Genomic DNA, 106,465 nt, shown 5'->3' on the forward strand with positions numbered 1-106,465 from the left:
GCACTATTATCATAGTCTTGTACATATTATTCTTTAATTACTTGTTTGTATTTTTAGTTTGTTGTTAGTATTTAATGTTACGTCTGCACAAAAAGGGCATAGTCTACCACAGTTAAATTCCTTGTGTTAAACATACCTGGCCAATAAATCTGATTCTGTTTCTAAAATCTACAGGTCTACCTTTGTTTCCCCTGGTCTGAAAAGATTATGGCTGTCTAAGGAAAGTATAATATGAAACAATCACCGTTTATTTAGCTACTTTAAACATGTCACAGCTAGAATAATAACCCTTGTGTTGTCAACTTGGGTCTCTGGCTGTTCTGTGTGAAAAACAAAGTCACAGGAAGAAACTGGGGGGCTTACAGGTTTTCATTTGTACCCAGGCCTTCTGCTCTGGCTGGAAAAAAAAGTGCGTTTGAATCAAAAAGATTCTTTGAGGCGGGAGGTCCAGCTGCATGGATAAATTAATTACTTATCAAAGCTAAACACTAAAAATTAAACTGAAAAACTTCCAGGTACAGTATCATCTGTATTTATTCAAACATCCCACTAATCGAAATGCATTTGAAATGATTTCATGATCATCTGCATTTTTCACTATCTTTAAGGAGTTTGACTACACAGTACATACAATGACAAACAGGAGAATAATTATAATGAATAGTAATGAATGTCACATTCAAAATAACCCATGATGTCCAAAAATATAATTTGCCATATGTAAACACCTTGTTTGTTTGGGGTCTGTTTGTTCCCAGATATTTCCTAAAATTTGTGCCTGAAAGTTTGGATTACTGAAGACCTTAAGATCTTCTCAGGAGCTGCACAGAGAATCATTAGAATTGCATTTAATTTGTGTATTCTTAAGCACTTATAAAGCCCAAACCAGCTCCTTACATTGTTTATAAACATCAGATCCCACAAAAAGTGATTCTGGTTATCAGGCTTTCCCCCAAAAGTTTCAGAAATTTCAAACATTTCTCATGTCTCATTTAAGAAACTCCTCTAGCTGCTGAGGAAATAGAAGTGGGATTGCAAGGTTTTGGAAAAAGCTCATTCGTGGACCTTGAGTTCAGATTACTTTTTCAAAACAGAACTTTCACACACATACACATTTTCTTTTTTAAGGAATTGCACAAGCATTACTGGCCAGGGTTATCATTAAAAGGGCCCTGGGGAGGTTTATTTCCTTCCCCATTCTTTATACTCTAGCAGCATTAAACCTAACCAGCATTTTAATAATAAAAAACACAGGGGAACTAACAGTGTACCTTCTCTCTAAATCCTTGTAGTGCCCTTCAAGGATTTAGCATTGTAACTGCAGCAAATACTAAATCCTTCTTATTTTCATTCTAAGAGAAACGGTTTACAGTCCTTATTTTACCTTTATAACTCTGACAAAAAGAGAACATTACGTTTCTATTTGTGCAAACATAAGGGAGTATGATACTTTCGTACAGTTTTTATTCAAATATGTCAAATTTAATTCATATGGTTAGAATTTATGATACATACTGAATAAAGTACTGATGGAGGCTCTGAGCATGAGATCAGGATAAACCAGAGCACACGCTTGCTGAGTTTCAGCCCCTCTTGTTGAATAATGTGCCTCAGGATGTGGATGATAAAACAAAGATGCAAGAGAGATTATGAAAAACTGGGCCGAACACAGAAATCTGATGGTAAGCATAATCCCAGAAGAACAGTGTAATTGTGTTGTGTGGAAGACGCCTCGGCAGAGATCTCACACGGATAAGTGATGCCTCAGGGTTGAGCTGCTACCTGCAAACCAGTTGTTCTCACTGGAGGAGGAACACAACAGAATATGTTTAAGCCAAACTATCAATGAGAGAGGGGCATCAAACAGTGGTTAATGTTTTTAATGCCGAAAGTAAAGCCCAGGGGAGCTCACCACAAACATCATCAGAGGAGAGCAGCAGAACAGTAATTAGACCTAACACTGAGAGCATTTCCATTGATTGAAATTATTCAAGGGTGTCACTGTAGTTACAGGTCAGAGAGAGGGTAAAAAAGAGACACTCAGAGACACAAACAGAAAAGGGTTAAGAAACGTTTTTTTTTAAGTGAAATTACTATAGTATTCACAATATTACACAGTATTAAGTGCAGTCTCAATGTCAATAAGATGAAGGAAGGCAGATTGTTGCTGTGTTATAAGATACAATAACATATGTTACAATGGTACATCTTCATATAAAACAATCTATAAAGGACCAGATCTTCTCTGTTTTGTCGAGCTGGGTATTTATATTATCAAAAATGTTTCCAAAAATTTGAAAAACTAAGTTATACAAAATGTCACTTGAGGTTATTGGACATTCTTTGTCCCCTGACATCTAGGAAAACACCCTGCAGATGATTTTTAAAACAATGAAAAGGAGGATGGCAAAGCTAATTAAGCTAAGCTGCTACTAATGACTGCTATACTTTTGTACATTTAGTACATCAGTACATGTGTACATTAGCACCAGATTTGTATACCTAAGTATCATTACAATTAAAGTAATTTTAATTATTCAAACAATCAAGAATTGAACTTAGTTAATTTTATTTACAGTGACAGTATGGTTTCAAGTATTTTTTCAAATACTATCCAAGTCGAGAAGACAAATTGCTTATTTTGTGTGGTTTATCTCTTATGTTGCAAATAAGAACATGGATATAAGTGCAGAAAAAATTACGACAACAATAGGCAAAATATGACCAATCAGATTTGACTATGTAAATCCTAAACCAGCAACATCCCTTGTTTGGTTCACCATCAGTTCTACTCTTACAACAACACTAGAAACAGCGGCCACGAATGAGCAGGCCTTCTTTCTTCCCCCACATAGTGGCAGGGCTAATTGTTAGAGAGGGAGGGTTCACGTAAAAATATCAATAAAAACATGTATGAAATATGTTAGAGCCTGGCTATTTGCCAATGGGCTTCGTCCTTTGGAGGGTGCATTTAAAGGCTGCTTGCTCCACAGTGGTGTTGAAAGCTCGATGAACAAAGGATCCAGCTGGTGTTTCTTCATTGCTAATTCAGAAAAAGAAAAATGAGGGGCTGACATTGATATAACATCAACTGTCATTGTTAAATCATCGGAAATTGTGCTTTTAATTATGCGCTTGGTGCTTCTGCAATGGCAGTGTTGTTTTCATTTGTACTAAAAAATAAAATGTAAGCCTATCCCTGTTGGATTTTAACACAAGTCCAAAAATAAAAACAGAGCTTGAAAAAAACTGTAACTGTCGTATCATGTTTTATGCTCAGCTTTATGATGAGCAAATTCTTTTTGAACGTAACTTGAGGCAGAAAAGTAGCCTACCACAAACCTCAAGGTACTAAGCCACAACAAGACTTCTGAGTAAATTCCATTGATTCAAACACCAATAATTCTAAATAACTTACGTGTGCCCTGCAAACCTTTAAATGGCCTCATCGCTCATTCTTAGTCCCAGGCAAGACCTTCCTCACTTATACCACATCGACTGTAAAACCTAATCAGAGACACTCATTTATCCTGCCGAAGGAAGATGACTGCCATTACTGGACTGAAAATGCTGTGTGTGTAGGTTTAACACACTCATATATAATGCCCATCAAACTGCTCATTAATATTGTGTAACTATTTCCAGTTTTTACTTTCAGGGTTCCCTGTCAATGATTACAGTAGAGCACATCATTTGGGAATGGTGGCTCCAAGAAATAAACACACATTTAAAGTGTGGCCCTCTCATATCTGGTTACAAAAAAAGCTGTTGTTACATTCAAGAGAATTAAAGATGATGGACTCACACAAGGCAGGTATTGGTTGAAAAAAAATAGTAGAGTTTAATGCCTGACCCAAGGTTGGGTCAATAAATCAGATTTTTTTCTTATTTCTCCTTTTGTGATTGTGCCCCCCATCCTAATTGTTCTCACATGTTTGATTAATCTTACGAGTGCTGCACGTATTGTCTTTTTTTCTGCTCGTCTTTTTACCAGTACAAAGTTCAAACCTGCTCATTGTGTAAATGTTTCCTTGTGGCTCGACTTGTGTTTTCATCTTTTGCTGGATCTTGTTTATATATTCTTTTTTTTACCCTTCTACCTTTGGATTAAGAGCAGTAAGTAGTTTTTATTTATTGCTTTAGTGTCTGTAGAATAACTAACATCATCTGCATCTATGTTCAATATCTTTTTAAAATAGCCATGAAATCTGATATTTATAAGCTTTTTATACATTGTAGTCTTTATAAGTTAACAGTTTACCACTAGCATTTGTTCAATATTTCATACAAAGAAAAGACACAAATAACACACACTTATTGTTAAAAGGTTGAAACTTTACTGATTAAAAAAACATTTCCAGACCATTGTTTTGACACAAGTACCTATGAATCATTTTACAGCTGCGGAGCAAAAGATGGCTGGCAATGGCCCTTGAAAAAAAACTTACTTAATTTTGGCTTTATTGGCCTGAACTCTGACTCTTACATTTCATTAGAGGTTGTGTTTAGGAAGCATTAGGATCCAAACACAGACTCTGAGGCACCAGTCAAAGAAAAATAATAGCATTTTGTTGATAGCATAATTATTTTCACTTTTGTTAACCTGCCTTTGACAGTATCAGTTAAGAAAGTAAAATGAACCAACTAATAAACACAAAAATCAAAGGGGATTATGAAATGGATACAATGAAAGGCAAAGGGCAAAACAGCAGCAGTTGAAGTGATCAACCTAAAATGAAAATAACTATTTATAAAATGAATCAATACTGCAAGTTATACTAATAAAAATCAATCCACTTTACTTTCCATCAAGTGGTTTCATAAAGGATATCTCTTGAGTGATAGAAACCATGGCCAACAATGAGATCAGAGACACAACTTAAGAATCGTATTAGAGACTTAAAGCAAGTTAAAAGCCAAGAAGAGGTTGTGCGTAACAGAAGTAACATGCCAGGCAGGAGTAAGAGGCCAGCAAAAGACCTCCAGGTGCATTATGTTACAAAACCGATTCAACATAATAGGCAAGGTAGCGCCAGAAGTTTTTAAATTCTGACCCTGATGTTAAAAGCCACGTGCCACGTGGTAAAGAAGCTACGTCTTTACCAAAGTGGTGAAGGTGACACTTTAGCCAGAACAGGTTTGCACTGCCTCAATAATTCAATGAAATGCTGAAAATAAATTAAACCAAGGATGGACAAACAGACACTTCTACTCTAAGCACATCCAACATGGTCAAAGAAAACTGATGTAAGCTAGATATAGACAGGACACAGGCATTGAGTGTAATGATACAGTCATAAACTGGCTTCCCAACAGTCAGTGGTTCTATTAATGCTCTTTGTGCGTCAGGGATAAGGTTGATTATATGACAGGGAAAATAGATTGCCTTTGAGTTTGGGGTTTGAAGATTTTTCAGCTCGCTGGAGGAAGTTGGCTCAGGATTTATGGAGCTTGGCAGGGAAATACTCAGTGGCTCCTTATTTTTCTTCTTGATTTCTTGAGACAGCAAGAAAAATGAGACCCCCTCTGGACATGAGGGGAAGGAGAGGTCAGAAAAGTAGGCTGGTGAGCACTTGCAATGATTTTCACATTACTGAAGCTCTTTAAAGGGAAATCTAACCTGAATTTGAAGTAAAGGTTCCCACTACAAACAAGTAATGCTCTTTGAACCTGTAAACACACAGATATATTCACTGAAGTATTCAACCCTTCCTCACGGGTGACTGAGATGTAGGGATGGAAAGAATGCAAAAAGATGTAAATACTATTAAAGTACTTGTGTACTTAGTGTACATTTTATTGACCAACTTTTCACTTTCATCTGAGTAAATGTAAATGCCCATCCATCAGAGGATCCTTTGTCTAGCACAAAATAACTTTACTATAGCTGTTTTGCTCTTAATCAGCAGCATGGCTGACATATTCCTATGTTTCCTATGACAGTTATGCCAACATGTCCTTGTTCTTTGTTTTTTGTTAGTGACTGGAGGATACTTTTCCTGGCTCTCCGGCTGCAGTTCAACCAACACATGATACACGATACAGTACCTTATACCTTGTTCAAGCTGAAACACTGCCTGAGACAGCCTCAATCTATCCCCACTGAGACCTTCCCCAACCCCAAGTCAGCTGTCCCTGCCAACACACATCTTTGAATGCTACTGGCTCTCACTCCTGACTCATATACAGGCCTCGGTCACTGGCAGGGCAGAACTGTTGCACTGTCCTTTTCCTAAACTGCAGATATCAACAGTTTCTGTTCTACTTTAGATTACTAAACTGGAATATTGTTCTTGTTCAGCCCTTTTCTAGTCGTCCATCCTCTACTCTGCCTTGACCTGTGGCCAACTCACCAGTTGCCACGTTGGCCACCAGGTTGCATAGCCAGCCCAAAAGAACTCCAGAGCTGGCTTCTACCAATCAGCCATAGAAATTCTTTTGTTCCTTGCCTTGTCCTGAGGTAATTTAAGAATGCCATTTACCTGCTCTACTGTACCCTATACAGCATTGAGGTGATCTGCCTGAGATTCCTGGCTCCATTCCCAAAGTCCCTTGTTATTCCTTATCAGTCCACCAAATCTGCTCAGACTTTTTCAGATACTACCAAGCCCATCTGTACTGCATCCCTGTAATTATTGATCTCTTTCTTTTGAGCTTCCCACCCATCTACCAACCTGCCACTCATTGGTGGTGCAAGTATCCAATATTACACTGCTAGACAACACAGTGGTCATTTGTTTTTCATCTAGAGAGTGAGGTACATCTTTCAATTATGTTCTCTAGTAGCAGAGGATATTATATCATTCTTACTGTTGTCCCATCATGAATACATATATAAACACATATGAAACACAACACACAAGCACACAAGTCTGAGTATAGCACAGGTGATATGTAATTCTAAAGAACAATATAGTTACTTGTTTTTAGTTTTCTGTATATTAATTTGGTTAAAGGGTTACAAAAATACTGAATATCAGATAAGCAATACTGATGTAATGACTCAGATGTTCATGCCTGAAAATGGATTCAGTATGATTTGCAACCGTGTGGCTCTGGGTTATGAAACTACAATGTGTCATCGATTTTATACAGCTATTGGACCCGTTTCGTGTCCAACAACATCAGGATTTAACGAAATAAGGAAACAGCCTCTGAAAAATGAAAACCACTATGCAGACATTGACATCAATATCACATGTCTCAGATTTGCCACAAAATATAACGAGGATCTTTAAAAAAAACATAGTTATTGCCTTTAAAACACAGTGCAACATATGAAAGGATGCATCCCTCAAGCAAAAGACTGCAGAACCTTTTCAAATGTTTGATTGAAAACCTAAATTGTTCTCAATGGGAGATAAAAATAAAACAAAGGCAGTCAGAAAAAAAAACCATGAGAATCTGCAAAATAGAAACCTGCAAAAAAAGGATTATGTATACGAAAAACCAGAGGATCTACAGCTAGATCAATTCAATAAATGCTTTTCTGTCTAGCACAGGAGTAGAACAGCTCAATAACAGCTCGATATAATTGTTCTGAAAGGATACACAGCTGCTTTATAGAGGTGAAAAGATAAACATAAGGACCATCTCAAGAAAAAAGAACAAAGTCAGGCTATTTCTGTGATAGTAGCCTTCTAAAACGTGTGAAGCAGACGGTTAAGGTGGGACACATGGGAGAGACTTGGATCAGTAACACGGTGAAATCTGCAAAGAAGGACAAATAATGATCATAATGAATAAATGTGAGTAACACCAGCAAAAATGTAACAGCGGTTTCTGCCAAGTTCAAAAACAGATTGCTGGAGGAAAACTGCATGTGTCAGTAAATAGGCTTATCACTGCCAGGTCATTACAGCACTGTGGGGATTTTTTATTAATACAGTTTGATGTCTTCACACTGGGGCGGTGGCAAGATTTTCACAAAGCTTTGCTTTGCTCTGTGTCCCCGAAGGCTGCATTGATGTGAAGATGAGCTTATTCAGTTACTCTCTAGAATCAGATGAAGAATTTCAGCTGTCTCAGTATGCAAAAAGTGCATTTGTACTCCTCCTTTGTACTTTGAAAAAGCAGTTATATCTGTGCCAAAGAAATTTCAAGTTCTTTCATTCTGACCCCTTTGATACTGAGGCCGATTTCTCCACTCAGTTCGTGGCAGTGAGCAAGTTAGCTTAGCTTTAAACTGAGTTCTTGGTGTGAGAGAGAAAAGTGTAACCCAACTTTTGCTTTGAAACCCACTGATCCTGCTTCCTGAGAAAAAAACCCTTCAAACCTTAATATCACATCTTGTCCCAGAAGTCTCCACCAACCAAAATGTATTTTCATCCAAGCCTCTTCATGTGGCTGCTCCCGTGCAAAGTTGATGTAATTAGGAATAAGAAGCTCTATCATCTTTCATAGCCCTTACTTACACTCATATGTGCTCTATGTAAATGTTTACAACATGAGTTCATTTCAAAATTTAACAGCTTGTGGTTTATGTACATAAATAAGCCCAACATGATGCCTGTGGGAGGATTTAAATCGATGAGAAACATTTCAGGATACACCACAGCAATGAATAAACATACAGCAGAGTTGCCATTAATCGCAAGACCAGAAATGGTACAAAGTGATAGATTTTATCTGAAATGTATTTACTATTTTACATTTTTTATAAAAGCCTTTTACTGCAAGTATAACTGAGTATTTAGGTTCAAGCTGTTGTGTCTTGGATTCAAGAGCTTGTCCTGCGATGAGATCCACCAAAAATAAATAATGAAGTACAGATACACTGACCTCCGACTCAACTTCTTTACAACACAAAGTGGTCTCTGTTTCTTATCAGTTCACACAGACCCACACTCTGTCCTCATTAACATACCAGAATGCCCGAGACACGTGAGATATATCTGCTCTGCCCTGATCTCACCCAGTTCAGGTGTAGTAACATGATGCAGATCAGATAAGCCCTGTGTGGGTATCACATGTTCTCTTATCTGACACAGGTGGGCCATTCAAAGTAAAAGTAACGAGGAATGAATTGAAATGAAATGTTACTGTGTTACTCAGTACATGTTCAAATAATTATAGTTTTGAGCTTTTCACGTTCTCAAAGTAAAGTTTGACACTGATTACCACCACGGTTACTACTAGTAACCATGATTTTTTTAGACCCAAAAATCCCTAGTAGCATACAGTTTAAGAGTGTGTAGTGAGCTTTTCATGCATATCATGTTTGCATTGCAGTGAGAGTGCAGACAAAAAACAACTTTGTAAGTTAATTTAATTCTAAAATAAAACTTCAAAGCTCGATGTTGTTTTTCCTCTCATGTCTCGAGCTATACTGAAGGGATTTGTCGCTCTTTATTCAAGTTGTGCATCTGTGAAGGCTGAAGCTCAAAGTCCTTCTGCTCTTTCTTCTCCCTGAGCCTGGGATAAAATGGAACAGGACCTGCTGTCTTGAGTTGGCCCCTTTTAAAGGTACTTTGGCTCCTAAACTACATGCAGTGCTGACCTGGAAATGAAAAGCATAAAGTGAGGGCTCTGGAGAGACGACAGTGCTGTGTCCTCATCCCTCTGACAGAGCTGATCTCTCATGCTGCTTTGCTTCTCCTTAGCTGTCAATTCTCTCTCCCTCAGACCCATAACTGGCTGTTCTTGCCTTCTTCTAATTATGTCTCTTAAGCTTACATTTGTCATAACATATTGGTGCATGGCATCGTGGCGGTTATGAGCATGGACAGCTCTCGACTGCACTGACAGCTCACTGCTCTCCAAGCGTTTGCCTCGGATGGCCTGCAGTGAAATTTAGGATTTTTTTCTTGATCCATGTCCATATTTCAGCAGCGCATTTGGCAGTCAAGAGGACAGAATAGTAAGGCCTACTCCTACCCTTATCCTGAGGTTTCACAGCAGCCAAGCTTAGGTGTCTTGTTTTGCACAGTATGGCTGCACTCCTTGCATGGAGGAAGCAGTTTCCTCTGGGACACTTTCACGCTAGCAGGAGCTTAATAACAAATTAAGCTGGGAAGGAAATGGGCATCATTAGCATGCAGAGGATGAAGCTTACAATAACCTACTTATTACAAAAAGGTAAATAAATGCATTGATAGTTTGGCAGATAATTTTAAAGCAAGGTGTGCCATATGGAAACTTCAGCAGTATTGCCAGTTTCTGCAGCTCATAAGCCCTTCAATTAATGCTAATATGGAAACTGCTTCTCTCAACCTGCCAGAAATTACAAACTGAGAGTAAACTGATTAATTGGGGCAGGCAGATCCTGTCTCTACGAATTGACATTACATCGCACAGATTGCAAGCAGATTAAAGAGCATCTACCAGATAATGACTTGCTGAAATATCAGAGAGACAAGCTCTCCAAAATAACAGAGGTGTCTGAAGTATTTAATTTTTAAAGCTGGTGGGTGGGGACTTGTTAAAAAATACACCGAATGTATTAAACATTATGTTGCTAAAGGGCTGTTTGATAACAGTCCATATTGGAAATTCTGACACAAACTTTTAGTCTAAAAAGTTGGAGCTGAGGTGGACCTTAAGCCTTTTGTCAAACAGCTCCAACACGGCTACCTGCAGTGGAATCGGTCACACCTATCATTATGCATAACTCATACGGTTCATAAAATCAAAATGGATGAGTTATTAAAGAAAGTGTCCTGATGAAGACATTGACCAATCACACCAAAATATTATGAATTAATTTTTTTGTAGGCTGTACTCTTGAACTTCCAACTCCATTGGAGCCAACCTAAAGTAGTCACATGAGGAAATACATTTTCTTTTCACTTCTGCATTGGCTTCATTTTTGACAAAGTTGCTGCTTGTAAAAATGAAAAAGACTTGTAGCTGTTAGGTGGCTAGGCTTCACTTTAGCTTTATTCTGTTACTGTATGGAAACTATTGGTTTTGTTGGTGTTCATTTAATAATACAGGATTTGCTAGCTAGATGATGAGCTACACAAGCTACTCATTCAACTTTCTTCAACTCCACATCTCTTCCTGCTTCTTAGAATTCAGTTGACCAGCCCTACCATTGGGCGTCATTCTATGTAGGTGTGTAGATAAGCTGTTTTATTAAGCATATTGTCCAAATATTCGTATCATATGTTGTGTATTTTATATTGAGGCCTTTTCAGGGACAGGAATTGGAAATTAGTATTAGCTATAGATGATGAGGTGCAGTGCTTTTTTTATTGTTGTTTAGTTGTTTAGTACATGTATACTGCATCTGTCCCTGTCAAATAAACAGACAAAAAATAAAACCATGTTGTTCACTAAGGGGAAAAAAAGTGAGGATGGCGTCAAATGCTTAGTACTGCAATCAAGACACCCCAACATGTCACCTGACTCCTTCCTTTGCCTCCTTCATAATAACTGGGGATGCTCCAGGGCTTTGACATTGGATTACAAAGTTTAAAAACTGAAGAGCAAAATTGCGCCTCTGGAGTTATATTTCTCTTATTTCTCCGTCAAACACTTTTAAAGTTCAAAGAAACAAGTATTTAAAGTGAGGTTTTTGTACTCTTCATTCCGGATTTTTGTACTCCTCATTCTGTGTGTTATGCCCATGGCTGATAAGGCTTTTAGATGTTTTGATAAGTTTCTCCATCTGCAGATAGAAACTTTGCTTTGACTGAAGGTCTGATAAAACTGTTTGTTTTTTGATTCCTCGTTTCATTGTCCTGATTATAAACATTAATTCATCATGTAGCTGTGTCATTCTTGAGCTGAGTCAGTGCCTGATTGTCTAGACTGTGATGGTGTTTTCTTTCCTCTTACTTCCTCCCACAATGCAAATAACAACAAGCTCACACAGAACGCTCTAAATTCCAGAGGGATATTGTTTTATTTTTTTCTGTCAGTCCTAATGAGCATTAAGTGTCTGTAGGTTCTGCTTCTCGCACAGATTGTTCTTGTTATTGACCAGATGTGTTTCAATCATGTGAACCCCATAAAGTAAAAGAGCATTTTTCCTAGTGGTCCTAATTGTAGGCAAAGCAAAACAAACTACAGGCTCCACTTGTTCTGTTTTTATACCATTCAGTGTGCTCTGTAGGGCATGAATGTCATGTGACAAGAATAAAGTGCCTTCACACTAAGACATTTCAGTTGCCCTTGAGGAATGCCACATTATAAAATAATAATATTGGTTTTGTTTTTTAGAGACTAAGGCATTCATAAAATGTTTTCCAAAACCTAAAAGGATTTTGAGCAATTGTGACACAATCAACTACTGGATATGTCTCAAGATTTCTGGTTAAATCCACTGTCCAAAAACTGTCATTAACTTTGCTGGCCCTTGTCCTTTCACAAAGAAGAGAATAATTGTTTTTCTACTGCCTGTAGTTTAAGAAAAGACATGAAAAGACAAGGTTTGCAAGGGGAAATCAGGCTGTACAAATCCAACCGTCACTAATGCTTTGTATTGTCTATCAAACCTTTGTATGTTTTGGTACAGTCTAATATCTCTGTCTGTATTCTAGCCTCATCCATTCTCACAAACAAATCACATTTCTTGAGCTAAATTGAAAAAGTCCCTGCTGTAACTTTATCATGCTTCTGTTCCTCATTGATATTAACTCTTTTGTTTTTTCTCACCATCCTCATTGGCTTTGGTTTTCCAAAGTAACAAGCCACTCAACGTTTTTGCTAGCCACAATTTTGGTTTTGGGAAAACGTATTCTATATGACCAAAGTGAACTATGGCATCACCAATATAACAAAAACTACATTTAAAATCCTCTTTAATGTAAATTATGACTGTACAACCTAAATCCTGACCTTTCTATTTTTGTTGAACAATCGTTTTCTTGTCTCCTCCTTTTCAATGTAACAGCTTTCTCTTGTGTGAAGTCTGCTCTATGGGTTTGTCACACCTTTTTCTGTGCCGCCACGTAGCTAAAAAAAAAAAAAAAAAAAGGGTCCCAGATGGTAAATACACTTACAGTTATGGAATTAACAAATGACGTAGCTAGGCAGATAATAATTGGTACAGTATTTACAACACAAAAACAAAGCAAGGCAAGTCTGACATTTTTACAAATGTCTCATTTAAAATGACAAAATAACTGACAACAATGGCTTTCTTCTCAGCAATAAATGTGAACATGTTTTAGTATATGACAGGAACAAATCTGGCACATCTAGAGTAAGATGAAACACATGCCTTGCTGTTTGTCAATAATACAACATATATGTTTGAATAAATAGTGTCTGTCAGCTCTGCTGCAGGCAAACATTATGTGATGCTTTGTAAAAGGTAAGGGGCTGATTCACAGAAGGATTGTGCGGCTTTTGCACTTGCTAAACGTGCACAAATGAAACAAAAGGTCTGATTTACAAAACACACAAAAGGATATTTTTCACCCCTTCAAGTGCACAGCAAGGTTAAGGTACATTATGGAGCAGACAAAATATTTTTCTCTTCATAATGTAGCAACTTGTTGGGTTTTGTTACATCTTTTTAATTACATTTCGGGTCATTGTTACATTTACGTTGTTACAAGTGGGTGGTCCTGGGAGCAGGATTAAGAAAAACAATCCTGAACAGAGCTCTATAGACTTATTGAAAAATATATATGAAATTCAACCTGTCAAAATGGTTAGTTGGAGTGACTGTGTTGCACCCCACTGCTGAAATTCAACTGGATATGCCAGGTTGGCAGGTATTAATGTCAAGCCCGGCTTCTGTTACAATTGCAACACTGGGAAAGACTGAGCAGGTGTGAGATCAAAGTCGATGTGATCCACTTGCAGGTTTTGATAAAAACAGCTCAGTGTCACCCAAAAAAGAGTCAAAGGAGGTGACTCCCAGGAGTGTGTACTGGACTATCCATCTGGATATCTCTCTCTACTGCAGGCTGCTCAGCTCAGACGAAGAAGTAAACACAAACTTCTCTTACTGCAATGAACACAGTGGGTCAGAAAAGGTGGAATTGGTTAGAGTGTGCCGTTCTCAGAGAAAATTCAACACTTTCCTCAACTTATAACAAGTAAGGTGTGGGCCAGGATAAAAAAAAATAAAAATAAACTTTGTTTTCCTGACTCCCAACTCACATATTGTGATGAATATCATTAATGATTTCACAGCCTGCAGAGCATTTTTTGGCTTGGTCACTCAAAAACAAAACAATAATAGCCACTAAAATGCCTAATGAACAAAGGGAAGCTGCGGAATAATTCTCTCTTTTTAAACTACAAGTAGCCATTTTATTGTTGATTGAACAGGACAAACCTCATGATTCAATTAATGGGTTTCAAGCTGACGGTGCATTTCAAGACTGATTAGGTCAAAGCAACTTGTCAAAGTCTGTCCTATTTTAAAGACTGCTTCAAATGCATCTCCCAATCAAAGAGGGATCCATCCAGTGCATCCTTTGTTGCCCCACATTTAGTTGGGAGGCTCAAGCAGCTGAGTGTAACTCAATTAATCAATTAATTGGCTTCAACTGAAATGAATACTAATTTAAAAAAAACAAAAGGGCCTTGCAACTTTAAACTATCTTCAAAGTGACATGTTAAGTTACATGATGTTTATTCATAGTGAACTTAAAGTGAGGATCCTTTACCATTCCTGCAATAGACTGGCTTACCTTCCAAAGACCAATGCCATCTGAGAGGTATCTGTGCCCATAAACAGTTCACTTCTTTTGTCTATTGGTAGTCTGCTGTAGTGCAAAGGTAAGTCTGCTTCATTGAAGCTTTGAGTGGCGTTCTCCGTTTCATTCTGGGTTCTGTTTTGTATTGTTTTGTCACGCACTGGACTCATGAATTTGTGTAAGCTTGAACTGCTTTGTTTCTTTTCCTTTTACTAACTTTCAACATATTTTTATATTGTTAATGGTGAAATGAAACAAACTGAAAATCATGTTGAATTGAACTGAATGAACTTTTGTTGTGTTATTGTTTGTGGACTGTGATTAAAAGCCACTGGATTTTTAAACTCCAGGAATAAACTTTTTTTTTCTTATCTTTTCCCTTTTCTTTGATAAGATTAATACATTTAAATAGATTTTCATTTGTTGTTTGGATGAGAGTTTATTTTTCTATACTATACTCTGTTTTAGTTGGGAAAACGTATCTTTTGGCTCTCTAACTTTGCTGTGAACATTAAATGACACCTAACTGGCACCCTGGCGCATTGTCAAACCGTTGCAGGTGATCAGTTACTTCTGGTGCAGCTGTTGAGGTTCCTATGTGACAGGGTCAGCGCTGACAAATGTATTGATTAGGGCATGGAAAGCTTGGGTTGTAAATGGGCTCTGTAGTCCAGACTTGTTACATTAATTTGGGTCAGAGTGAACTACATAAGCTACAACGCCTGGGTCCTTCAAATGAAGCTACCCTCCAAGGATCAGTAAAAATGAGCCTTAAGGAACTTGGAATGTTTGTTCAAACATTTTGTGCTGCAGCTATGGAGCAGAATAGTGTGTGGCCCACTCGTAAAAGATTTGCAATATGATCTCTAGCTTTCCAATCTGCATGTCAAAGTTAGCTTGGGCGAGATACTGAGCCCAACATGGTGAATATGTGAGTTAATGAATGAGTGTATGAACCTGTTTTAAAAGCAAGGTGGTTGAAAGTCTAGAAAAGCACTCCAACAATGCAAAACATATAATCAGTTATTGTTCAAATTGTACAACTAAGAGTTAGTGGATCATGAAATATTATGTGTCAATCTGGACCAAAGTGATGAGCACGCTGATATTTTCAGAGCTCGAGCAGCCATAATGTCTGAAAAGATATTAATTAGTGCAGCTTTGAAGATGAAATTCGCAAAATGTGCACGTTGTCATCGATTATTAATTGAAATAATGTTGTTTTTTTTCAAGCACAACTTAAGAACATTGCAGATGTGCTATTAAATGGATATTCTATATCATACAATATACAGTATATAGATTCAGGAGAAGTTGAAGAAGTTTATAAAAGACTGGCAAGGAGAAGTGACATTAACAGCACACGTGATACAGTGTCTTGCCAAGCCAGTTCTATCAGACTGTCCCATATAGGCTTTGTATTTATCCTAAAGATAATGCTAAAGTCAGGGCCCTGTTACTCTACTTATTCTATGTCAAGTTAAATGTGATGTCTAAGACAATTGGGAGCATGACACTATTAAACAATTCAGATATGAGTGGAGACACTAAGTGTCCTTGGTTGGCCGAGTCACAGCTCATCTCTATCAGCTCTGAATGTTGTCAGGAGGAAAAAGCTAAATAATGTCTGTACATCTATAGAGATACAGACATTCCATGACAAATAGCTGCAAATTTAAAGCAATTGGTACTATTAATATTTAATCAAAGGCAAAGCTTAAAAGCAATCACAAACACAGTTTTTAAACCACAAGGATAAACAGAAAAACAATATATGTAACAGCTTTAACTCCAATGTGCCTATAATAGTATATAATGCATACAGGTTTGTTTTTAGTGTATCACTTAAACCTTTCTGAAGTCCCACATTAAAGTCAAATGGGTTTCTGAAGATGAGTGCAAATACTGCCAATTTATCCACTATTTCTCACCCAGCCATTTGTTTCCCGGAAATTAATTATCTTTATTGAGGTAAACTGCCTGGCCTCACACTCTGTGTGGTGCCTGCCAGGGTTCCCTGGGTAAATGGGAAATGGTTTGGAAGGGGAAAATGCTGGCAGATAAAAACTGAACAAAGGAATCCCAGAATGCAATTAAGCAAAAGAATTAGAAGTCTCTGCAATGAAAAAGAAATGTCCTGCCTCAGTACTTCCTCTCGTTCAAGCAGGGAAGAAGAACTTTGGCGTTGTGATAAGGTAAAGCCTTTCATTCCTCTGTGCAGGAAGCTCCCGCTGTCCAAAAAAAAAGAGCATTTCTATGCTAGAGTTGTAAGTCAGTGTGCAGGGTATTAAAAACAGCTTCTCCACTCAGTGCGACTGTGTTGTCCTCTCATGACAGCAACAAACTGTGCACAAATGGATTTTACAAGATGTTTCACATGATCAAATACTCACCCTTGTGCTTTTCGTTTTTGCTTTTCCACTCAATTTGCTATGTTGTGTCTCCATCTACAAATGCTCGATTTGATGCTGGGCAACCAATTTAACTTTCAATCTTGCATGTTTATTGAACATAACTGGAATATAAAATCCTAGTGGAATAAGCAATTACCAGATTAAGACATGAAATAGTTGTCATATTGCATTGTGGTTAATTTGTGAGGATCTAAAGATTTGATGTTGCATTGAAACCTTACTTAATTATAAGCACAAAGCCCAATGAAATAAAGACACCGTATTATCGGCAGCCTGTCAGCAATGTGTATGATGATGATGAATTCGCTTTGCATTAAATTACCCCAAGAAAATGGAAATTATCACAGATGCATTTTGTATTTTGGACAAAATTATATTTACATTACATGAGACGTGAAAAGAGTAACAAAAATGACACTTAAAATGTCTTTAAAACTTTTCACACCTTGTTATAACTGGAGAGAGTGAACAGTGAATGCTCTTTTTTTATATACTTTACTTTACTCATGATCCATTTTCTAACATCTTCACCACATTTTTGAAACTCCTTGTTTTTAGAATAACCAAGCATAGTAAACTTGCTACATTTAAATTATACAAGACTTTTCTGACAGTTCTGATGACTAAAAAATATATATTTAAGTGTAAGACAATGATTGGTTAAAAGATTTTTGTCAATACTTACAGAAAAATCCTCCTGTTTTTTTGTCTTTATTAAAACATGGAAAAAGTCCCAGCACAACTTTTAAATCCTCTTAACAGAGTTGTGAGGAAATCACAACGAGCAACCAGCCATGTTAGGTTTTCATCAGCAGCTTTCACCGCTGCTCATCATCATTAATCCATCTTTCTTTCTTTCTCACTTAGCAGATGACACATCTCAAGCGGAGAAGCAGATGTACGTGCTGATTGATGTGATTTGTTGAACAGAGGCGTGCCATGCGTGGAACATTTTAATATCACACTGTTTTGCTCAGTGAGACAGTTGTTGTAAGACAGATGTTGTCAGGAAACACAGGATGTCTTGATTTCTTGACTTCTTAATTATCTCTTTTAGATTCCTTGATTCCCTCTAAGCACTAAAACATCTTTGAATGAGACATGAAGTGCTGGATACAGCTTCCATGCCATTTATAATCTGGACCACAACAGAGGTCAGTTGTGGAAGTTTTAAAGAACTGTCCCACAACAATTACAGACAATGATTATGTCAACAGTAACATCTGTCCAACACACTGGACAGAACTGTCACATATTAAAATATGATGGTAAACAAAGCAAGATAAACCCAAATTTAAACACCCTTTCTCTCTGTGTTTCTCACCTCTTGTGACCCCAGAGAAGTCCCTTATATTGAGGGCAGGTGGCTGGTATCATGCAGTCATTACTAGTATAGGCTGTTAACAACAACTATCCTTTTTCTACCATCAGAAACAAAGTTGTCCTCTTTAAACATGTTTCTTCATCCTACAAGCAGTTTGAGACCTTATTTGAGCCAACAACAAATAGTTGTACCTATAGTTTAGTTTACTTTTATGCAGAGTGCATGCTAGAGTGCACACAGCAAGATCTGGGTGCTACAATATGTGTAAATTATAGCTTGTAATATAATGGCTTTAAAAGTTACTCCCTATAGAGTGAGAGCTATGTATGCCCAATTTAAGTATGGCAAAAAGCAATAATAAAAAGCAATTGTAATTTCTCCGTTTGCAAGTTGAATAAAGGATTGATTGATTGATTGATTGAATAATTTGGATCCCACAGATATTTTCCCTCTGATCTGTGAAAGGTAAAAGTATGATTTTCCAATCCTTTTTCCTCTAATGTAAAATGAGACCTTTCTGATAACCTTTACTTTAAGGAAACCACATCCTGAACACAGACATTCAGCACACAGCTGTAAGGACATCCTTTGTCAGCGTGCTGAGCTCTAATACCTACACTTAGAGGATTAGAGAGAGAGAGAGAGTGTGTGTGTGTGTGTGTGTGTGTGTGTGTGTGTGTGTGTGTAGTCATGTAAGTGAGACCGTGCAGGTCAGAGAGGTCCACACCTGAACAAAACAGCGTTGGGTCATACACAGGGTACTGGGCGGTAACAGGCCCGCAAAAGTATCACAGCAAACAGCAAGGTTGGTTACAAATCAGCTACTCAGATGAAGTTAGAGAGTGAAAACAGCTCAGACACTGCTGTGTGTTTTTTTTCTCAATAGAGGTTTTTTTTCCTTAAAGTTGAATTGTATGAAACTCAAGGACCCATTTGGAGATGTATTAATGATAATAAGTGCACAGCGTATGCCTTTGTGACAAAAAAAGATAAAGGTAATATTCTGAGAAACGTCCAAATTGGTAAAAATAAAATAAACATCGTCTTTTTCTTTTTTCAATTTCATTTGATTTAACAGGACATAACACCTCGGTCTTATAACATGGAACATAGCATGAATACAAACGAGTTGCACACAACAGGGGGAAACAACTTTTTATAGTATTTTAACAAACTAAAACCTCTCTTAAAGTTCAATTTGCAGTCATTAAAAATGTTCACACATTTTGTTTTTGTTTCTTTGTTGTAACTTTTCTTCATGCAAATTCACTGAATGAATCTGAGGTTTTTACAGGAATAATATCTACTGTATGTGTATGCTGTAAAATACCATTTTTCTATAATACTTACAGATGGGCTTTTACCAAATTATAATAGTTTTACTCTAACTCCATGAAATGAAATTGTTTTCAAAGAAATAAAAAAAATAGAGAATATTATGAGAAATAAAAGTAAATGCAGCAACATTTGAACTTGAAATTGTAAAATACAAAATAGACAGCTGTTGTGTGACAGTCTAATTGCAAGACAGACATAAACATGGGTTGAGGATGATTGCAAATACTGCTTAAAGTGTATGTGTGTGGTAGGTTTTGTGACTATTTTAACAAGCTGGTTTAAGGAAATCCCTTAAGGTTCAATGTTAATCACAAACTCTATTTTTGTAGTTTAGGCAACAGTGTAAATCACTGTACAATCACCTGTCAGTTAATGAAGTTGCTGAAAGAAGCTCAAAATCCTTCTGCTTATCAGGCCCGTGTGTGCTTTCATCCATAACAACATGATGGTGTTTAGTATCAGCAATTATACATGAACATGATAGATCTTCTAATGTCCTCTCCATCTGCCGCCTGTTATAGAGTGACATATTGATTTATGGGACTTGGAGGAACAGTAAAGAATTAATGAGGATGATAAGATGCTCTCCTCAAGGTCACTGTCCAGTGCTTTCCTTATATCTGCTCAAAGACTTCTGAACAATATATCTTCCAAACACTTAAAACTGACAAAAGCATTGTGTGTCATCATTAAGTTATGTTTCATTTTCATTTATAAACACTTGTATGGTTTTCTAAGGTCAGTACAGGAGTTTTGAGTAATAATAATAATTTTTTTAAAAACGCGTTCAGTTATCTTTTACTATCAAACAAATGCATCTCCTGGAACACTGAAACTTTTGTTCTGATTATGTATGATAAAAAATGTAAAGGTGACTATAAAACACAGTGAGTCCAAAAGAAAAGAAGGCAGCTTATTTAGAGGCCTTAACTGAAAGACTTATATGTCAACTGACATGACTGTCACTGTCATTGTGTTGTTTTAAACAGAACTGGTACACAAAGTGTTTGTTTGTTTGTTTGGGGACCTGGAGAGGAATCAAAGATGCTGCATCCACAGGGAGAATTAATCCCTTCTAAATGCACATGATTTGAGTGTCTGACTTTGGTCTTTTAAAAGTTTTTCCCTCATACAGTTTATTAACGGTATACTCTCCCAGTTAAAATAAATGAATAATATAAAATAAAGTCTTTAAAATATATAATGGCAATGGACTACAATTTATTCCTACTTTACTTTAGAGGTTTGTGTGACGTCTTAATGTTACATGCCAGGGAAGTGTAATGCAAATTGAGCAAAACTTCAAAATTGGCTGATAATTTCTTGTAGTTTCGAATGAATGAGCAAATCCCTTCAAGCACAAGTACACATTTGATTCAGTGTAATGCTTTGAACATGTTACTTTCAAAAGAACATGTCCCTCCAAAAATAGTCAGCGTTCTGAGTGGCTTTTGTTGTGATAATAACATTTTACATCCCTCCATGAAACACAATAGGCCCTCCTGTTCATCTGTTCCAATAAGATGTCCTTCAATTCTGAATCCACATAGTAGACCCTATATACTTTCCCCACTTCGTGCAACAGGAAACAGGATTTTATTTACACCTAAAAAGAATCTGTCCCCTGAGAGCGCCACTGATTCCTTCAGTTTAAAAGAGACACCAGCAGTTGTACAGATTTCATTGATCGGTCACAGGAAAGTGTGAAGATCCTCGCGTTGCAGCAGAAAACCTCCAACTCCTTCCTGCAGAGGCCATTAGCTTTTTGTTCAGAGGGAGTTAAGACGGACAGTCTTTATTAAGGCCGAGGCTTTTAAGCAAAACGGGCTGTGTGCTTCATTGATGATGCTGCTGAATGTTCTGCAGCTTTGTGAAACACCCGTAGTGACCCAGCAGGGAGCCCAGCATGAAAACCAAGCAGGCTCCATTACAACCCATTTGCAAACATAGACACTTAGATTAGTTGCTGTTGTTTGAGGAAGCCAATTTATTTTTACTGCTCTGTATGCCTCAAGGACGACATCTGATCAGTTCCATACTCTACATGAATGCCCTTGTGCTGCTCCTGTATAGTCATAATGATTATAATGTATTTAGTTTTATTTCCTCTTGTAGATTTATTTATTGCTATCTATGATGAGCCATCGATATCTGTAGGATTTGTTTAAGGTATTAAAAAGAAAGTTCCCCGATTTGATAATGGAATAATCTAATTGCAGTATGTTCACATGTTAATGATTTCAAAGCCTTTTTCTTTTAACACAGCCGTTCCTAGGAGACAGACCTTTCTTAGATTTACTGTAATAAAATGAAACTTTAATAATCAACATGATTATATTCTCAGTCAGGGATTGAATTTAGATTAGAAATGTAGATAAAATAGATAGATTTAAAAAAACACTTCCTGGATTTAATGTCTTATCTCGGGCGCTTTGTGGTGCAGCTTGTGGAAAAGCAGTTAACAGTAGAAGGGGGCAAAAATCTTTCATGAAAAAAATAACCCTTCATTGTGTGACATGCACGCTGACCTCTGACCTGTGCATGATACTTAGTGTACAATCTAAAAATGAAGACACTTTAAAGCCGAGGCCCAAACAAAACCAGACTCAGACTTAACCGAGTTAGTCCATGGAGTTTTTATTATTACTCGACACACAAGGACTAAATCATTAAAGAAAGATTAACTACAAATTGAATTTAGAAAATGCATCAATACAAAATCCTTGCCTGAGAGGCACACGACACAGCAGTGTCAGCTCCAAAGGTCTCTTACCGCCCTGGAGTCAACAGTTAAGCTTAACACCAGGTGAACCTTGTTGACAATCAGTGTCAACAAGGAACACAGAACCGAGAACCTTACACCTGTACAATTGTCATGTCTTAGGTTAAAGACATTTATAATTTCTAAATGTCTAGCAGTATACAGACACGTATTGTGAGGACAGCAAAACAATAACAGAGAGCAACATGAATAGTCCAGTTGAATATTTTCACAGCTCCTTCTGAAACCTGGTATCACTCTGCTAATCTCCTCCCAATAAGCAATGCACCAAACATGCACACGTAACCTTTTTCTACTGTAACTGCCCATTGAGGATACTGGCTTCCGAGGACACCTATCAAAGAGTTGAGAACGCTGGCGACACAAGTCATGTGGTGATTCTAGTTTGTTTTGTGCAGACACGGGAGTAAGTCACGTCATGTACAAGCAAGTCTCAACCTTCAAGTCTCAAGCAAGTCGCAAGTCACTGCAGTGACAAATCAAGCAAGTCAAGTCATTGCTCAGGTCAGGCACACGATCGACTCATACGAAATTGTGATTACCCAGTTACCACATTTAAAGACAGTGGTCGTCATTTGGATGTTTTTCTTCACATTAGCTTCATTATTTGGTACAACCAAGTGAAAGGGTTATTTAAAGCAGTAACAAAAGGTTAAAGTGAACACATGGTGGCTCATTATGATTTGAATTTGTTCAGTTACAAATACTTTTAAAATCTTATTAAGAAGAAGATATGCTTTATTTACCCCAATGCTGCACACACATAGAAAGAAGGACATACACATGCACAAACAGCTCGTCACAAATGTACAAAAATTGTTTCAGCTGAATTTGGGGACTGGAACATGAATCTCTCCTCTGTTTTTTGTGGTATGCCAAGAAAAGCCCAGACTGTCTCTGGCTCTGCCTGTCATTTGTTCCTGACCGTCTTACTGATCGGTGGTTGAGCGTCTGGATTTGCACATCTTTGAAGAAACCAGTCTGATAAACACAAGCAAAAACAGGAGAAATGTACTTACTGTAGGTGTTAAATCCTGAATATCTACAATTACAAAACCTGACTGGGGTTTTCTGTGTTCCTGTAATTGGCTATTATATCCAAGCAAAACTCGGAGGGTTGTTTGACTCCAGACTAAAAAAAACAATTTAAAAAACTCACATCACCCTGCAGTCCTTCATGAGCAGAGCCTTCAGAGTGGCAGAACTCTCTCCAAGGAGAATTCACAACGCTTCACCCTTAGACACCTTTGAAAAACCTCACAATCTACCCATTTCAACTCAGCTTTATGGACTCAGTTAAATTCTGTTATCACTAAAAAAAATTCTACTACTTTACTACTTTATCTACTTTATTTATTCCTCTGACTTCTGTGTGTGTTACTTGTTTTTCCTTAATTTGAAGCACATTTGGAGCCATAGAAAGGTCTATGTAAATAGAATGTTTGTGCAACAAAATATTCCCAACCAAAAAAGCAAACCAAAATAGTCCCTCAATGTAGCAATAGCATGAATTCCCTTTTTCATGGTTGTCTCCAGGCCTCAGATGTTAATTGATGTCAGAGCAAACATTTTAATTCAACTGAAAAATGCACAGTGACTTGAAGCATGTGAAACATAATCAGCAAAATGTAACCTTAACAACTGATGGGACTTGGTATGTGACATACAGTGCAAATCTCTGAGTCTAACTCCTACACATAGTACATCCTACACTTAGTACATCTGTGACTCCAGTACATTTCACAACACTTACTCAAAGCTGCTTTTAACAAACTCAAGGCAGTTAGTCAGTTTTCCATGAAAGAAAACTGCTACATATTCCTCACAAACAGGGGTATTGTTTACCCAAGCAGAGCAATTGACTGACTGTATGACCACTAAAAAAAAATCACGTGAACAGATGCTTGCAGTTCACACCTCTCTGCACACATTAGCAGCATGACACCCTGGAAATAAAGCAACAAGGTGATGTCAGGAAGAGATGTTTTTTTTTTTCATTTGTTCTTTTAACTGATAGATAGAAATAAGGCTGTTTTGACACTGCTGATGTTTTGCCTGCACTGAATAAAGTAATGAGTCCCAGTGACTTCAGATGTCTTTGAAAATAGATTTCTGCAGGATGCAGAAGCCTTGTTTGTCACAACATGATGTAAAAATAATTTACACAAACCTGGCATGCAGTTAAAAGAGTGTCAGGGACCAAACAGAAAGACAAGAGGCAACAGGAGTTTTTTTTTGTTTGTTTGTTTTTATAGAGGTGGGTTTTACACATACACAAATGAAAAGGCAGCGCTCCCCTCCATGTTTTACTTGCCAGGCAAAGAAAGGCAAAGGGGTTACAACACTTGCCAACAATAACTCTCTTCAGTCAAAGTACTCAGTTAGCATTCTTGCACACTGAAAGGACCTTGGATGGTGCTCATTGAAATGGAATTTTATTTTATCAATCATCACTTAACGTTTCATGCTAAAATGTCAAAAAGGATGGTTTAAGAAAGGTGTACTTGAACATGACTCCAAGTCCATGACTTTTAGGGTGTATTCACACCTAACTTGTTTGGTTCGCTTGAAACGAACTAAAACCCTGGTGTGGACCTTTTGAGTAGGTGTGAATACAAACCATCGAACTCAGGGGCGCACCAAACAGCCGGACCGAGACCCAGCCAAAGAGGTGGTCTCGGTTCGCTTCCAAACGAACCCTGGTACGGTTCGTTTGAGGTGTGAAAGCAACCAGACCTCAGTCCAACCCAGCTCTAAAAATCCTACGGCTTTTTGGACATAACAGGCTCCCGTTGTCGTGCGCATTAAGGGAAATAATTGTTTGGTTAGCAGCACAGTGTTCTTGTTTGTTTCTATTGCCTACTTCTTTGATATAAGACGTGGAGGTAATCTTTAGTCTATCTTTCAGACACTTTCACTGGTGTTTCATCGCTCTGTTCTTTTATTATCCAATACATTTAAATCACACAGACTATGAACAGAACATCAGCTGCAGCAGAGTTTTCCCAGCGCTTTTCCCCCGGCGGCAGTCTGATCCTCCTCCTTTCCCCTGTGCCACATACTTCCTTTATAACCTCGGCCACATTCATCATAACACCGGTTGATTGCCCACACATAGATCTACATTTTTTACATAATTAAATATTTTTGTACCTGTACTAAATGGAAGAAATTGTTGCTAAAATGTTTAATACCAGGACAGCGAGTGCAGCACGCAAGTTCTCCATGATTGTTTACTGTCATCTTGCAATTACCGCTTTACCCCACCCTAAACCTTTTTATCCAATGATTGAGCGATCTTCGCACACATGTGGTTTTGTTTATGAATTCTGGGCCTCTTGCGAAAAGTGCAATGTGAAAACAAACCGCACCAAAACAAAAATTAAACATTGTATTTGGTCCGAACCAAAGAAAGCGGACTAAAGGACTTTTCAGGTGTGAATACACCCTTAAACAATATGTAGCACTGACAGGTTGACTTTACAAACCACTGTTAAAAAAAAAAAATGTCTTAGTAGTGACTGTGCAGTGGCTATTGTTTGTTTTTTTTTTGTTTTTTTTTTAAAAGAGCAGCAAACCAACCAAATATTGAAGTCCTGCTCTTTTTTGTCTCTTACACAGAGTCACCGGACCTCTTCCCTGGTTCAAGAATATCATTATTGCTAGGGATGGTTTATATTTAAAGATTTTCTCAATAAGAAATAAAATCTAAAGTGAAACCAAATAGATGTGTAGACATCTCTGTTCCTAGTTGCACATCTGGTCTGAATAAGTAGTGTAAAGAGTAACAGGATTTCAAAAATTTCCTCATTGGTTAGCTTTTCTGAGGCCAGGCAGCTTGAGAGGCTATTTGGCAGAGTTTGATCAATTCATACCATCATGATAAATACCAAATTTAGATGACGAAAGAGTTTGACACGATTTAAGAAAAACTCATGTATGCCGAGCAGGTCAGACATAACTTGGCAATTATATTTATCTTTATCTCTCATTAGGGAGATTAATAAGTAAAAACGCTTGTTATTTAATAATACTCTGGCTAAGACTGTTAAAACCTGTTTGATCATAAATTGTTAATTACAATTATAATTGTAATGAATGGAGCTATGTACCGTAAATTCCGTACTATTGAGCGCACCTGGATATAAGCCGCACCGGCTAAAAATAAGTAAATAAATGTATTTGTACATATATAAGCCGCACTTGATTATAAGCCGCAGGTGTCCACGCTATAACAAGAGCTATTTACACAGACGTAGGCTACCGGTAACATCCGCAAATACTGTAGCGTCCGTACGGACGTTAAAGGACGACAAGAGCGTTCAAATAATAACTTTTACTTAACCCGATCACTGTCGGCCGTGACCACGCCGTTTACAGCAGAGAGCAACACACGTAACTTGCCGTAACAATCCAACTCTCTCCCCCAGCGTTCTCTCATACAGCCACTCAACACGTTCTCGCTGGTGCATTCACTGACTCTCCACATAATCGGAATTATGAACACATTATCAACTACTGACTTTACAACATGAACCGTTACAATACGAAGCCTAGCCGACGGTGTCTGTAACACGGCTGATGAAAAAGATGACCGTAATATATTTCACAAGAAAAAGTCCATCCATTCACTGCCTCAGAATGACTTCATTACTCACTTCCTCAGTCTCTGTTGTCGCTGTCAGTGTCATCTTAACGTGCAGCAGCTCTGTTAGCTTCTTTGACAGCCAGGTCGATCGCCTTTAACTTGAAAGCTGCATCATATGTATTTCTCCGTGTGTTTTCCATCATGAGGGTGCGTGCATGAAGCGCAAAATGACTGATATTAAGATCCGACGTGACGAAGTCAAATGTTTTTGCGGCAGAAGCTCATTGTCCCCCATAAAAAATCCATGCATTAGCCGCACCGGAGTAGAAGCCGCAGTGCTCGAAGTGTGAGAAAAAAGTAGCGGCTTATAGTCCGGAATTTACGGTACATTTGTTAGGAAGGTTACTCCTTTGTTTTTAGTTGCTAATAGCTCTCAATTGTTTCCTCTGAGTTACCTCTTATGTCAAAAGGACACCTTTGGTCAATTAACTAATTGTCCAAAACACACTCACTCCAAATTAGTCTGTTTTATCCACTCGTTTCTGCAGATCTGTGCCTGGCTGTCCGCTGATGAGTCAAGCAACAGCTCCCATATTGTTCTTCAGACCTGAATGCTTCACTGGATATCACGGGCTGATGATGAAGTGAGTGTCCAGCTACCAAGCCTCCTCCAAGGTCTCCTATAGGAGCCTGTGTGTGTGTTTTGTTGTGGTGCTGTTTTCTGCAGTCTCTTCATTGCAGGAAGGAACTTTTTGGCAGACTATGGAGTGAAATAATGCTTAAGCTCATAATTAGATTTTTTTTAAATTTCATCTGTGTATTGTTAAAAAAAAAAGCACAACAAATGTGAAGTTTTAAATTATTCATGTGGATTTTACCCTGTAACCATGAAAAAAACTGAATCTCAAGAGACTGTGGTGCACGGTGTGAGCCTGTGTGTCTCTGTTGGATGGTTTTCATGATCCATATTAATACAACATTAATTATGCTTGCTATTTTAAGCAATTAAAGTGAGGTCAGAGCTATTTTAGGAGTGCTTAGCAGCACCTTTTCATCACTGAGCTTAGTTTTATTTGTGTTTTCTATTAACACAGTCCTGACTTCCTCGCTGCGTCTCATAAAAGGAAGCAGTACGTTCTCAATTTCATAGCTCTCTAGTAGAGGAAGAGGTTAGATCCTCTTTCCCCCCCTGAGCAACAAAGGAAATGGAGAAAATAAGCGGGAGGTGTGATTGGAAGCTGAAGATGGAGTCTGTAATCAAAGTTCGGCCTGGATCTGTAACCATCTCCAGCAGCTGGGCGCGGAGAGCTCTTCCCTTCTCACCCAGATGCCACAGACATGCTAACCTGCAGTGACCAGAGGGAACAAAGATTCACACTTTAATTCATTTTACTTTTATGTTCTCTGGCTTAATGAAAATCAAATCAAAACTGAGCCAGAGGCCGCTCCTTCTCTCTTTCTTTCTCTTTCTGCTTCCACCTCGTGCTTCATCTCCTTTTCCCCGTGTCCCCGACTGCGCTGCTTTGAAGTGTAAATCAGATTCTACTGATGTATGAAAGTAAAGAGCAGACTGCACACCAGAGACCGTTTTACAGCTCTGAGGGCATGCAGGGTGCAACAAGATGTAAGTGTGTCTGTACGACAAACAGTTTATAGGTCAATAACGCTTTATACAGATAACAATGCATGTGTGTCTATTATACATAACAGCATTTACCAAAAGAACTGGTTATTAAAACTGATGATATTTCAAAACACATCTTATATGGACAGACCTTCTTTCTTCCTTTAAATTGATGGACAAAACACAATAACTCGTGATTACCTTCATTGGTGCTCTTACTTCCTATTGCTTTTTTTTCTCTCGGCTTTAATACTCAGTGTTCTTCCATTTGGGTTTAAATACATAGATCATGTAGGTGAATGAAAAGAAGCAGATTTTAACAAGGCTGTAATCGAATAATTAAGTCTACCCGATTCTGACCTTAATCCTTCTAAATTAAGCCCATCAGTAATTCTGCACTCTGTGACTTTGGCTTCCTTTCATTTACATGTTGCCTTTTGTGTTACATTTAATAAAGAAATCCGTAAAATAAGCGATAATGACTTTCACCTGGATAAGCTGTGTTCCTCGTGCAGAGAGGAAGTTTTAATGGAGTTGTACAGTCATTTGGGCATGCTTTCCTATCTCATGAGCTTGGTGGTCCATATAATTGAATTTCCCTCGGGATCAATAAAGTATCTATCTATCTATCTATCTATCTATCTATCTATCTATCTATCTATCTATCTATCTATCTATCTATCTATCTATCTATCTATCTATCTATCTATCTATCTATCTATCTGTCTTGTTTGTATGCATACTACTTCCTTCACTTGTCTGTTCTGCCTCTGTGACAGTCTGCCTCGCTCTGATTGGTTTCACCTGCCTGATTAGCCTCACCATGACCGTGTATATGTGCCTCTTCTTTGTATCTTTGTACCATATGCCACACAAAGCCTTCCCTACTGTTTGTCATACCCAAGCCTTATTCTTTTTTAACCTTGCTCATCTTTTGACTCACGATTTTCTTCCTAACCATCAGATGTGTTTGTCACTGGACTTCTTGTCTGTGCCTTAAGGCTCTGTAAGTTGTCTGCACCAGCCCTGCTGTTACAGTCTGCCCGTGTCCCATAGTGTTCCTGTTTCTTGTGTATATACCTACATGATCATTTCTGATATCCATGTAAACAAAAAATAACACAATAGCAGGACTCATTATTATTTAGAACTTTTAGACCAAAGAAGCCTATTTAATAAAACAAGTTTGGTAAGGCATTAAGGCCAGACCTTTATCATGCAGAGCTGACATTCACACTAATCCAAACTGCAGCCTGCAACAAATAACTGCTGTTTTCTTGTTTTTTAAAAATATTTTTCCAGCTTACACTGTGTGCTTATTAAACAAGCTGGTAAAATATATGTGAAAACATCAATTTGCAGGCTAAATATAAATTCTAGTTGCAGCAATAAAACAGCATGCTAATGTACAAATATCATATGGGTCTGGCAGGACACTGCCATGGTCCTTTGATAACACAGCAGCTGTCCCTCTGTTACTTAATGCAGTTAGTAAACTCTGCTGTTCCATACTCTAACAATGGCAGTGTGGTAGCATGCTAGCAGCTGTCAAGGAAAAGACAAATACAGGCCATTTAAAAAGACTGAGACAAGATAATTGAGAACTGGGACTCTGAACTGGAAGAGGGTAACAAAAGATTCTTAAGAGCTTTTGAAGCTCTTAACAATCTCCCACATTGACGGTTGTACTGGCTGCTATGGTTACTGTTATGTGCTACTGTTGTCACTAGTTGTTTTTTTCCCTCTGGATTTCCAGTCGTTTACACCTGTGCCATCATCAAAGTGTTTAAACAAATTATATTTTGCTGTAATGTATATGAAGCCATCTCGGTTGTGGTTGGTAGGTTTTTACAGCACCACTGCAGCTGTTTAACAAGCATCAGAATTAGTTCACTGCATGTGTATACAGTATGAAAGGCATTGATATATATTTCAAAACTGTGCAATCAGCAGTATGTGCAGTCTTTGCCTGCATTTGATAAAATACAGACTTGTCACTCTCTTTCATATCAGCACACTTTTGCTGTGATTCAGCACTAATATAAAGTTAGAATTTGTTTTTTTAATATTCTAGCTCAATATATAGATGATAAATATTATTTCAATAATATTTCTGACTTTAACATTTATTTTCTTTCCTGGAGGACTTTGATTGTGACCTAATTTAGATATGAAGGTTATGTCATTTTAACCTTTGAGATAACGCATGTTAATTTCCTGCAGGACTAACAATGATGCAGATTGAGACACACACTGAGGCACACTTAATGCAAGAAGGCACACACGCACAGGAACACACACACACACACACACACACACACACACACAGAGAGAGAGTCATGAACAGGATGTGTCACAACTGCTCAGAGACTTTCTCTCGTGCTGCACTCATTACTAAAGCTGGTCACCCACAGCAAAGAGATATCACATTTAGTATGTGTCAAACTTGTTTGAGTGGATTTTCTGCTCGTTATGCCTTAATTTTGGAGTTTCACAGACAAATTGAGGTTCAGTGTGAAATGTTTCGCTTGTTACGAAATGTGAATCATTCCTGGCTTAAAGGCTTATAAACAAAGGGGTTTAAAACAGATTATTCTTTTTTCTATCAGGATTAAATTTAGAACACTCAAGGGTGAGAAGAATATAAAGAGGACACATATATTTGGCTAGAAATGGAGTGTTTAGGGATGAAGAGACAAACTTTGTTCATTTTTTTGTGTAATGATAAAAGGAAGTTTTCTCAATATTTTACCATAAAAAGAAAATGTACAACGCATTTATTTAAGGGTGGCCGATTATGGTCTTAATTGACTTAAAATGTATCCAAACCACAAAAAAGCCTTTTGTCACAACCATGAAAGGATTTAGTCATCTTTACCCACAGAAAAAGAGAAGTACTGAATAAGCTTCAGGATTCTTATTTTGTGTGACGGATATATATGCATGGCGTCAAATACAGGATATTTCTCTCCCCTGCCAAACTGCTGAGTTTGGAAAGATTCACTTCATTCCTGCATAAGAGATGAAAAGCATCTGAAGCTAAAGTGGGAAAAGTAGGGCAAAGAAATAAGATTTATGTGAGGCATTAGAGTCTCTATTATAATGGTCAGCAATGATGAGTTCATATCTGCTCCTCAGTCCCTCAGAAAAAAAGACCAACAGAAATTCAAATTCTTTTCTGGAGGCTTTAAAGGAGAAAATTATGCAGTGTGATCAAAATACATGTAAGGGGTTTTTTTTGTGAGCTCAAATGAAAGCTACGACCAATAGCATGAATGGCTAACTTACTCATTTCTTATAATAGCTACTTAACCAAATGTTTGCCTATTTTTATTGCAGTGGGGGCTTTTATTTACAACGGTTGTAATGTCAGGATTTGGATTGGCAAGAAAAAAATGTACCCAACAAGCACATCAATGGTGAAATATTTCCCCAGTGTGTGAAAACTGAATAGCATCAGATCATATCAGTTAGGCTAAAGTTACAGCTCTGCCACCTCTCCATTGGATTAGGGGTTTACACTGCAGCATCTCCACAGTTGTGTTAACCTACATTTTCTAAATACATCCGTTACTCCTCTTCCTAAAAGCTTTTCTTCTGATAATCTGAAAATGAGAAACTCAGCAGCCAACGTTTATAGCAGAGACAGCCTCATGTGAAACCAAAATAGATGGCTAAAACTAATTAGCTGTATAATACACAAGAGCATTACTTCACCTTTATTTGCATGTCTTTACTAGTCATCAGCTTATAAGATGTGTTATTTGTTAGCTTTAGCCACAATCTTTAAGCACTGCATCATCTTGAACAACTTGGTGAAAACACTGACAAATAAGCACAGATGGCGTTTTAAAGCAATTCACAACAAACATAAGCTTACAGTATAGCGAGCTAACTCACTGATCACATCTCTGTTGGAGGTCCTTCCAGCTCGCTGCACAACTTCATAAGCAAGAGGCTTGAGCAGGTTAATTGCAGACCTAATAGGTGTTTAATTCACCCTTAGCTGAAACATAAAGTTAACTGAGTCTTACTGTGAACAATGAGAAGTGTTTGGAAAAATTCTGCATCCTCATAGAGCCTGAATTGGAAAATCACTCAAGCACTTCCCCAGGCCTCCTCTGTCATTTACATAGCACAACACTCAAACAAAAAATATTTCTGATCCACACTCCAGGTCAACAGATGGCGATAATGCATCAAAAAGCTTGTTTGCCAAACAGAAAAGAATTCAAAAGAAATGTGTTAAATTACCCCCATTCTTACATGCAACAGTAAAGTGTTCTTTAACCATTACACTTTGATGACAGAAAACAGGGGAATAAGGAAAACTATCAACATTAACCAAATGGTATCCCCTGGAACCTTTAAATCGGTGCCCAGATACCCTTGGGACTTTTTTTTTCAGCATGAACACCCTAGGAGGGAAAACACACACAAAAAGGCAAGTAAGAAACAAAAATGTCATGTCATGTTAAATTTTTCTACACAATGAAAGGTTACTACTAAATACACAATCAATTTGGCTTAAGTTACATCAGTTACTCCAAGCACCTTATTAGTCGTTCTTCAAATTGGAAGAATAGTGGAAGAAAATGTGTATAAATTTGATCTTTTGTTGGGGCCTTGTTGTAAAATGTATTAGAATAAAAAAAACACATGAAGCAGCAGTGCTCTGTAACCCCTGCCACAAAGTGTTCTCGATGTTTTTTTATGATAACCTAAGACTAAGTCTTAGTGTGATTTTAAAACCGCTTCTTTGAGTCAAGACAATTTGTTGGTTTTGTCAGTCAATGAGATATTTAAGTGCAGTCTAAGTGCAGAGGTAATGTGTTTGTAGATTAATCCTTGTCAACGCTGGCCTGCCATCATGTGAGTAGAACTGTTTAAATTTAGACACTACTCTCTTGTTTTCTGTCATTTTGCTGTTTACATTTCAGCAAAAACAACAATAACAATTACTGTAAGATAAAAAACAATACCAGTTTTCCTATGCTCGCTTTTCTTTATTGTCTCCTTCCCTAGGCACATGCAGCTGATGATAACCTTACTTCCCTGTATACCTCTTGCATCGAGGAATCACCCCCCCCACCCCCCCACCCCTTTATTCTCAGAGCACAAACTGAGCTTTTGAACTCTATTTCCTCCTCACGCCCAGGTGAGTCCAATATTTCTCTTTTAATATTATGCTCTACCTGGCTGCTGCTTCAGCCCTTTTACCTTCTCTTCTCCATTTATCAGTTCATTTATTTTTATGAGTAAAATGCTTTCGTCCTACAGAACAGGTTCTCCTTAATGAGTCGAAACCAGTCCTCTAATTGGTCACCCCCTTCACTTAGTTTTAATTTGCACCCATTTTTCTAAGCTCACTTACTTTGTGTGTACTTGTGAAACGTAAAGACACGTTTTGCGTTGTAGCTAATTTAGAGCTGTGTTAAGAACTCGTGCTTTTTATTTTTACAGGTTTTATTAAAAAAAAAAAACAACTACTTGATAAACCTGCCTGCAGAGCACTACATGCTAGCAGCCCTGACCTCAAAGTACACAGCAAGTGAAGATTAAAGAAATTAATCTTGGTGAAAAGCAGCTACACTACAAATGAGATTTCCTTAGATGGTCACAGGTTGAACTCAGTCAGACTGACTCTGAGCAAAGCAGGAGTTTGTTTTTTTGTTTTTTTTTGGTGATCGCTGCAGGTCTCCAGTTAGTGATGTTGGATAAAAAAGAAAATGTAGATACTAGTTATCAGTAACCTTTGCAGCCCAACACAGTCTTGAACTAAAAGTGCCATGACAGTTTCTGTGTTGATCCTTCTGTAAAGCAGATCTCTGTGTGCACAATTCTGTTTGTGTACATTAGCATGATTTATATAGACAGACAGCCACCCTGAAGAGATAAAGACATTGCCTGTTATGTGATTTATATCAGAAATGAATTATATACTCCTCATCATAAGGACAGTTTTTTCAATAACTATTTGAGTTGACTGATATTATTTGGATATTATATGTTACATTATAATATTGTTTCTTCCTTTACCATTGGCTGGACCAGTATGAAATAAGTGCATCTATAAATGTATATTGAGTGGCAATATATCTTCTTACACGGACATCTAGTCAGTATGGGCTTGAAAAAAATAAATGAATGAATACCATTTGTTCTAGGGGAAGTTTAGTTGTTCCAGCTATTCAAAAACAGGAATATAAACAGCATCAATAGCAAAAAGTTAAAAAAAAAATACAAATATATATCAAATATATAAACATATAAATTACCAGACACGCATCTTCTTTCATCCTTTTTAATAAGAAAACAATTATACTGTTAGATTAAGAAAATAATTCCTTGCAGCCCTGTTAAATAAGATTTTCTTTGTTCATACACCTGATATAATGTCCATCTCTCCTAGTCATATGAGATGTGTGAAGCCTTTCTTTTTCATGTGCTTTGTTTGCCGTACATTTCACTTGTTTCATCATGTATTACAGCACTTCATTTTATCATGTGAGTGATTAGGATAAGAGTGATCAAGGACAGATCGTGCTCTCTCTTTGTGATGTCCTCTGAGACACTCAGGATGAAAGCCTCTATAAATAAATGTACTTTTTTGATTGTAATCTCTCAACCCCTGTGTCCACGTCTGGAGATGTAATTTCGCAGCTTTTTACCTCAATATATGAGCTGATTTAAAGCACAAACATTCATCAGCTTGTTGGGAATATTACTTCAATCTACTCAAGTGGGGGTTTTTTTAGTGGCAGGTGATAAAACGTCAGATGGAAATTGAAACAACAGCTGTGATCTTTATATATCTTTATGAAAACTTCTTCTCACTGGCTGTTGTAGAAATGTTTAGAAGTGGTGATAAATTATAAGAATCAGATATTTAAAAAAAAAACATTCGTATGAGTAATAGAACTATGCGTCTTCATTTGGACAAATAGGGGAAAAGGTGCTTCTTTATACTGAGAGTATATTGTGCAATTCTGTGGGTACATGTGCGGGACGTTAATGCCTGTCAGCATGAACATTTGTCTAAGAATAAATGTGGATGTATCTAAAGTTATTGGTTGTGTGTTCGATATATAACATGATGTATAAACATATATATATTTTTTAAAATGTTAAGATACCAAAGGAATTTTGAATGCTAAAACTTAGAGAAATGCTACACATAATCAAATGATGAAATAAAAAAAAAATAGCCTAACCACTGGCACCATCTTATTTTTGTACATGTTTTAATGTTATAAATATCTAATGACTTTAAAATACAGTTAATTTTTTTTGTCTTCTGTACAACAATCTAGGGAGTGCACTAGTGAAACGTGAGTTAATTGAAAGTGATCCTTCGTCTCAAGGGAAATTTACTTCTTTCAAGCAGGTTCCTCCGCACACTGAGAGTTCAGAAGAAAGGGTCAGCCTCCCACACCACATGAGGGCTGGATTTGTGTCAGCCATTTCTACCGTTAAATGGGAGGATTGTAAGACAATTAGAGGGTCAGCCTCAGAGATGCACTTCTTGAATCTGTAAGGGATTTGGTGTCTCTTCCAAAACATCACCCTTAAAAAAAGATAAATGAATAACAACATTTAAAGTGATGAAAAAAAGCTTGTAGAGGAGCTTTGAGTGAAGTTTTGTTTTTCACTTTTTTGCTGTGTTGTGAGACCTAATTCTACCATGTCACAAGTGTGTTTTGTTGATTAATGGTCGCTGTCTCCACTACAGAGGAACTTCCAGTGTAGTCTCTATGTCTCTGAGACCTCACGTGGATTATTATAGGATAACCTCTTAGATGCAGTAATTAATCAGCCTGCAAGGAGACTATTGGTTCAGATAAATGTGACAGCTGCTTGGCTTGGTAGATCACTGAGACTAAGGGAGGATCAAAGGTTATTGATAACAACCTCTGACTGTCCCGAGGCTGGCTCAAATTCTCTGATTAAACTTGGAAGGACAATACTTCTATAAAAATAAAGAAAAAAAACCCAACAACAACAAAAAAGCCATCCATTTATTTCCACTTATCTGAGGTTGAGCTACAGTGGCAGCAGTCAAAGAAAGTCAACCCAGACTGCCCCTCTCCCCAGCTTTTTTCCAGCTTCTCCTGGAGGATGACAAGGTGTTCCCACGCAAAACAGAATATAGAATCCCTAGAGTGAACTCTGAATCAACCTCGGGGTCTCCTCCCAGTTGGGAATGCACAGAAAAAAAAACCCATAGGGGGGTGTCTGTGAGGCATTTTAATTAGATGCCCAAACCTCACCAACTGGCTCCTTCCGATGCAAAGGAGAAGCTCTACTCCTCAACCTATCTCTTAGGTTGAGTCCAGCAACCCAGTGGAAACTCATGTCATCTGATTGTATTCATGATATTATTCTATAAGTCCCTTCCCATAGCTGACAGTAGTTGAAGGTGGGAACAAGGATGGTCCATCTTACTGTCACTCGTGAATAAGACTGTGAAATGCTTTAACTCAAGCTCTGCCACCCAGAACTTTTCTTCACTTTACTATTCATCATCCTCGTTATCATCCCTCAGTTGCAACGCAATGTCAACGCAATGTGAACATGTTGGTGTAACTATATTTTCTGTTTTCCAATAAATACAGACAACATAATCGTCACTTAAAGGGCAATGTTCATTGTCTCTTGCATCGTGTAAACATCAGCAAACAACTGGAAAACATGCAACATGAGCGTGAATGTAAGACAGATCCATGTTTATTACATATAGATATAATCACAGAAGTTCTTGGGGGAGAGGTGCTCAGCCTTCTTCAAGGGAGGCTTGAGTACTGCTGTTGTGATGTAGTGAGTATGTTAAAAAACAGTGAATCTTTGAAACTGCTTCTTCAAACTGACTCAAGCCAAGATGTGCTGTTCCCATTTTAATTTCCATTAACTTTAATTGTATTATCTCTTCAACCATATCCCTTTACCTGAGCGCAGTTTGCAGTCTTAGCATCGTGTGGATCCTCTTAATTTGAATAATATTTTTTTTCCAAAATGTCCATGAAATATTTCTCTTTTTCATGGTACAATATGGGCTGTATATTTTGCCTGATGTGTATAAATCAAGTCCTCAAAGGCTTGTGTGGACTGGAAAAGTATATGGAAACTGGACTTTGACACTATTAGGCATAATTTAATTAACACTTTGACTGATCCTATATTGGACTGTTTGTGTACAGAGTTGTACCTTGAACAGAAACTGGATTGTGAAAAAGTTCCATTTACTTTTAGCAGACTTGTGTGTTTAGATTAGATCAAATGCGCAAAAAGAACTAGAAATAGTTCTTCCTCGTCATGTAACTATAGAAAACCCTCCACATACAGCAAACGTTTGCACTCTGGCAGGTCTCATAGAAGAGATAAATGGGCTGCATTCTCCTGCATTGATCATCTCGCTGCCATAAAAGGCTGCTGCTGAGCAGGCAGGGCGATGACGTGGGCTGTCATTTGATTACTTCAGGTGACACGGAGGCACTTTGGCTGACACAAGAAGTTTTAGACAATTATTGATGCGACAGCATGCTTTTAATTTAAGGCAACATTTGTGTATTTCAGTAACTTTGTTGATAACTTTTTAGAACAGTAATTTCCTGTAATTCTCCAGTTCCCGTTTATGATAGCAGACAGAAACAGAGACCATGATTCTTACAGAACTCTCAATCAAGGTTTATCATGAGATACTAAGCATACAAAAAGCTGTTTATTCACCAAATCATGTATTGGTGAAAAATCTTCTTTTTTTCATTACAGAGAAGAAAACTTTTACTCTGGCAGCTTGCTGTGTTGTAGCTATCTGACAGATTGGATGACAGTCTGTCATTAGCAAATAATCATCTGTCGAGTAGCATCCTGGAAAACACTGTCAAAACACAATCAAGATTCTTTGTCAAAATACGTTTAAAAAAATGCTTACAGATTCTGCAGTTATCATGTTGACTTGAGCGTTAGTTTTGTTACAGAAAATTGCTGGATTTTTCCAAACAAGCAAAATGATTTGATGAGAGTAAGAGGACTTACTCAGGGCAGCATGCTTATAACAAAAGAGGTACAGAGAGACAAACAGCTGTTATACACACAAATCCACTACGCCAAACTTGGTATAACGTTCCTGCAGAAATGAGAATTGCATGGAGTGTGTGCATATGCTAAAGCCTCTTCAAAAATTATACAATTTAAGCTTTTTCTCTTATTTTTACTTTACCATTTATTGAGCCATTTTCTCCAATTCTACTGCATAGACTTGATAATAGGTTTTGTCACTTCCAAACTGTAATCCACACTGATTACAAAGTGCCACTCATTTTGGGACCTTCACAGATTAATTAGCAATGCAAAGTGGGATATTTTAAAGGTTACTTTCATGATCAACTGTCAAACAATACAGTCTTATTACAAATGATCACTTGAGGTGTCGTGCAATTTTTCCTTGCTCACACAGGTTTAATTACAGCCACGTGCATAAGTGCATCCTCTTCACTGCATAAAGCCTGTGTCATGGATTGAAGACAAGAGCCAGACCTATAACATGGACCCCGCCTTCATCCCTCATTGTCTCTATCTCGTGGATTTATCGAGTACTGCAGCAAGAAATCCAATCATTCATGTTAATTTAGAAAGATCTAATCCCAGTAGCCTAACTCTTAAAGTGTTTCTGCTCGTACACGGGACAAAACAATGATCAACTCTCGGATATTTCGCTTGATTTGTCTTGCTTCTTGTTACACTGAAGGGGGAATTACACATGGCATGTGCAGACCGATGTCTGCGTGGTTGTTGCCTTTGTAAGTAGAATTAGGTTACCCTACTTTGTGCTCAGGTCTGTGGAAATAGTCCGGTCAGATCCACTTCCACTGTAAATCAGTGCGCAGAAAGGCGCGTTCAGCAGCGGCGGCTGTCAGTCTTCACCATACCTCCCATTGGCTGCTGCAGGATGCTGGCTGTTTCCTTGATCTTCACATGCAACTGAAGCTGACGGAGGTTTGCAATTGAACGAGGAAGGAAACCTTCACCTGTAGATTTTTGACAGCTACCTGCGCCAATTCACAGCACTTTTTTTGAACAAAAGCTTTGCGCTTTGGATTCTGCACATCTGTACACTCGCTGGAAATAACTTCATAATTACGTTTTCTTTACGGCCGTCTGTCGCCCTGTGCTCCGAGATCCTGCAGACTGTATGGAGGGATGTCGGCATGGCTTGCACCAGGAGAACCAAAACTTTGGTGTCAACATGCGTGATCCTGAGCGGCATGACCAACATAGTGTGCCTGCTCTATGTGGGATGGGTTACTAACTACATCGCAAATATCTACATCAAAGTTCCCATGCCTATACCGGAGAGAAAGTTAGAAGGGGACAAAAGAGGAGACACATTCCGGATCATGGAGAGACTCGACCGGCTGGAGAACGTGGTCAACCAGCACATACAAGGTAAAACATCACCTCACTCCTAAATACTATATACTTCATACTTTGCCTGCGTCCTCTCCATCCATCTCTCCATCAGCTATGAAAAGAAAGTTTTATTAGATTTACTTTTATGTCACTGCAAGGTGTGTGTGTGTGTGTGTGTGTGTGTGTGTGTGTGTGTGTGTGTGTGTGTGTGAGAGAGAGAGAGAGAGAGACAGACAGACAGACAGACAGACAGACAGACAGACAGACAGACAGACAGACAGACAGACAGGGACATGTGCCGTTATGTGCATGTTATGTTATGTTATGTCTCAGGAAATAGATACAGCAGGAACTATTGTGTGTTAAAGATCAGGTTATTTGCAGGGTGTGATAGAGCACAAATGACTGTTAGAAAATGATTAATATAGCACTGCATGGAGTTGAATAGTTAGAACTATAGGCTGTTTTTCCCTAAAAAAAACCCTACATTTAAGTCATATTAAGTTTGATATTTCTGCCATTAACTTTTCTAGTACAGGTAGAATTGCAGACAGATAGAAACCATGATTCGTTTAGTAGATCTGTTAAATGTTAAAACGAGCTGTAAAATCTTTAAAATACATTAGCTCCTCACATCTTTAACAGGACTCCACCTGGAGACAAATGATGATACAACATTATGCATCCCTTTCCAGTCTAAATACACTTAAAGGCTCAGCTCTATGAAGCGTGAAAGAGTTACTGTATATCACACTGCATTGTAATGTTTCTAACTCTAAATCCATCCTGTGTGGCTAAATTGGGAAATTTCCCGATCCCTCTGTCCATTCATACTCAAATGGCATCTTATTTTATCCTATTTGATTAGGAATATTGTGAAAAGATAACTATTTAAACCCCTGCTCTTTATAAATAACTTAACTCTGAGTCTCTTGTTGGAATGCCTGGAATCCTTTTTCTCAAATTCCTCTCAGCTTTCCATCCTTTCCTGGTGTACAGTTCCTTTATACTTGATCACACACGGTTAATTTCCCTATACTCTCTCACTCTGTGTCTTTAAAGGAGCTATTCTTGTCATCAGAGCGAGGGGTGTGTGTGTGTGTGTGTGTGTGCGTGTGTGTGTGTTGGGGGGGGTCTCATTTTGGGCAGGCCCTCATATGAAATGGCACAGAGCTGGAGCAGAAGAAGTGAAATGCAGACAGGATTCAGCTCATGCTGCTATGAGCAATAAAGGCTCTGTGCTAAGCTTGGGTAAACATTCCTCCTGGAGGCAGGTCTCACTTTCAGCCTGGCACCCGTAGGCGTCTACTGGGCGGAGCTTTGTTCAGGTGCCCCTGGTGACCTTACCCCAAAGTCATGTTTCAACTATTTCTGTTGCTGTAACACAAAAAGATCATTCATGGTAGATTTAAGCAGAAAAACAAATCTGTATGACTGGGTACACTTTGTAAGGGATTTTCCAAAGCAAAGATTCGCAGGGAATACTCACAATATTTTTACCTGATAAATGCTGAAATATAACTTGTATTTGCCCATTTTCTTAAGAATCAATAAAATAGTGTGCCCTTCATTTCAAGCACCGGATATTTGAATCAGTAGACTGTATATTACATGATACACTTTACATCCCAGTATAATTGTACCAATTTTCAGGCAAACAAGCCTTAAGCTGTTCTTTCAGAAAATTAGATAATATCAAAACCACTCTCATTTCTGTTATTAAAGATTATGTTTTTATAGAAATGGCAAAAACAAACAAAGATAGCCTGGTTTTGTAGAAGGAAAAAAAGTTCAGCCTGCAGCATCTTCGAGGCCCCTGACACAAGCTGCAGGGACATGAAGACAGATCTCACATTAATACCAAAAGTGCTTGTCGTTTTTTGGGTTTGAGAGCGCTGCTCAGAGTCTGATTGGGAATAATGCTCGAAGCAACTGTTGGTGTCACTCTATATCAGTGCATATTTGCATTTACAAAAAGTAAATAAATATATAAAAATTCTCTCCAACAAAGTGACCTGCCACTTTAAGTACAAGCCATACTGTCTGCCCTTCCCTGATAATTGCAGGGAAAGCTTCCGCTGCAAATATAAAGCCATAATCTGAGTCTGTAAGTGGCCGCCGGCGTCAACACTCAGTGAGCTCTGGGCGAATTCAGAGAGTCATTAGTGCACTTTTGACATCTCTAAAAATACATATTCTTCATATATCATGAGTCAAGTACAGGAAATGTACATCGTCCTTGCATATTTAAATTCAGCACCGTGATTCGCACATCTAAAACCTTGTTTGCTATGAACTGAGATCCACACGCACTTAGTTTTAGTACACTGTGAGACCAGCAGTGCTCCCACACCACCAAGCATTACTGCATGCAAAATGAAAGATCTACTTTAGCTGACTCACTGAGGACGGTCAAAAGAGGCATCTCTGGTGTCAGCTTCCCACTCAGGGATGAGACAAGTATTATTCCACTTCTCTTACTATGTGATGAAGTTAAGTGGACTGTTACTAGGACAAGGCTGCGTGGCAACAGCACAGAAAGCCGTTTCTGTATTAAGTACAGTCAGACGAGGAAGATTTATTGACGAGTCCCACTGAGCAGGTTCACACACGCCCACCATGAGGGCTGTTTGCTGCATGGAAGACAAAAATGAGAGAAAAATCTAGCAGCTGCTTGTTATTGGACGAGTTCTTACTTGCACTTCCTTTAAGTTTATTGAAGGGTTCTAGTCATTAATTCACAACATTATTAGACAGTTGTTTACCGTAGGTTTAAAAACAAAACATGGAATAATGAACCACAATACTTACCAAAGTCTTTGATGTTGACCAAAAAATAACAAACAACAACAACAAAATGCTCGTTTTTGTTTATTAGTTTAAGAAAGGGCCACTTTGGCTGCTATTACTGTTGATTCTCAGTTTTGTGACAGAACTTCTTGTCTTAAACTTCAAGCTACTTAAAGAAAGTTTCAGTGCAATGATTTTGGTGTCCATTGTGAAGGAAAGGCATACATTTGATCTCATTGCTGATCTTCTCCTTTACTTGCATTTAGTGTTTTCTGTAAAAGCAATTGAGTCTTGCTTTCTTTCAAGAGTCTATTGTGTCTCTCATCATGAGTCATTTCTATGGAAATTGTAAGAAAAAACCCCAAAAAACTTTCATGCTGCTAATCTCTGGCCAAGCAGAAAAGAGTAAGAAGCAGCTACATGATTATCCCACTGGTTTTGCAACAGTCAAACATTATTAAAATAATTTCCTATCCCTTTGCCCAATGTTAATTTCCTAAGTGTTTCCTCTCTGTGTTTACACATCGAATTGTTGCAGAAAGGGGAAAGCATTTGGTGTAAAATTATTTTGCTTGCATTAACACATGCAGCTCAACCAGACAATGTCAGGATATTTTCAGGAGTACAGTACATGTGTGAAAGGGGATACTGTTTGACAGATCCAAAGGCATGAAAGACTACTGTGAATAAAGAATCAATCGTATTCTTCATGTTCCTGCTTGTTTTTTATAGTTCAAAGACCATCATGAATTTCAGATTTTTTCATAGCCAGTTAAAGGTCCTCGCAATATGTTTAAGAGAAGTGTATAGCTCTACACTTTTCTTGTAAAGAATTATTTTTTACTCTTTCTATTGCACTAAAGGATCTATGAACTTCACCTCTAAAGATGTATGCACACCTCTAGCTCACTTAAGTAGTTAGTTTGAAAAAAAAGACAAAGTTATCTTTTTGAGCAGCTATTTTATGTTTTTTCCCAGACTGTGGGGTCATTTATTTAATATTCCTCTCATAGGTGTTTTTTCTTTTATATGTTGTGTGTGTTCAATGCTTTTGGCTCTGAGTTGTTTCTCAGGATTTTCCTTGCAGCTATTTACAAAGCAGTATTGAATTTAAGTGAATAGGATTGCAATTTACAATTGCTTTAATTATTTCACAATCTCAATGACACTAGATGAAATTGTACAAAGACGGCTTGGCAGAGCTCCTCGATGTCAACAATTAGAGGTGTTCAATTTAGTGTTCTTCATGAAAAACAGTAAATGATTTTTGAAGAGATTTTTGAAGAGTTTTAGAATATCAAATTAAAGAACATTGATCAACATGAAATTACTTAATCTCTTTTCTTAATAATCTTTTCACTTTGTTTTTCTTTAACACAGTTTCATTGAAGGGTTTATAATTTCAATAGTTATAGTAAGCAGTTAGATAAAACTAAACTCAGAGCAACATGGTAGGTGTACACTGACAACGCAGTACCTTGTCATGTTGTCACTCCAGTGTGGTTTGAAAAGAAGCACAGTTAAAGACGTTAGATATATTAATAAGATAGAAAATACCCACTACAGTAACCATACACACTAAGATACAGACACTTTACAATCTGTCTCTGTGAAAGTCCACAAAGGAAGTTATATTTTAAACGAAATAATGTTTTACTTGATCAGCAGATCTCCATGGTGCATATATGCAATAATTAAAATGCGGTAGTCTTTTAACTGACACCATACATAGGGATGTAGTGGAAGTTTATTTGTTTTATTCCATGATGATAGTTTGACTATTGATCGACGGATCACAGGATCATGAATCAGCTGTGATCCATTTCTCTACTAGATTGAAGTGAATGACATTCATCTTAACAGTCTAATGTTACAGCCATGCAGTGATTTGGATTTTCAGTCCCTCACCTTGAAACTTTTCTCTCAGATCACCTCATATTTTCTCTCTTTTCTTCCTCCATTCTTATCACAGCGGATCAAATGTTTTTACTTAAGCAATTCAAAGGCTACAAAACAGAATCCTCCGTCTTATGTCATTTTGAGTTTGAGAAAGTCCTGGGAAATGGATAGCTGAATAAGGGCCATTAAGTTATTGTGCAAACCTTTAATGATAGTCTATTAAGCCATTCAATATTCAATGACTAGAGTTGTCTATCAATATTATCGTCAGTTGCAGTCCTTATTCTGAAAAATGTGTGAAAGACAGTTTTATCATGATGTTGTTTATGATGAGACAGTGTGATTATTCATGACTTACTCTGACCTCTGAGGATGGGAATTAGCAGCTCGTAGTTTGACTGAATGGCCATGAGGCCTTAGAGAGCTACTCATTAACACAGCGCTGATTTAGCTGCAAATGATAGCGACAGCTCCCAAGATGGCTCCAAGCAAAATCCAGTCGTCAAGTCAATTGAGCAGCTCAGTATAAATCAAAGTTTCTGTTGATGCTCAGAGGACAGTTATATATATATATATATTTTTTTTGTCAAACTTGATATTCAAATGATTGCAGCAGAGGTAATGGGGGGAGAGTGATAGCAAAGGTGGGAGCACATGCATACACATGGATGTGTGCAGGTGTTCTTGTGCATGCTTGTGCTTGCATGCTGTGGTATGCAGCTCAGGAAAGTACTACTCACTTACACATGCTTCCAGCTCTTTCAAATTGCTTCGTCCCCTGGGAGAAAGAGCAGTCTAAAAACTCTTTTGAAACAGTTTTTGAGGAAGGCAGTCTTGTTTCTTAGTAACTAAATATAGCTTTGCACTTCTTTTTTTTGCTATTGAAAATGTGACACTGCTTGTTTCTAAATAAGGGATCTCTAAATTGCTGCCATGAAGGCATTCAAAATGAATGAAATGCAAAGTTTTTAAAGCAATTAGTAAATATTGGCTTTTGGCTGAAATATCTCCACTGAGATCAACAGTGTTTTTCTGCAGTGCTAATTAGTCTGTTTCATTGTGTTGTGTCACTTCTTCTGTGTTGTACTTTCATTTACTGATTTGAGCCAAGCAAATTACATCTTTTCTCTTGGTGCTGCATGATGGTAAAGGTGATTATTTTGTAATTTTGCTGATGATCATTAAGCTTGTTGGTGTGATGTGTAGAGTATATTTACTATGAATAAAAAAGAAATTAGGGATGCCTTCTAGTCGTTAATTAATTTGCCCTAACCTCTATATTGGCCATCAGTTAGAGAACTAGTGTAAGTGGGCCCATACTGAGTAACTAATTAATGTTGTAATGTAATGAAAAGTTAAAGACTGCTGCTCTGTAAGCAGGAGAGTGACAGTACAGCTTTACTAATGGTATTATAAGATTTGTAAAGGTATAACGACTATTTCAGAGATTAAAACAGATTGTAATAGATACTTTATAAAAGTGCAGGAAGTGTATATTGTGTGGTTTTTGGTGTATATAGTGTGTATCTTTCTCCTTAAAACTGCACACACCAAACACAAATTTAATCTGTTGCGCTACAATAGTGCATAAAAAGTCAATGGAATGACGCGTATCGTAACGAAATGGACGTGAAATGACAATGCAATTCGTGTCTGTCGCGGTTTTGCAAGAGTGCAATATATCCAACTTTAGCAACAAATTTGCTTGATGTCTTGATGGGACAGCCAATTGTCATTGACAGAAGACGACGACAAGGCTGACGTCAGGAATGGAGGAGAATGTAATAATTACAGTCTGCAGACATCTGGAGCTGCAAAACTCGAGTGGTTAGCCTGCAGTAGCACTGACAGCGGCCATAATCTGGACGCAGTTCCTAAGTTAAACGTTGACAGTCACAGAGCTGCATGCGTCTTCAAAGGATGTTGTAAACACAGCGATGATGGTGTTTAAATCTAAAACTTTTCTGACTTACAGGAGGTTAACAGGTAAATGGCAGCAATAATAATATTACTGTAGCTGGTTATGGGAGAAGAAGATGAAAATCTAGGTGACAAGCACCTCCCCCTTGGCTTGTCTCTTCCGTATCAGGCGGGTGAAATTTTGCTTCAATAAATTTGATCAACTTGATGACATTCACGGGATCCCGCGATGCAAATATTTTTTCCCGTTTGATGTGTACACAGCTTTAGAAATGAAGCATTGCTTCAAATGATTGCTGCATCTTATTTTGAAAATTTCATTTTACTACCAGTCACCTTCCAACCTCTTTATACAATTCATAAATGTTCTCATAACTGTAAATGATTGAAAATAAAGATTGATTGCTTGAACACCATCTACATCCCTGCCCACAGGCTGCAGACTTTGTGCTTACAGAGAAATCAGCCGTTTAAAAATTTACATCATAATGTTTACTGAGAGTATTAAAGTCATTTTGTATTTATCCAATATGAAGTACAGTTAAGCCACTTTTATTTACTTTATTTCATCAGATGCCATGACCTGAAAAGGAATCAACATTCAAGCAAAAAAAAAAAAAACCTGTTAAGGTGGCTGAACTATAACAACCATTTAAATTAGCAGCTCTGTTTAGCATGACTCAATCATAATATGTTTCCATCCTGATCCTGATATTCCTTTTTCATCAGTTTATTTACAATTACACAAGACTAATAAAAGCCAATATTAGCTGGTCACACAAATGCAGTCCTAATGCCAGTCTTGTTAAAATAGCTGAAAACCTCTGTTTACAATCTTTACAGAAAGAAGGGATGTAAGATGTACTGTTCTTACTCAACAAGAGAAACCCTGTATGTATTGAAGTTGATCACATCTAAATGTTGCATGCATTCACACCTATAATTAAAGCTGCCCACATTTGACACAAGGTGTAACCAAAAGGCCTCTGTTTGTATGTGCACCACCTGCAGATCAGTGGATTGTGTGATACAGCCAATGACAAGGTGTTGAGAGTCAACTGAAATCCTGTGCAGTTGGTTTCTTTTGGCTTGTGACAAAAAGGGGAGTTACTCATCAAAAACAAAGCTTTATAGCACTCTACAAAGAGTGCAACTCAACAACTTTAAAATGGTCAACATGATAAACATTTAAGCCTTTGAAACATTGGCATACAGTATTGGCACTATTATTATGAACATTAGCCACTCAGTTACTGTTTAACTTAATTCAGCGCTGAGCCACAGCATTGCCTCAGAGAGCTTGTAGCATGCTGTCAGTATTTGCAGTAAAGCACTGATTTTAAAGCTCTTATGATCAACTATTTGTTTGTGTCGATTTTGGCATATCCTGTGTACAAAGTGGTTTCTATGTCCTGATATTGACCTTAACTCATGTAAGTATTGTTTCCCAAAGGAAATTGTCATCCCTCTTTCTTTTAGCAGCATTTTTGTTGAAAAATATAAACAAAGTCTGTCATGTGCTGTATCAATCATCTGACGCCGACCCTGCAGCAGTGGTTAAAACTATTCAAAATAATTATATAGAAATGATCAGTTTTGTGGCTGATAGTCTGTATTGCTTAGTAAGTAATATAAAGGCGTCATTATTATTTCCAGTCCATTTCACAACCAGCAACAAATCTACCTATAAGTGAAGTTTTAGTTACAACGATAGCTTCAAGTGTTTTCTCAAGACACAAGAAGGTAAAGGACCTTACTCTTTGTCTGTTAACATTACAAAATAGTAGGTAAAAAGACCATGCTCATCGTTATATTTACAAAAGGCAGGTGAAAGACCTTCATGTTAAATGTTTTAAATAATATTTTTATATAAAAGTTTAGTGTGAAAATAAGAAATCTTGCTGCGATTATAGTATTGGTAATGTGCACATCTGTCATCATTTCTGTATTATACCAGTTGTACAGGCATGATCCAAACACCACATTTACCATAAATATTGTTAAATGCGAACCTTAAAATATGTCGCCGTCATAGTTTTATTTCAGCCACAAGAGAAATACATCTGGCAGCTTGAGAGACGGGGAGGTAATGAGAAATGTACAGAAACAATACAATTTTAAAATCATGCACCGTCTGTTTCCTCCTCCAGTGTTCTTTGTTTAGATACCTCCCTCTCATAGGACACACTCATAACTCGAGTGTCCTCATTCACAATATTTCAGGGAAACACCTTTTCGATGTGAGTTATTTTACGATCATCTCAGCCCGAAGATGCTTTGGGGAAACCTGGTCTGCCGCTGGTGTGTTCAAAGTTTGTTTGGCAGCTTCTGTTCCCTCAACATCTTCCAGCTGCTTGGATTTGCCTCCATGAACCTCATGGACCGTTGTGATGTGTGCAGCCATCCAACATGTCATATTGATAATGTGCAGTCAGTAACCCAAGCCATCTGTTCATACCTCGACCAAAAATGTCAATAAGAACAATACAATCCTAGATACCTATTAAACCTTTCTACAACTACAAAAGAAAATGTTTCATGCATTAGACAGAAGCTTTTTTTTCTTCTCTCTGCAGATCCTTCCATTTGTAAGACATTGGACATTCAGCATTCGATTTGTCTTTATTGAATCAGCTGTTTCTGGGTGGAGATGGATTACAGAGTGAGACTCGATAAGACAGAGGAGAATTATCGTGGCCTAGAGATGGGATTCATCAAAGCTATATATAATTTAGATCCATCAAAAGACATTTTCCCAAGCCTCACTCATCATTAATACATCGCTGTTATAACAGCAACTCGGACTGCAGTTATCCCGCACAAAGCACTGCAATTAAACTCCAGGAAGGAAAAAAAACAAAATATCAGGCGGTCATATTATATTTCTTCTATTAGAAGTCACTGTTAATGGACTTTTAGACCTTGGACATCCAAGTATCATTGAAAGTATTACCACTTATCAGCATTATTTTTAATCTATGTAGCTCATTCCACTCAGGATGAGCATGACTTTGGGTATTCCTGTGATTTGTGATAATTGCTGAGGTTGTATGCATTCTTCATCCAGTGAAAATCTGCTGTAAATCGTTGACACAAAAGCTAAAGATTTGTTTGCACTGGATTTATCTTGTTAGAGGAGGTCATTGACAACAGAAATTTTAAGCCTAAACAAAGTGCATATAATAACATGCCGTTTGAATCGCTCCGCTAGTATTTAATTTTACACACAAAATGTTGCTCTTTTGTAGAAAATCTGTTTTATGTAAGTTTAGAGCCACCACCTAGCTCGACGTACTGTCTGCTGCTATTTTGTCTCTCTTTAGGGGATGTTAAAGTCCTGTGTGTTAATTGTGTCGTAATTTATTAACAAACTGTTTATATTGCACTTGTTTTTAAATAGTTTTAAATGATTGGGCTCCCTGTTCCCAACCTCCCAGCACTCATTGATACTTTCATCAAAAGGAAAGTGTTCATTAATAATCCCCAGCACCCTCTGCATGCATATATATATATATATATATATATATATATATATATATATATATATATATATATATACACATTATGTTAAACTGTCTGATTTAATGCAAAATACTCAAAGGTTATTGAACTGATGGTGAACTCTCTTCTTTACATGGTTCAAATATTAAAAGTTCAAGGTTTCTCCTACCAAAGCAAATCAATAAAAGACAACTCCATTCAAAATGTTTCTAGGAACATGTAGACAGCACATAAGCCAACAGCAAAGATCTCAAAGAGACATAAAGGTTTATAAGATCGAAGAAGTTTGAATGTTTAGTACATGCTGCTATTAGTCTTGTATCATGCCTGGACATTCTGACTTCACATTTGTTTGAGATCCTCCTCCTTTTGAACCAATATGTTTTATTTCCCTGTATAGTTTTAAATTACTGAGAAAATGATAAGCTCATGTTCATGGACTGAGGAGGTCATAAAAAATTATTATAATTATAAGTTCTGGAACTGATCAGCCTTTTCCATACAGGATGAGATTTATGATGAAGTGCAGTCACTGTCAAAAAGCATCTTAGTATCTGGCAAGTAAACAAGTTTCCACATAATTTAGCTGCCGCTTCCATATCTGAAACATGCAAGTGTGAGATGCCTCACATTCATGACAAACTGACACTGAGGCTGTTATGAGAGGGGCCTTTTGTTTTGCCTTAGCTTGCTGTTATATAGATGTATAACTTACAGTTGATAAAACGTTTTTTTTCCCGAATAAACCTTAAAATAAATAAGATACTGGACCCATTCACAATATATCTGTTTTTCTGTTACTATAAAAAAACATTTCCCAATAAAACACTTTGTTCACATGAACCAAATAAAAATTGTAGTCTCACTTCTCTCTTCAGAATTCTGCATTATCTTGCTATTAAGTTTGTATACAGTATGTGCACACTGTGCATTTCATATAATGGATATTGTTTGTTAAGGAAATAAATGGTTGGTGTTCAGAAACAAACTTTCACCCACTAAGTGTGTAAATACTTTGAAACTTAAACAGGAGAATTTGGAAGCTGCAGTTTTGACGAATACTGCCTAAAAAGTCAAAATCAAGCTAAACATGTTGATGAGAAATGGAGTTGTGGGAAGGCTACCAGAAAAAAAAAGACAAAAAAATTATCAGAGCACACAAACTGATTCGATGCCTCAAGTGTTTGCTCCTCCCTTCCTTTCTGTCTGTAAGTGCAAACAATCACATATTCAAAAACACATCTAAAGCAAATGCTTAGCATAAAAGTACATCCAATCCATTCTGAGGAGCCTTGTTTGTGTTTGTATCAGAAGGTCTGGGCTGAATTGTGCACTGAGGAGAACGGCATTACAGATTTACAATTACTTCTTTACCACACATTCACTTTCTATTTATTGTCCTCTCAAGGCTGTTATGTCCCTTTTGTCATTCATGCTCAATGCAATGCATAGTGAGGGCCCGCCATTATGTGGTCACAGGGAAGCTATTCTATTGGTAACATTAGTGTTGGGAAGAAAAAGTACCAGAGCTTTAAAAAATACAGACTTGCATGCTGATTAAAATGTGTGTCAAAATCCCTTTTTCCATAAGGCTGCAACTTAAAGGTTTTGGAAAGATTTTTGGATCTTCTGAGAGAACTTGATAGGCGGATACAGCTGTCAGGCATTGCTTTGCCAGTTTGCTACAGTACAGAGGGCAGCGGCTGCCATCAGCGACGAGCCAGCAGCCATTTAGTAGGCCTGGCTCAAGGTGCAACCCATCATGTTGCAAAAGCTCCTCTGTCATGTGCTTTTGTGGGGCTTCTGCTGTGTGCTGATAAGGAAAGGGCTGTTTAACTTGTTGCAGCCTAGCACTGAGTTTGCAGCTAACATCTCATTGTAATGTTGAAGAAAATAACTTTTTGATCCAAATTATCACCAAACCACGAGGCTGCATCCTGGAGCTGAGTCAGGACTCAAACAAGTGACCACATCTGCCACGCTCTCATAAAAGAACTAATACACAAAGAACTAAACCCTCATTTTTGTTTTCCAGAGCTTCCTAGCTATGTGCCTCTTAATCTGCAGCCTCTGGTTCAACACATGGATGGTCTTCTCTTCAGCCTCTTCAGGCTGAAATACAACATAACATGTTCTTTTGGTCAAAGGATTCTTTTGGGGTTTTTTAAACAGCTGTCAACAAACTGCCTGGAGCAGCACACAGCTGGAACAATTCGCTACCTTCTCTTTTTTCAGAAGACATTAGAGGCATCCTGTTGTTTTTGTCGAACCTGAGGATGATGTAACAAAAAACAACACGTATACTTTGTGTGCATATCTGATTGTTCCAAAATATGTGACTGGGCAATCAGAGTTTTTTTTTGGTTTTTTGTTTTTTTTTTCCACTTTATAATTTATATTTGAACAGCCTGACAGGTGTTGTGTTGAAACAGCAGGGAACTGTCATTGTTACCTTTCAAATACAGTAGTTCCATCTGTTATTTAAGTCTCTTGTCTTTTTACACTGCAAGTTCAAGGTGGGACTTGCCTGTGAGTTTTTGTGAAGCTCCTGTTTCATAAAAATGCTGTGCCTCTTGTGATTTTGCAACGCATTAGTGCAATATAAACTGCCACACTGGGACATTAATATTACACAGTTGTGGATACAATGTAAAAGTACAAAGGCACAATGACAGCAGAGCTTTGTTGTGGTGCTGTTGCAGACTCACAATGGTAAAAGTGCTTCTGACTTTGTCCTATACTACATGTCATGGGAAAGGAAAGGTCCAGACAGTGTCATCAAGGCCTTGTCACCCTGGAACTGCCTACACAATCTGGCCACATTGGGATGGGCATTTTTCTGCTCCAGGAGGAACCCAGGGCCCACTGCACCAGCATAAGGTGGTCTGTGGGACCCTCTAAGGATATGACCCCCCAGATCATCTCTGACACACCTCCAAAACAGTGATGCTGTATTTTGTTGCTGCATAACATTTGCCACAGGTGCTTAGTGTGAACCCTTCTCATGTGTGAAGAGAACAGGGTGCCAATGACGGACCTGCCAATTCTGGTGTTCTCTGGTGAATGCCAATGAAGCTGCACATATTGGACTGTGAGCAAAGGTCCCACTAGAATATGTTGGGCCCTCAAGTCATCCTCACTTCTTGGAGTTTGTCTTGCTTTTGCCTCACCATTGCCCCTGACTGACTTACATTTGCACCAATTGATTACTTGACCTTCCTAAAAGGACAGTTTAATATCCCTGCAGTTTAACTGACTTAGTTTTATGCAGTGAATATTTAGTGTTCCTTTACATTGAGCATGTCAACAACAGCAACTCTCAAATGTGAAAATAAAAAAATAAAGAAACAGTTTTAGAACATAAATACTATTACAGTTTTTTTTTTAAATAAAACAATAAGATGAACAAAACTGTTGCCCTAACTTTCATATTAAAAAGCATTTCTTACTTTGATACTGCTGTGAGCTATCTGGTGTTTATCACTGTTACCAGAGGCTTGCTAAGCCTCATTACTGGCCTTTGCTTGCGTTTTCACCCTGAGCGCCTGATGTGAAAGGTGTGACACATTAAGCCAGCTGCTTTTGCAAATGCAGACAGCCTGGGGTTATTTTTTTTCTCTCTTTCCACATGAACTAGCAAAGAAGATCATACTTGAATCTGGCCTCTGAGTTGGCCTCTGACATGATACCCATGTTAGCAAAAAAGCATGTTTTTTTGTGTGAAATGTTATTGTCCTTATTTTTCATGCTATACTTCTGTTACTAGGTGTCATAAACATAGCAGCTGATGAGAGAAATGCACTGCCTCCAAAATATTCGTGAGGAGAAAAAATTCTGCAAAATTAAGAAAAGGCACCAATTCCAAAACTCAAACAAAAGCCGCAAAGAAATATGATAACAGAAGTGAGCTGCAGAAAGTTTAAACAAATACTTGAAGAGCAATTGCGGGGAGACACAAAAAGTCTGAGGCGACTGCAACCAACTAGACAAACAAAGCTTGTTTTGAATACAGTAAATAAAGAGTCAGTTAGCAAGGCCAACCCTGCAGAAACCCACAAACATGGCCTATGAAAGTGGGCAATGACTAAGACCCAACATCCATTCCTTCAAACCCATTTTCCAGTGGAGTCACAGACACCTCAGAGCTGCCCTACCTGGCAGTGTCAGCTAATAGCATACATGTAGCCACACAACTAATTGAACAAACTAGCTAACTGGAGCTAAACAAAGCTTTCTTCTCATCAGAGACATTTTATCCCTCTTATCCAGTTTTCAGATTAGACACACAGTGAGGGAAAATACCATGGATTTTGTTATATCAGACAGCCCCCCCCCCCCCCCACACACACACACACACGCATTTATTATTATTATTAATAATAACAACAATAACTTAATTACTTATAAAGAACTTATCTAAGCAAGGTTTAAATGTTCCTTACAGAAGATAAAATATCTGAGCCCAGCAGCATTTTATTTATGAAAATTAAACATAAAGAATAAAAAAGAATTTTAGTTCATCAACGTCTTGTTTTTGTCAATCAAAAAGGTTTGTTGCCATATTTTTGTGAACAGAATCAATACTGAAACAAATGTTTTCTGCATGCAAGGTGATTCATTAAAGACGTTGAAAATGGCCAACAAAAATCTCAAAGAATATAAACATCTGCGTATTTACAATGTCTTTGTCCCTGTTAAAGTATGTCCATAATTACATAAGACAGCTCAAGTTGATGCAGTGTTTGGTTTGAGTGAAAAGTTGGCTACATTGGCTTCATTTTGATGTTTTGACTGAGATAATGCACCTCTACATAATTAAAGTTGACACATGTAATTCATCAGTAGTGTGACATGCAAACTCAGGCAGGATCTCAGGAAAATGTGACAGATTAAGTCCACTGCAACTAGAGCAGAACACAAAAAAATGGAAATAAATACTGGGAAGAAGCCATATTTTGTGGTGTTTGTTTGGTCGAATTTTGTAATCCTGTTTTTTTGACAACATCTTATTAATGGTGTTATCTGCCTTCCCAAGGCAGCCCTGCAGTTTGACCCTCAGGTCATGTTCCCTCCTCTGAAGAAAAACAGTGAAAACTTGATTGATATTGTTGTCCAGACCATTACTAAACTTGCAGATTATGACAATAGATAGTCCGTTATCACTCCTAAGAGTTGGACCGTCATTTGTCAACCTACAAGACCTTTCCTGCTCACCAGTCTGACTTTTTCTCGCTTCACTTTCTGGTCTGCATTTCCAGCCTTAATAGCAATAGCAACTAACACTTCTCATTCGAGATTTCATTCTACCCTGACTTAGTATTCACAAAGCAGGTGTCATGTGTCGTTAGGGTTTGGTCAGTACAGCTAATTTGTTGCAATCAATGCATTATAATCTTATTTTAGAAGAGAATCAGAACAAACGAGTGAGCAAGGGAAAGCACTGGTTCAAGTATCATTGTATATTGTTATTTCAACCAGCAGAATATCGTTCATTGATTGAACATGCCCCTTTGTTTGCTTTAAATATGTGTAACATTTATTAAAGTGATCAGATTTATCTAAAATATCCAACTTTCAATTCAACATGAACTGACTCAATGACATGAATTAAACCTCCAATATTGACTGGATGAACCATAATCATATCTTAGATATTGGTAAACAATTTTACAAGCTTTCCCCAATTATGTTCTAATGGGAGCTGCTATCTGGATTTTGTGCTCAATGGCCACGTTTTAGCGCACTAAAATTCTGAAATGGCTTTTTATTTGTGGAGAGCTGATCAAGGTTACAGTGACTATTCATCTCGGTCAAATTAGGACTGTCCTGTTTTTATGCTCCTTTTCCTGAGTCCCAACAAATATCTACTGTATATAACACTAATGTCCCTGTCATGCTTTTAACCAACTAAAGCAATACATGCTTGCAACACTATTTGTCTGTAAATAGGTTAATCAATGTTGTTGGCTGTTTCTGTTTAGAAAAAAAAATTACTTAAGCACCAGTGTCAAATTCAAAAACAATTTATCGGTGTATGTTCCAGTCAAACCCGGGGTTACGGCTGTTTCTTAGCTAGCCTATAGCTTATCATACTATCAGGACCTGCTGTGTAACAACAGGTATTCTAGTTATCATACGGAAAAGGAAGTCAGCGTTTTCCGAAAAGCTCTAGGAGAGTAACAGCTTCATTGAAAAAGCGCCAGGCAACAAAAATGCAGCATTTTGTGCACACTGCAAGTGTCCATTATAGTGACCTTCAGTGTAAATGCTGCCATACAAGACTTATTAAAATGAGCAAACAGAAGTGGTGGATACAGGCTGGAAGTAATGATGATTACTTCTACTTCTGTGTGACAAATGCTGGTGACAACCATCTTAAAAGAGCTTCTCAGTAAGAAACCTTTGCCTATCACCTCGTGTGATCATGCAAGTCACATTCACATTTAGAAACGCGTTTAAACCCGAATTAAGATAGAATGCAGGCATACAAAGTGCAGATAACTGGACTGCCCTGAACTCTCCCCTAACTTCAGCAAACTTAACTTAGCGTCACAGTTTTCAGCTTCACTGATTTATCCTATAGTGAGCATATAACGTTACCTTTTTTCTCCATTTTCCATTTATATATATATGTATGTATGTATATATGTGTATATATGTATATATGTGTGTATATATATATATATATATATATATATGCGCACCTTAATTTTTTAGTAGTAGTCCAGGTCACCCCTGCTCTCATCTGGAACAACCTGCATGTAAATGAGTCCAAACCTCTGGGTTTAATATCGAAGTACACACATCCTAATGAAGGTCCTGATCATTTGCAGAGTGTGTCAACAATCAAACACCAGTATAGATGTGCTGTTATTATTTTTGTAACATATTTATAACAGATTGGGATTTTGTGGTTTGTAAATGCAGAAATTATGCAGGAAGAGGGGGTTAATTGGTTCTCTGGGATTTATCTGCATATGAATTCATCTGCTGTCTCAACATTTTTCATAAACTAAAACAAGGCATCTCTCATCATTAGAAATGGGGAAGTTGGGTGTGGTGATATTCTGAGTTTTAATATTTCTACAAACTTACCTAACAAGGCTGCATTTTACCTTACTGCTGTCACAGGTTGTTTGTGTGTTTGTTTTTTAGTTTTATTTTTGGGAATTTTTATGCTTTAATTAGAGAGACTGAAGAGTGGATAGGACCAGAATTCAGGAAGAGAGGGGGAATGACATGTGGAAAAGGAGCCATGGCTTGGATTTGAAAATGGGCCATCCACTTTGAGGACTATAGCCTCTGTACATGGGGCACGCAGACTAACCTCTATAGGCCACCAGCACCTCACAGTTTCTTGTATGCTATATGCTGTTTGTCAGCTTTCCATGTAGGCAGTCACGACAAGACTCTCAGCACAGGCCCCAGGTGAATAGCAGCTTTTTGAATAGAGACTCTCACAATTATTCTGTAAATCAACCTGTGTCTTATTTCCTTTATAATTCCCTGACTCAAAATCAAAGAGCTATCCATCTGAATAATTGATATATGCCCCATACCAGCTAACAACAGAGTTTATGATCAAAACCATATAGATAAAACAAAATACTTGATGTCTAGGTCTGCTATCCAAACCCATGTAGGCTTCATTAATATAAATCAGAGATTTCTGTTTCTATTGCAGAGGGTAAGGAAAATACAAATCCGACAGCATTTTAAAGATTCTTTCACTACTCATCTGTAAAATATTAAACATCAGAAACTCTCTCACATCTGTGGATCTTTTCCTATTCATTAAAAAGATCTCTGCAGGCGTAGTGTTATTGTAAGTTAACATTTCTGTTGAATAGGCTGGAATTATTTACACTGCTTTAGAGGCACTGAAATTTGAAATATTAAAGAGATTCTCAGAAGGCCCTATATTGAATACCTCTTGCTCTTCTGTAATACCAACTGTGAACTGAATTATACAATCACTGACAGAACTTGACTTTCTGCTCTTTAAAAAATACATGTTTTAATCAGATGGATTAGAGGCCAAGACTGTCTTAAAATGAATATGTTTACTCTCGGCTCTTCATGGTTGAAGAGGGGTTCATCGACTGAATCAAAATCTGATCTACTTCTGGAGTCAAATTCTAAAAAATGTTCCTTCCTTTAGTATCAGACAAAAAACCTATAAAGATTTAGTTTTAGCCACATAGAATGGTGGTCAAGAAGAGGTGAACAATATAAAGCCATGAAGGTTGTGGTATCTGCAAGAATTTAAAGTGACTTTCAGCCCTACTCTTTACTAATTTGGTCGAAATTTCACAACACAGTTGATTTTAATGGAGCTCAGACTACCTATATTGTAAACATTATTAAGGAATATAATAGAATGCCCCTGACAGCAGCGATTCTGGAGTATGTTGGGGCAAAAATCCAGCAGTTGCCTGACTTGATAGTATGTGAGTGTCCTTTTGTTTTAACACTGTGAAATTTAGATCTAAAAGCATGCAGTCAGTTTGATTGAAAGTGACATCTTTCTTAATAAATGATGGTTGGCCTGAAAGATAGATACCATAAGAGATTGAGTGATTATATTCTTTACCCTGGGCTTTCCAAAGTCTGATGCCACATTAGTTTTTTTTCTGATCTCTTATGAATGCTCTGAAATATTTTTGATTTATATCATATACTGATGGGTGGTTTTCTGATAAGAGGCAACACGCCAGACTCCATTTTGTAAAGAAAACATCCCCCACTGTAAGGGATAAATGATGTTAAGTGCAGGGCTGAGATTAAAAAAAAAAGTAAGATAAAAAGTGAAGAGATATACAGTAGCAAAGGTGATTTTTTTCCACAATCTGAGTGTTGAGAAAGCCCGATCAGATTAGAGGTTATATAAAGGCATCTCAGATGACAGAATTCAATGGGATAAAAAATAGAGCTTTTCAAGTTGAACGTTGAGCATAATAAATGTGGCTCAATAGCACAAAACTGTCCTGAACTTAAAATCAAATGTCTGGTAATATCAGCTGCAGTTCAAAACAACGAGAAAAGAATTGCAGCTAGTTGCTCCAAATATGTTGGCCTTAATGGCATTGAGTTTTTGGAGAGAATTCTGCTGCTAAATGATGAAAAGCACAGAGAAAGCCTTTGTACCCTTGTGAAGGGCACGGGTGATTTCAGCGCTTTAATGAGGAAAAATGAACAAAAGACGTGGAGATGACAAAGGCTGCTGCAAGTAAACATGACCCTCCTCCTAAATTCCACCACTTGTGTAGCAACTCTTGGGAATAAACAAAGGAAATGACAAAGCCTCACACCACTGTGCTCTTTAAAGATGGAATGTCAGTGTGACGTGCCAGCTACTGATATGTCCTAATGAGAGAACTCCCCCCCAGCAGGCCCATACAGCACCTATACACTGCTGGACTCAGTAAAAATACTAATTGGTTATTAGGTGTATTTACTGTCAGGAAATGTGGGACTTCCTTCGAGACAGGAGGATTAAGATAGTTAAACTCTAACGATGCTATGTGTATTTATTTATATATATATATATATGTGTGTGTGTGTGTGTGTGTGTGTGTGTGTGTGTGTGTGTGTGTGTGTGTGTGAAGTTCATCACGGTCAGTATGTAGGAGCTGTGTTCTGTGAGTGTAACATTTGTTGTTATACTAAGGTTTTACATGATTGCGTACTTTGATTGGTGAGACTTGGGATTTCAAATTTTGGGTCATTGTATTACTAATGCAACTTAACCCAGCGCACTCACAGGTTATTGTCCATTATTTACTACTTGGATCTTATTTTGATTCAGGCTGTAATCATTTACAATTTCAAAATTAATATGAGACCTTCAGAGACAGAAAGTGCAAGAATGACAAAACAGGCGTAATATCATTGTGTCCCTTAAGTTCCTTATAAGAGTATACCTGCAATATTTCCTGCAACGTGCAACTAAAATCAAAAGCCAGAAACATATGGGGTTCAATCATAAAGAGATGACAGCCTGGCTGACCTTTTGTTGCTGTAAGATAAGAACAGGCTTTTCGTCACTAACTTGCTAACATGGCAAGTGTGAATAAAATAACCGAGAGAGCTTCTTTCAAAACAACAAGCTACACAATAACAGTGTTCTCGAGCCATCTGTGTCAAGCTGTGAAAGCTGTTAAAAATGCTGAGATCTTCTCTAATCTAATTCTGTATAAAGAAACCAGCATGGTGAGGAGGAGCCATGTAACTGTGAATATCTGAAGGTGTTGGATAAAAAAAACAACAGTCATCTCAGTGCTATAATTTGTAGAATTATAAATCACTGAGTGAGACGAATGACATCTCAGAGAGGTGAAACTAAAAAAAAACATCAAATATAATGTTTCCTGTTCGGTGCTGTGATGACCAGTAGAGTTCATGCAGGCACACATTTATGCTTAATACCTTTCAGGTTTTTCTTAAATAAAATTCCCCATCTGTTTTATATATACTGTATAGTATATACTATATTTAAATTGATATGGTAATATATTGATAGATTTATGCCCCTTTCCCATTTAAAACCTCAACTTACTTTGGGTTCAGAGGTTAAATGAGTCACATTAGTTCTTCTATGTTTTTAGGTTCCAGAAGAATATTTTTAGTAATGTATTGTTTCAGATACCTGTAGTCTAAGGTGCTCCAGCTTGCATGGATGTTTTGCAGTAATGGTGGCAAAGTGGCAAATAGTCTTTGCCCCAAGGGGGGCTGGAGAAGCCTTCCAGAAATAATAAAATATATACATTTACTGTATAAATGTATACACAAAGTAGTTCATTTTCAAATATAAAAAATTGAATTAATTTATAACGCTGTTGGTGTCTGCTGCTCTTTACACATGGTGCACACACCAGTGCGTCTTTTTTTTTTTGACCAATCAGAACTAAAACCTTCATGGAAAAAGTTTGTACTCTGTTTCTAGCCTTTCTTACAATAAATTACCATGTAAAGTAATTTTAGAGTGTTGATGCTGTTGTATTTTGCGTAAACAGTGTTTGGATAGACCTCATTGGTGAGTGTGCATGCTTTCTCTAAGTATACCTTAACCACTTCCAAGGACTTTCTAGGTCTTTCTCCCTAGTCTCTGGCACCCTAATTTCAGGGGTAAAGAGCTGAAAAGTTTGGACACCCCTGCTTCAGAACATCTTGACCTCAATAAAAGAGAAGGTCATGTCTAATGGTCATTAGTGAACTGTTTGGCAATGTGTTGTATACAGTACCTGTCATAATGTGTGTTCTTGGCTTGGCTTTATGGCTGAAATTATTCTCACAAAAAGAAAACTATTTTCAAACATGCACTTTATGTTGAATGCAATGAACATTTTGATTATCACAAAATAACATCTTCTCTTTTTGTTAGACAAGGCTTTTTGTGTGTTTTAAGTGAATGGTAAATTAACTTTATAGCACAAATCTGCCTTACTTGAAGATATTATAATACTGGAAACTTTAGAAAGGGTATGTATTAAAGTGAGTGTGCAGGTAATCTAATGTAAGGGTATCTCCAAAGTGACAGGGTGGAAAAATCAACTCCTGGATCGACATCTGAAGCAGCTGTAAAGATGTAATGTCATGAGCTTATCTGGAAGGAAACGTGTTCGAAAACTGCTAAATGTGACTGTGACAGCATGGAGGAGATTTTCTGCACTATTGTCAAAACTGCTTTGAACATGAAAGGTTCAAAAAAGACTTGATTTTTTTGTAGCTGACAGCTTCTTTGGTATCAAGTTGTAGCAACACCACTGTGTCTTGAAAGTTTCATGTTGTTGAAGCCTGCTTTTTCCATTGTTTAGTTTCCATCAAGGTCTTCTTCTCCTATGCAGATGGTGTCAGGATGAATATAAAATTAATACATTTTTGACTGCAATACATTATTTGATATTGCGGCTTCATGCTACGCTCATTATTTTGGATGTAAAATGACACAAAGAAAGAGGCTAAATTGCTGTCTGCTTTAATTGGAGGATATTTGCAGAGAGTGAAATATGTAAAACAGACAAAGAGCTAAAGACTGATCTTTAATCGACTGTCTGGTATCAAGGTTTAACAGGGATTCAACTAAAACAATATTCACTTCTCATTTTTACTATGTAGTTAATGACTTCTACAGCAGCTTCTTTAAGTCCCTCATTCTCTCAGCATAATAGTGAGGAATGTGTTGCCCTTTATCTCTGTGAGAGCGGTCTGGATTCAAGTGCTGTCTAAATTATTGAAGCAAAACACAGAAGTGGAGTGGATTTGGCTTTTCTCAAGAGTATGTAATCATGCAAGTCCAAAATAAGGCTACTCAGACTTTACGCAACTGTAAACATAAACTCTTAAAGTGTTCCAGATACCGACGTTCTTTATGTAACATAGAATGACTTAAAAACACAGTTTAGGAACTATATGGTTTCGTACTCAGGGAACCAATCACAAAACCTGATGGGTATTTGAAGAAAACCCAGTTGGAACGACAGTATGTTCACCTGAACTTTATATGAATAACTTTTGGGTGGAATTTTTATCCAAAACCATTTTTAATTTTTAAACAAGACTAATGCTTAGGTTATCAATTTATTCTTCATTACATTGCAGACTGACATGTATTAAAGCGATCATATCAATCCATCTGAGTTCAGGTAACAGAAAAGGGTTAGATGGAGGCTTGGATGTCTAAACGTATCTAAATATATATAAAATAGATTTATACCGCAATGTATCACTGTAAGGTGAGGGTTTCCATATCTGTGTTGAATGAATGAGGAGGACATTATCAAACAGACTTGTGGATCATCTTAGATTTATTTAGGCATGGTCAAATAACATAACTACAAAATATACATTACAGATAATAGCTCAGACATGCTTGATGACCAGAACCTTGCAGTTACTGGCATGCTGGTCTCACAATAGTTGACATGCTGGACCAGGACTCTGCAGTCACTGGCCCAAAGTATTCTTCTTTACTGTCTTCCTTATATTCTGATAGAAAGACAGCCCACAGATAGTTGACTCTGTATAAGGCATGAAGAACACATCTCCTTGATTCAAATGTCAAACATCTATGTTCAGTAAAATCTCGCAGACAACAACAGACACTTGGCTCCAAACGAAATATAACTCTGCTGCTACTGTCATGAGATCTCTTACACATTTATGTATTACAGCTTCACAAACCTAAAAGAATTACTCTCACAGGGTTGACACAATTAAAAGATATATCCACAAATTTATCAAGATGAATGAATCCATGAAAATACGTACTATCAGTTACTGAATTTCAATCGTTCATCGTGATTGATTGCGTTTTTCGCATTAAAAACATAACAAATTACTCTCTTCTACATTGTATGTCCTAAAATAAGACAACACAGGATTTCCCCATTATACAGTACTGACACAAAGGAATTGTTTAAAGTTTAAGTGCTGGCAGAGATCAAGGCTTGATAGTGAATCAGATAAATGATTGAACACGTCTTGAATGCAGTGAGACCTGAGGTTTGCATTGAGGTGTAAGTGAGGATGTTACCTCAACTCTTGTGAGAAGGGGCTCTGGTTGTCCACTTGACTTCAGATCTTTCAGCCGAGATTTTACACTTCTATTGATTTCCACTAAAATTGTTACAACAGCCAAATGCTTCCCACTTCCCTCCCAGGGTATAATGGAGTATGGAGAGGCAGAGGCAAAAAAAAAAAAGGTCAGCCAAGAGCTGTTTTATCAAAAGCCTGGATCTGAACTCGGCAGGATGGAGTCATGTGGAAGAGATTTATCTCTGATTTGTCAAAAATGATGATGATTTGCATTTAAAATAAAAAATATATATATCAGCTACACAGTCAGGAGGCTAAATAAAATAAAAAAAAGATGACTATCTGTTGGACAGTTTTATCTTTATGAACTATTTTTTATGGGATCTTCTTTGGGATTCAACATTTGCTGTGCCTGTAAAAGTGAGTCGGAGTAGGACCTGGGGGGTTATTGTGTTCCTTCAATGACTTCTTTTTAGTGGTCAAGTTAAATGGCTAACAATCTAGTTGTTTTTTTTAATGTTGTATGATCATATTATATCATATATTTTGCTTCTGGCTCCCTTATGTGACTGTGAAAACTAGAACTTGGTATCCTTGCTGTGCATGTAATAGAAGCTCAATCATGCTTCGAGCTGCACTCCACACATGCCTGGAGTGCTGCTGGGAAGCTTTGGGAATACTTTACCACAAGCTCACACACACATACTGTACTGTAGCTATTGCCTCAGGTATTTGGCTCTGTTTTACTTGAGTTAGCACCAAGGTTAGACGTCTGAATGTGTGCTCAAGAAGAAACCTCTCTTCAAACACAAGGTTAAAGTCAGTCACATGACCTGCTCAATAAAAAAAATCAAGTCATGTAGTTTATTTGTACTGCCAAGCTTGTCAGTCATCTAGTGTGTTTGCCCCACTGCAACAGCACACAAAGAAGACAATGTTGCTGAGGTCCAAATATTACCAACCTGCCTCAGTGCTGCCTCTAAGATCCACCTCTAAGAAAACGGTCTCTGTAGGGTTAATTAATCACTACCACAAGCAGACAAATCAACGGGGCTCCAGGCATACCTGCCAGGGTTGAAGACCTAAAGAATTTGTATCCTTCTTCTAAGTCTAATCACATTGTTCTCTTCTGCCAAGACACTTATTCAGTTTCACAGCAGTGAAACTTTAACAACTGTGTGTTAAATGTGAAATTTGAACTTTTTTCTGCCACAGGCTCGAACTGTGCACTGATCTCTGAACTTCAGTTTTAGTTCACTTTTTGATTTGTTAAAATTTTATTGAGAAATGTAAAAAAATAATTCATCCATGTTTTGGAGTAAAAGACAAGTAAGTATCCTACAACATATGGTAGACTAAATACAAAATGCTCATGTTTAAGTGAAGTTAAACAATAATAGCATTCCTCAGAAGTACTTTGCTTTTACACAAAAGTGTCTTTTGAAACAAAGACTGTTTTGATAAGTTTAAAACATTCACAAAAACAAAAAAAAAGAGAGAAAATGTGATACTCAGTATCTAGCATAAACACATTTTGATAACAACATTGGCATATCTTCATTATGGTTTTCAGGGAAAGGCCATTGATCTTATCAGACAAGAAAAAAAGTTTATCATTAATCCAGGGCAATGGCTAAATGGAAAATGGGGTGGGGCCTCTGGTTTCCTAAAGTTCATTCAATGAGTAAGTGCGAAACATAGTTGCCAACAGAGTGCACAGCAACTGCTTAAAGAAGTTTCAGGATGACAAGTTAAACAAAAAATTAACCAAAGAAAAACCTTCAATTGAAGACGTCTTTGGTTTCAGTGGCTAAGTTGAGTTTTTAGTCAATAGAGCTTGACTAATGCTGCATTCCTTGAATTGCTCCCCGGATTTTGAATTGAATTGATTTCCATCTTGGATCTCGGAGCTGGGAATGTCGTCACACCTGAGTTGAGCATGTTCTAGTTGCAAGTTGAAAAAGCCATATGGACTCCTCCAGGAGTACCTTTGTTTTGTTCGCTTATACCAGACGATAACAACACACTACGTGATCATTTGTGCACGAAAATGTCCACAGATAGAACTTGCACGATACTATTGGTGTGATTGATTTAATCACACCAAAAGGGGAGTGCGGCTAATAAACGCCATAGTTACAGCTTTCACGTCATGGCTTATGACAGAGAATATAGAATTTCTGATTTCCGAGATCATGGAATGCAGCAGTAGTTTTGTAAATCATGGTCCTATTTAGAGTCAAATACACAATAAAGCAAAGATTGGTCTTAGCAATGAAGAATCACAATCTTTAAGTAAAAATAAATATGGGCATGGAAATATGAGGCATCCGCATAATGAATTTGTTAGATACCTCTCTATCTTTTTTTGAGCATCTACTGATGTAGTGGGCTTGTAGCATTTTGTCAATCTTTTACCCCTTAGTTTCATATTGTGGTTGCATTGTTTCCCTATCTAAAAGTGTGGTTTTCAGAAGTGTTGCAGCCACTTGCTTTGTGTGTTCACGGTCATATCTTATTTTAAAAATAAGGTGGCAGCAAAAAAATGCCAACCCCAAGGCTTCAAAATTCTCGTTTTTTTTCGTTTATAGTTTTTGTTTAGAAGTCATATAGAGTCATGTAGATCCAATTTTCAAAACCATTTTTATTCTGTTTTCGGTCACTAAAAATTTCTCAAGGAATCAATCTTTATGCAGCTCGTCATCAACTGCATTTGCCTTTAGTCTAATTGGAATGAAATGAAGCAGAAGTAAAAGTTTGTATCACCAGAAGTCTACATGCCCTTGAGTCTGTCACAGTTTTTGGGTGAAAATAAGCATGTCCTCTTTCTAAATAGAACTTATAATTTAACAGAATATTAACTCTGTAGGTGTCAGTACAATCGTTTTCTTCACCTTCCACAGACTTTAAGCAATCTTCATAAGCAGCTTCTTATGCTTTATAATGTAATCCCTTCACACCTCCTCCCATATTGTTGTCCTAGTTCTAGGTTGGCTGACGGTTTGTCACTTGTACATAAAAACAATCTGCTCATGAATATTAACCTCCCCCCAATCTGCTTAAAACACATGCATACTGCACAAACGCACACACTTAACCTTGTCTTTTGCTTGCAGTGTCACTGAGGACTCAGCCTATTTTCTCTTTTTTTGGGTGTCTGAGCCTTCTATATCTAAAACTAAACGTTGATTATTTCTGTTTTCTAATTCATTGCCTTGTGTTTGGTTGTTCTTGTTTTGATCTATAACACTTCTTCTTTATGCTAAGAACAGCAGCAAACATTGCTATGACCAAGGATATTCATTTAAATAAGACATTCTTCTTATCTCTGTGTCTTACAGCTTATTTTATTCTGAAAATAAATAAACTCTTTTTCATATCTAGTAGGTTGTAAATTATTCCCGATAACCTCCGTCTGCCAGCAGAAACCTGAAATAGTGAAGCTCTATAATGGAATCTGTCCTATTGTTATTGCTGTATAGCCTCAGTGTGCTGCTGGGGACTGATGCTTTCTCTTTTAATGAAATAATTTCTATAACAGATGATAGCGGCAGTCACTTTCATTACATTTCATTTCCTGTTGATTAGGACATTTTAATTTACAATATGAAATTATTATCCCTGACATGAAGTCAATTTTACTCAGTCCATTTCAATTAGGTAAATGATCATGAGGTACATTTTATTCTTTTCCTTCACAGACATTTCCCTTTGTACAGTAATAAATGTACAATTCTTTCTTGATATACTTTTGCAAACTGCTTTCAGTCTTTGTGTTTACTTTTGCGTCAGAAAAAAATTCTCATCTTCACAGTTTCACCACCACCCTCTCACTCTCACATTCGCCTTTTCACACATCATAAATATCTCTATGCTGTCCAGTGACACTAAAGCTCTGCAAAATTACTTTTGCACTCCAGTAAATCCTGGAAGAATGTCCCAACAGGAATAATGAAATGCTTGTTATTATTAAAAACCTGAGAATGCTATTGCATGTTTTCATTTTTGAAGCAAGAAAATACAAGAAAAGGAGTTACAGACTTAACTTGTGCAAGTCCTGAGGAGAAACTTTCATTACATTTTCTTAAAGCTGATATCCCTTCTTTCCCTATCTCAACTGTATGCAATGGTGTTTGGCATTTAAGCCAGATGACTGTGAGTAAAGCTCCCTGATTCTTACACTCAGACGTTTTCTTCCAAAGTATATTAAAATGTGTCAAAGGCTGGACAAAATATTTAGCAGATGCCATTTATGTTTTATGGAGTCTGGACATGAATTGAGTTGATCAACAAGCACCACAAATAGTAATAAACAGTGTGTAAGTGTGTGAGTGTGAGTTTTCAGTGTTGCTCAGCCATGAAATGAGTCAGGACTACATTCTCTTCACTTTCCTTTCTTAAAACACAAAAGTAGCTGTACTGCATGGTTACCCACAAAGAAAAGTTCACTTCTGCAAAAAAGATCCCACAATGTGTACCATGACAATCAATGGAACTGTGAAAAAGAATTTCCCTAAGGGGACAACTAATAAACTAATTAACTAACTAACTAACAATATAACTTAATTTATTATTAAGGTAAGGTTGTGTGTGTTATGCTGGTAATGCTTCAGGGAAATTAGTTTCATTTTCTGATCTCTGATTAGGTCAAAGAGCAATGTCATCTACAGAACAGCACATCAGTGTCTGAGATTAATTTTTTTGTTCAAGGACACCAGCAGCTCTTCTTTATGACCTCATGCTTCTTTTTCTGTTGAAGGACAGCCAATCATTCTCTTAAAATAAAAGCCCACCCTTCACCTCCTAACATAGAGAACAACAGTATTTATCACAGTGACTATATTAGCTGTGTGATTTTTTTCAACACTCCTCAAATGTCACCTTTTGCACAATGTCACTTGCTAGACAATTATTCATCCCATTTGTCTTCTTGTGCCTTCTAGAGACTCCAGGGAGAGGAGAGGACAGTCAAACAGACTCATCCTTCTCTGACTCGTCTCTGTTTGCTCACTGGGGTCAGGAGCTTGGTCCAGACAACCAGCGAGTGGCACTGAAGATGTTCCAGTACTATGGATACAACGGCTACCTCAGTGATCGTCTCCCTCTGGACAGGCCGATCCCAGACCTTAGGCCTGATGGGTAAGACTGCAGGTAGAACAGTGCTCAAACATAGTCCTTTTTATCTGTTGGCCTGCCCAAATAAAAGCTGTTGATTATGGTTTAATTAATTCATTTCTGAGTTATGTGTTCCCTGTTTTCTGACACACAGAAAATTAAAGATTTAGAAAGTGTGTACAATTCAATGTTGTGCTGCAAAAGTGGCCCTTTGACTGTGTGCAAACAGATTTGTCCTTCCTCTTCCAACTCTTGGATATCAACCTGCCACAGTAATGGGTGGCGTAGGACATAACAATGTCAAAAGCAGCTGGTTGGTGGTGCAGTGTGGTGGTTTATACTTTTAATTACAGCTATTTCTATTTATACAGTATTATAAATACACTGATATTAATATGTTGATATATTAGAGTAGCAATTGTGCCTTTTCAAAAAAAAAAAAAACCTTAACTATCAAGGGCTGGATCACGTGAAAGGGGACATATTATGACAAATACTACATTTACCAACCCAAAAATTAAATCCATCCAGTCTGTAGTCTGCATTAGTATTACAACACAGAGGAAAAATGCTCCATTTCAAATTTGCTCAACTTGAGACATCACATGTTGGACTTTACCTTTTTCTTTTGATCTTTGTCGCTTACATTTGATATTAGAATATTGTGTACAAAGTTCAACTGACGACCAGAAATGAAATTGTTTTTGATCATAAAGTTAACTGTTCATTATTTTTTGGCAGAAAATGCTGCAAGACATTTTCTTGTTTAGGAATAGCTCCAAAAAGGTGTCACATGAAGTATGCACTGATAAAATGTCTGATATTTAAGTCGTGTTGCTGTGTTCAAAAAGCTTGTTTCATACATTGAACCGAAAATAAAAGATTAGTATACTTTCATTGCTCAATATTGTTGGTCACTGAAAATCAACAGCAAAAAAATGACCACATTTCTAAATAGCTGCTGGTTTAATTTCTGTAAGAAATTGAACTGGATAAAAATGAAATCTTTAGTCATTCTCTTTAGTCATGTCCTTTCTTACCAACTGTTTGCTAAAGTCCAATCTTGTTTGAGTATATTTCAAGGGACTTATGAAGCACTTTCCCTGCAGAAAATTCTCATTGTTGTTACCAATCCTGGTTTGATTGTTTGATTGCATAAAACTGATTACAACTGTGGAAAATTTCTGCCTTAAGCATGCAGAGCAATTACCTGCTGCTGAGTCAATCATATACGTAGGCAAAGGACAACTCATGTTTGTATAGGCTTGATCAAAGCCTCTTACTTTGGAAATACACATCCACAGTGACACATGCTCTACATGGACAATCTCGATAATAATCAACATATGCATTTTAAAAGTGGGTGCTTAAATGGCTTTTACCTTGTACGCACAAATGCCCTAAGTAGTACTACAAGCACCAAATGAGATTCTGCTGCTGCAGGTTTTTCCCCTTGTCTTTTTTTCCCCAGGCTAACTGGTTTTCTATCCTATAATTATCAAACAAATGTGTGAACTAAAGTCGTCTTTAAAGACAGCCTTGTTTTTTCATATATTGACAAAAAGCAAGTCAAAGACAGAAATTGTCATAATCATTTAAATGCAATCTTTTAACCTGCAGTGTGGAATTTTTGTCTCCCTCTCCTGGAAACAATATTCATTAGATTAAAACTGTTAAAGTCTGCTTAAAATGAATGACCTTAAAGCATTAAAAGTCAGGTATGCTGGAGATTTACATGCCATTGACAGGCTTATTGTACATTTTCTTATACCAGGTGGCTGGAGTCAAACCCCAGGCAGTAGCTTCAATGATAGCAACCTCTGTACATGGAGGTGCTTGGGTAACAGACGCTCTCAGGAAACAATATTTCTGAAGGAAAAAGGCAAAGCCTGACTGATTGATTGAGGACTAAACCATTCATTTATTTCTTTTAAATGGATCCCTGTTTGTGAATTTCAGGTTTAACACTACTACAGTTAAGTCATTGTTCATTTTCTGATTCTAATATCTTTACACACATTTCATGGAAATAAGGTCCAGATAAATTATTATAAAACATTTGGCATTAAATTAGACATAATCTTGCTTTCATGGAATCATTGTCGAATGTCCTCAGATCAAGATGCAGAAGAACATTGCCTCAAAACGGATTAATTTGTCCTCCACAGGTGCAGAAACATTACCTATCATTTAAACCTCCCTCAAGTAAGCATCGTGTTCATTTTTGTGAATGAAGCCTTGTCCGTCATCCTGAGGTCCATCAACTCGGCCGTCAACAGAACACCCTCCCACCTTCTCAAAGAGATAATCCTGGTGGACGACAACAGCAATAACAGTAAGCAGCATTGTCTTACATAATACAACAAACTACACATGTTAAGGCTGGCTAACAGCGGTGTCTCTGACCTTAATCACTCTAAACAGTGAATTTGAACTTTTACCATCAAACCTGAGAAACAGAGTCCAGGGTTTTAATAAGGTCAGACTGAAACACTCTTTTGTGCACCAAAATTGAGTATGGAGGTGAATCCCAGATCAAAACTTCTTGAAGTCATCAGAATATGTCTTTGTTGTTCAAATAAATGTTTTGTCAAATGTTTGTATCTTATCTTTAATGTTTATGTTCCAAATGGCACTGCAGTAATGCAAGAAACATTTCAGACTGTATCTGACAGTTCATTTATCTTAATCAATCAATTGTCCTGTAGCATCAATCAATCTATCAAACCTTATTTTTCTTTGCATTCTAATTGTGATGTGTATTTGGAAGCAGTTGCGAGATATTCTGCATTTGCAAAACTGAAAGAGTTCATATGCAACCTGCAGAGCATGTTTTCAGATCAAAACAATGCTCTCTTCAGACACACCCTCTTTATCCCTCAGTTCCCCTCTCCCCTCCTTTCTCCACACTCCACCCCTACCATCTTGTTTCAGGATTCTGTAACCAAGTGACAGCAGCAGAGTGCTGATCAAAATTTGAAATCAAGGTTCTATGATCAATTCCAAGTAATGATATGCATCTTAAAGTTGACTTTGTTTGAGCTTGTCTTTTTAAGCCATAGAAAGTGTTTTGTACAGCTTGGAAAGTCTGTTGGTTCTACTTCATTTGTGCTCTTGCAACTTGTGTCTGGACACAGCTTACAGCAATAAAAATATGTCCCCTTCAAGATTGTGAATACAATAAGAGTTACGGGGTGTTAATATTGATCCTTGGAAATGACCATCTTTGAAAACATAGAGAGAAAAGAGTGCTTGCCAGGAATAGAAACGGTAACTATGGGGGAAGGAACTGGCTTTTGGAACCTTTGGCAGTTCCCATATTTACTGCCTCTCCGATAGCCTCAAGACTGCTTTCACTTTTTTTAATTAGCCACTGTGTTCACTGGATTTAACCGATTGATGAATAACACTCATTAGTTGCAACACCAGGAAATGTGCCTAGGGGCAGATAGTAGCCCACCAAGGTGACGAATTGTGTGTACATATCTTATCTGCATTTGCAAACCTAATTTTTACATCTGCATGCAATAGCTGTTGTGTAAACAGAGTCAGGTTGAAAAGATATCAAGTTTATGCTGACAATGTAGCTGCACAGCAGAGCTCTGTTTGCTTGTTATTACAAAGATGACTAATGTGTGAGATCACTTCTACAGCAGGTGGCTTTAATCTGCCATGCAACGCATAAGACAGAAAAAGCACCTGTTAAGAATAGACCTATTATTTCCTTTGTGCAACTTACAAGTTAAAAGGTGGAAACAGGCCATAAAAAGGCAACAATACTGTACCAAGGCCATTTATAGGTAATATACACTTAAATGGGTTAGACTTTCTTTTACAAGGTCTGAGAAGGCATTAAGGGCAATCAACATGGGAAATACTGATATTGAGAATAATGTGAGTATATCAAAGGCAACATATGTAGCATGAGCAGTAGCCTATTAGAAAATAACATGGACTACCGTCTGTGTCACTTCTTTAAACACACAGAGAAAGAATTGTTCTTTTTCAAGCTGTTATTGATCAGAAGTTTGGATATATATATCAGATGTTTTCCATTAGGAAATGCAAAAATGAAAACCCAAAAGTTTTACCAACTCTTCCGAGCCCATCATTGGATTATCACATCAGGTCCCATGAATTCATATTTCGTCACATAATTGATAGCAAGGGAGCACTCGCCTTTGGCTCTGCCTGGGACCCAAGTCACGCGTTGACATTTTGCTGATGGCATTTCACCCTGTTTTGTCTGAGCACTCTGTCACACTGCGCCTGATAGGTCTGGTGTTATCATTATCGCCATGACTGTGAATCTTATCTGTGCTAAAAGTCGTTAGCCTGGTGACCCATGATTCTGCTGAGATTGTTGAAGGGGTCATCATCTGCAGCGAACCTCCCAGGCACCCACAGCTTTACATTAGTCATCCAGCACTGTCACAGGTCCCCTCTGAGAAGCATTAGCATGCAGGAGAATGTGTAACTATCAAGGGAAAGAAGGGCAAATTGACCTAGCTGATTTCTCCTTAATTGGATAATGTCCCAAGTTGTGGCCCGAGAAAACTCTCTCTGTGTAAAAGTGAGGTTTTGTAAGGGGTTGTGCTTTTATGACAGACTGTTAGAGGACATGATTCCATACTTTACCTTAAGTGATACCTAGTAAGAGTCGTGTGCATAAGTGGGACTAAAGTATTTTTTGATAGGCAGCAACATTCAAGCATAATAAAGTCAGCAGAAAGCATTTAATGCTGTTATTCAAACCTCCCCCTGTCTTCCATGGTGCCCTTGCCAGATCACTAGCTTTAAGGAACTTTTTCTGTCTGATTCATCTTTTTGCTGTAAAACCACTCTTTCACATTCCCATCAAGGAGATTCAAATGACTCACAAATGTAACATATTCAGATTACAAAAAAAAGGAATGCTAAATAACAAAAGTAATTGAAACTTAAGATGCAGAAGACTAGAATTGTTTTCATATTTTGATAAACATTATAGGAAATTGGTTCAACCTTTTTTCATCTGCTTATCACAAAAAGCCTAGTTTAAAGTTTCTGCAGTAATTAAGATTAATAGTGCAGGATTCAGACCATGTAGAAAAAAAATATTTGTGTCTCAATCCTTCACTCTGAGTCTACTCACCCTAAAGTTTTGTGCATCTCTGTGAGTACTGACAATCCAGACAGCAGCTCAGGGGTCCAAAGAAATTCCAGCTACTGTTTGAAAGCAGGTAGTCATCCAGCAAGCAGTGGCAGCAGGTCCACATGAAGCTGGAGGGTACAAAAAAAAGCTCTCAGAAAAAAAACCACAATATAGCTGACTGTACAGTTTGTACTGCCAACTATAACATAGTATCATTTTAATAAGCAGAAATACTCACAACTGCAGAAATATCTAAGATCAATTTGAAATTGCCAAATAGCGCAGTGCAGACTACACAACATTTGTAAGGCCTTCATGGTCTCATGCAGATTTGACATCTGCTGTGTAAATTTAATTTAACGCCTTTGTGGTGGTAAGTTTTAACATGTATGACAGGAACAAAAAGTATTCACACTATAAAAAGATGGAACAAGAGGAGTTTTTAAAGGAAATGTGTTTTGATATGAAATAGTGTCTTTTGTGGATAAGAAATACAGTAGCCTTGTGCAGACAGAAATATTCAGTTTAATACAATGTTGATTTGTTTTATCATACTAACGGTTATAGTGTGATGAGGAACTTCAGAGTGTATTCACCATGTTACACCTCTATTTTAGCTTTTCCTCTTTTTTTTCCTCTGAGAAAAACCTGTTTTCTTGCTACATGTTGATTATTTAACAGGATTTAATTCTTGGCTGCACTGTGATGTTAGAAACCTGTTAACTTGTTGTTTCAGTCCAACTACATCCCAAAGCCCATTGCTTTCCAGCAGAGCTTCAGCAGGATATCAGTACTGAAAAAGCGATGGCTGGCCATCAGCCATTCCTGCTGACATGAACTATGCTTTAATAGGATTTGTTATGAGGCATGGTGCACCATTATTCTTATTTTCAATTCACAGACACATCTCAATTACTTAATTATTGATGGATTAAACATTGTATTGTTATCTGTAGGAACCAGCTTATGCTCTTCCTTTTCCCTTAACCTGTATTAAGAGTCCATAGGGAAGACATTTTTTACACACATGCAGGGACATCAATTAATAAAAGGGAGTGTCTCATAGGCTTAGATTTCCCTAGTCTCTATGCGTTCTATGTGTTGTGGTTTTGAAAGCTAATCATTGGCCGATTTATAACTGGGATGTCTGCTGATTACAATTATCCAGGAAGGATAGAGAACCAGCCACTGCTGGCTCTTCTCAATGGGAAACTATCCTACATACTGTATCATCAATGTGTTAAGAGTCTTATCCGTATAAGCCTGCACCATTTCCAAACAGCACACCTCCCCTTCTATGATTTTTTTTAAAAACCTCCGTGCTAGTTTCATATATCGTCCTTGAGGTGTCTTATTGTGACCCAATATATAACAAATACAATAGTTGGACATTATATCACTGTTTGTCGAGAACTTTATGAAAGTGTGGAGATCTATCTATTTATGGGAATCAGATATTCTAGTATTTCATATTGCCTGTCATGTGTCGACTAGAGAGACAATATTTTTCACACTTTTCAAATTACTTGGGTAAAATAGTACAACTGAACTCCACCTGACTCATAAGATCATCAAATAGGCACTGCACAATTTTAGTTCAGCAGGAAATGCATTGACTAATACTCACACTAAAACTTTGATTTACAAACATTAATTTGCCACATATTCTGTGTTAACAAAGGAAATGTAAAAATATTGGTGAAGTTAACTCCTGTTTTTCCAACCTTGGGGGATGAAGAAACTAAGTAAATCAATTCCTCTATTGTTTTGCTTTTTTTCCCTAAAGGTTGATTGTCGTAAAGTGATATCCTGTGAGACTTTTTTGAATAAAAGATACCAACAATTATCAGCCTATCAGCCTTTTGGATCAAGCTTTTGAAGAATTGTTCAGCACAGCAGCCCAAATTTATTTTCAAAGTTAGTGGAAATAAGGCAGATTCAATATATTTATAAATAACAGTTTATATTCAAATAAGCCAACTCTGGGGCAATTTGGTTTATGGTGGGTCTTTGCAGAATCGTGACTTGTTGGAAGATCTGCTGCTTTAAAAATATTTGATGTCTTTGATCAGAGGTGGAGTGTTTTTTCAAAGCCCCCATAAACTTCAAAATCAGATTAACTTTTTTAAGGGAACTCTTGCCAAGTTGTGCAGGTTTAGAAAATCACACACTGGAGCTGGCCTGACTTTTGAAGCAACCAAAAGTAGCAATGATATCATGGCAAATACTGATTGCTCGTTTCTGTGTCCGATTCTCATTTAGTCAAAAGGTCACTTAAAAGTGCAAACATTGTCAAAGATTATTTTATTTGCAAGTGGTAATTCACTTAATTTAACAGTAAAGAGTTGTGACATTACTGTAATAATGTAGGCTCACAGACTTTTGCATATAGGTTTATCAAAGGACTCCAACAAGTAGCCTTTTCTGAAAGAAGTTGTTTCCACTCTTCTTGAAATTTCTATTGTTGAATCTTTGCTAAAATGAATCATACTTCTGGGAGATTTTGAGCATTTCAATATTATTACTACACATATTACTGTAGCTTTTTACTAATAACTTGTCAAGTAAGATGTGGTTATTTTTCAAAATAAGTACTGAACCTCTGACTGATTTATCCTGTAGGCTTTGACTCATAGTGCAGGGTTTAGCTTAAGTGATAATGCTAAAACCAAACTTTGAAACCAAACAATAAAACAAATCGACGTCCTCCATCTCATTCCTCGGAGTTTTGAAAGCATTGCTTGCAGAGTCCTCAATATTGCAATACCCTCTTACGACTGGTAAGTCACACAGAGGTCTGTTGTGCCGCTCAAGCTGCTGCCTGTTTGGTCCAGTGATCAAAGCAGTGGAGCATGAGTGCGTCTGGACTCCTACCATTGAGATTCTGCAGGACTGTAGGAGGACATGACTGGAGGAGGATATGACAGTGTCTTGTGTTGTGGGTTGAATTTTGCTCTCAAGTATCCCTTTTCTCGCCTGTCTCTGCAAAAATGTATTAAAGATTGGTTTAAAAAAAATGTGTATTTGTAGATGAGCTGAAGGAGAAGCTGCAGAATTTCGTGTCCGAGACTAACAGCCGAAGTCCAGGATTTATCAAGATGGTGCGGCATGCCAAGCAGGAGGGGCTTATTCGGTCCAGAGTGAGCGGGTGGAGGGCTGCTACAGCCCCAGTCGTTGCGCTGTTTGATGCCCACGTCGAATTCAATGTTGGCTGGTGAGTTACTCAAAACAAGTAGAGCGTGAAGTCATCTCAGCTCTACACAATGACAGTGGATTTTTCGTCAAATTAGTGTATGTTTGTGAAAATAATAACTTTTTACAATGTGTTTGTTTTATAATCGACTGTGTCTATGTCAAACACACAGAAAAAATGCTTCACAAGATCATAACCATCACTGTCAGGGTGCTCAAACTCCCACGGAAAATCTGTGCTTTCCGTTCCAAATCTGTCATGAGGAACTGAAAAACATCCAAAATGATATCCTCAGTGAACTGACATGGTTTAAATCCTTTTTGTGTATTTTTTTTAACTTTATAAACTATATCTGCTTTTTGATGCAATGACGAGCCATTTATGAAATTAGGAAATATTTATGGAATTCTCTTAATAATGTTTTCAGAATTAAGTAAAGAGGGCTGCCAGCATTCTCATACGTTTGGATTGAATAAGAAAGTGCGACCAGTTAGCTTAAATCATTTTAATGAATTATCACAGTTACTCTCCGTTACTGGCAGCTTTAGGATCTAGTAGCCAGCCTATTACCCCAACCGCAATATCTACTGTACATTTACATCAGAATATACAGGTGCTCAGATCATTGAGTATTCAAGGCATTTAAGGGACATTTTAAATCAATTTCAAGTATTGATTTTGGGGGCGGGAAAATGGATATAGTATCATGAAAACAAATATTGTGAAACTTAACTGTATCTTTTTTTTCACACCCCTTTATTGCACTGTGATCAATTAAACATATCATGCAGAATATGACCTTATGGAATTACAACAGGGCATGCTGTGAATTTCCATTCAGCTCTTCTGGTTTTCCAATTTCATTTGTGAATATTTAAGTAGGTCTGTAAAATGAAATATTATGACTATGACTTTTGTTCCCTGAAGGAGAGGAACAAGGTACAAAACATTATAGGACACCATACCCCCGTGGGGCTTGTCAGAATATACCTCTGTTTATACCTTTAACATGGTCTGTTATTACTTATCTGTGGTTTCGCCTTCACATAAATACAGTATATACATCAAAATAGTCAACCCTCAGTTCAAAAGCAGCTCTTCACTGTTGTGCTGTAAGGCAGTCTACTCTTGTACCTCCATAACATTTAGTTCCCTTTCAGTTTATTCACTCAGTACAACACAAAGTATGGGGCATATGCACAAGCACTGCAGAGCAGCCACCGAACTAGAGTCAACACCGGCTGCACTTTAGTGAAAGTAGAAAGGAAGCTGGTTCCTTAACTAGTTCCTTTTGATACAAAGGAGAAGCTGCTCTATTTCAAGTTCCTCCCCAAATGTCCAAGCTCTTCTATCTATCGTCAAGGCTGATCCCAACCACACTCCAGACAGAACTCATTCCTGTCGCTTGTATCCGCATTCTTATTTTTTTGGTCACTACCGATAGGCAGAGCCACACATACATTATGACAGACCATCTGCCTTAATGACCAATATAGAGGTGTCTTCAGTCTGGCCAGGCAAAGGCATGTATATTGGCATATATTTGAGTCACTTGTATGGGTGTGTCTTCAATTTTGCATTGTAAAGACACATGTAAGCTGCATGTTAAGTAGCATGTTCTTGTTTAAGGACTGAGGGGGAGATTGGTCAATTGGCAAAACAGTCAAAATATCTCATGTCTTGATACTCCTAAGGGGAAACACACTTTTGCTTTTACTGATATGAATAGGGGTTTTGCATAGTACTACATTTGATGAAACTCATTTTAAAGGTCTCATAGTCTGTTTTTTTCTGCTTTTATATGCTCTTTAGTGTGTTTTCCATTTTCCAGATGGAAAATACTCACAGTAAAACCACTTTTTTCTGTCCATGTGTGAAGGGCTGAACCCATTCTTCAGAGAATTAAAGAAGATAGAACAAGAATAATCTCACCATCCTTTGATAACATCAAGTACGACACGTTTGAGATTGAGGAGTATCCACTGTCAGCCCACGGCTTCGACTGGGAGCTTTGGTGTCGCTACCTCAACCCGCCCAAAACCTGGTGGCACAACAGTAACAAGAGTGCACCAATCCAGTAAGTGAACACTGCTGTATCATTAATGCCTGAATCAAAGAATATAATATTACTATATGATGTAAAAATCCAAAAAAAAAAAAAAAAAGGTAATTAATGCAGCATTCATGGTCAAATTATACTTTGTGCAAGGTCTCTTTTCCCCGCTAACACGCTAACAAATAACCTGTGTAGAGGAACAATACTGATCTTCATCATCTCTAATCCCTCAGGAGCCCTGCCCTGATTGGCTGCTTCGTGGTGGACAGGCTGTACTTCGAGGAGATTGGCCTGCTGGATGAGGGGATGGAGGTGTACGGGGGAGAAAATGTAGAGCTTGGCATTAGGGTGAGTAATACCATCTTCACCCTGTGGACATGGGCCATTGCTCATGCAGGTAATGTGTGGAAAATTAACTGTGATAATGACACGTAATAGCTGTTGAGAGCAAGGTCACAGAAGGCTTCATTGTATTGTTTTCATATGAAATACTAAACTCGTATAAAAGTGTCACTTGGCTGAAGTAAAAAATAATTGTGAAGAGGTGGAGGGGCAGTTACTTACATGATGACAGAGCTATGGTGAATGCAGAATATAAGGCCAGTGTGTGTTTTAATTTCTGAAAAGGTTTACAGTTTACAGGTTTTGTCAGTGTTTTGCTCTGTCAAACTGAGGAAGAGCTTGGTGTTGGAGGTGAGCTGGAATCTCCCTGTGGTGAAGCAAGTGATTGTGCAGTGATAGTATTATATAGAGTCCCTTTGGCAACTAAAAGTCTCTTTAAGAAGTCACTTATTCCAAGTGCAGTAAACATCCTTAATCTTACAACATGACTGATTCAATCTAAACTATCATATCACTGGAGTGTATACCTAGCTGCTATGATGTCTGTGTTATTGACGGCCTGAATGTTTTCATGTTGTTTTCTGGGTGAGCCTAAGGCAAATTTCCATCGCTAGTGGACAATAAAAATTTCTTCTGTTATATTCCGAAAATGCACTGATATTTAAGTAAGTTTAAGTGCTACAACACTGTGTTCACCAAGCAGAGCGGAAGTGGCTCATGAAGCTTTAATATTTTGGGTCCTGTTTAGACCTTAATTACAGAGGCTACCATGGCCCATAGAGGTGAGCTACTTTGTGCCATGTGTGAAAGAAGGCCCCAAATTTCTTCATGGTATTAAATGCAAATTTCAGAGCAGATGTCCAGTAGATTCTGCACTTTAGAACCACTTTTTAACAAGTCTCCTTGTCAGACCGAAACAAAACTTTTCCTAGGCCATATCTCCAATGTCCTCCAGTGCAGTGTAGGGTTTTGTGTCTTAGTGTGTTTTGTTAACAGGGGAAATTTGAAATGAAAACATCGACCTGATCCTTTAAGTTTTGTTTTCCGAATGTAAGAATAATGATTGGATACTTTGACAGGGACAAGTCAATACAGTGAAGTATTTATTCTATGGCAAGTCTACCCAGGGCAACTTGTTAAGTCAAAGCCGAAATATTTATACTCTGATTACTTTCTAAGACTAAATGATCACCTCAAACTCCTTGCGATCTGGCACATGTGGGAGCTGCAGCACTCAAAGTGATTATTATTGTATGCAGTGTGTTAAGAGATTGTCGACTGTGTGTTTTGTTCCTCTAACTGTGCTGTACCTGAAGTAATTCTCAAACCATCTCCAGCTCTCACTTGGATGGAAATGGGTGTTGTTAAATTCAGTTGAGCGTCTACTACAAACAGAGGGTTGTGTGAAAGAACAAAGCATCTATAGGGAAGGCTAATGGCAGCACACATTTGCTGTACAAAGTCACTAATGCACCTATCAGCCTGCTCAAAAACAAGAAGAAGGGGGTGAGAACTCCTCCTCTCTCCTGTCTCACAGGATTTATCTGCTTGAGAGTCGTGAAAGAATCTTACAAAAACGCATCAAATAGGAAAATATTCGTCCTCGCTAATGTCGACTGGGGACCAGTCGAGTAAGTCGCTTTCCTGCAGAAATGGCAAGCTTTTAAAATCTCTGGGTCTGATAATAGCCCTGCTGATTGCTTTACAGCTGGACACATTGCTGATCTTATCACAACTTTGGGCACATAGCTGTAAATAAACACTTTGATGAATCTTTTAGGTTCATTGCTCTGTGTCTTAGTTTTTACTCCAGTGTTACAGTCAATGTAAACTCAGTTGTTTGTGTAAGACTGACACTGCTCGCCCTTGCCTGAAGGTTAATGTAGTCTAGAGTTTAGTAAAGCTTTTGAAACAGAGGTTGACATAGTGAGTTTAGAGCTACAGGACTCCAGGACCTTGGCTCGGCCCAAGATTAGGAGACCCATTGAGCCCCATGCAGTCGGGTCTGTCTGTCTGTCTGTCTGTCTGTCTGTCTGTCTGTCTGTCTGTCTGTCTGTCTGTCTGTCTGTCTGTCTGTCTGTCTGTCTGTCTGTCTGTCTGTCTGTCTGTCTGTTTGCCTCTCTGCCTCTCTGCCTCTCTGCCTCTCTGTCTGTCCACCCAGCTGCAGCATATTGGTCATGCCTCTTGACCACCTGCCAGCACACAGACAGGCTACCGACGGATCCTCTGAGACACACTCAAACCAGGCCAGCAGCTCCAGGCTTTGGCGGAGGCTTGAAAGGGATGTCCTGTGCAGCGTGAGGGAGAAATGAATCGTAGCATTCACAATTGCATTCTGTCACTGGGAGGAAGCTGAAAACTACATTATTATATTTTATAGTATGGTGATGTACAAGGATTAACATTCTAATCCAGCATAACGACACACATGAAATATGTATTTTGTGTCTGTGTCTGTAACTGCGGGAATGTTTCTGTGCACACAAAGCATTCAAATTCCTATAAATCCATTTGTGCTTAAGGAGAGACTTTTATCTTGAGTTGTCTTGACACTTGATAAGATTACCTTTGCTTATAGCCCTTATGTTTCATGCATTGTGCCATGCTTAAAAGACAACAATGGTAATTATATACAAGGGAGAGTTTGGGAGTTAGCAATACAGTACAGTTATCACAGGTGCATTTCAAATATGTTTATGAAACAAATATAGTGAACATAAAGCAAAATGTGAAAGTAAGTGGGCAAAACAAACAGACACGTATTTAAAGCAGCACATTTTAGTTTCTCTATATACTTCATGGACTAAATATTAATCAATCGGTCAGACATTGTGAATAAAGGCCTTTCAAAAAAAATGATGCAAAGGGCTTCTTGAAAAAATATGTGTGAATGTTGAATTAAAAAAATGTCTCACTGACAAATCTACATTTTTGGTGGAAGGTAATCTTTGAAATTAGAGACTGTGTACTGGTCATTGCACTTAGTTGGAAGTAAACAGAAATTGCAGGCAGGGTTTAATTACTACTGAAAAAATTGCCAGTGGCGGTCATAAAAAATAGACAGTGGCCCCTCATTTGCCATAACAGGATTCAAATTAGTCTTCTGAGACTCAAAAACATTTGCATTCACATAGTTTGTAACCTGAGATGAACCCAAACATCCGTGTTTTATTGTCTGTTGTTGGACAGTGTCTGTGTCTGTCACTGCTGTTACGCTGGCAGCCTCCCCACACAAACCAGCTGGTTGATTTGTCTTTAGAGATGAGTGTTTGAGCAGGAAGTTCTTTTACAAACTGGATTACTAACATTTCTACAGACTTTACTTTTCTTCTTTTAGACGTGTGCTTTAATCCAGACTGAGTTATGATGTTACTATCTGTTATGTTTTGCAATAAATTATTGAGAGGTAAACTTAGTTCACTATGAAACGCAGGGCAGAGTGACAGGCACTAAGCCGTGGCCTTTCACATCTGTCTCACAAAATTGGCTGACTGTTGAGGCTTCAAGTCACAATGTGTTGATCTGTTTCTTTATAGATGTGCAGCAGACCCCAAATATAGTTTTTCCTGTGGTGTGATCCTTCAAGTCTGACTGGACGTTGGCAAATTGAACAGGGCTCTGAAACTGAATAATAATACAAATGATTTCCTAAAACACCTGTGAATACTGGGTGCTATGCCAGTGAAACTAGTCTACAGCCATGTATCACAGATATCGCCACTCTTTGGCTGTTCCAGGAAGGATGTGTTGAGAAATGAGGATCATTGAAGAAACAGCATTACTGTCATAATAACGATTACCACATTAGAGTTCAGCCAAAAATTCATGGGGTAATTTACATTCAGTAAACAAAGTCTTGCAGTATCTGTGTCCATTATCGTTTAAAGCAAGTTTAAAGACATTTTAACGCAAGGAAGCAATACATTGTATCTATATAGCACGTGTCAAAATGCTGAAAGACAATATACAGTACTGAAACATTTTAAAAAGAAAGCAAAGCACAAGGAGTCTCTATCTGTCTGTCTGTCCGTGTCTATCTATCTAAAAAAAATATAGGCTGTTCACATGTTTATTTCAGATTTGAATTTTGGCTTTTAAATGTAAGGCTAATTCTTTTGCAAACACACTTCGGGTTTACCACTTGCTTAATATGCATAATATGCATCATTTAACAGTATAATCTTTTTAGAACATGTAAACTTATCTTTAGCCTTAAGCTGCATTTAAATGTGTTCTTAATGAGTGAGTTTTGTCTTTTTTTTTTTTTTAATTTCTCCATCACTTAAATGATGCCTACTATTCCTTGTAATATATACTAGATTAATCTTGTAATTTTTGCGATAATGATTCAGTGTATCTGCAGTCCATCTGTGATTGAGTTCGATGACCCCTCTCCAGCTAAAAAACATATGGGAGCCCTCCACATAATCTCAAACCAACAGGAAAATTAATGAGAATGACTTCTGTCTGACACAGAGGTGATGTGGACAGTAATAAATGTAGCACAGATTAATAAAAGATAAGATCTACAAAGTTAATTGTGTTAAAGGCTGTTGAAACCGTATAAAAATCTCGCAAAGAATGACAGAATATCTTGTTTCTGAACAGCTACAGTATTTCCCTGCTCACTGTTCACTTTACAGTGACTGTCACTCCAAATACAGACACATCTGTTAAAATGTATGGCCAAACATGTCATCATATAAATGCTAGGCGTTATTTTGGTTCCTAAACAGGCTATAACACATTTTAACATAGTTCTTGATGTGGTTGATTTTTGAACAAACAGAAACTGGGAGCTCGACTGTTTGAACTGGCACTGGGGTATAAAATGCCAAAGAAATTTGAGAACCGTCTGTAGCGACAACAAACCTCATCTGGGAAAGTAAGTCTTCCTTCCTTTGCTATCTTTTATCTGAGCCAAGGAGAGTAATAAACTACGGGAGCGGAGGAGTTTGGGAGGCTGCAGCAGAGAGGATGAGTTGTGGTTTCAAGGTTTATAAAAGATACCCTCCGGATTAGAGATTCAGGAGCACAGGGTGAATACAAAAGCTCTAACATGGAGAGGATGGATCAGATTTGACAAATCTAGTAGAAAATGCACATTGCAATGTGATACAAGACTTTTTTCCCTGAGCTATTATTCATGGATGCATTCTGTCCTGTTAAATCAAGTGTACTGTGATAGTTTGTCTTGATTTGCATATTCATCCTCTCAAATATATAGCAAGACCAATTATGGTCCCAAAAAAATCACACAGCTCCAAGAATGACTGGAATATTTGTGTTAATTAGGAAAATAAAGAGAAATCAAGAGTCAAACTTTTAAATCCTTAAAAATTTGATCATTCATTAAAATTCTGTTTCAAATCTGAAAGATATCAATTCCAGCTTGAAGAAGGAAGCTTTAATTAGTCACGTGTATTGTAACTAGTGATTTAAAAGGCTGAAGTAGCTCAATCCGTAGGGACTTGGGCCACCAGTTCAAGTCCCGTCGTGGACCAAAATATGAAAGTTGGTCTGGTAGCTGGAGAGGTGCCGGACCACTTCTCAGGCATTGCCCATGGTGCTTTTGAGCAAAGCACCAAACTCCCACCAGCTCAAGGGGCGCATTTAGTGATGGCAGCCGCCACACTCTGACATCTTTCCATTTCTGTAACACATGTCTCCAGGTCCTGCTTGTGCATGTGTGTGATTAAGGCCTGTGTGTGTCTTTGGCATTTTATACCCCAGTGCCAGTTCAAACAGTCAAACTCCCAAAATCAGTTTCTGTTTGTTATCTCTACAATACCCATGGTGAGCAATAAAGAATATAACATTTTAAAAATATAAAAAGTCTTACAGAAACAGACTTTGATAGATATGATGCGAAAAATAAGAAGAAGGAGCCAGCAGAATGAGGCTGGTTAGACATCAGCAGTCCCTGGATGATAACTCCTCAGCATCTCTCGCCTTCTAGAGGAAAAAAAAACAACATGTTCTTCATTAGACAGGATGTGGTGGTAAAGAGGTACATTAATAATGCAACGATACGACTCATCACATGCTGTCTTCATGGATTTCTGCAGCAATATCTCCTTCAAATTTCATTTATATGCATTTATTCTTCATTAACCATTTATGTTCAAAATCAGCATTCATAGCCAAGTGATGTCAGATTGTTGCTGAGTAGTTTTACTCTTTGCAGTCTACAGTAGAGAGTGATGGCTCTAAGGTTTTAAACAGATCTATTGTGTGTTACTTCTCTATAAAAACAATTTAACCATGACAGGGTTGTACTGATAGGGCCACTGTGCTTCAGCACCTTGTGCTATCTAGGGAGAGGTGAGACCATTGCAGAACAGGCGCAGGTTGTTAAAATAATGAGAGGAGTGATTGGATTGTAAAACTTATTTTGCAGTTAAATGACTGTTTATCCCTGAGGAATAATTAATGACCATGGTTAGCAGGAGGAATGCTAATAAATCCGGAACACCTCCTATTATTTTTCTCATCAAAGTCTTCATGTAATAGATTGAACATATGATTCTGGTGTCTGTTTTACTGATGACAGTTTCAAAGAACAGGGTTGGTAAATCCTGAAAGACTCCCTGGTCTAGTTGAGAGGGACAGTGATGGAGATGTCTGTTGGTATTCAGGATAGTCTGTTGGGGAGGAAAGGAAACATACTCCTCTTTTTAGGCTGCAAACTGTTGGAGTTGATTCCCATATTAGAAACTCTAAGCCAATTGTCTGCACTGTCTCTGTGCCCGGGGCAGCAAAAGAGGGCGCTCAAATTTACCTTAAAAGAAAGTCTGTGCTTTGATGTGAACGGTTTTATGATCACAAAGCAGTGAGGAAATGTGAAATGGATCCAGTGCTGGAATGTTTGGGTGTCTTTTTAAAGCCAGTTATAGTTTCTGGAGGATGAGTGAGGTGCATGGTGCAGAGAGATGAAAGAAGATTGCTTCAGATGCCCTGACATGAAAAACAGGAAATTCCAAAAGCAGCATAATAAATCAGAGGAATATATGGGTTCCTAAGGTTCGTCTCGTCTTGACAGGAGGTTATAAAAGATGGGTGCTTCTTTTGCTGATGCATCTCTTTAATAAGTTTGACATCTTCAAATGGCAAAGTGTCACCGCAAATAACATCACAATCTGTCAGGATGTTTGCAACATCAGTTATTAAGTTTAAAGAGCAAAGAATATTTTTGTTACATGCATAATCTTTTTAGATCTCACTGTTCAAAACGTATTTTATCTGAATTTTTTGCATTGCTTGGAGCTCTAAAAGTATTCTCTGTATATCTCACATCTCGTTTATTTAACATTGTCTAATCCAGAGAAATGCTGACCGAGAGGATAGCAGTGCTACAAAAGCTGTATTTTGTGAACCCTCTCTTATGTCTCCTTCCTGGTGTATTCTGCAGGAAGAGAAGCTGTGTTTTATCATACCCTCACGTCTAATGCTATTCAAATGTTTGTCAGCCTTTATTAAGATTCATGATGTTTATCATGAAAATACACCCTACCCCATCATATCTCTACCTCCATCTTGCAGTGATGACTCATTGCATGACTGATGCATGGACTCACAGTTCTTCAGATCTCCGTCTGCTCAGCTCCAAACTGGAGCATTTCATCTCTCTCTCTTGTTCCCCATGTTAGTTCATTATCAATAATCACACTTCAGGAGTTGATTTGTATTGTAAATCCCTGACGTACAGGCCAACTGAAATAGCGTGATAAAATGTTGACAATGAGATAACAGATAATAATCACATATAACAAAATATGTAAATATAGAGGTGGGCACAATGTAACGTTATACAGTACAATAGACCGTTGCATTGTAACAGTTAAATAATATACGAAAACGTTTCACAGGAAAACATTGTATGCTATTATTTAGGCTAGATATTAATGAGGTGGAAGCACATTTCCATCCCTGATACGATGTCATACAAAGCATGCACTTTACAATGATAAAGGGGACAGATACCACTTGGATTATGAATAGTTTAAAGTAATGATCAAGTGGTCAAAAGCTGCTTCTTTACCTGACTGTCAGCCATAAATTGTATTGGTTCAAATCACTCAGCTTATACATTATACATACCTCAAGGTGAACACAAGTTTTGCTACCTGTATTGTATGACTCTAATGACTTTATTTGGTAAATTCACTGCCTTTCTTGGAAATAAAAAACGTCAAAATAGCGTACCAGAAAAGTGTTGTATCGAGCAAGAAGAACAACACTGAGATCAGCAGAGAAATGTTTAAAACATATGAGGTGTTTCCAGACATTTCTGGAACATACTGATCCTATTTTGGTTGTGAACCTTTTGTAAGAGTGACAACGGGAAGCTGCTGCTGTTCTTTGTGAAGAAGAAAATGACAAACATGTGACAGACACTGTTTCCAGCCTGCAGGGTGTGATCATCGCTATTAAGATAGATTTCTGGTGTTGTACTTGAAGGCAAAAGTCATCTGGAGGTACCATAAAGTTCATTCGATTATTAAGCATACTGACAATCCAATAATTAAGCTTAAAACTGTATTTTTTGTACTTTGACTTGATATGTTGCTGCAACATAAAACTGCATCATTTTAGTGCTTTAAATCCTCAAAGCCTCAGTGAAATAACCTTCTGAATACTGCCATCAAAATCCTCTTAATCCACTAGACGCGCTGCTTGTGTAACTGGCACCAGTGTGCACAGAATAAAGCACTTCCACTCACATTACATTTACATTAAAGATATTTAGCTCTTGCTTTTATCCAAAGCTAATTATGATGAGAGCAGCAATAAAATTAGCTTAGACTCTGTCTGATGGTGCCCTGATAATAGATCTGAGAAAACAATTTCATATTATGACACGACTTCTTTGCCAGAAAAGTTCTATAAAAAAAGAAATTATAGAAAGAAAGAGTGAAATGGGAGGATGCTCAGATTCAGACAGCAGCATATTTGCAGGCGGATGTGGCAACGAGAGTCGAGGCACAAGTGGCAGCGTGGGACGTGAGATATTTCTGCAGGGGATGAGTTTGAAGTTTAAAGGGAGTGGTTGTGTCGTCCTGACTGAAATTGTTCCCTCGCTGCTGAATCAGGGAGACTTTCTGGAGTGAGGTCTTGACTTTTATTAAAAAGTGGACTCAAAAATCGACTAAACTTAGTGGCAGCTTTAATTTGTTTTGAGGCGTGGTTGGCAAAGTATAACACCTGTTTTTTTTTTTTATGTCAGTGACCAAGTGGCAGAAGGTTTAATAATCTGAATGCTATTTCTATTTATCAGCTTTTTGACTGCACAGAGGTGGGAAAAAAGATCATACCACCATATCAGTGTTAATGCACAAAATTTGTGATTTTATGAGTCACTATACAAATGACTTGGTGGGTATAATTGTTCAAGGAGGAGTGAGCGATGAGAAATATTCAACTGTATTAAGGGTCATGTTTTGAATACAATAAAGGCTCCCAGATTAGTTGATGAGTCAGACCTCTGTCTTGACAGTAATGACCCCATTTCTTGTGATTAATTTTGAAAAAAAGCAGCAGATAATTAGTGGTTTCCGACAGAGGGTGTCACAGGGGCCGAATGCAGAGGCATTTATTTCATTATCTTAAAGAAGAGCTGACACTGAAGAATGGGAGGGATCCAACAAGCTGTAATTAAAACTGTTTATGAAAGTCTTTGTTAAAATCTTTTGATCTTCTACTGTGCTCTTTCAGTCAAGTATTGTTTTTAGCTGAGAATGCGATTGCAATTTTATTTTTGTCAATTTCATTGAATCTTTTGATTATTTTTTCTCATCTTCTTTTTGGTCTTTTTGCATTTTTGGATAGGATAGCTGAAGGGACATAGGACATGGTGGGAGAGGGGCCGAGGTTAGATTTAAACCCATGACCGCTGTGATGAGAACTAGAGCCTGAGCATGGGGCTCATGACATAACTGTTAGGCAGAAGCTTGAGCCATCAATATTTGTGTTCATTTGGTTCTAAAAAATACCTTGATTGTAAAAAATAAATAAATAAATTTAAATTTTTTACCAACTGGTTTTCTTGGTTCAAAGACTGGACTGTTAAGGCAAATTTGAGACACATTAGGGGCTGTCTCTTAAATGAAGCTGCCAAGGCGTTCATGCACGATATGATTCTTTCTCACGTCATGTTTCATTATTTGTTGGGGGCAAGCAGAGGGAAACATTTTATAAATTTTATAAATGATACGTCAATTTATTAACTTTCACTCAGTGGAGTCAATAAAATCTACAAGAGTATCTTCGACAAGAGATTGTCTTGTGACCTTCTGTCGCTTTGCTTTTGGGCAATCAGCTTTCTGTGTGAAAGCATCGACTCAGTGGAACGCTCTGCCAGACGATATGAAAAACTGTCACTCAATCAGCAGCTTTAAAAACAAACTGAAAAATCTGCTGAAAGATGCTCAATTCTGTAACCACTGATCTTGACATATTTTATATTTTGTATTACTATGTGATAATTGTGACCTGCCGAGGGACTGCAGATGTAAACTTGCTCTACGCTAACTCTGGGGCAATACATCAAATGGCAACAATCATGTTTATTATTTGGTCCCTTTACAAACAAAAGTGCAAAATGTTTCTGTTAAAATGCACATGAATGGGACTCCATTGACCTAGTGGTTAGTTTGTGTGCCCTATGTGTGAAGGGTGTAGTCCTGGGGCCAAGCACCCTCAGTTCAAGTACTATCTGTGGCTTCTTCCCTGTGTGCAACTCTGCACTCTCCCGCTCTCCAAAGTCCAGTCCAAATTCCAGCCCCATCCAAAAGAATTTTTAAATGCACATGAATAAGATTATAGTTTAAGTTTAAATTTGATGCCATTAAACCACTGCAGCTTGATTTCTGTAGTGCTGCAAAGTGCTTTTATACCATTCATATAATTCAGACACAAATCTGCATTCCCATTTAATTACCTAATTCATTGTATAATACGTTTTCAAAGTCTTTTGATGTATGACATTAAGAACAAATTAAACAGATTTCCTTATTGACTGATAGAGGCAATTAATGTTGTTAAATAATACAGGAAGTAATGTAAACAGAAACATAAATCAAGTAGGTTTGCATATATTAACATAACTACAATCATAATACTTGACTGCATGTTGATTATAAATGTATTGAGATGAATCTGCATCTGTGATAAAGCGGGTTAGCAGGGAGTGTAAAATAAAACTCCCTGTCCTTTTTTAAAACATGCTTAGATATCATTACTTGTCACTATTTCATGGATGGAAGACCCATGGCTGTGCAAGGTTTGCACAGGTCCTCACACCAGGGTCTGGAGCTTCCCATAGGTCTTCATTATGTCAGAGAGGAGTTAAAGCCACTGGCTTTTACTCATCAGGCTTCTCCTCCTGGGTACTGGGACATTAATGTTTTCCACCACGGGGACTCCCTCCTCACCATCGAAGACACAGTTGGCTGCAGAGGTAATGAATAGTCCCTGCCTGTAGCCCCAGTCCTGCTTCAAGACACCTAGAAAGAGCACTGTCTGTGAGGAAATCCTCTGAGTTGCTTTCTTACCTGAGAAACAGCATAATGAGAACAGAGGCGCCTGTGCTTAAGAAGTAACGAAGAAGACCGAAAAAATGTCCACATTCTTTTATATTTCTTTTTTGTTTTGTACTGTTTTTGTCGAACCTTGGCAGCACAAGGATTTCGACTTTCTGAAGTAGATTTGACCACAACAGAAATACTTCAAATCATGAGGTGAAGAAGAGTCACTGCTCTTACTTTAACATAAAAATGTTCTTCTTTTCTTTGTGTTTGTAATGTTGAAACAAGGTGTGGCAGTGTGGTGGCAGTGTTGAGGTCCTGCCTTGTGCTCGTATTGCCCACATAGAGCGCGCTCACAAACCCTACACAGAAGACCTGACGGCTCACGTGAGGAGAAACGCCCTCAGAGTGGCAGAAGTTTGGATGGATGAGTTTAAGAGCCATGTGTACATGGCCTGGAATATTCCCATGGAGGTAAAAGATTATGTTATTATCACGTTTTCTAATAAACAAAACTTTGTGGTTATACTTCACTTAGCTTGGCATGTTGATGAATCTCAGCATGCAGAGTAGATATTTAAGTTATTAACTGTCATAATAATGTTTAAGGTGTCTTTACTGGTTGTTGTGCAGATGAGACATTAAGCATTCAAAACATAAGAACAGCCATTCCAGCATTAAATAATCCAAGTTCAAAGGACATCCAGGATAGATGCTCACACAGACACCGAGGTTAAAACCATATGCCTTGCTTTTTTTTAAACAACAAATAAATCAATCAATGAAAATCTGGTAGAAATATTGGAATACAGTTGGCTTACTGTTTGCAGGACAGATCTTGAGTTCATTTGAACTTCATCACTTGAGCTCTTTGGTTTAACCTTGTTTTAATTGAATACATGATTTTAGCATTGATTGATTCCTGATGAACAGTTCTAATCCTTTTCCTTGTCAATTTGTCTTAACCAAAGGCTGCATCAGTTTCACGGAAGAAGATAAAAAAACGTACACCCTGAAACTGCACGCCTGTTTTCCTTAACACAGAGCCAGATTATAATGCTCATTCCTTCCTATGTGTTATATCTCTGAGATCAAACTGTGAATTCCAACAATCAATACAAAGACGTGTGAATTGTCTCATTTGTCAAATGACACGTCTACTCTAACAAGCTGGCTCCTGCCTACACTGACTAATAATGTTGAGACATTATATACGGATAAAAGAGGAGAAAGCCCCTCTGCATTATTATCAGAATGACACTTTACATGTGTCACCGTATCAGTAATCAAACAATACAGAGTATTGTAAACCTGATCATTTTCCCATCCCTAATACAGACAACGAGCGATCAAAGCGCTTTTTCAAGGTTTCCTGTTTGGGGGATTTGTTTGTTGCAGCATTTGAATTATAATCCCCGGGGAACATTCATACTGACGTCTCAAGTCAGGTGTTGGATAAAAGTCACGCACAATCACACAGACATGAATATAGAAATCATCATCATAAAAATACAGGACAAACAGGCAGCTCCATTGTGCATCCACCCAAGCTAAATGTGACAGTGTTGAGTGTCATCTGTTATCAGCTGTGCTCCTGTCATTGCAGATGTTTGGTTGAATCAGCTCCTGACACACCAGAAAGCTCAGTTGAAATGATTTCTGGTCACTTACATAATACTGTAGACTGAATTAAATACATGCAACAGAATAAATAAATACTAAATATGAATCATCCAAATAGTATTAACATAAATTAGCAGTTAGGAAATAGCAGGAAGGAGGGAGCATTTAAAAGAAACAATCTGGATTACAGCTACGATAAGAAGAACAATCTGATCATTTATATAAAAAAGACGTAGTCAGAAAAGGTACATAATTTAATTAATTAAATTTTTTTATTCATTATTGTAAAATGAAAACTATTTTGTCTTTTAAATCTCTTCAACTGCAGCAGATTTGCATTATTTAAAAGACTGAATGAAGACATCTGCAGTGTCCACAACTGTTAAAGCACCAAATATCTGTTTGCAGATTTGCAGTGAATCCAAATGATGCAAACTGTATATGCTGCCGGCTGTCTTGTATTTTAATGGTTGAACCAGTGTTTTTACTTTGGATTAAATGTTTTTATTTGATCTTCATTTGGGATTCAGTAGAGTAAAGTAAATAATTGCACTACGTCGTCTCATGTTAAATCTAGCACCCCTCAAAGGCGAAGTCAAATGTTTGTTCACTGAAGCTTTTTTTCTCCTCCTGCATAATCAGTTTGAATATGTAAATCCACGTTATGAATAGATGAACATCTGCGGGCAATTCATTCAGTCAATAATGAGGCATTTAACAGAGTCTGGACTCAAGAAGCATGAAATTTAGCCACAGCTTTAGCCCTGTGAATTATCCACACGGGAAAATATACATGTATATGTGTTAATCTGAGGTTGTAAAATCAACAAAGTACCGCTGTTTATGTCTGCACCCATCTTAGTTTACTTGTTGATGTTTTTGAGCACCATAGAGCCCCGTCAACTTTTCAACCCTCCAGAGCTTTTGAGTTATTAAAGAGAGTGACGTCAGTGACGTTTGAGGACAACATGAGCCAGATGATGAAATGCAATGAGAAATGCCAATAATGTAAAGATACTGCTGTACTTACCTGTTCTTTTTTGACAGTTGAGAGTAATTTACTTTTAAGGGCCTAAAGTGTTATTTCTGTAGTTTTTTTTATTTATTATATCCATTCAGGAAACATTCTTTTTTAATAGTCTATACACATGAGATTGTGACACATGACACCAATAAATGTAAATGTTCAAGACAATTAAAAGTCAGGTAACTTAACATCTGAACACCTCAGAAAGCATTCCAGTAAAGTTCCTTAGGTAGATAAGTAATATTGGGTTTAATGTAAATCAAATCTCGTTTTCATTTGTAGTCATCAAACCTTGCCTTACTGCTTTAATGATTGGTTACTTGTACAATTACCGGTATATATTAATATGTCGGAGGACCATGGTTTAATATAAACAGTGCATTGTATTTCTGTAGTACAACATAGGCCTCTGAAATATACTCATGTGTCTAAATCAAGATTTAAATAGATGTTTTGGAAAGATAAAAACCTGAAAAAAAATCCCAAAAAAGATTTTCAAGGCAGAACTGGAAAAAAATCAAACCCTGTAGCTTTTCAAATACACAACAAATGGCTTTACAATGCTCCTCAATGGCCCTTTATCTGATCTGCCTCTCCACGAGCCATGGTTAATCAATTTTATGTTTTGTGTTTGTCACTGTGTTCCTCTGTGTGTGTGTGTGTGTGTGTGTGTGTGTGTGTGTGTCTGTTTGCTTGGACCCAGGACTCTGGGATTGACATTGGCGACATCAGTGAGAGGAAGGCTCTGAGGAAGAGGCTGCGGTGTAAAACTTTCCGATGGTATCTGGTCAACATCTACCCTGAGATGAGGATGTACAGTGACACCATCGCGTACGGAGTGGTAAGCATCATTCTCCATCTTCATCATAGTTTCAGGTCAGTGTCAGAAAAAGAAAAGCCAAGAACTAGTCAAGACAACAAGGCTTAGCAAATAAGTTGAATCCCGTGTCGGGATGCGGAAGACTGCTGTCAAGAGAATAAACTGTTTACAAAGAGGAGTGTTTGCTGGAGAGACTCGCTCTGTCCTTCTCCTCTCAGAAGGCACTCAAAATAGAAGACAAATATAAAAGATAAAATATAAACACATTACATGCGTAGGAATGTTTAAACTTATCTTATCCTAGCCCCTCTTAACTCAAATATATAAATAATAAATAATAGCTGTAAAGTATATAATGTGATACAATATGAAATAATTACTTGTGTGTCATCATCTAATAATCTAATTTACTAATTATACCAATGCTGCCTATTCCCACCACCATATTATAACTACGTAAAGTGTACCATCACCAATAGTAAGAATACAAATGAACACAAAACCCTTAAACTATTAAACTAAACTTTACATTTGCAAATACTCCCCAGTGATTTTGATTACCCTTCCTCATCCCTGTACCTCGTAAAAACTATTTCTTTAAATGTCTTTTGAATTGTGTGACACTACTACTTACTTTAGCTCTTCCCTCATATTATTCCTCAGTTTTATTCCAGAAATAGAAAAACAAAAATGTTTCTGTGTAGTGCGTAAACTACTTCCTAAAGTCCTAAATCCTAAAGTTTAAAAGCCCCCGTAACTCATAACCCCCCTCTCTGTCACAAAACAATTCCTAAATTTTGCAAGGAAGAAGATTAGAGATAACATCAAATTAACTGGCTCTGCCCTTTACCACCTGAAAGCAACCTGAGTGGGGAAAAGAAAAGGCCATGGGAGCAGCACTGAAACAGTCAGTGGCCGTCACTACCTTAATAAACTTCAATCCATTGATGACGTTATACATTCATTGACTTTGAATATGGATGCAATTTATCATTTTTTACAAAGCCAGACAAACTGCACATGCTGGCAGTGTCCTTGTTGTTCCCAAACAGCTTCCTCTCCATAATCCTCCCACCTCACATCACTGTGCTGCACCCTAACACACACTGACACACAGACCACAGTGTAATCGCACTGCTTTCTGTGTTGTCTGGATGTTGAATTTGTTCTTGTACAAATTGACGAATGGGGAAAGGATGTCGTGAGGAAATAGGTCGACCTCATTACACTCATTTCTGTAAGTTAGTAGACCTCATTTTTATATATTTGCAATATGCATTTGATGGGTGAGTCAGTGGCAGTGGTTGGAAGAGTCATTAGATGCCACTAGATAGCTTATAAATTTAGTTTACATTGCAGAAAAAATGTTCTTTTCTATTTTGGTCTCACCTTCTCTCTGTCCAGCCTCATCTTTGAATCTCAGCGTTTAAAAGGGCATGCCCTTGTTAAAGCAGGACAATCAAGATACATATGTCACATTAAATATAGACTTAATGCTGTTTGACTGTGACTTTAAGCTCATGTATTTTTTCCCACAGTGTATCTCTGTTGTGTCATGTTTGTTACAGTAGAAATAATGCGGTCCTACGCCAGTGCACTGGACCATGTTGTTCCTGTGGATTTTCTGATTATCAGATATATGTTGACTTCTCCTGAGCCAATGGGAAGCTGAATCATCTCTCGCTGTGTTCTTCTGATGACATCTTTACTTAATTCTCCCCCACACAAACCAGCATCTCCAGAGCTCCCTGCAGTACAGATTTGTGTCTCGCAATCAGGCAAACCTTTGTCATGATGCACATGAATAACCCTCTGGCTCGACTTCACAGTCTGAGTAATGTTCATCAAGCCTAACACTTCTTATTTACATCTTTATAGAGATGGATGAGGCCAGGAGGGTTGAAAGTATGATTCAGGTTCTTGGATGTTTCAATTTGCTCAGGCCAAGTGCCTTCTGTATTTTCTGTGTATATTTGAATACTCTATGTCTGACGATGATGACTATATGTTTATTGAGAATAACAGAGGATATGCAAGGTAATGATGATGGAAGGTGGCTTTTTTTCCTTTCAACATATTGCCTGTCCTCTCACAAAAAAAACCTAGTCGATACATTTTTATACAATCACAGTGAGAACTGCAGCAAGCAATACTTCATGCTTGGATAATAGTTTATTCTGCCTGAGGGAGAAATAATGTACTTCTAAATTTATTTAAAAAGGGAGCAAAACCTTTCCACTACAGAAAGGTAACATAATAGTTTGAACTTTCTTTACCAATCGGGATGGTTATTTTTTGTTTGCTTATAACCTGAACATATCTATTACTCTATAATAAAACTTTATAGTGAACATTGCTGGAAATGTAATTTACAGAAATGACCATTTATACAACATATAAATCATCAACAACCATTTTTTTAACTGACTTTAATCTTTAAGTACGAAAATGTTTGAATATCAGTTTTTCAACACAAGGCTTATTGCTTATTAAATCAGCTTCCCTAGTATTGGAGCAGTGTTGGATGATGTAACCTTTCGTGGAGAATCATATGTAACTATAGTGAGTATATCAAATATAAGGCAAGTGACAAAACTAACAAAATCTTTTAGAATTAATTCCAAACACACAGGGAATCATTGTGGTTGTATTGAACAGGGGTTATATGACCTTTATTGCAGTCATCTTAAAACCCTGGCAGCTGCATTCTTGATAGTGTACAGGCTAAAAATAGTTTATGGTAATCAATGCTTTCGGTTCTATTTTCAAAGCAAAATGCACGAAAATCCTTTGAGTGTCACCATCCCTCTGTTTCTATTCATGTATTTACTTTGTTTGTACATTAAGTGATCAAAGGTACTGTACTCAAAACTACTGTATATTGTTGTGGAATTTAAATTCACACTGAGTAGCAAAAATACTTAGTGAGTTTCAAAATGTCATGTGCACAACACTCATTTATGAACTGTGTGTGTCTCCTAATGTCAGCTGAAAAACTCTCTGAAGAACGAGCTGTGTCTGGACCAGGGGCCTGACAATGACAATGTGCCCATCATGTACCTCTGTCATGGGATGACACCTCAGGTACCATCTCTCTCTCTCTCTCTCTCTCTCTCTCTCTCTCTCTCTTTCTCTCTCTCTCTCTCTCTCTCTCTCTCTTTCTCTCTCTCTCTCTCTCTCTCTCTCTCTCTCTGCAAGGCTATTTCATGCAGGATGTAGCATAAAGCCAGATTTAATACATCACCTCTCTACTTTACATCCATCTTGGGCTGCTCCATCTAGAAGAAAAACAACCTCCCCTTCCTTTGCCTTCACATTAGATCAAACTCACAACTTTTTCCTCATAAAACGTTATCAGGTTTTCTTGTTTGCCCTTTCCAGAAACAAACCTCAATGTTGTTAAATACATATAAAACTCGTCTCCTATTTTTTATACCCTTTCCGGAGGCATTAAGTTTAAATGCTTTGTTATTGATAAAACACTAAGTTCTATTGCACCTGAACATTTGTCTCTGTCTCCGGATTTCTGCAAAATGTTTTCTTATTTTACATAATAATAACAATAATAATTCATACTTTATTAATCCCGCAAGGGGAAATTCGGTTCACACTTTGTTTAATGAACATGAACACACACATAGGCCAAAATACACACGTGCACAAACAGGATCCTATGGACATGCATTAAAGGAGAGGAAGTGGACTGGCACCTCTCCAGCTACCAGGCCAATTTCCGGACTTGGTTTGTGCCGGGATAGATTTCGATCTCAATAACTGGGGCTTCAAGTGTCTTCAAGTGTTAGCATAGCAGGATTATCACTTACTTTCTCCCAACTCTTTCAGCTCCTATCGATCCCTCCATCCCATTACGTCTAAACAGCCTGCTTTCAGAGATTGTTTAACCTTGTCGTGGCAGCTGAAAACTTGTCTCATGGAGTGAGACTTGAGACTCACATTATCCCTCTCAATTTGAATGAATGTATTGGACATTTCACAGTCATTGCGCCTTGTTGATATTTACACCACAGCGCAAATTAAAACTGATTCAGGAGAAGGCTGTATAATCTTGTAACGCCTTTTCTTTTTTTAAACCCCCATACAATACATTCACTTCTCGAGCCCTTTCTGGGACCTAAATATCTCTATAACATACTTATTATAAATATGATATTCACTATAAATCTGCTTTAATCCCGGCATATCAAACAACAGACTGGAGCAGCTCCAACATTTCTAATGAGATTGGGAGACAAATCCAGTGTACTCTATGTTTGTGTTTGTGTGTTACATCATGGAGAGGAAATATTCTCTGGATTGCCTCTATAATAATACATGTAAATAGAAGGGTTTTAATGTTGGCTGCTTTCTGTCTAAACAGGCTTTGCAGGTGCGAGCTGTATTTTTCATTGTTTTGTTTTGGCAGAGATTCCATTTGTATTACAGGTATTGTGATCACAACATCAGTGCACAGGGATGAAAGGAGTAAGAAATACAACGTTTATAATGCAGCACAGGACTTACTTGACAAGAGCATGTTGTCAGCAACAGCACAATACAGCATTTCAGCACAAGCGATGATAAAACATACAGACTTAAGCTCAGTAACGATAGAAACCAGAGCTATACAACGTCTGGCAGTCTGAGCCTCTCCAAAAGTGAGCAGCACAGATTTTTTTACAATTGCAATAGTCACTGTTTAATGTCTGTTTTGAAGGAGGCAGAAGGCTTTTTTGGATAAGAGTAAAAGTGAACAAGCTGCAGAATACGCAAACATGGACAAGATGTTTTATTTAGAAAAAAGAAATGATCATGGATTCCTAATAGCGCTGCAGAATTAGAGCCCCTGTTAAATTCTGAGGTTCACTCTCTCTCTCTCTCTCTCTCTCTCTCTCTCTCACTCTCTCTCTCTCTCTCTCTCTCTCTCTCTCTCTCTCTCTCTCTCTCTCTCTCTCTCTCTCTCACTTCCAACTTGTGTTTATACCACTAATCCTTTCCTTTCTGAAAAACAAAACATTCTCTGTTGTAAATGATTTGGGGATTTTTTTAGGTTTATATAAAAAAACAACTGCCTGTAAAAGAAACATAAACTAGGCAGGATTTCATCAGCCAGGGAACAATTAGTCTCATTGTCTCCCAATTCCTGATTTAATTATTAGTGTCTTTTTATGTATTTTTTTCCACATCCTCCTTTTAACAGGATAACTGTACTCATGTTTAATGTACATGTAAATAACCTTCATATAGATTTTATCATTTCCCAAAACATTAGAGCAAGCCTCATTTAATGCACAGTTTATTACTTACTTGGTAAAATACAAGCTCTAGAATAGTTGTTTTTAATTCCCAGGGTTTCTTAACGGTGAATCTCTTAACAGTTTGTTTGAAATTAGATGTTTTTTCTTGTAGAATGTGTACTACACAAGTACCCAGCAGCTACACATTGGGCTCCTCAGTCCCACCGTTGATGACGACGACAACAAGTGCCTAGTAGATGTGAACAGCAGGCCGCGCCTCATTGAGTGCAGCTACGCTGCAGCCAAACGCATGAAGCTCCACTGGCTCTTTACTCAGGTAACAATCCATGACACACACCCCACACATGGTCAGGAAATACAAGGTTAAATAACCCACATTTTATCTTATTTAGTCTGAGCTGTTTGTTGAGCGAGGTAGGAGAAAAGGCAGTGGAGGCAGCTTTTTAATCATGCAAGTGGTTTAATTTACTATTTGACTGGATATCCACTCAATCCTGCAGCTCATTTAGTAGCGAACACTTGTTGAAACTTAATGATTGTCTTTCTTCATTAGCAGCTCAGTGCTTGCAGACACTCTGTAAAGAGAACATGCAGTAACCTTAAAATGGCCCCTGACAGTGGGAGAATTGGATTTACTCCATGTTTTGGTTTGGGCTTAAAAGGACTCATGTTACTCAACGTCTTGTTCAGCTAAAGATGTATAAATATCAAAATGTTTCCTCGAAGCAGAACAATATTCCTTACATGTGGATGGCTGCTGCCACATTGTTTTTGTCACAAATCCTCACACGGAACTTTAAGAGGTCATTAAGTTAACTTGTAGTGAACTGGAACATATCATGTTATTCTGACGTTTATCACACATGAAATGTGCATGAAATGTGCACATATGCAAATTGTCAAGCCAAGATTAACCTATCAGCAGAAAGTATGAGGTATTAGAAAATGTTCATTTCAGAGATAACATGCATTACTGTACTTTGATTTGAAAGTTGCATTAACCTGATGCTCTTTAAAATGACGTAGCTTTTCATTGATGAGTTCAATATCTTAAATGTGAGCTTGCATGTAAAGATGAGTCATAAAAAAGGTGTTGATATTTATGATTTGAAAACAAGTAAACATTAGTAGGAGGGATGGCATGACTTTGTTTTTCTTGTTGCTTTTTGTCAGTATGTGTGGGAGATTTCTTTTTATTTCCCAGTAACAAACACCTATTGTTCTGTATATAGCATAGTATATCCAATTTACTGTATACTATAGCACCCCACATGCTACCAGTTCACATACATTCATGTACATTTATCAGCCGACTCCTGGGGGTTGTTTTAATAAGCACCACCAGAATAACTTGGATGAGTGGGGGTGTTTTAGGTGTAAGCTTTGACCTTGTTTTGAGGAACAACTGGCCAAATGAGAGTTTTGTAGGCTGGACCAAGAATACAGAAGCCTTCTCTCCCTGCCAAAAGAGCCAGAAATATGTTCTTTGCTATTCTTTTATTATTTGTAATGTTTTCTTCCTTCTAAATGACATACATTTTAAAGCTCATAATGTCATAAGTGCTTTGTTTTTAGCTCTGTGTCTGTATGATTGGTGCTCTATAAATAAACTAGCCTTGCCTTGCCGTGGAATGTACAGTAATATTTTTTGTTATTACTTCTAGTAAAAAAAAAAGTTCCTTGATTGTCTAATTTACTGCTTTTAGGAGCTGTTTTAGGATCTCAGTACATGGTGGTCCAAAAAATGTCCACTTTCAGTAGTTATAACCAATCTGTTATCAATAAAATAGTGTCTCCTGGACCTCACAGACAGACCAAACGTCTGTGTAAATACAGAGAGAATAATTCATTTCGCGGTCTGTACAACCAGTCAAATCCTTTGGTCTTTTCCTCCCACATCCCTCTGCTTTCCCCTCATCGTTTTGAAAAGAGCTCTCTCCTCTCAGCCGTCTCCACACAGCATTGACTGTTGAAGACCTCCTCTTCAGTCACTTGTCCTTGCTCGACCATGACGCTGTAATGAGAAAATCCTGTCTCGTTTCTTAAGGGTATACTAGAATTTTTTTTTTTTTTTTTTTGGGGGGGGGGACTTTTTGCAAAGGTTTTGCTCTTCCTTCAGGCATAACTCTCATCTTAAAACATTTAATAATTTATTTAAAAAATATTACAATAGCTGGGAAACTAATGATGCAGTTCTACAGTCCCTAATGCCTTTGTTTCAGCATCTCTTCCTCCACAAAACCCAAATGTTTTTGTCTGGTGTGCTTTATGTTTCATGTATTTCACTATGATTTTTCTCATTTATTATATTCTCTGCAAACCTAAGCATTGCCAGAGAGATTGCTAATGACTTCACTGGCAATTACCTTGTTTTTTTTACCTTCAAGCCATGGTGATGTTATCAACAGGGTAGTGTAAAAATCAGCCAAAATGCTCAGAGCAGCTGACATCTGCACGTGTTCACAGCAGTGTGGATTTTAAGTAAAATTGAGAACACCAATTGTGTTCTTGCTGCACAGCTCAATTTTAACCATCCTGCTTTTATCTTTTCAGGGAGGATCCATTCAGAACAGGAAATCAAAGAGATGCTTAGAGCTTGTGGCGAGCACTGACAATGAGTTTGGCTACCAACTGGCTCTGCAGAAATGCACGGAACAGAAATGGTTTATTACAAATGTCCTGTTTAGCAGCTCTTTGTGATCAACTGCTGAAAGGCACGCTGCAGTGAAAAGCACACAGGAATAAAAATGTGGGTGGGTTTTTTTATGTGCACGTGTAAGTGCAAGATGTTTTGGTTTTGTTTTTTTTTATGTGTGAAAGGATGGGCACAATTTAACATTATTTACGACTCCACAATGTCCTCTGATGAGCAGTTGACATCACATCATAAATGTTAAACATTTTATGTTGCCTACTGGATCAGCCATAGTTGGCAAATATTTTGCAGGTTTGAAAAAGTAGTATGTTTAGTATATTTTGTGGTAAATCTGGTGCCGTCAGATATTGGTTGACTAAAAAGAAGTATTGGGTCCAATGTGTTTTCTACTGATCATTATTGCTACTGTGTAGCAAGCTTTCTCAATCTGTTCCTGCTGTAATTATCTGATTTTTAATGTCTCAGGTTTCTGGGTTTACTATGGGTTTCAGCTGTACAGATGTCGGGGAAATGTGGGATGCTTCAGAAAATGATTATTTTCTAAGTGTAAATATTTGTAATAAGTAACAGTAAAAACTATTGTAACTACTGAGTGCAATTGCCTTTTTCCCCTTCTGTTTATCAAACTCATAGCATCACCCTTTAATTGAACAATAAAAGCACTTGAATCTTCCACAGATACCAACCCAATTTTTCATTGTGAAGAATATCTGTATTAAAAAAGCGTTTTAGTGTGTAACCCTCTTCAGCTAAAGAAATATATGCAAACAGATAAAACACATAAAGTTCTTCACTAATTAGACAACACAGATGCGGCAAAATAAAGTACACTGCTAAGTCAGGCAACTGTTGCCATGGTTTGAGGTTCATGGAGTTACATTCAGGCACATCAGTGAATGTAGGTCACATCCATTTTAGCAGAACTCACACGCCAACAACAATGTCGAAGGAACTTGCACAAAAAAGAAATGTGAATCATAAAAACAGGTCAAATATAAGCAATTAAATGGCCTGTTTGAAAAGTGAATAAAAATAAAACAGGCGTAACTGTTCACATCTGAGACATTTAGGACAAAAGACAAAAATGCTGTTTTGACATGTAATTAACACTACACATGCTGTGTTAGCCTTTTCAATATAAACACTACAGATTATGATGAGATTACTGATATTATTATGATAATATTAATAATGCTACTAAACTGCTACTTACTGTGTAGTGATACTTAGTAAGATTGATCCAATAAGAAGGGTCAAATGTAAATAAACCATCATTGATATCTCACTCTTTTAATACCACATAATGTGTCTTATATGATTTTGTTATTATATGTCTGTAGTCTATATTTTCTGTGCTGAAAGTGTTGTCAAACGTAGATTTTTTTATTACTGTAGCTTGTGTTTTTCCAATCTGTGTGTTTTCTTAAACACACTCAGAAAAAGGAACAGCTACAAAATCCATCCGCCAGCACCTCTAACATATAGCACCTAAAGTCATAGCTTACTGTACCACATTTCATGGTGTACACGATCAGAACTCATTTTAATTCACATCATGAGTCACCCAGGTTTTTGAAGAGATTTCATGAATAATACTGACTGACAAATAGTAGTGTACGTAAAGTCCCCATCCAAAAGCATAGATCAGGCTTTAAAACAATAACAACAATACAATACAGAAGGGTGCAAACAAATCTGTGTTTATAAAAAAGTGGTTATTTTGAAGTCAGTTTGTAATGACAAATACGTTGGCAGAAGCCAAGAAACAGGACTGCTATCTGCTCTGACTGTTGTTTGCACCTGGGGAAGAGACAAGTTGCACAGCCTGTTTTCAACATGTCAGTCCTCATTAGCTTCCACAGTCAAGTCGTGCTGGGCAAACCATGGCATTAAATATACATGAAAACCTACTTTCATCCCAAGGACCTACCTCATTAACACATCTAAATATATGCAATAAAAGCGCCTCTGCATGCTCAAATTTTGAATGCAACAAATTCAAAAAGGCTGTAATGTCCTGCACAATACAAACATCCTCCTTTGGATGACCACTTGACCTTACTTCCTGCTTTTACACTTTCCATATAACTGTCCAATATAACTTTTAGCTTCAGAATGACAGTAAGTTGGGAATCTATGTGTTCACTTAATTTATTACTATGAACATAAATGCATTTATTTCCCACCTTGATTCAGCACAACATTTTTTGCTCGAAAATAACTTTTAAGGTTGGAGTGAACAACAGAGATGTGGCGTAAAGACATCGAACAGGGTCACGGCAAGCTAACTCTGTCTGACCATGAGTCACAGACAGTATTTCAGAAAAAAAGATTCCTTTTAATGAAGCCTATGCAGTAATATGTCTACCTGTCCTTTTAAAATGTAATTTTCTTTGTAACAGACTATGAATGCTGACTTTTAACAGATATGTCATTGTTTCTTCTCTGTTGATACTGACCCGAAAATGTTATTCATATTTGAAATGTTATTAAGTAGCATGCTCAGGAGAGTGTACTTTCAATTTAAACCTTCAAGAAAATATTAATCTCTAACTATTTAAAGTGGGATTACAGTGGCCATTCCCTTCTCTTTACAAATTCGACCACAGAACAAAATGTTGAATCTGTTCCGTTCTGGGACGTGACTAAGAGTGATCTGGTTTCTGTTGGTAGTAAGGACCCTCGCCCTTTTTTCCAGAGAGTGCTGCAGTCGTCTATATGGGACACAGAGCAGTCAGCAAGGGCATGGCCCCGCTTTTTGACATCTGTACACCCTTTTGACATCTTTTCCTCATCATGGTCTCCCGTACACCAAAATGAAACGTTTTTTAGTTGAATTAAGTGCTTGGTTGGCTGGCTCCAAGAAGCATGCCGACCAAATGTGCTGGGGGCTGTTTTTTAAATTTTTTTAGGGGGCACATCAATGCCAAACCCTTCACCTCATGTCTAATATTCAATTATTAAAATATCCTCCAAAAAAAATTCCCTTTACTTGGCACATATTAAGTGACTTTGGCAAAACACCATTAAATGGTGACTTAAGGGTTTCATAGTTGCCCTTAGTGAGGACATTTATGACTTGCCTTCTCATTCTTGAGTGGGGTTCAACAGCCAGGATAGGTATTGTAAATGATCATTTATAAGCACTTGTGGCCTGCTGCCAGAAGGTGGCGCTGCAAATTTTATAAACTTGTCAAGAAGGGTATAGATGTTTTGAGGTAAGGGATCTAAATTGTTGCTCTGGGCAGGACACATGCCAACCAAATTTCATAAATCTAGGTGAAACACATTTCATGGTGTACTTGATTTAAAGGATTATAAGACCCATTGGAGTTCATTAGAGTAATTCATATAGAATGTAAATCTTCACCACTTCCTTTGTGTTTAATGAGTTTCTGATCACGTTTCAGTCCTCAAAAATGTGATTTACTGAGCACACTTGGGCAAACTCTTTCAAATGAAAAACCACAAAGCTCTGCTCTGACACGTATGGGTGACCTTGAATGGCGTTTAGCTTAGCTAACTTGTAACTGGCAATAGCTTCATATTTACCCTTCAAACATGAGGGCAGATCATCGTATTTGTCTTTCCCTAGAAAAGGCAGTATTTTCCATAAAGTCAAACAATATTTTTTTTAATACAATTAAAATCACCTCAGAACTCCCTCTTTACCTGTATTTTTATATCACTCTGTTATTCATCGTTTCACCTCATGTGGGATATGACTCATAGAGACAACCTGTAATTTCTTGACATTATTTTCAAACCCAATGCAGAGACAATACAAATTCAACTCATAGCAAGCAGTGTGATCAGGGGAGTCAGGAGAGTTTTGAATACCATATGGTTAAAGGAAGCAGCTTGTCAGGAACAAAAGAATATGTGAACGCCCCCGCAGGATCCAGAGCAAGGAGGTTTCCTGTGTTCTCTCTGCTGCAGGTGAGCCACATGTAGCCTCGCTACAAAAAAAGGCTGTCTATACTGCAGGGTGAGT

The 106,465-nt window shown here is 37.6% G+C and overlaps 1 protein-coding gene across 1 annotated transcript; it reads left to right on the forward strand.

Annotated features, from left to right (window-relative positions):
* Nucleotides 1–39,363: 39,363 nt before the first annotated feature.
* galnt18b (UDP-N-acetyl-alpha-D-galactosamine:polypeptide N-acetylgalactosaminyltransferase 18b) lies at nt 39,364–103,144 on the forward strand. The gene is made up of 11 exons (XM_079339100.1): nt 39,364–40,115; nt 68,669–68,864; nt 71,009–71,175; nt 77,005–77,188; nt 79,047–79,244; nt 79,457–79,571; nt 91,379–91,564; nt 94,444–94,581; nt 97,549–97,644; nt 99,967–100,131; nt 102,369–103,144. The coding sequence occupies exons 1-11, from the start codon at nt 39,878–39,880 to the stop codon at nt 102,513–102,515; spliced, it is 1,830 nt and encodes a 609-aa protein (XP_079195226.1). The 5' UTR covers nt 39,364–39,877; the 3' UTR covers nt 102,516–103,144.
* Nucleotides 103,145–106,465: the final 3,321 nt, after the last annotated feature.

This window comes from Symphodus melops (assembly GCF_947650265.1).
Source record: "Symphodus melops genome assembly, chromosome: 3".
Classification (NCBI taxonomy): domain Eukaryota; kingdom Metazoa; phylum Chordata; class Actinopteri; order Labriformes; family Labridae; genus Symphodus; species Symphodus melops.

Bases quoted from the DNA above. Each gene is read 5' to 3' on its own strand.
- galnt18b (XM_079339100.1), top strand. From the start codon at position 39,878: ATGGCTTGCACCAGGAGAACCAAAACTTTGGTGTCAACATGCGTGATC. The intron at 77,189-79,046 runs GTGAGTTACTCA...CCATGTGTGAAG, and splicing joins GTCGAATTCAATGTTGGCTG to GGCTGAACCCATTCTTCAGA. The intron at 97,645-99,966 runs GTACCATCTCTC...TTTTTCTTGTAG, and splicing joins GTCATGGGATGACACCTCAG to AATGTGTACTACACAAGTAC.